At 37.4% G+C, this 142,958-nt stretch overlaps 14 protein-coding genes, 2 long non-coding RNA genes and 1 other non-coding gene across 20 annotated transcripts; 6 read left to right on the forward strand and 11 right to left on the reverse strand.

The window, feature by feature from the left end:
- Positions 1-21,137: 21,137 nt before the first annotated feature.
- On the reverse strand, positions 21,138-21,218 carry TRNAL-AAG (transfer RNA leucine (anticodon AAG)). The gene has a single exon. It is a non-coding gene; the product is annotated as a tRNA-Leu (tRNA).
- A 9,784-nt stretch (positions 21,219-31,002) lies between these two features.
- LOC139194585 (uncharacterized) lies at positions 31,003-35,397 on the reverse strand. Its single transcript, XR_011579557.1, has 2 exons — positions 35,300-35,397; positions 31,003-33,429 (listed from the first exon to the last, which is right to left on the reverse strand). It is a non-coding gene; the product is annotated as an uncharacterized lncRNA (long non-coding RNA).
- Positions 35,398-37,711: 2,314 nt separating this feature from the next.
- Positions 37,712-39,353, forward strand: LOC103432495 (rRNA-processing protein FYV7-like). Its single transcript, XM_008370698.4, has 3 exons — positions 37,712-38,140; positions 38,349-38,452; positions 38,758-39,353. Exons 1-3 carry the CDS (start codon positions 37,966-37,968, stop codon positions 39,169-39,171), a joined length of 693 nt encoding a protein of 230 aa, XP_008368920.2. The 5' UTR covers positions 37,712-37,965; the 3' UTR covers positions 39,172-39,353.
- Positions 39,354-46,875: 7,522 nt separating this feature from the next.
- On the reverse strand, positions 46,876-50,668 carry LOC103432494 (protein TRANSPORT INHIBITOR RESPONSE 1-like). Its single transcript, XM_008370697.4, has 3 exons — positions 49,837-50,668; positions 48,244-48,736; positions 46,876-48,144 (listed from the first exon to the last, which is right to left on the reverse strand). Exons 1-3 carry the CDS (start codon positions 50,307-50,309, stop codon positions 47,347-47,349), a joined length of 1,764 nt encoding a protein of 587 aa, XP_008368919.1. The 5' UTR covers positions 50,310-50,668; the 3' UTR covers positions 46,876-47,346.
- A 21,563-nt stretch (positions 50,669-72,231) lies between these two features.
- LOC103408098 (WW domain-containing protein C660.06-like) lies at positions 72,232-73,649 on the forward strand. 2 transcript variants are annotated; one of them, XM_008346966.4, is made up of 2 exons: positions 72,232-73,104; positions 73,405-73,649. In XM_008346966.4, the coding sequence occupies exons 1-2, from the start codon at positions 72,707-72,709 to the stop codon at positions 73,499-73,501; spliced, it is 495 nt and encodes a 164-aa protein (XP_008345188.2). In that variant the 5' UTR covers positions 72,232-72,706; the 3' UTR covers positions 73,502-73,649. The 2 variants fall into 2 exon arrangements, with proteins under 2 accessions (XP_008345188.2, XP_008345190.2); XM_008346968.4 differs by having other exon boundaries at positions 72,484-73,104; positions 73,201-73,649.
- A 1,938-nt stretch (positions 73,650-75,587) lies between these two features.
- Positions 75,588-76,902, forward strand: LOC139194584 (protein argonaute 2-like). Its single transcript, XM_070819442.1, has 2 exons — positions 75,588-76,328; positions 76,451-76,902. Exons 1-2 carry the CDS (start codon positions 76,114-76,116, stop codon positions 76,560-76,562), a joined length of 327 nt encoding a protein of 108 aa, XP_070675543.1. The 5' UTR covers positions 75,588-76,113; the 3' UTR covers positions 76,563-76,902.
- LOC103408100 (sodium/hydrogen exchanger 1-like) lies at positions 76,874-81,936 on the reverse strand. Its single transcript, XM_008346969.4, has 14 exons — positions 81,769-81,936; positions 81,316-81,502; positions 80,949-81,067; positions 80,485-80,582; positions 80,327-80,386; positions 79,949-80,190; positions 79,719-79,765; positions 79,561-79,627; positions 79,362-79,462; positions 79,109-79,210; positions 78,133-78,271; positions 77,985-78,047; positions 77,741-77,824; positions 76,874-77,639 (listed from the first exon to the last, which is right to left on the reverse strand). Exons 2-14 carry the CDS (start codon positions 81,478-81,480, stop codon positions 77,289-77,291), a joined length of 1,638 nt encoding a protein of 545 aa, XP_008345191.2. The 5' UTR covers positions 81,481-81,502; positions 81,769-81,936; the 3' UTR covers positions 76,874-77,288.
- Positions 81,937-85,509: 3,573 nt separating this feature from the next.
- On the forward strand, positions 85,510-88,011 carry TLP1 (tubby-like F-box protein 3). The gene is given in 5 exon segments (NM_001293877.1): positions 85,510-85,858; positions 86,552-86,639; positions 86,835-86,964; positions 87,046-87,219; positions 87,372-88,011. Coding segments are annotated over 5 exon segments (1,206 nt in total). The 5' UTR covers positions 85,510-85,516; the 3' UTR covers positions 87,844-88,011.
- Positions 88,012-88,998: 987 nt separating this feature from the next.
- LOC103432539 (aspartic proteinase CDR1-like) lies at positions 88,999-91,005 on the reverse strand. The gene is made up of 2 exons (XM_008370733.4): positions 90,325-91,005; positions 88,999-89,859 (listed from the first exon to the last, which is right to left on the reverse strand). Exons 1-2 carry the CDS (start codon positions 90,965-90,967, stop codon positions 89,024-89,026), a joined length of 1,479 nt encoding a protein of 492 aa, XP_008368955.3. The 5' UTR covers positions 90,968-91,005; the 3' UTR covers positions 88,999-89,023.
- A 13,805-nt stretch (positions 91,006-104,810) lies between these two features.
- LOC139194586 (uncharacterized) lies at positions 104,811-105,434 on the forward strand. Its single transcript, XR_011579558.1, has 2 exons — positions 104,811-104,845; positions 105,029-105,434. It is a non-coding gene; the product is annotated as an uncharacterized lncRNA (long non-coding RNA).
- A 1,692-nt stretch (positions 105,435-107,126) lies between these two features.
- Positions 107,127-110,309, reverse strand: LOC114824074 (zinc finger protein CONSTANS-LIKE 13-like). Its single transcript, XM_029100386.2, has 4 exons — positions 109,109-110,309; positions 108,472-108,684; positions 108,134-108,402; positions 107,127-107,575 (listed from the first exon to the last, which is right to left on the reverse strand). The coding sequence occupies exons 1-4, from the start codon at positions 109,706-109,708 to the stop codon at positions 107,485-107,487; spliced, it is 1,173 nt and encodes a 390-aa protein (XP_028956219.2). The 5' UTR covers positions 109,709-110,309; the 3' UTR covers positions 107,127-107,484.
- A 1,917-nt stretch (positions 110,310-112,226) lies between these two features.
- Positions 112,227-115,966, reverse strand: LOC103439069 (E3 ubiquitin-protein ligase MIEL1-like). Its single transcript, XM_008377622.4, has 12 exons — positions 115,805-115,966; positions 115,637-115,724; positions 115,479-115,535; positions 115,327-115,359; positions 115,162-115,239; positions 115,002-115,045; positions 114,862-114,902; positions 114,355-114,437; positions 114,180-114,271; positions 114,008-114,077; positions 113,173-113,211; positions 112,227-112,807 (listed from the first exon to the last, which is right to left on the reverse strand). Exons 1-12 carry the CDS (start codon positions 115,870-115,872, stop codon positions 112,682-112,684), a joined length of 819 nt encoding a protein of 272 aa, XP_008375844.3. The 5' UTR covers positions 115,873-115,966; the 3' UTR covers positions 112,227-112,681.
- Positions 115,967-116,464: 498 nt separating this feature from the next.
- LOC103439068 (membrane-anchored ubiquitin-fold protein 3-like) lies at positions 116,465-119,218 on the reverse strand. 2 transcript variants are annotated; one of them, XM_008377620.4, is made up of 5 exons: positions 119,102-119,218; positions 118,610-118,754; positions 117,285-117,515; positions 116,958-117,134; positions 116,465-116,755 (listed from the first exon to the last, which is right to left on the reverse strand). In XM_008377620.4, the coding sequence occupies exons 3-5, from the start codon at positions 117,415-117,417 to the stop codon at positions 116,700-116,702; spliced, it is 366 nt and encodes a 121-aa protein (XP_008375842.1). In that variant the 5' UTR covers positions 117,418-117,515; positions 118,610-118,754; positions 119,102-119,218; the 3' UTR covers positions 116,465-116,699. The 2 variants fall into 2 exon arrangements, with proteins under 2 accessions (XP_008375842.1, XP_008375843.1); XM_008377621.4 differs by having other exon boundaries at positions 116,958-117,131; positions 119,102-119,216.
- Positions 119,219-124,477: 5,259 nt separating this feature from the next.
- Positions 124,478-125,261, reverse strand: LOC103439072 (monothiol glutaredoxin-S9-like). The gene has a single exon (XM_008377625.4). It carries the CDS (start codon positions 125,007-125,009, stop codon positions 124,710-124,712), a length of 300 nt encoding a protein of 99 aa, XP_008375847.1. The 5' UTR covers positions 125,010-125,261; the 3' UTR covers positions 124,478-124,709.
- A 2,589-nt stretch (positions 125,262-127,850) lies between these two features.
- Positions 127,851-128,487, reverse strand: LOC103439071 (glutaredoxin-C11-like). The gene has a single exon (XM_008377624.4). The coding sequence runs from the start codon at positions 128,253-128,255 to the stop codon at positions 127,947-127,949; it is 309 nt and encodes a 102-aa protein (XP_008375846.3). The 5' UTR covers positions 128,256-128,487; the 3' UTR covers positions 127,851-127,946.
- A 3,409-nt stretch (positions 128,488-131,896) lies between these two features.
- On the reverse strand, positions 131,897-132,528 carry LOC103439070 (glutaredoxin-C11-like). The gene has a single exon (XM_008377623.4). It carries the CDS (start codon positions 132,407-132,409, stop codon positions 132,101-132,103), a length of 309 nt encoding a protein of 102 aa, XP_008375845.1. The 5' UTR covers positions 132,410-132,528; the 3' UTR covers positions 131,897-132,100.
- Positions 132,529-138,289: 5,761 nt separating this feature from the next.
- On the forward strand, positions 138,290-140,703 carry LOC103412002 (OVARIAN TUMOR DOMAIN-containing deubiquitinating enzyme 5-like). Of its 2 annotated transcripts, none has more exons than XM_029100384.2 (3): positions 138,290-138,741; positions 139,160-139,261; positions 139,642-140,703. In XM_029100384.2, exons 2-3 carry the CDS (start codon positions 139,170-139,172, stop codon positions 140,507-140,509), a joined length of 960 nt encoding a protein of 319 aa, XP_028956217.2. In that variant the 5' UTR covers positions 138,290-138,741; positions 139,160-139,169; the 3' UTR covers positions 140,510-140,703. The 2 variants fall into 2 exon arrangements, with proteins under 2 accessions (XP_028956217.2, XP_028956218.2); XM_029100385.2 differs by having other exon boundaries at positions 138,601-138,741; positions 139,150-139,261.
- The last annotated feature ends 2,255 nt before the right edge of the window (positions 140,704-142,958 follow it).

Below are 142,958 nucleotides of genomic sequence, written 5' to 3' on the forward strand. Positions count from 1 at the left end.
CGTACAGGGCTATTAGAGGGCCTCCGGTTGATTACTTCTTGCACCTGATATAATTACTGTTGATGCATTCATACTTAACTGATGAATTCCGATATGGCATGGCATATTTGTACTGAAAAATGTGGAGTAATGAATTGAAGTATTGAGAATATATATGTATAATTATATTTTACATTTCTGGGAAAGTATACATGTTTTACAGAGAGGGGTTACAGCGTTTTGAGAAATGTTTGGATTTGGAAAAGATTGGTTTTACTGACCCACTCAATTTTGTTTTTCGCCCCTCCAGGTTCTTGATAGCAGAGTTTTGGTGGCCACGAGGAATCCAACGGTATTCTGACAGAATTCACAAAATTAGGTCTCACCTTTGGGTGTTTCATCTTAGAAATTGTATATTTAAAGCTTCCGTACTGTGTAAATGGTTACGTCACTCTCACGTGACGGCCAGCATGCCCTCCTTCGGGACGGGGTGTGTCAATACACATGAGTACAAACACAAATAAAACTCTAAAAAATATGGGCACAAAAAGAAACTAATATATGAGTACAAATTAAAAATGAAAAGAAAATTGGTACAAATTAAAAATAGGTACAAACTAAAAATAAAAATATATGATAACAAATTTAGCCATAAATATAAATATACTAATTTTAACATTTTTAACACTAAAGGAATATATTTAAAAATAAAAATATTTTATTATTCAAATAATTAATGATGTTATTAATACCCAAGGACCTTGATCAAAAATTGAAAATGAATAGGATTTTAATTAATGGAGTAGCCAAAGAAGGATGTGAACCTAATTTCTCTTTAAGATATCTATTAAAATATTTATTTGTATCAGACAAAAAAGATGGTTATACCCCAAGTGGTATATTAGTCAGAAGGTTTAAATAAAAAATAATAATTATTTGGGCTCAGCCTAAAACTCGCTTAAACTTAATTGTCTATTTTTTTAATCGGGTTTTCCAATATATATGCATTGATGTACAGTATAAAATAAAAAAATTTGTTATTAAATTCTTAACTGTTAATTCGTTACCCGCATATTCAGTTATTCGTTCATAGGTGCATGGCAGACAAACTTTCGCCTCATATTATACACAAATGCAACTAATGCACTGTTTTTTAATTTTGAGTATCTTGGAAGATATACTCATGACAAAAGACAAGAAGAAAAGGCTGTGAAAGTTCTTGTCCTCGATTTTGCTTACACATGCATGCTGCGTCTGCAAGACTGTAGATATATTCATTCCGACAAGGATTGTCTGCCCTCCACTTTTGGTGTCCTTTTCGTACCCTCCTGTTTTGTGTGGTCACGGTTAAGCCATGTCAACATTTTATATTGTTTTTTTATAGATATAATAAGACAAAAATGAATAGTAATATAAAAGGTTGACGCGGCTTAACCGTGACCACACAAACAGAAGGACACCAGAAGTTGAGGGCAGACAATCCTTGTCCATTCATTCCAACTTGATCTAGTGGTGACAACATTCATTTCGGATTTAATTTTTTTTTTTGGTCAAATATTTCGGATTTAATTTGAGCAAGTGTGAAATATATTAATTATGCAAAGATATGAAACATTCTTAGCAAACCTACTATATTATGTCGTCTTCATTTGTTTCATCCTTATCTTTATGTATTAATAAAGTTTTATAGGCTGTGGCTAACAAGGAGTTGTTGAGTTGGTAAGGATCGTTTTATTCGATAGATCAAGACCCAGGTTTGAGTCATGCTATCGGCAATCTCTCTTGGTGGGAGATCTGTGAAACCAAAAAGGGCTAAGACCTCATCTGTAAATCGTCAAAGAGGCTTGTGGTATGCCCTAACCCTGAAATGTGGAAGCATCACTTCTCCCTATATTTTTTTCAACAAAAATAAAAAAGTTTTCTTAGCTGCAATTGACTACATTATTTTAAAATGCAGAAATGTTGTTTATTTACAAGTATTAGCAATATGCTATCGATATTGTTTATACTATGATTTACAATTGTCAATACGTTGTTGATATGATTTACAATTGTCAATATGTTGTTGATAAGATTGACACGCCCCAACCCAGATATCCAAATGACACATGGATGATACGTACTGACCGCCACTCGAGAGTGACAAAAGACGTGGATATACGCATTTGCGAGAACATGAAGGGACATGTAATCCAAAAGTTATGCAAGAAACAACATTCACAAAGAATATGCAAACACTAAGAGGCAATAGTAATAATCCAAATTAAACATGGACGAAATAGAATGTTCAACAACCACGAATCTGAAATATAAGATGTACGAATATGCCTAGAGCATACCACAAAACGGAAGTACTAGTGAAAGGTAAGACATCAAGTTACAATTATTCATAAAAGAAGCCAGACGCAAGTGGAAGAATGCAAGATTATTGGTAGGGAAATACCTCGATGCTCAGGCTGTACTCCTCGTCACTATGTTCTGAGGGGGCGCAAAACAAAAGGTGAGTAGACCATAATTTATATTAATGCTAATAATAAGAAAATTGTTTTATTTCTGAACATACTAACCCCCTGTTTTGAACATGTATATAATACTACATATAGGTTTTTCTAAAACTCTAACTTGCCAAAAATGTTCGTAGCAATAAAATCATCTCTAAGGTGGTATCGCAACGCCCGAAGGCAAAACCCAAGAATCTCATAAATCAAAACAATGGTAATATCATCACCCGAAGACAAATCCATAAAACCTCCGTAAATCACATCAATGTTGTACTCTACTAAGGGTATCATAGTTGCCCGAATGCATAACCTGTCCATCACCCAAAGGTGAAGTTGTACGACATTGGGTTACTCCAGTGAAGAAACATGGTAGGCCTCATCACCCGAAGGTGAAGTTGTACGACTCTAGGTTACTCCAGAGAAGAAACATATACATATGACATCACACACCAACACTAGCCGTGCCTAGTGAAGCTGTCCGACACTGGTTTCGCTAGTGAAGTCGGGGGTATGTCATAAATATCCTCAACTGTGTCATATGGCCATAGACGTCTACATACCCGTGTTGTGTGGATGTGATGTATGATAACCCACTAGATAAGCACCAAAAATGTATCTCAAAATCTCATAACAAATCACCGGACCTCAAAAGTTCAAAGCCTCATCTCATAAATCCATGATAAATCATATTTGTAAATCCATAGAATTTCATATGCGAAAATCCAATAATTCATAACCTTTCGTAAAACGTAAATTCAATAAATCATAAATATTTTGTAAAAGCAATTTAAATAAATCATAAATTCTTCGTAAACCATAAATATAGAAATCCGTAAAACATAATATAAAACATATTCAATTCATGAAATATGAAATACATGCAAGCCTAATATTTTATAAAATAAAATAAAAACATGCAATTTAAGAAGGGGTCCACTCACAAGTATTTCGCTATCGGAGAGCCGCTCGAACTAGGGAGGCTTGGGTCACTTCCAACCGATGCACCTAAACACAAATGAAGATCATTTAATATAACTTTACTAAAACGATATAATTTAGGAAAACGGACAACGGATTCAGATTCGGCATGTGCCGAGATGGGTCGCCAGAAAAGTCGTCGGGGCCGCATTGAACGACGGTGGAGCACATTACCTCCAGCAGAGGCGCGTGTGCTCCACGTGCCAACCATGACAGCCCCCCACACGCCGACCCTAAATTAGGGAATTAGGTCTAGGTCGGATCTAGGCTTGGGTTGCTGGGTTGGGCCGAGGTTACTAGGTTGGATTTGGGTTAAGGTTAATAGGTTGGGCCGGTTACATGGCCTAAAGGTTTGGGCCGGTTATTGGGTTGCGGGTCCGGTCCGGTTTCGAGCCATGGGTCAGCCAATTTCTGCGAATGAGAACACTAGAGTTTGTAGGAGGAGGCCGAATAGCTTCAAAAGGCTATAACAGTTTCATTTCTAAGCCAAATTCAAAAATTTAAAAGCCAAAGTGAAGATACGAAGGTAAGGAACAAAATTATACCAAGATGAGGTTGAGTCGAGGTCGGGATAAGTCGGAAAAAGCCTACAAAGGTCGGGTTCCTCGCCGAAAAACTGAAGAGTGTTTTCCCCAAGTGGTTTATGTGTCCAAACACCATTAAGTTGTCTAAAAAACAACCTTATCGTGGTTCTAAACATGATTTATGAAGATTTAGAGGGATTTTTGAACTTACCTCATCGGGGACGGTGAGAACTCGCCAGATTAGGTTTTTGCACAATGAAGGTACTATGCAGCGAGGGAGAGAGAGAAAACGAGGGATTTCTCCCCGTTTTGGGTTCGTAGGACTCGCAGGGTGGTTATGTCGCCGAAGGAAACTCGCCAGTGATGGTGGTCTCGATGGTTAGTTCTCAGAGATAGAGGGATAAGGAAGAGAGGGAGAGAGTTTCATGGGGAGAGACAAGGAGATAAAGAATGAGAGTTCTAGAGAGAGATCATGGGAGGGGCAGAAAAAAGGGCACCCCATAAATGGGGAACAATCTTGCCACGTGTTAGCCAAGGAGAGGCTCCAAAGTGGAGAAATATCTCAACTTGTGAAATTACCAAAATGCCCTTGGCGTTCAAAAATTTGTAGAAGCTTTGTTTTAGCTCCGAATTCGATTTTGTTCGTGTCTACACGTTCGTATCGACGAGTGCTACATAAATAAAATAAAATAAAATATTTTACATGTCAACAGACGAAAGCCAATGAAAATCAACCTTTCCACCATTAGGAGTATTTTTGTAATTTTAACTAATTAAAATGGGTCGTTAATTATGGATGTGTCGGTGATCATATTTTTGTTTTCAGGTATAGTTAGCTACCACCTAAATTGACTAATTATGAATATGTTATTTGGTGTGGAAGTTTGGAATAGATAATTACTAGATAATACACGTGATAAACATGGCACTAATTCAATTAAGCATTACTCCTCCAGCCATTTATATAACGTGGTGATTTTGAGAGCATATGAAGAAATGCTTTTAGGCATGTTGGGAGGAAAAGAGGCAGAAAATTTGTTCACCGTATATAAAACGTACGTGGAACTGATTGGAGAATTTCGACTTAATACTACTTTTTCCTTTAGAAAATTTATAGACTCCTTTGTAGGAGAAGGATTTACATGAAACGAGTTTACCGTCACGTGAAGTCTCTTATTCAATAATACATTGTAATGTGCAAGTTTTTTTCCACACAACAATGTGTTATAGGATCGAGATGTCACGTGATAGTGAACTTGTTTCATGAAATTTGCTCTCCCTTTACGAGGCCCATCATTAAAAACAGCAAAAAATAAAAGATAAATATAATCCTTTTGTGCGTTAAGTCCTTAATGAAGATGATGTATTCTCAAATCTCGGAAGTCGGGGTCATTTTGGTTCTGGTCCCCAATCAACTTAATTGTTAGAATGAAGCTTGATTTGTTTAAATAGTATGATCAAGGTCCCTTGCATCATTTAAGAGATTTAACTAATGCATTTATGCATAAAAAATTCCACAAATTATGAAATTTAAATAAATTCAAATAATATTTTACAATATAACAATTACTTAGAAATCAATAATAAAGTAATATTGTTTTTCACACATAGTAATTATTAATATAGTTTAAGAAATAAGCATTGATATATTTTAAAACATAAAATAAATACATATAATTAGCATGGGTACATTTACAAAAAAAATATGGGTACATATTAAAATTCAAAATCATGGGTACAAATTAAAACTAACAAGAATATTGGTATAAATTAAAAAAAAAGTTAGAAATTATTAATAGAAATATATGAAAAAATAATAATAAAAAAGATATCTTTGAAAATGATTAAGAAGTTTTTCATTTTAAAAATTGACATATAATGATTTGCAAATAATTTAATATTCAAATAAAAACATCGAGAATGATTAAGAAGTTTCTTCATTTTAAAAAAGAATAAGATTTCAATTCATGAAAAAAATGAAGGACAGGAACCTATTTTATTCATAATTTTATATTGTAGGGCGGCCACATTAACGGATATTTGAGTTTTCTTGAATCAACCGGGGGTGATCGTGGCCACTAACAGTGGTCCGCCACTGCTCCTTTTGATTGGAGGTAGAACTTTGAATATTTTTACAAGGCCTCTTGCAAAACGCCAAATTGGCCCTGAAAATTACCATTATGTAGGGATCATCCGCCATAAATTTTAGGGCTTCCAAAACAGTGAGTCTGTTTTGAACCCACGCCCTTTCGGAAACCATAATCTGGCGCCTTAGACCAACTCGGCCATCTTGTAAGATTTTTGAAAAATTATTTATATACTAGTTCCCACACAATTGTTGCTTTCTAGATCTTGATGACCTTGGTTGATTAGAAATTTTTTAGTATGACGGTCATATTACCGCATAATGTCACTAATTTGCAAGATACAACATGGGTAGTCAATATGATTATAAGGTCATGAATCAACAACCATATAATTAATAAATAAATTCACATATTATAACATAAATGGGTTGTAATCGTACATAATAATGTGACAATCACTGAAAAAGATGTCAAAGACCTTGAGCTAAAATTTTGGCTGTTGCAAAGAGTATAACTAATTCATGGACCTAGAGGTAATCGCAAACTGATGCAAAAATAATAATTTAATAACTTGTATTACTCATTAGAGTTTATTTTATATCTTTTATTCACGTAAATTTCAAATCGTGTAAATATGGTCGTGTTTGAAATTATCACTCCTACCGACTGTAGAGATTTTAATGATCCTACAACAAAAGAAAGCTGCACTTTCAAAAAGGGAGCAAATAGAGAGAAACCACATGCTCTACTAAGCTGTCTGTCAGTATATGAATGGGCGAAGCTACAGAGGAGCAAGGAGGGGCGGTCGTCCCTTCTCTCGCCGGAAAAGAAGCCCAGAAGCGGGTAGCCGCCCCGCTAGTCAATCAGAAAACCTGCAAACCCCCCTTGGTTCCTCTGCTGATGTACATCATCCATTGTGCATAGGCCTTCGTTTTTTTTTTTTTTATAAATCCCAAGTACTATTGGCATATAGCGAAGAAATAAGACGAAATATGGGCATTTCCGGTGCGAGCCGGAGCTGCGTTGCAGAAGCGGCGGTTCAAATGATTCGCGAGGAAGAAGAAGGGGGCCAATTATTTAAGTTGAAACGCACAGTTTCATTTTTGTTGTGGCTACCAAGGAAAATACAACTACAAGCCACTTCTGATTGTTTTCTTATTTTTTTATAATTATTTTTTAATATTAACAAAAGATTTCAGAGCATTAATTTTATTAATCTAGAGTTTAGAGTTTTATGAAAAATAGTAACTCACTGTAAGAAGTGTACTTTTCTCATACTATCATATTCACTAAATTATTAAAATAAATTTTTTGATAATTTTGAATGTTATATGTTAAATAATAAGCTTAATTAAATATAAAATTGAAGCTTCAATACAAGTATATTTTTTTAAGGTGTAAGACACTTATGTATGATACATAATCAATTTACTCAAATACGTCTAGGTTCCCGCCTAGGCGTTAGATGAATAAATAAATTTACTCAAATCTGTCTAGGCACTAGGCTTAAGTTCGCCGGCCGTCTAGACCTAGCATCTTTTAGAACCTTTAACCTTAATTATGAATGACATTAATATTGCCTACAATTTTTTGGGACCTTTTACGGTTTTAAATTCCGCCCGTCCTCCTAACTATTTCTGGCTTCGCCACTGAGTATACGGATCGGTTGCTTCCCGGTGGCCACCACCAAAAAGCCTCCAAAATACTCCTCCATCTCGTGGGAACCACCAACATTTTTTGCCTTCACAATCACAATCCATTTCTTGGAGACTCAATATTTTGCAGACTCCACATTTCTCTTTCTACATTGGACTAATACTGAAGTGGGACACATAGTCCTCTAAGTAGGGCACGTATGTGGGGCAAGAGGTTGGAAAACGACATGTGAGGAAGCTCACAAAATTGCTTTTGAAGGTGGAGGTGGAGACGGTCGTAGGAGTATTTATTCCATAGAGAGGCAAGACAATCATCTCTTTCTAGGACTAAGGTAGTAATCATCGTCGAAGCTGGTCCTTCGGACATCCAGCCATGGTTAGGCCGGAAGGCCTGGTTCCGACGATAATTACTACCGATTATGTTCCTGCATTTCAATGGTGTGTATATTGTTTTGGCACTTTCTCGATCTTAAGTGGGAAGAAGAGAGTATTATATAAACACCAATGCTAGTGGTAGTGTGGGTTGGTTTTATATATTTCTACTAACCAATATTCAATGAAATTAATAATTTCATTGGATTAAACTAATTAATTGTCCAACATTCCGTATAAGTAACAGAAACTAGGTTTCCCGTTTAACTGTTTTAATTATTAATTTCCTTAATTAATGATCTCACGCGTGTAACATCCACATTCTTCTTCTTCTTCTTTTTTCTGAATATTTTATTTTATTTAATGAAAAAAAACAAGAAAACATTTTCGTGATGTGCAAGTTCTTCTCATAAAGATAACTAAGACTTCCTCCCTGAAGTAACATGCACGTAAAAATGTTGGCTTTCAGGATCAATCATCGTACTTCTTTTTATTTCATCTTGAATAAAGTTAAACCCCCGTTTAGTTGCTATCAAACAAGTCTGATGTAAAAGTCAGTCTCAACACGACTTGATTACGTGAATAGTGGGTTCAAGCTCATCCGCTGTGATTGAGTCACAACCTCAGATAATGACATAGTCAGAAATTATTTGGTGGATGGGTTAAGCTAAAATTATTACTACAAAATCAAATTTTTAATTTTTTGGTGACGAGAAATACGATTCGAGCTTCGAGGCATTTTCCTACCAGTGATCTTGTGTTCTCCTGCTTGCGTGAGATTTCCTTACGAATAATTGTAACTTAATGTCTTTCATTTCACTAGTACTCTCTTTCAGTAGGATGCTCTAAACATATTCGTGCATCATTTCTTTCGGATTGTTGACAGTTGGATATTCTCCTTATATTATGACTGACTCTTATTATTATTATTTCTTTAGCGTTTGAATATTCTTTATGATTGTTGTTTCTTACGTGACTTTTCGATTACATGTTTCCTTATGTTCTTGCATATTCATATATTTATGGCTTTCGTCGCTCTCGAGTGTCGGTTAGCATGTGCCAGCCACGTGTCATTTGTAAGAGTGTAAACAAACCCAAAGATGAGAATTCAAGTGAAGAGATTCAAGAATCTAGATGATGACAAGTGTCACAAGATCCAAGGGCAGTTATAAGGATGTTAGAATCTGTTAGGATCTGTTGGTAGTTAGAATGAGTAGTTAGTTTGTTAAGATACTAGCTTGTGGAGTAAGTAATAGATATATAACTGAGATGTAAGAGAAGTAATTCATTCAATGAAAAGAAAATACATCAGAAAAATATTTCTTCTTCTCTCTTTACAATTCTAAAGTTTTCTTAATCCTCTTCATTACAATTACTGCTGCTATCTTTACATGGTATCTTCGCCTTGCATCGACCTGGCGCTTCCGCACCTCAATCAACGCATTTCTTTCTCTTCTTTACCCTCTAGTTTGCAATCTGTTGTGTGATAAATGAAATAATTGGTTTCGTCTGATCTCCATACAACTTCACGATATTGTTCTTCGTTTCTGCATACCAACTGTTTGCTCAATTGTCTCAGTGAAAGACTTCTATCCAAAATCACTAATGGTGACTGCTGATCAGTTAACGATTGTTCAATCTCCGATCACTGGTCTTATTTCTACCATTTCGACATCCGTTACGGTCAAGCTTGATGATTCGAATTACCTCACATGGAGTTTTCAGATAACTCTTCTCTTCGAGAGTCATGGCATTATGGGCTTTGTGGACGGCTCAAGGAAATGTCCTCTGCGGTTTGATGATGATTCTACAAGTGAAGGGATTGAGACCGATGGTTATCTTGTCTGGAAGATGCATGACCGTGCCCTTATGCAGTTGATCATTGTCACCTTGTCTCCAATGGCGATGTCCTGCATCATTGGAAGTCGAAGTTCTCATGAAATGTGGGCTAATCTTGCTGAAAGGTTTTCCACGGTTACCAAAGCTACGATTTTTCAAATGAAAACTGAGCTTCAAAACATCAAGAAAGGTTCTGAGTCTGTCTCTGTATATCTGCAAAAGATCAAGGATGCCAGAGATCATCTTGCAGCTGCTGGTGTTCATTTTGATGATGATGATATAATCATCCTTGCTCTGAAAGGTCTTCCTGCAGAATTTAATACCTTTCGCTATGTCATACGGGGCAGAGAGAACACTATTTCACTAAAGGATTTCAGGTCCCAATTGTTGGCAGAAGAGACTACTATTGGTCAGGCTTTTGAACCATCACCATATTATGGCTCTGCCATGGTTGCTGGTACTGCGGTTAACAAAGGGAAAGCTTTAGTTCTTGATCAAGATTCATCTCAGTCTGTTGAATTTGGTTCAAGCTCTGGAACCAATGACCAACACTACATGAGTAATGGTAGTGGATTATCTTCCTCTGGTCATAGTTTTGGAGGATCTTACAATAATAATGGCGGTCAAATGTTCAACAATGGTGGTCATTATCAAGGAGGGTATAAAGGCAATAACTTCAGAGGCAGAGGCCGCGGCAGATCATACTATTCTGGCCCTCGATTTTATCAGCCTCCATCTAACACAAGTCCAGGCATTCTTGGTGCTCCGAGACCATTTCAATCACATTGTCCTGCTCATCCTTCTGAGATTCCAACTTGTCAAATTTGTAACAAAAAAGGCCATGTTGCAGCTGATTGCTTTCAGAGACATGGTTCACAGGTCACCAGTTCTCCATCTCCGATTCAGTGCCAAATTTGCTGGAAATTTGGTCATTCTGCAGTGCAGTGCTATCACAGAGGCAATTTTGCCTATCAAGGCAAGTCACCATCCTCACCTCTAGCAGCAATGCATGTTCATCATCAACCATCTGCACCTATGGATCAGTTTTGGGTTGCCGATACTGGTGCAACCTCCCATATGACCTCTGAACTAACCAACTTGGATCTGTCCACTCCATATCACGGGAATGACACAATAACCACAGCAAGTGGTGCAGGTTTGCAAATTTCTCATGTTGGAACTTCAAAATTACATACTCCTACTCATAGTCTTGCATTGAAGAATGTGTTATATGTTCCAAAAATATCTCAGCATCTATTATCAGTTTATCAGCTATGTAAGGATAATAGATGCAGATTTATATGTGATGATCTATGTTTTTGGGTTCAGGACAAACTCACAGGGACAATCCTTCTCAAGGGGCTGTGTAGGGCTGGCTATTACCATATTCCTTTCCGCATTTTTCCGGAGCCATCATCTGCATCATCTCAATCACACAAATGCTTTCTTGCACAACCTGTTAGCACCAGTTTATGGCATCAAAGGCTAGGTCACCCATCTAATGCAATCACCTCTGCAATGCTTCATCAAAATAAAGTCTCTCTCTCATTTGACACATGTAAATCAGTTTGTACATCGTGTCTCGAAGGAAAATTCACCAAAATCCCTTTTGTTTTTCCTACAACTAAGTCTGTACATCCATTAGAAATCATCCATAGTGATGTATGGGGACCTGCCCCTCTTTTGTCATTTGAAAGCTTTAGATACTATGTAACTTTCATAGATGAATGTACAAGATTTACATGGATTTTTCCATTGAAAAATAAATCAGAAGTGTTTGCTCTCTTTGTCAAATTTCATGCATTTTTGTACACTCAATTTTCTGTCAAAGTCAAAGTTCTTCAAAGTGATGGTGGTGGAGAATATACCAGTTCACAATTTCAGTCTTTTCTAGCCACACATGGTATTATCCATCAAAAATCCTGCCCATATACCCCTGAACAAAATGGTTTGGCTGAGAGAAAGCATAGGCACATTGTAGAGACTGCTATTACACTCCTTCAAACTGCCAGATTACCAAATCTTTTCTGGTTTCATGCTTGTGCTACTGCAACTTATCTCATTAATAGAATGCCTTGTGCTACCTTAAAAATGCAGTCCCCTTATCAACTGTTGTATGGTCAAATACCTAGTATTACTCATCTCAAAATTTTTGGTTGTGCATGTTTTCCACTCTTAAAACCATACAACACTAGTAAGTTACAACAAAAAACAACTACTTGTGTTTTTCTGGGTTATGCAGCAAATTACAAAGGCTTCATTTGTCTAGATATTGCCAAAAATCAATTGTATATATCTAGACATGTCTTATTTGATGAATCAGTGTTTCCTTACACACAGTTTTCCAGTTCTCATTCCTCTAGTCAACCTGCAAGTTCATCTACTTCCCTGCACTCTTGTCCATCTATGCCATGCATTACCCTAACCAATCAAGTCACATCATCATCTCATTCTCATGCATCTGCATCCCACATCACAAGTTCCATGTCTACACCTGCCTCTTGTGCCTCAGAGTCCTTGCCTGCATCTAGTACCTCTGATTCTTTGCCTGCATCTCGAGCTCCAGATTCTTTGGAAACACATGCATCTGCCACCTCTGATATACCAGCACCTACACCTACACAGCAACCAGTCCCTGTAGATCCTGATTTCCAACAAGAACACCTTCATGTGGTTCTTCCCATACCACTGAATGTGCACCCTATGGTTACAAGATCCAAGAATGGTATTGTCAAACGTAGGGCTTTATCTGCCTGTGTTACTTCTCAGGCAATTCTCTCAGAACCCAAATCATTCAAAGCTGCTTCTAAAGTACCTCAATGGCAGAAAGCCATGAAGGAAGAGGTAGATGCTCTCCATTCTCAAAATACATGGTCTCTTGTTCCTCTTCCACATGGTAAAAACCTAGTTAGGTGTAAATGGGTGTACAGAATTAAACAGAATGCAGATGGTACTGTGGCCAGGTATAAGGCAAGGCTTGTAGCTAAGGGCTATAGTCAGGAGGAGGGTATAGACTATGGCGAGACATTTAGTCCCGTGGTTAAACCTACTACAATTCGACTTGTTTTTTCTTTAGCAGCTCAGTTCAAATGGCAACTCAGGCAGTTGGATGTAAAAAATGCCTTCCTCCATGGTTTTTTACAGGAAGAAGTGTATATGGAGCAGCCTCCGGGTTTTCAAAGTCTTAATCATCCTTCCACTTATGTCTGCAAGCTTCAAAAATCGCTCTATGGACTTAAACAAGCTCCACGAGCTTGGAATGATAGATTCACCAGTTTTCTACCTGCATTGGGGTTTAAGTCTTCATATGCCGATTCCTCCTTATTTGTTCTCCATTCTCACCATGAAATTGTCATCTTGCTCCTTTATGTTGATGATGTCATATTGACTGGAAGCTCGTCTACGTTGATTTCTCAGGTCATTCAAGACCTCACTACAGAGTTTGAGATGAAGGATTTAGGCAATCTGCACTATTTTCTGGGGTTGCAGATTACTCAATCAGATGATGGTTTGTTTGTTTCCCAATCTAAATATGTTAATGAGCTCATTGACAAGGTGGATTTGTAGGATTGCAAACCTTGTGCTACTCCTTGTTTGCCCTATCATCGCCTTCTCAAAGATGATGGCAAGCCTTATCATAGTCCGGAGCAATATCGTAGTGTTGTTGGAGCTCTTCAATATCTCACCTTTACACGACCAGATATCGCCTTCTCTGTCAATCAAGCATGTCAATTCATGCATAATCCTATGGAATCCCATGTCATTGCGGTCAAACGAATTCTCCGGTATCTTAAGGGCACTTCAAACTATGGCATTCATTTTCAACCAGGGCACATATGTCTTCAGTCCTATAGTGATGCCGATTGGGCCGGGGATCCAAATGATCGAAGATCTACTTCAGGGTTTGTCATTTTTCTCGGCTCTAATCCTATCTCTTGGGCATCGAAGAAGCAACACACTGTGTCCCAGTCCTCCACCGAAGCAGAATATCGGGCCTTAGCTATCACTGCAGCTGAACTAGCTTGGATCCGACAATTACTTTGTGACCTCCACATCTCTCTTCCTCAAGCACCGATGCTTTACTGTGACAACCTCTCAGCTATCTCTTTATCCACCAATCCTGTGTTTCATGCCAAATCTAAACACATTGAGATTGACTATCATTTTGTCCGTGAAAGAGTTACGAGGGGTGATCTTAAAGTGCACCATGTTTCATCTGCTGATCAATTTGCTGATATACTCACGAAGGGGTTGTCTGCCCCTCTGTTCCAGCAGCATTGTGGCAATCTCATGCTCAGTTCCATTTCGCATGAGCTTGAGGGGGGATGTAAGAGTGTAAACAAACCCAAAGATGAGAATTCAAGTGAAGAGATTCAAGAGTCTAGATGATGACAAGTGTCACAAGATCCAAGGGCAGTTATAAGGATGTTAGAATCTGTTAGGATCTGTTGGTAGTTAGAATGAGTAGTTAGTTTGTTAAGATACTAGCTTGTGGAGTAAGTAATAGATATATAACTGAGATGTAAGAGAAGTAATTCATTCAATGAAAAGAAAATACATCAGAAAAATCTTTCTTCTTCTCTCTTTACAATTCTAAAGTTTTCTTAATCCTCTTCATTACAATTACTGCTGCTATCTTTACATCATTTGGGTATCTGGGTTGGGGCGTGCCATATACTATGTTTTCTAGGCTTCTAGCCTTCAAAACTTTCAAGTGAATAAGATAAGGAATCATTTGTAGTATAGAAGTTTTAATTTACTAGTGTTAGATTATAATATTAGTTAAAGTGATAAGTTTATTTAATATTTATTAGTTCTTATTTTCCTTAAAAGTAGCTTTAAGATTTAAAATTTTCATTTGCTGAAGTGTAAAATAGCTCAAAAACAGTAATATTTTTAAGCTTAAAAAATCAAAACTCTCCTTACGCAATAGTCTGGGGAAGCCTTGTACTTGGCTCTGCGACTGCCCTCACAAGAGTCTAATGTTATTAAGCTTTCCAGTGTTTTTTATGGAGTCTTTTGATTTAGGTCCAGAGAACGAGAAAATTTTCATTATGAGCAGAACACGAGTGGTACACCAAGTGTTTCTATATAAGTGGTGAGAAATTTTATTTTTTAAATTATTAACTTTTTAACACATATATCCCACCATTTGTATAATGACATGTGATGTACTACTCCGTGTTCCGATCATCCTGAAAATTCTAAACAAAGCTATTTAGGCCCAGCCAAAGAAGGTTCCTATGTGGTATAATATTCAAAGGGTTAAAATCGAAAATAAAGTTTATCTGTCTTCACCACCATTTTCTCACGACAGCCTTTTTTTTTAGGAAGTTTTAATGAAAAGTCTGCGGTACTGTTCACTTTAACGAAAAACCACATTTTTATACTAAAAAGTCAAACCTGGTAATATTCATTTTACCCTTTATTTTGTCCTTATCGTTAAAACTCAAAGTTTTCAAGCCCTTTTCATTAGTTTTCTTTTTTTTTTAGCCTTACACTCTCCCCGACTCCTTAACTCTTTCTTTTCATCCTCTCTCTCTCTCATTCCCAAAAACATACATCATTGAAGCTCAAGACTATTCTGGCGAACTTGATCAATCATACCATCATTAATATCTTCCTGTAGGTCATCCTTCTTGGCAATCTTCATACTTTTCATGGCTTCTCACTCCTCATTAGCCTTACAGTCCCAACCAGAAACACAGTTTTCAAGCATATCAGCTGCACTAGCATTGCTTCCAGGTGCTCCTTTATCTTCCTCCCCAACCCTATCTCCTGACATTTCTCCATTGTTTCCGTCTCCTGGTGGTGTGCCTCTCTCTCCATCCGAGTCTTCTCTTCTCACAAACCTGCGAATCCGAGCCCGCCTAACCCGGAGGTCAATGTTGCTCCTGAACCAGACCCTGCTCTTGTCCCTGAACCAGGCCCGGCTCTTGCTCCTGAACCAGGCCCGGCTCTTGCTCCATCAGGCTCTCCCCTAGTTTCCCATGCAGTTTCTGTCACCTCATCACTGCCTATAAATGTAATGTTCTTTCTTGGCTTGCTGGTTTGGTCTTTTGTGTAAGTGTAATGCAGATTTTTGTGGTAACGGTAGCTGGGAAGGAAAAAAAACAAAAGAAAAGAAGAGTGGTGAAGAGGTTCGATTATTGTAACTAGTGGTTTCCACTTTATGTTTGTAAACTAATTTTAGTTAGTTTTATAGAGTGGTTTAATATGATGTTAGGTAAATGCAGGGTAAACATTACTTGGCTACTCAAAGATGAGTATAAATTCTTACTCAAAACTCTTAGTATTTGAATCACAAAGTGTTGTGCATATAATAAAAACCGTTCATATAATCAATCACACCGTAAGTATTAAGGGTACAAGTGTGATACAGTTAGAAATACAGTTAGAAAGGTTGTTAGTATTTGGTTAGTGTAGTTAGGATTTCTCTTATAAAAATAGAGTGTGTAATCTTCATTCAATCAATCAATACAAATCCTATTTCTCTCTCTAATATATTTGTGTTCATCCTTCTGTTAATCATTTCTTCTTGATTTTCCCTTCAATTCTCAAACATTGCAATGTAGTTAACATAGTACCAGAGCCCCTAGACTCACTAGTGGTTTCTCTTGGTAGTAGTTTACATTTTTTTCCTAGTTTAGTTTCTCTTCAAATTTCCATTAAATTTTCAGTGCTTCCGTGATTGTTCTTGGGTTGGTTTTTCTACGATTGTTGCGATTGTTGGGTTGATTGTTCTGGTTTGGAGATTTCTCCACCGACGCCTCCACCGCCTCCAAGAATTGTAGCTCTCCATCGCTGTCCATCTTCTGGGTAAAAATCCACAAACATCCTTTGACACCAATCTTCAGTTCTTGAGGAACTGAATCTATTGCCAAATCTTGAAATAATTCTCTCTTCTTGGAGAGTTCAAGGAGTGCGTTTTCACAAAGTTAGGGGTTGCTAAGTTCAAGCACCAACTGCTCCGCCGACGTCATGTTCGGGTTCCTGTTCGGCTGGGCTCCGGCAGCATTAGAGTTAGAACGGATCGGGCCTCCAAACGGTGCGCTCATCTCCATAAACTAGCAGAGACTATCCATTTCACAGCAGGAAGTTGTCAAAGCTCTCAGCTTTTGCAATTGCTTTCTCACAGTTTGCTTTCAATTTTTTTGTATAGAGAGAGGAGAGAGAGATGGAGAGTGAAGAAGACAAGTAAGTCACCATTGGAGACGACAAAGATGAAATCTTGAAGAATGGAAGTGGGTCAAGATTGAAGTTTTTATCAGGTTCTTGATTTATGGTTTTCACAGTGCATATAACCTGTTTGATTAAATGTTTCAGTAAGAAAATGTTCACTATTTTGTTTATCTTTCTTGTGAATCTTCTCTGGGATATTAATGTGATATTTGTGATATTTGGATTCAAGATTGGTCATTGCTTCAAGATCAGTATTTGTGATATTTGGATTCAAGAATATTGGTCACTGCTGGATTGTGCAATGTGTATGGTGTCCAATTCTTTCTCTCTCACTAATATGCTGCAGTTATATTGGATTTGATTTTTTTGCAAATCTTGATATGTTTGGTGAAATGGGCGGTGATGCATTGTTAGTAGAATGCTGGCCATTGACTTCATCATGAAACTTAGGTGGTGACTGAAGGCTAGTAGAACGCTGGAATTTAGCGTCATCATGAAACTCATAAGGTGCAGTTTTTATAGAATGTTGCATGTTGACTTCATCATAAAACTGGGGTGAAGGGTCAGAAGGTGGTCCAGGACTGGTAACTGCAACATCGCTTTGGGTTCGTGCGAGTAGGATTGCTAGTGGTATCTTTAGGGTGTTCATTGTAGAATTACTCAACAAATTTTGCAGTATCCAATTCTTGTCTCTTTGCTTCACTAATTTTCTGCAATTCTGTTGAGGAGTTTTGTGCAATAATTTTTCCTTATCTCAGCCTATAATGTCGAGTCTAACCAGCTCAGTTGTTAGCATGAATCTACAGTAAGTCCGGTTATACGATGAAGTTAGAAGAAGTTGTTAACGGTAAATCCCACGAAGGGAAATCCTGTGTTTTGAGTAGGTAAATCCCATGAAGGGTAATCCTACATAGATGTTGATTTTCAGTTGTTGAAATTGTGAAGGCCGATGCCATTGTTCAAAGAAGTTGTTTTTTGGTAAAATCCACAAAGGGCGATCCCGTGGTGCTATAGTTAAGGCCGATGTCACACTATAGTTTATTAATTTTCTGTTTTTTGTAAATATTAAAGGCCGAAGCCAAGATGCATGAGATTGTGGACGGTAAATCCCACGAACGGTAAACCCGCAAGAAATTGTTATAACCGGCATGAGGGTGTGTTACAACTTTATAAGAGGTTGTTCTTTGATTCCTTTTAAGTTGGTTTGTGGACATACAGGAAGAAAAACAGATGATGCATTGCAGCATTGAATGTATGGTGGAGATTGAAGGACTTATGGTTGTAAGTGTGGATGCCTTAATAACTCTGCAGTTGTTGGTCTATGTTCTGGACTTTGAACAATTGTGTATGCAACAAGCTGGTCCAAGTTACCTTGTTGTAGCCACTAAGATGCATTTTCAAAGCTGGCTTGGAGCAGGAAATTGAAAACTTGAAAAAGAAGCTAGCTGCTTGCACCAGCGATAATGTGAATCTTCAAGAAGAGCTTTCGGAGGCTTACAGAATCAAAGGCCAGTTGGCTGATCTGCAGAGTGCAGAGGTTGCAAAGAATGTGGAAGCAGAAAAACAGCTTAAATTTTTCCACGGCTGTGTGGCTGCAGCTTTTGCTGAACAAGATCATTCAATAATGGAAGGTGAATTGAGAAGAACTTGAGGAGCCAAAGCAAGCTCAATTTGCTGCATCTGCAGCGCGTCCATTTGTTCATATTTCAGTGTTTGCTATTTGAGACTTTGCTACAATCTCAAATTGGGATACCCCAGTTGAGATTGGGGGGGGGGGGGGAGTATTAAGGGTACAAGTGTAATACAGTTAGTAAGGTTGTTAGTATTTGGTTAGAGTAGTTAGGATTTCTCTTATAAAAATAGAGTGTGTAATCTTCATTCAATCAGTCAATACAAATCCTATTTCTCTCTCTAAATTCTTTCTCTCTCTATTATCTCTGTGTTCATCCTTTTTTTAATCCTTTCTTCTTGATTTTCCCTTCAATTCCCAAACATTGCAATGTAATTAACAGTAAGGATCATCTCTGCAAAAAAAAAAGAATTAAAAATAAGATCGTTTAGTCAATCTATTCTAGCAAATATATAGATTGTTCATAATGCTTTTACCAATTCCGTTCATTTGTTTTTATACCGTTCAATGATTAAACAACCTTAGTTTTAAATGATTTTTTGCTGAGCAAATCTTTATAAGGTGATTTATATTATGAATGATTCCAATTATAAACACGAAGTTCTATAAATTGGTAACGAACAATTTTAAGTAGGAATTCCTACTCATTATTTGAGTGGCCAAGTATTGTTGAATGCAGGTCGTGGAATTGTTAATTTTGACATGGATTGTGATTAGGATTATTGTATCCAAAAGAGTTTTTAGAAAGAAAAAAACTAAGAGTTGTAATTTTCTGCATGTATTGAAGTTCTCATGATTCATGTAATTCTCTGCCTTTTACCTTCCTCTCAAAACATAATTACTTTTCAATTATTGTTATTAATTATTAAATGGTTTTCTTACCCTTCTTTTCTTTTTATGCACAATCTTATTATTTGAGTTTCTTATTCTCATTTTATTTATTGAATTAAAATTTAAAATGACAAAAATAAACACGAGCAAAAAAATGGTGAGCGGAAATTACTTCCCCTATCATTGTAGTGAATAGTCTGGTTATATTAGAATGTTGTCAAAGATGTTGATAGTCTTGATATTGCATAAATAAAGTATCAATATGTTATTCTATTATCAGTGTTGTCGATATGCTAATAGTAAGTTGTGCTATTCGAGAAAATTACTACAATAAGGCCTCGTTTCATAGAAAGGATTAGTTTGGAATGACTATTCACTCTATTAAAGGTATTAATATAAATGAAGAAATAAATGATAAATTTCTTATTTTGTCCAAATTGAAAGTTACTCATGAAGAATATAGTTGTTCCCTTCTTCATGAGTAATCTTCAACTTGGGCAAAATAAGAAATCCATTTCTTTCTTTAAAATAAATTTAATATGGTGAATAGTCATACCAAGCTAATCCTCTCTATCAAACAAGGTCTAACAATGCTATCTTAGAGTTCTTCCCTTATAATTTATATCAATAATACTTGAATAAAAGACAATAATTCAGCTACAGGCAACGATGTATAAGTTTATAACTTAACTACCCAATATTTATTGTGTGCGGATTTAAACTCAAATTGTATGACTATTTTTCCATTGATAGTAAATATGTAATTACCTACATAATTAGGATTGGTTTTAAAAATCGCAGGGGGTGGCGATGGATAGGGGGAGGGGAAATTCAGTTGGGGCACTTCAAATACTTTTCTAGGGTATACTTGCATTTTTACTGAAAATTGGTTCTAAAAGTACTCATATTAAAAGCACTTTCAGTGATTTTAAATATACTTACAAACGAGCCCTCATATATTGTAGGGCAGCCACATCAGTAAATATTTGAGTTTTCATGAATTACTTTGGGTGGGGGAGGGGGGAGAAGCATCACCGCTGCAGACACCCTAACAGTGGTTCGCCCCTGCTCCTTTTGATCGGAGGTAGGTTGTTCGCCTCCAACCGACAATTGTATAGGGGCGGCAGTGGGGAGAGGGGGGGGGGGGTGGAGGGGGAGAGGAAGTTGGTTGTAGCGTTAGATTTTCTTTACGGAAAGTATAAACAAAAATGTTCAATCATAATAGTTGGGTTACATGCATGCATGACATTGGTTCTTCACATACATGTAAATGCTAAAGATATGTGCAAATCTTGTTAAATCTCTAAATACTTTTACAAGGCTTCTCTTGCAATTTGGGGTGCAATTTAGGTTGGGCCAACCCAAACCCGACCATGTTCAACCCGTCCGAGTTGCACTCCTACTTGCAGGCCAAATTGCCATCCTATAGGGATCATCCACCAGAAATTTTAGGGTTTCCAAACAATGAATCTGTATTAAGCCCAAAATTTTAGGGCTTCCAACAATATGAAGCCAACTAGGCTTTCGGGTGTTGAAAACAAAAGGGAAGAAAAAGAAATTGTTGAGAGTGGGATTTGAACCCACGCCCTTTCGGACCAGAACCTTAATCTGGCGCCTTAGACCAACTCGGCCATCTCAACACTTGACGAAAGAATTTTGAAAAAGTCTTTATATATAAATCCCACGTAGTTGTTGCTTACCCGATCGTGAAGGCCTTGCTTGATTAGAATCTTTTGAGTATGATGATCATATTACGTGTCACTAATTTTCATGATGTGATATGACTATGAATAGACGATATAAAGGTTATGTTATGAATCTATAATATTAGGGTGAACTATCAATTTAGTCTCTGAATTATCACCTCCGTGAAAATTAGATATCTGAATTATTTTTTCGGTAAAATAAGTTCCTAAATTCATTAAAAACTACTAATTTCATCCCTACTATTACATTCAAAGCTATTTTATCTAATTTTTCGTCAACTTAATTCACTTAACACACTTTGGAGTGTAATACCGTCATTTTCTTGCTTATAAGCCCTTAACATTTCATATAGGTTGCGAATCTAACATCTAATTTACCCTCCGAAGTTAACTTACACTATTTCTTATGGAAAACTACCAATTTACCCTCCAAAGTTAACTCCATACAATATTTTTTTATTGAAAACTACCAATCTACCCTCCAATGTGTATGTCATGCAAGTAACGTAACTTAAATTTACGGAAAATTGAATATAGTAGCTTCAAATATAATATTAGGTATGTAATTGGTAGATTTTTATAATTTAAAGACTGATTTTTCTAAAAAAATAGTTTAAGAATCTAATTTTCATTGAAATGATAATTTAAGGACTAAATTAGTAGTTCATCCTAATAAATCAATCACATGTTATAACATAAATGGATTGTAATCGTCCGTAATAACGTGACTGTGGATGCAAATTTCTTCCTCCTCGATCTTGGACGATTTTGCACCTACAAAATAATTAACACCTTAGGTTAAGGCCAAGAGTCTCACGCGCCCACGATGAATGGGGGGGCTTTGGCCGAAGAACCTCCGATGCCAAAGTTAGAATTTAGAGAGAAAGAGTGTTTAGTGAATTTTGGGATTTTTGCCAAAGTGTTGGAATTGATTTTTTTGGTGAGAATAGGTGCCTATTTATAGAGTTAGGAGGTGGCTAGGGTTTTTAGGTTTAATTTAGGTTTAATTAGCCAATTTATTATGATTAATTGGCTAATTTAAACATAAAGGAATGTTTTGATGGTTATGGGTTTAATTGGCTAGCTAATTAGTGTAATTAAAAAGGGAAAATGGTGGAAAAGGTAGAGAATATGATAGGCTCTTTTTGGATGGGAATGGCCGGCCCTTGGTGTGATTTTGGGGTGATTTGGTGATGTAATTAGCCTTTAATATATTGATTATATTAATTGGTTGAGGATGTTATGGAATGTTTGAAATAAATGGCTAATTGAATAAGGAAAAAATGAGGTAAAAACATATATGAAATAGGTTTTGAATTGTTACCCATTTTGGGTACTTCTGACTTGGTTGATGGATGATTCTCCACTGCTCGCGTGTAGGAGACCCGGTATGCCTCGAGGGTATTTTTGTCCTTTTTGTCCAAAAAACCCACGTGTCGCCTTGTGAATATTTTTGGCTCCACAAATGCCCCCACACCTGTTGGGCTGCTCGCAGAAAAGGGCGGCAGGTGTAGAGATTTTCTTGCTTTAGGAAACTTAGGACTGCTTCCTATTTTGATGTAGATTATCTCTTTAATAGGAAATTAGATCCTTCTAGGAAAGGGAAATAAATTTCTCTCAAAGCCTATTTAAGTCCACCTTAAGTGGGTTATTAAATCAACTTTGGAGAGCGATTTATTCTACCCTACAAGAGAGAGATAGCTTAGAGGATATTTGTTCCCCCTCCTCTAGCAATCTTCTACATCTTGCCCGTGCAAAGGACCGTCTTTCGTTGCTTTCTTCGTCTTCTTCGTGCTGCACCAATGTAAGAAAAATTTAATTTTTCTTGCCTTATTCTTGGATAGTGCTATTGCGGGGTAGTCGTCGGGGTGGTGCGGCATGTCGGCTGGCAGGGGCCAGGAGCTGGCTCGGCATGAGCTGAGGAGATGTCGTGGCAGGGACCACTGCTTGGGCAGCTTGGCTTGGCCTGAGCCAAGGGCAGCTTGTGCAGCTGGGGTCGAGGATTGTGGCGTTAGGGCACAGTGTTAGGCGAGCCGCATAGCTCATGTCCTTTGGGCTCTTGGACCTGACTCGGGCCAGGCTGGCGATTGAGAGAAATAAGGAGATTGCGGGTCTCATGGGCTGCTGGAATGTTGGGCATGCAGGCCTTCTGCCTGCTGGAATGCTGGGTTGAGCTCCCCTGCTGAGTACCATGAATGTCGTTGGCTGCTTAGTCTTCTTTTGCTAAAAGAAAGGTGGGCTGCTCTAGAAAGATGAGGTAAAGAGGATCAAGACGGATGCATTGGCTCGTCTGATCGCTGTCGTGGAGCTTACTATGAATGAAGATGGAAAGAAGAGATCTTCCCCGCCTGCTCATGAGATGCCTAGTTAAGAAAAAATTGAAGACTTCTTCTGCTGCTCATGAGGGTCCGCTTGCTACCGAGAGGTATGTGATTGACATGACTTCTTCTAATGGGAAGAAAAATAAGGCTGCTAGATCTGAGCATGTGGCGTCTTCCATGTTGAGAATGGCTAGTACAATTGTGGATAAGATTGCTCAGCGTAAAGGTTTTATCATGCCCCCAGTGCCGAAGTCTGTACCAGGACGTTCTTTGGGAGCCAAGTCCGGTTCACCTTTTTAGAGACTTGCTATTATGAAGAGTGGCAAGGTGGACTCTGCTGCTAAAGTGGCGCCAAAGCCTGCTCCCTTTGCTGCTGAGATTGATTCGCCTCAGATTCAAGATCTTAAGCTTGCAATTTCTGAGCTTCGTTTCACTGCTTATGCTAAGAAGGGAGTGGATGAGCTGCAGCGCGTCTGTGTTAGTCTGCTTAAGAAGAATGAGCAGCTGAAGGGTGAGAATGATGGGCTTGAGGTTTTAAGACCTTATCTATTTCTCCGAAAGACTTGCTTGCTTTTACTTTTAAGGCTTCCATTGGTGAAGTAGTTGGAGAAGTTAGTGCCCAGACTGGGGCAGCCGGGGGTGAAGCGCCGGATGATGCCGTTGCTAAGAGTGTTACGGCTGTTGAAGGTGTGGCGACCGAGTAGTCGTGGGATGTCCAAACTGCTGTAGTGTAGTATTTTAGGTAGCCTTTAGGATTTTCTTTGTTTTTCCTTGTAGCTTTTGTTTTGCTTGAACTCATTCGGCCTTTGCTAGTTGTTTATAAACATGTTTTCCTTCGTTTTTCTTCATCTTCACTTCTTTTGTTCATGCCCTAACCTTTAGACTTGATAGACCAGTGGCAGGTATGCTACTTTTTTATAAGCAGACAAACTCGCGTAGCCTATGCAGCCGTAGGTGTTGGTGTAGAACTTTGCAAAGTTGTTAGCCATAGGGTTGGCAACCGGATACCTTACTTACAGAAGCAGACAAGTCCGCGTAACCACTAGGCTGTTAACCTTGATTTTCTTCAATTCCGTAGGTTGCGTAGCAAGTATCACAACACTTTAGGACTTGGTGTAGGTTGTTCCGCGCTTGGCAGAGGTGAAGCTTATCGACTACGTAGCATGTCGGCAGTGGATAAAACTTCGTATATGCGCGCTAGCTTGTTTAACCTTTCACAAGAATGTGCGGTTGTATAAGTCTAGTGCGGCTTCACTGCTCGAAGGGCAAGCCGTAGGCAGTCTTCCGGAATCCGTAGGCTACCTTAGTGCACTCGGTAGCAGCTTTAGGATTCCAGGGCAGCCGTCCATCGGATGTACTGCGTAATGTGCCCTCTCCGTCTCTAGGGCCCGGTTCCCTACGGATTAGGCCAAGAGACCCAAAATCCTTCAGTTAGCTAAGCCTTGAAAAAGACCATTGCGGCTACTTCTAGGAATCCCGGCGCAAGCCATCGTGCATCTAGTTATACTAGGGCAGCCAGGCTCATCCACGTCTGGATATTCGAAGTGTAAAGTTTATCCTCCCGTCTTAGAGAGCAGCTGACCCATATGGGTGTCGGAGAATTGGTTTACCCTCTCGCACTGGAGAGCATGGTTGGTCCCTCGGGGGGCGCAATTCCTGCGATGAGTCCCTAAGAAGGGCGCATTCTTCTTTTGAAGTGCATGAGTGATTAGTTGTTGTAAGCATGCATCCAAGCCAAGTTGTGATTACTTCTAAATTCCTCATTGAAAAACGAGTGAAACGAACGAGAACTTTAGCTGTAAGGTAGGAACTGCATAACAACTGGATAGTCATCAGCTTGTGAGGTGGTGCCCGTCGAGCTTATTGAGTCTTCGGGTTTTGATGTAGCGAGAGGTCACACATGGTACTTCTTCAGATTGTAGGCCATTCATTTCTTTTCAATCTTTTTGCCGCTTCATGGTGGTGAGGGTGTAATTACTCTTGCCCCCTACTCTGCTGATCTTGTACGGACCTTCCCATATGGGATCCATCTTTTTGGAGCCTTCTCTGCCGGCAGTGATGAAGGCTTTTCTGCGTCGTCGACATGCAAATGCCAGAAGTCTCCATCGGGTGGAGTAAGCGCAGCTAGAGTGTGCTCGGCTACTTCTGAGGCATCGTTGGGCCGCTCTGTTGCGTCACCTAGGCTCGGCGTGAAGACGCAGTAGGGAGCTGTGGAGATGGGGCCATGTCATACGCAATAGGAGATGCTCAACTGCCGGTATTGGGCCACTCTAGAGTTGAATCATTGAGCAAGGGTCGGCTAGGGCCGTGTGATGCGCAGCAAGAAATGGTACTCAACTGCCGGTACATGTTGCTCCTATGTAGAATCTTTTAGGGTGACGAGGACAAAACTTGCTTTCGAGTGTGTCCTTCCAGTGTTGCGTTCGTCAGAAAACTTTACATCCGCCAGGGTCTACGCCTTTATCGTCGCGCGTCTGGATTGGGCAGAATAGTACGTCATTAGGATAATTGCATGCGTTTGAAAGTAAAACTTGTGTTTCTGGGTTGCAACAACTATCGCCAAAGTTAGCTTTTGAATTTTTAATAACATCGAGGAGAGCTTTTGAACTGTAGAATACAGGTAACTGTGGAATACAGGTAGTCGGGCCCCCATCTCTTCTCGCATGATGGTAGAGCTTATTGCTACTTTAGATACCGTCAAACATGTGAATAAGTCCTCCGCTGCTTCTAGGGAGGTGATGTCGGGTACTTCTTCAAGTCCTTGAATGTGCATTGGCGAGCCTCATCCCAAAGTGCATACTTCTCTGCCAAAGCAAAAGAGTCTGCCAGAGTTAGATCTTCTTTCATGATCAATTTTTCGAATAGCGGGTGGTCTGCGGGAAGTCCTTTTTGGAAGACTACTCTAGCTATCGAGTCGTTGCATCCAACTATTTTTGCCTTCTCTACTTTGAACCTCCTCACATAGTCGCGAAGTGACTCCTTTGGGTTCTTCTTGACGTTGAACAAATGATCAGATTTCTTTTTGATCGAGCGATAGGATGAATATTCTTTGGTGAAAACCAAAGAAAGTTCGTAGAAATTCCGGATGGATTGTGGCGGCAGGGTGTAGAACCAATCTTGCGCCTCGCCTTGTAGAGTGGTGGCGAATATCTTGCACATAAGCTCATCGTTGTTTCGATAAAGGATCATTGCACTTCGGTAGCGCTTTAAGTGTCTCTCCGGGTCTTCATCCCCTTTGAAAGATGTGAAATGTGGCATGCTGAACTCTCGTGGAGGCTCTGCCTGCTCGATCTCGTCCGTGAAGGGTGACCTGCTTATGTTGGTCATGTTCCATCGTAGTGCCTCGTCGGTGACCTCGTTGCGTTGGAAATCATGCAATCGCTTGGTCAAGAGTCTCTCTACTTCTTCCTGAATTTGCCTTTGTTGGGGTAGTGGAGCTCTCGGCTGCCCCCAGCCATGACTTGGTGGTCTAGACTGCTCTTCCATGTGTTTGGCTCGTCTACGCCGCAGATGCAGTGCATGTGGTGCGTTCCTAGCAGGCGAGCGAGTTCTTCGTAGGCTGCTGGTTGAACTTGAGCTGGATTGAGTGACTGCCTCTTTCTGTCCGTCGTGCTGCCTACTCTGATGTGAGGTGGATGATGCTCCTTGTGGGCTTAGCCGCGAATGAACACTTTGTCCGGAAGGTTGCTCATGTTGACTATCGGAGTGTGACCCCAACCGTGAATGTATGCTCATCCGTGGGCCTAGTTGAGAGTACACGCTCCTCCGCGCGCTAAGACGGGAGTATACGCTATCTCGGGGGCCCAATCGGAAATGTACACTGCTTGAACGTTCGGCTCGTGACTGGTCGAATGGCTGCTTGCCGGGACGCTGCTGGAAAGGTTCGTCTGCCCTTGTCCTACTTCGGGATACCTCGTCCGGGGCATGTTGGATCCCGATGCGTTGCAAAAGTTGATTCACCAAAGTTTTCTGTTGTGCAAGGGCGCTCGTCAACTCTATGACTTGTCGAGACAAGTGTTGTTCGCCATTTGGATTGGAAGAGCTTGGAAGGAATGCGCCTTCTTGGGCAGTGGAAATGTGGTAGACTCCGGGCGCGAGATTTGAATTGGGAAATGTCAAATCCGCGAAAAAATATGGTGAGAATGCCCCCGGCTCGATGGTAGGTCCGGATGGTTGAGATAGTCTTGGGTCGACTTGGGCTGCTTGGAAAGCCACTGGAGCATGATGGGCCGTGAGAGTGGGCTGCTCGTCGGGAGCAGGCTGAGTCACGAGAGCAGGCTGCTTGGCAGGAGCAGGTTGGGCCGTGAGAGTGGGCTGTTCGACGGAAGCAGGCTGAACCACGGGAGTGGGCTGCTCGTAGGGAGCAGGCTGTGTCATGAGAGTAGGCTGCTTGGCAGGAGCAGGCTGGGCCACGGGAGTGGGCTGCTTGGCAGGAGCAGGCTGGGCCACGGGAGTGGGCTGCTCGTCGGGAACAGGCTGGGTCACGAGAGCAAGCTGCTCGGCAGGAGCAAGTTGGGCCGTGAGAGTGGGTTGCTTGACGGGAGCAGGCTAGATCACGGGAGCAGGTTGCTCAATGCGCGGTGCATATGAATGCGAGGCTTGGGCTTGGGTCCACGTAAACTCAGATGGCACGGCTTGGATCGTGGTCTTGGTACCGTGAGCCTTGGATGGCACGGCTCGGGCCGTGGTGAAGGCTCCATGGACCTCGCCACGAGTGGCTACCGAAGTAGCCACCGCGGTGGTTCCCATGGTGGCCGTGGTGAAGGCACCATGGACCTCGCCGCGGGTAGCTACCGAGGTAGCCACCACGGTGGTTCCCATGGTAGAAGCTTGTGGTGATGATGCCGCTCCCCTTATTGTCGCATTTTGCCTCACGGATCTCCGGGCCGTGGTGAAGGCTCCATGGACCTCGCCACCGCGGTGGTTCCCATGGCGGCCGTGGTGAAGGCACCATGGACCTCGCCGTGGGTGGCTACCGAGGTAGCCACCACGGTGGTTCCCATGGTGGAAGCTCGTGATGATGATGCCACTCCCCTTATTGTCGCATTTAGCCTCACGGATCTCCGCAATCCCATTTCTTGAACATTAGAATTTTCACTTGTGGAATTTTCTAAATTTCTAGCCATTATATTTTGCTTATACGTTTTATCAAAGAACCTTTGCAAGTAAAAAATTCTAATAATAAGAACGTATGAAAAATATTCAAATGGACTAGAAAATAAAGAAAAAACCTTTTTGTGCGAGAGTCTTCTACGAGTATGGATTTCAACTCTCAATGAAAACACCAATTTGTGGATGCAAATTTCTTCCTCCTCGATCTTGGACGATTTTGCACCTACAAAATAATTAACACCTTAGGTTAAGGCCAAGAGCCTCACGCGCCCACGATGAATGGGGGGGGGCTTTGGCCGAAGAACCTCCGATGCCAAAGTTAGAATTTAGAGAGAAAGAGTGTTTAGTGAATTTTGGGATTTTTGCCAAAGTGTTGGAATTGATTTTTTGGTGAGAATAGGTGTCTATTTATAGAGTTAGGAGGTGGCTAGGGTTTTTAGGTTTAATTTAGGTTTAATTAGCCAATTTATTATGATTAATTGGCTAATTTAAACATAAAGGAATGTTTTGATGGTTATGGGTTTAATTGGCTAGCTAATTAGTGTAATTAAAAAGGGAAAATGGTGGAAAAGGTAGAGAATATGATAGGCTCTTTTTGGATGGGAATGGCCGGCCCTTGGTGTGATTTTGGGGTGATTTGGTGATGTAATTAGCCTTTAATATATTGATTATATTAATTGGTTGAGGATGTTATGGAATGTTTGAAATAAATGGCTAATTGAATAAGGAAAAAATGAGGTAAAAACATATATGAAATAGGTTTTGAATTGTTACCCATTTTGGGTACTTCTGACTTGGTTGATGGATGATTCTCCACTACTCGCGTGTAGGAGACCCGGTATGCCTCGAGGGTATTTTTGTCCTTTTTGTCCAAAAAACCCACGTGTCGCCTTGTGAATATTTTTGGCTCCACAGTGACAATCACTGAAAAGTTGTCAAAGACATTAAGCTAAAATCTTGACTGTAAACGCAAAATGATATACAAATATTAAATAACTCATATTACTCGTCAAAAAAATTGTCAATTTGTTGCATATGTTTTATTCGAGCGAATTTCTAATCGTGTATAAATATGTCGTGTCTGAAATTATTACCGGCGCCGCTACCGCACCGTAGAGATATTAATCCAACACCAAAAGGAAGCTGCACTTTCAAAAAGGGAGCAAATAAAGAGAAACCACATGCTCTACTAAGCTGTCTGCCAGTAACTTCCAATATGCTTCCAAAATACCACAGCCCATCATTCTACTTTCTACACAGATGCTCTCTTTCTTCACCATCAATAAACCAATTATTTTATCAAATCTACCGGCGACCGGAATCAAAGCATGCTTAACGGTCAGAAAAGCAGATCCATGATCAGAATATTATACACAACAAACCCAAAGATTTTGAACTACCACAGCAACTGGAATGGAATCAGAATCATTCAGTCATCATTGTTTGACCATTGGCTGACCCTGAGAAACCGAAGTTTGACGCGTGTGCTGAAACTTTACTTTTTTCGGGAAGTATGAGGGGTATATATAATTTTTGTGACTGTAACTTACAATTAAATATGGATGATACGTATGCATGTCCGGTTTACAATTTGCAATGTTTTAAAAGCCAGTAAACAAAGAGTACAAACTTACTCATTTGTAGTCATCACAAGTTACCAACATAGAATGCAACTATGAACTGTCGTTCAGTTACTGCTGCAAAGTCTCGTGACAAGGTTTAAAACCCTAATAACAGGTTCACGGACTCAGGCAGCAGAAAAATGTAAAGACTTTAAGGGCAAAAAGATAGACATCTCATGCTCATGCTGTACAGAAAGAAAATCACAAATCAAGCCTTGTCCTTTAGCAAAACATGCAGAGCTGTATTACCATAGCCAGCTTCCGATTATATTTGGCACTTTGTGTTCTGTCCCCACTATGTAATTATTATATAATTAACATTTGAATACAGTCATAATCAGTCTATGTGTTATAATATGAGTAGATGTCCGTTGATTTTAAAATCAACCCATGTTCGAACAGAAACTTGGGTAAGAAAGGAACAGATCTTACTGTATTTTTGTATCATCTAATTTCATAATGCACACAATCTTACTCTTTATGAGAGTGGCGTAGCCAACTAATTAGTTGGTTACTCACCTCAAGTTAATTGTTCTTTATTATTCAAGACGTAAATTGATTATACCACGTGACGATATTCCATTATCACACAATAATATTTCTTTCCCCACCACCACTTTCTCACTACACCTTTTAAGCCTTACACTCTCCCCGAACTCCTTTACTCTTTCTTTACATCCCCTCTCTCTCATCCCCAAAAAAATACATTTATTGAAGCTCCATACTACTCTTGTGAACTTGATCAATCATACCATCATTAATGGCTTCCTTTTGGACATCATTCTTGGCAATCTTCATACTTTCCATGGCTTCTCACTCCTCACTAGCCTTACAATCCCAGCCAGAAACACAGTTTTCAAGCATATCAGCTGCACCAGCATTTCTTCCGGGTGCTCCTCTATCTTCCTCTCCAACCCTTTCTCCTCTATCTTCCTCTCCAACCCTTTCTCCTCTATCTTCCTCTCCAACCCTGTCTCCAACCCTTTCTGCTCCTCTATCTTCCTCTCCAACCCTTTCTCCTGATATTTCTCCGTTGTTTCCATCTCCTGGTGGTGTGCCTCTCTCTCCATCTGAGTCTTCTCTTCCCACCATCCCTGCGAGTCCGAGCCCACCGAACCCGGAGGTCAATGTTGCTCCTGGACCAGACCAGGCTCTTGCTCCATCAGGCTCTCGCCCAGTTTCCTATGCAGTTTCTGTCACTTCATCTCTGCCTATAAATGTAATGTTCTTTCTTGGCTTGCTGGCTTGGTCTTTTGTGTATGTGTAATGCAGATTTTGGGGTGAGAGATTAAATTATTGTAACTAGTGGTTTCCACTTTATGTTTGTAAACTATTTTAGTTTTATAGAGTGATTTAGTGTGAGTTGATTTTGTCATGGATTGTGATTAGGTATCTAAAAGAGTTAAAAAAAAAAAAAAAGTTGTAATTTTCTGTCATGTGTATTGAAGTTCTCATGATTTAAGTCATTCTCTGCCCTTTACCTTCCTCTCAAAACATAATTACTTTTCAATTATTGTTGTTAATTATTGTTCTTAAGTAGGAATATCATTGAGAAAATGGTTTTCATATACTTCAGCAAAAATTACTTTACCTGTTATTGGAGTAAATAGTCTTGTTATACGAGAATGTTGTCAAAGATGTTGATATTCTTGATGTTGCAACATTCTAGTATAACAAGACTATTTACTTTAGTGACAGGGAAAGTAATTTCCCCTCACATTTTTTCTCCTCGAATTTATTTCTGTCAATTTGATATATCAATATGTTTTTTTTTAATTGTCGGTGTCTTCTATCTGCTATAGTAAGTAGTGCTATTTGAGAAAATATCTACAGTAAGGCCTCGTTTGATAGAAAGAATTGACTTCGATAGGATTATTCGCCATATTTGAAATGGATGGCAAATCCACATGCCCCTTTCACACTCTCATTTTAATTTTCAGCCATTTGATCGAATGAATTGAATGTTACTCATGAAAAACAGTTGTCCCTTTTAATCCTACCATTTTCGTGAGGATTAGTAATATCTTTTCCTCATAAGTAACCTTCAACATGGACAAAATAAGAAATTTGTCATCCATTTGTTCCTCTAAAATGTCTTCAATATAGTGAATAGTCATACCCAAACCAATCATCTCTATCAAACGAGGGCTAATAGTGCTATCTGAGAGTTCTTCCCTTATGATTTATATCAATATTACTTGAATAAAAGACAATGATTCAGCTACATGCAATGCAATTAACACAAGAAGAATAATAACAATAATTGAAAAGTAGTTACAAAGAAAACACTTAAAGAGAGTTGCTAATTCGATTAAATTAGAGGGGAGAGCCCCCGTTATATTGACACATCTATCTAAAATGTGTACTACAAATTATACAAACTGCAAACATGTAGAACACAACATCTAGAGTGCAACAATTGTTCCATGAGACTTTGGAGACCTGTTAAACAACTTCCTCAAAAATGTCCCGGTGCATTTGTTGAGCGCAAAGGGACTCGAATTATTCGGCGATTCTCTGGCAAAACAGTTCTTTCTTAGCTCCACATTCTCCTCTTTGACAATATCCACTGCTAAACTCAACTGTCTTATGACCTCTCTCTTCACTTCATCTTTCTGCTGCAGTTCATCCTTCTGAGTTCTGTTCTCTTCCTCGAGCCTCGCTATCGTTTCCCTCAATTTCCTCACCTCGTCTTTGCTAACCCTGCTCAATGCATTCTCTTTTGTTTCTTCATCAACTCGGGGTTCATCCTCCAGTTCAGGATCATCAACTTCAGACTCGGAAGGCTCCTCTCAGGTTCATCACAGGTTTTCGTGTGGCTATCGAAGCTCAAATCCACAACGCTCGTCGACTTCTCAGAGTAACATTTGGTTGAAGAGAATGGAGACCCTATCGTTGTCAGCAAGCGTGTTCCGGAATCAGACTTCACTTGATCATACCGCTCAGCCAAAGAACGGTGAATGTGATAGAATTCTTCCACAATGCTGATCAGCTTCGGCCGCTTTTTGTAATCCATCTCTGCACTTTGAGCAAATGAATCTGGTTCTTCCTGAATCAGCTTTAGCATGGCCTCTGTCTTGTGCTCTAGCTCTGCCATTGAAAAAAAATAAACATCCATCAATTTTCTCCAAAAGAAAACATCTGGTGAATTGAATAGTTCACATGAACAAATTGGTAAACGCTACAATTTCACTTAGAATTATGGACACACTGATAGATTTACATTAGGTGTTCCAGATGTGTGTTAGGTTAGTTACGACGGCGTTCCTCCTCTTGTACCCGAGCTCGGACCCTCCCTCCCCTTAAATTAGAATAGTTTAAGATACAATAGTCTTGTAAAATAGAAATAAGAAGATGCATTATGTGCCTAATAAGGTTCTTTTGGAAATAACTAGATTCAAGTGGGTCCAAAACATAAGGAAGCCATAAACATAAACAGAGCACATAAAGTCTACAGAGTAAAATCATTCTGGAAGGGTAAATAGAAAAAGCAGAATTTAACAATTTTCTGTGGAGTACAGTAACAGCAGTGAGGATCACCATTAGGACCCAGTATTGTACTGTATCTAATCATCAAAACCGTGACTTTACATATGACCTAAGAACTAGAGTCACATGGTGATAAGATATAGTACATCCTCTTGGTGGGTGAAATCCAGGGTTAATTTCCCCACCCCTATCCCATCTAGTTCCTCCTAGTCTACCATTCCATCATGTGTAATGGGGTACCCCTTCACCCTGGAGAAATTTTAGTGTGATCGTTACACACTCACGCAAGGTTGTCTCTAAAATTTTGAGGGTCATGTGCGAAATTTGTAAAATGGACCCTTCTTAAGATATTTTTAAGTATTAATAAAAGTATGACGATATATTGATATTATAAAACATTCACTTAAATCAAAACAAAGCCACTTAGTACTACGGTCTAGTGATATTCCTCTTCACTTGGAAGTGAGAGGTCTTCGGTTCAATTATCGTCAAGGACGAATTTAAACCACATTATTGTTAGCCCACTCCCCCACATCCTTAGTGTATATAATATCATTTATTATAAAAAAAATAAAAACAAATAAAAACAAACTTTAGCACTCACTGATTGTATGTTTACAAGTGTCATTAATGAAAAGTAAAAAGATCTACAAACATAACATTCACTAAATAATCAAAAGCGGTTTTATCATAGACAACCAAACGTGAAAAAAAACTTCAAACCTCTGACTTTAAAGTTTTACTTGAATGTATAACGTTGTTATATAATAAAATTAAGAAACTTTCGTTTTTAGGGTGTTATTAAACACACAAAATATCTCATTGTACTGCAAGTTTTTATATTTAGAAAGAAAAAAAAAATCTCTAATAAGGATTGCACAATGCGGTTTTAAAGTGCTAACAAATCTTCTTTTTTTTTAAATATAGAACATTATTACATGATGTTAGATGGCAAAAATTTAGGATCCTATGCGACTGCACCTTTCGCTCCCCCTCAACGCCCCCTCCGCCCTCACGTGATGTTGTTCATTTGAGCTATGGTTATAACACATGTTTCTAGTTCCTAGTCTACCACTCCGTCGTGTGTAGGATCCCTCCACCTGAGAGACTTTCCTTCCCCCGTTTCATACACCTCGTTTCCTATTTCAGGTCACGGTGTATGAAACTAGAGCAGGTACATTATTCTGCCTCCATCCTGCTCTGAGCAAGGGATCAAGAGGTCCATACTAATGAAGGAGAACAAATTCACATGTCTTTGTTTTGAAAAAAAAAACCCACTGGGTAATCAATTTCCAATGTCACCAACCATTCTCGCAACTTTATTCACTCAAATTGCATAAAAGTTTCATACTTTATATTGTCCCCCTACTCCCCCACCTCAATTATTAAAAAACCAAGCACCAGACTTCGAAATTTCAGAAGTTTAGAACTATGTCAACGGTCACAAATTAATACAGATAAAAATTGGTACCAGAGAGAGTGGTTTGAAGCCATGGGGAGCTTTTGGAGATGCTGTGACTGTCGTACAACCACCAGTGTGTCATCTGCTGCATCGTCATTTCTTCCCACCTTTTTCTACCTTTCAAGTTCAAAACTTTACACACTCAAATTTCACAGCTTTCATTCACAAGAGAAATTATCTACACTCAAATGTTATACAACAGTATCTCAAACTAATCATACATAAACATAAAAACATGTGTCGTAACTTTTTCACTTAACCAGCTTGATTGATTTGGGAGAGGTTTTGTATAGATGGCTTTTGGAGAGGTTTTGTCTGAGAGTTTGAGAGGCATAAGTTTGTATATATGAGAGCACTTTGATTTTGTGGGTTCTCTTGTATTCATTGGAATTCAATAAAACTTCCATTGTTAGAGAGGTCTTCCTATATTGAAGGAACTCTAAAGTCACATGTGTTGTGTATTTCTTTATTGCTTCATTGTTTGGTTTAGTTTTTACAACACCAAACACTATGCCTTCAACGGGCTCCTTCCGCCCAATGGTTGACAAAAAATGGAAAGTTTCACCTGCAAGCAAGCAAGCAAGCAACCAAACAAAAATCTTATGAAGGGGGTCTGCAAATGCAAAAATATCTATATGTATAAGAATCAGTAGTGCTCATTTTAGACATAAAAATGACATATTTGTTGATCCTCTAAAAGCATATGTTATGTCAAAAATAATATTCATGCAAACACACAAAATTGACCTCTATTAGAGAGTGTCAGTAACGAGGTTAGTTTTGTGTGTCTAAATAGTTTAGTACTCTACAAAAAGACTTCTATGTTAAATTGTTAAAAGCAGACAATCACTCTTGCACCGAGGTCTCAACGTTTTGTTCGTATCAAAAGAACATAATCAAAAAGTTAATATCGCGAGAAGATTGTGCCTGCGAAATGGTACAGATGGCGGAGCTGCTCATGTACGTAATGTCCTGGGAGTAGAAATCCCCGACGCATTGCCTGGTTTGCAAAGAGGATGGCGACCGCGAGGGAGAGGCTGATAAGATTTGGACTGGCTGTTAGGGTAAGGAGGCACCTTGCTACGAAAGCATTCGTTTCGAGGCTTTTGACAATCCTCACAGAGATTCCATAAGAGGCTGCTGCCAGTGTCGATGCACAAGTAGTATGATTTGAACGGATCCGTAGAAAAGCCGCATTGAAAGTGCCAAGGCCAACTTGTATAATGTAAGTTGCAATAAGCTCAAATTGGAGCTTCGGACGGATCAAATCGTTGGTCCTCGTTTGATTTGTATTAATATTTGTGTTGAGGGTCGATGCAATGGTAAAATTGAGTTGCGGCTTAAATAGTATTTGAAAAAATTTAATAGCCATGGTTGGTAGGCTGTTAAGTTTTATTATATACTATTAATATTTGTTAAGTCTCTTAAAACTTTTATTGAAAAATTATATACTTTTCCATATGAGTAGTTTTTTCCTTTGCTTAAAATTTTCCTTATTTGCAGTTTTTTCCTTGTTTAAATTTCCTTATTAGGGTTTATCACATAAGAAAATATCACGTACTTTTCCGTATTAGCATAGCAATTATACCATGCATATAGTTTTTCCTTTTCTATAAATACAGATGAGATGCATGCATGTCTTTGAAATCGTGCATGTATTGCAATACCGGTTTTGAGGGAGGAGGATTCTCTCCCATCATAATTTCTCTCTCATTTTCTCATCTTTTATTTGAATAATTTTGATTAAGTCACGTTAACATGCATCTCTACCTATCTTTTTCTTTGGTAATAATATTATTGGTTTGTTCTACCATGTGGCCTTTTCGTACCAAAGTAATTTCGTACTACAAATAGGATAACGAATTCTAATCTAATCACAAATGTAGTGAAACTTTATCTACTATCTAGCTACTAGGCAGTCACCCTTACCTAATTCATTTTTAATATTCTTGTTGAAGATGTAAAAATTACAATTAGATTATAATAAAGTCTATCCTTTCGACAAAAAAAAATAAAAAACTGATGATAGAATGTTAAAAATGTACATGTTTGCTAAGTTAACCTAGCAAAAGTTGTTAAAAAAACATTTTGTATATGGACACTCACTATAAATTTAGAGAGCAACCGTTCATTCTGGTATTATATATCCTTTATAGACTCTCTTCTCGCTCTAAGCGTGTGTATGAGAGTTGTCATACACAAGAGATTTTTCAATGAGCCCGAAATAAGGGATGGTGTGCCGTATTATTACGAATACGTTATGATACAAAATTATTTGAACTACAAGATCAAACCAAATTATAGAGCAAGATTTGATAAGTAATAGTCAACAAATTGGAATTTATTTTTCAACATATGATATTATACAAGTAGAGGAAAGTCTTTGTTTCAAGTATTTCTTCACTTGTATAATAACATATGTAGTATGTGCCCGTATTCCGTATCACTGGAAAATCTCTCATCATGCAAATGAGATCAAATCATCTATTTCCGTCGATTCAAATCATAGCCGTCGGATTTTCTGCTTATCCCTCTCTTCCAGACTAAGAAATCATAGCCGTCGACGCAAATCCAACGGCTCAAAAGTACTTTGGCCTGCAAATTAGGGTTTCCAATTCGTCCGCCTTCCCCAATTCCTTCATCAATTTCTAAATCTTTTCCAATTCCGCTCAGCAATGATGAATCGACACCCAAAGCACGAAGAAAACAGAGAGAAATTCAACGGCTCGAGATCGAATAGCATGAAGAAGAAGAAGAAGAACATGAGGAGGATGGGCGGGCAAGGGCTTTCACTCGAGGCCTTCGCGAACGCCAAATCGAACAGCAGCTACTTCAACCCAGCTTTGATCAGTATAAAAAGCCATCTCTTTCAATTTCATTTTGATTATACTCTGTTCAATTTTGCTTTTTTTTTTCGTTCAATTTTTTAATTTTTATTTGTTTCTGTTTCAATAATTTTCCTGTTTATATGATCTTCTTTTAATTTTATTTAATTTGATTGTTGGGTATGAATTTATGATGATATTAACGAACTGGGTTCGTTCTGATTTTGTATCAGAGAAGCAGAAAGAGTTCTACAAGAATTCCAAGTATGTGAACAAGTATAAGAAGTCACTTAAGCAACAGCAGGGCAATCCTCCATTGGTGATAAGGCGCTTCGAGGTTTGATTTCTTTGGCTTAAGTTTCATTGGATTTTGTTTGAACTTAGGGACAAGAATTGTTGTTAAGAAAACCCAATTGAAATCCTGTTGTGAAAGCACAGTTTGGGGTTGAAACCTTAAGTTGTTTATTTTTTGGAAAACTAATGAAAAAGGCTTGAAAACTTTAAGTTTTAACGATAAGGACAAAATAAAGGGTAAAGTGAATAGTACCATGATTGATTTTTTAGTGTAAAAATATGGTTTTTCGTTAAAGTAAACAATACCGGAGCTTTTCGTTAAAGTTCCCTTTATTTTTTGGCGTACAGGAGGAGATTGAAACCGAATATGGTAAAAAGGAGGGCGGAACGGAGTATGTTAGTAAGAAGGAGAACGAGACTGAATGTGGTAGTGAAATGGAGAACGGAACTGGAGATGATAGTAGAAAGGAGAATGAAACTGGAGGTGGTATTAAGATGAGTAGGAACGACAAGAAGAAAAACAAGTACGGTGCTCGTAGTATATTCAAAGTGTATGAGATGAAACATGAAGATGAAGAGAAGGCAAGAATGGAGAGGGAGGCGATTATTCAGGCGAAGAAGGAAGAGCGAGAAAAGGCGGAAGCACGAAGGAAGTCTGCTAGAGAGAAGATGCTTAAGAAAACGCTTAAAGGTCAGCCTGTTATGAAGTACAGAATACAGCATCTTCTGGAGACTATTCAAGGTTTTTCGAAGCAAACATAGTTCGCGAAGATTTGGAGTTCGTTTTGATATTTGGATAATTGTGACGTTGTTGATTGAATTACTACTCAACTAAGCTTGGTAGGAGCAATTCCAGTTCCTGGAGCAATGTAAAAACAATTTTGATACCGTTAGGGCAGCGAATCGGTTCTCTACATATTATTGTTCTAATGGTTCTTTTTGTATAGCTGGTGCTTATTGATCTCAGTTCTGTTTGACAAACATAGGCATGCTATTAGTTATGAAACTCATCTAGCTTACAACGGAAAAGAACTCGTTTAGCTGATATGATACGACTGAACCAGCCATGCACCAAGCGAGGATCATTTCGGTCATGTTGCCATGCACTAGCACACGCAGATGGATATGAAACGAGCCAGTGTTCGATCATGAAAGTTGTTGGCGGTTCGGAGGTGGTATGCGGATGAACATGATGAGTATGAGAGGAATCTAAGGAGGCTCGCTGCTGGCTCCAAACCTGCAGCAATGGCAAAGCTGCGCACCATTATGCTTCTGCCGAAGTAGAAGCTCCTCAGTATCCATACAACTTTCCCTAGAAGCTACTTTTGAGTTTAGAGTCCAAAACGTCTTTTGGTAATTGAGTCCAAAGCTTTTGGGCTCCAATTTTAGAGCAACCGATTTGAAGCCCATACATTAATCTTCGTTATGTTTTCTTTTTCTTTTGAGTTGAGAGAGACATACGTGGGGTAACCACATCGGTTAGAGTTGTGCTATCTCTTACACACCTGAGTTTGGAATCTCTAGATCCACCTCGCGGCAATTTGGATTAGGATAAAGTAGAATATTGTTACAAATACGAGTGTTGAAGCAACATTGGCTAGAAGCAGATGTGCTTCTCCTATGCACCCAAATTTAGCAATTTAGATTAGTTTAAAGTATTGATAAACAGAAATCCAGCTAAGGATTATTATCAGGTTGGTGAAGTGAACCGGCTAGAGCCCCACCTCCCGAAACCTAAACTATTTTATTCGATTTGACTTGATCCGAATCCGATAAATAGCGTACTCGGATTCCACAATAATTTATTTTCATCCTTTTTTATAATGTTATCCACACACTCTTTTTTACCTCCTAAACCCCCTTGTTAAGTTCTGTCAATTGATCTTCTTAAATTCATTTAACTCGATGGCCAGAAATTGAAAAGAATGTGTGAGAGGATTTGAGTTGTAGATTGCAGGTGCGGTAAAGAATTTTGGCACAAACTTTAAAATCACTAGGCAAAGCCACAGACTGAAAGCCTGAAGCATTGCAACTTTACCTGAGGCCATTTTGCAACTTTCCATCATCATACAACCAACACTTACTTTGATAGGGTTGGTTGGGAGTGAAACAGTAAAATCAGAGGGGCAGAGTGTGATGAAATCTCCAGAATAATTAAGGTAAAAAAAAGGGAGGAGAATAAAAATGATGATCATCAGTCAATACCCTCAAACGTGTGGCCATCATCATCCAATAAAAATGTCTGCCAAATTTGATTGCCCCACATTCACTCACTCATCTCACTCATTCACCAACGTTTTCTGGTTTTTTTCTTGCTTTTGACAAGTATGAATTTGGTCAAGGGTGTTTTGATGAAGTTTTACTTTAGTCTCGATAGTTGGTACGTATGTTTTTATTGTTATAAACCGTCGTGATTCAGGGATAATGACTTAAGTTTGTCAGTTTTTTCTACGAAAAATGAGCAGTGTATAGAGGACTAGACGAGAAGTGCCAAAATCACCCTTTATCTTAAGAGAGATTATATTCACACACATCAAATTACTTCTTCCATACCCTTTTAATTTTTTAATATTTTCTACACACCACTAACACTTGATAGAAAAATATTAAAAAATTAAAAAAGTATGAGAGAAGTAATTTGAGGTGTGTGAATATAATCTCTCTTATCTTAATTAGTGATTCTAAGTCTGGATATATATACTAGCGGCTAGCTAGGCCTAAACTAGCTTGAGCCATGAGGTTCCGTGAAGCCAACAGTTGAGCATGGAGCACAACAAACGTGCATTTGTTGTACCAGATTATCTCGAATTTGACTAGCTTCAAGGACTAAGTTGGACTAGTTTAGACTAAATTAAACTGGACTAATTTAATAAAGCGTTTGGTGCAGTGTCGGACTAAGAAACTAGATAATAACAAATTCTAATATAATATTATTTAATCTAACATATATTATTATTTTATTATTTAATCTCTTTTTCTTTTTTTAATTTCTCTTCTTCTCTCCTGAAAATTCATTCCACACCTGCAGATCATTCAAACAATTGCAGAGCAAATCAAATGTCAATTTCAGGTCACATTAAACCCAGTTCGAAATCAAAACCAAATGAAAACAAGAATCCCAAGTCGCTGCTCTTGGCGGAGAACACGCCGCTGTCGTCCCAATCCAGCCAATGTCTTTATTGCCGTCGTAGGCTCCGATGTTTTTAGCCTCATGTATTCCTTCAAGCGCACTGGGCGGCTCACCCACCGCTGGGTTCACAAGATCCCGTCAATTGTGCGTAGCCGACAAGTCCGAGGTTGAGTTTGAAGCACAGCGAAGCAAATGGCTAGAGCTGGACAAACGACGGTAAGAGCAGGATCTTCCTCAGTTCGAAATTTTGGGTTCAGGGTGAGGAGAGATAGAGAGAGTGGTGGTGGGCTAGTGGTGTGATCTCGCTAGAGTTGACGAGTTGTGGTGTGATGGTGGTTGTCGGTACTCAAGAGAACAGAGAGCAAAAAGAGGATGAGACGGAGCATACAAAGATGGAGCAAACGAGGTCTTAGCAATCCCATGGGTATTGGGGGGTCTCGCTAAGAACTCTTAGTGAAGGAGTTTGTCCATACAAGTTCCGTTTAATCTCATTAAACATAATCCCACTACGGAACAAACACGTAATTAGACTAATAGTTAGTCCAGTCTAGTCCAGTAACACTTAGTGAGGGCAAATAAACGCCCCCAAAGGGTTTATACTTTGAGTGAAGATCTTCGCGGGATCCTCTTTGTGAGCATTCTGGGGATCCTCTAATCACATCCGTTCATTGTACATCGTGCGGCCTGTTTTTGTCAGGCACTGTTTGTATTCAATTTTAAATAAAAAAAAATTATAATGATTTCTGATCGCATGATGTACGATGAACGGATGTGATTGGAGGATCCCTGGGATCTTCACAAAGAGAATCTGACGAGGATCCTCTTGGTATATTTGGATACCTGAAGGCCACTAGCAGTTACATTTTAAAGGCCTTTATGCAAAATGTATTGTTATATGTATTCATTGTATTCTTACATGAACAAGGGGTCATTGTCGTCAACTTCGTAACAAAATTACTATACTCGGTCTAGTCCGTTTCATTTTAAAACCAGTTTGATCTGGTCCCTCCAAATTTAGGTCGGCTTGACCCGTGCCAACCCTTATTGAAATGTGTAGTGTAATGGAAATGCAGAAGACAGAAGCAATATCATCAATTATACCTTTTATTTTTGGATTTTTATCACAAATGATTCTGAAATTGACCATCCCCTTCAAGATGGTCCTTGAAATTGAAAATCAATCAATATGGTCTCTAAAAATAGGTGTCGCAAATCAATGTAGTCATTTCATCACAATTTTGTTAAAAATTATGTTAAGTGCTGATGTAATGTGGCACATAAATGGGCCCCATAAATCATTTTTTTCTCACAAAATGTCCTTGAAATTGACTCGCGACACCAAAATGGTCTCTGAAATTGACCCGTGACATCAAAATAGTCCATGAAATTGAAAATTGATCAAAATGTAAGTGTCTCAAATCACTGTAGTCTTTCCATCATAATTTTGTCAAAAATTCTATTATGTGCCGATGTGACACATAAAATAGTCACACAAGTCTAATTAAATTAAAGAAATTACAAATAAACTTAACAATTTAATAGTTGATAAAAAAAAGTTGCGAAAAGAGAGAACTTCATAGTGCAAAAAGATAAATAGGCTTACAAGTAGGCCCTACTATAAGAAAAAAAAATTCATAGTTCAAAAAGATATTTAAACAACTTTTTTAATTAATTATTAAACTTACATCAGTACATAACAAAAAAAATTTACATAATTATGGTGGAATGATCATATTGATTTCAAGGACCATCTTGATGATGTTAATTTCAGGGACCATCTTGATGATGTCGATCAATTTCAAGGATCATTTGTGATAAAAACTTGTAAATATTGTGGAGCCTATTTATGTGCCACATCAGCACTTAACGGAATTTTTAACAGAATTGTGACGGAATGACCACATTGATTTGCGAAACCTATTTTCATGATTACATTGATTGATTTTCAATTTCAGAGACCATCTTGATGGTGATGGTCAATTTCAAGGACCATTTGTGATAAAAACCTTTTTTTTTTAAATTACTATTATTAAGGAGCGGGGAAGGATTTAAAACTATATAATAATTAAGAAAGGGAGGAATTTCAAATCAGAATACATAGGTGAAAACTTAACACCCTATCTACTAAGATATTAGACCACATGTATCAATTATGCCTTCTATAACTTTGCAACGTTTGTTAACTACTTTTTTTTAATTTGTTTTCTTTCACAAAAACCTTTTTAGCATCAATGCGGTCGTTGACGAAAATTAAACATAGTAAAAGGTTCAGAGGCGGTATGCGGATGAACATGATGCGTATGAAAGGAATCTAAGAAGGCTCGTTGCTGGTTGCAAACTTGCAATGGTAAAGCTTCGATTTTTTCAGTTTCGATTGGATGTTTGGTTCTTTTTTTTTTTTTTTTGTTCTTTTTTTTCTGTTTTCGATTTTTCAATCCCACCCTTACTCTAAAGTCTAAAACTTCTTTTGTTCAATGAGTCCATAACTTTTGGGCTCTCCTTCAGAGTCCTAGTTTAGAGCAACCAATTTGAAGCTCATACATTAATCTTCATTATGTTTTCTTTTTCCAAGTTTTGAGTTGAGAGACGCAGACGTGGGGGTAGCCACATTAGTATCTACCTCGTCGCAATATGAATTAGTAGAAAGTAGAAAATTGTTGCAACTTGCAAATGCAAGCGTAACAAAATTGGCTAGAATGGAGGTGCTTCTTCATTTTTTGTTGAACTAATACTTCAATACCAGGGCAAAGATGCCACAAGGATACAGAGAAAGCCTACTAGGAGGCAAACAACCAAAATAATGCAAAAAACACCAAGTAGTGCAAGGGGATACAAGAAACCTTGACGTCACATCTGATGCTAACAAAACGTCACCCCTCACACTACCAAGAAAAAGACCTAAGGACGGCAGGGAAGCTCATCATTACAAAAGACATGTACAAGTTCATTACAAACAGAACAAGCACAAAACAACAGAAATGACCCTTCAAACAAACAAAAGTCTGACCCAAAACAGAAATTGGAGCCCATCACAGAAAACGCAAAATACAAAGAAACCTAGCAACTTCTTCAATCTTTCTGCATGCACGTGGAGGTGCTTCGTCTATGCACTAAGTTCAGCAGTTTAGATTAATTTAAAATAAGGAAAACTAATGAAAATGACTTGAAAACTTTGAGTTTTAACGATAAGGACAAAATAAAGGGTAAAGTGAATAGTAGCATGTTTGACTTTTTAATGTAAAAATGTGGTTTTTCGTTAAATTAAACAGTACTATAGACTTTTCGTTAACACTTTTTAAAATACTGATAAACGGAAATACAGCTAGGGATCATCATTCGGCAAGTGAAGTGGGTCGGCTAGAACCCCACGTCCCAAAACCCAAACTGTTTTACTTCGATTTCACCTGATTCGAATCCGAAATCAAGCATTACTTGGATTCCACAATAATTCACCTTCCATCTTTTCCAATTTTTTTACCACTCCACCTCACTCTCCTGATTTACCTTTTTGGGCAGCAAAGGCTCTGAGATGTACATTGCAGGTGCTGTAAATAATTTTGGTACAAACTTTAAAATCCCTGGGTCCAAGCCACATACTGAAAGCCTGACGCATTGCAACTTTAACTGAGGGCATTTTACAACTTTTACATCGTCATACAACCTACACTTACTTTGATGGATATCATGATAAGTTGGTTGGGGGTGAAACAATAAAATTAGAGGGGCAGAGAGTGACGAAATCACCATTGATGGGATTGAGATTTACTCCGGATATCTGTGTTCGGAACACTTAATTTCAACCATGCGGTCCTTCTTTAGCTTATTCCAATAATTCATTTTACAAAAATTTAAAAACTTAAAAGACCCAAATTTCTTTTTTTATTTTCTTTCTCTTAAACAGCCCGAATCTCTGTTCAGATATTGGGATCCAGAGTTGATCTCATTACACTTGGTTTGTTGGGGTGAAACAGTAAAATCAGAGGGGTAGAGAGTGACGAAACCACCAAAAGAATTATGGTAAAAAAAAATAAAAGGAGGAGAATAAAAATGATGATCGTCAATGAATATCCTCAAACGTGTGGCCATCATCATCCAATAAAATTGTCTGCAAAATTTGAATGCTCCACACTCACTCACTCATCTCACTCATTCACCAACTTTTCTTGTTTTTTTTTGTTTTTTTTTTTTTGACAAAGTATGATTTTGGTCTCGCATGTTTGGATGAAGTTTCACTTTAGTCTTTGTAGCTGCGTATGGTTTTATTGTTATAAACCGTCGTAATTCAAGGATAATAACTTGAGTTTGTCAGTTTTTTCTACAAAATATGAATAGATAGCCATGTGAGTGATATTTGAAAACTTTTAAAAAGACTAGTCTTTCATTGTATCGAACACACGTATTAATCCTGATCTCGAGAGTACACTTTAAACTTCTTGATGCCAAAACATATAGGAATGAGGATCCTCTTTGTGAGGATCCAGAGAATCCTTTAATCGTGTGCTTTCGTCGTAAATCGTGCAGTCAATTTTTATCAAATACTATTTGTGTTTAATTTTAAATATAAAATTTAAAATGATTTCTGATCGCATGATATACGATGAATGAACATGATTAAATGATTATCAGAATCCTCACAAAAATCCAAATCCAAAGAGGATCCTCATTCAACATATAGTGAAACAACCTACACGTAAGTATTTACCATAACTCAACATCAAACTTTGACCTAGTTGTTTTTTTTCTTTTGTTTTGTGTATTGGCTTCTCTTTTTTCTTTTTCTTTGGGTCAGTTTTCAGTAAGTGGTGGGGTTGAGGGTGTCTGTGTCACGTTGTTTTCAACCTCTGTCCTTATTATCTCTACTGTCACTGTGTCTGGTCTCTCTCTCCCTTTCTCTCTCTCTCCTCTCCCTTTCTCTCTCCCTCCCACCCAATAAAGATTAATCAGAGTTCTTTTTCTCACTCAACTCCCTTTCTTCTCCTCTTTCATTTCCTTTCTCTTTTCCTATCTCCACAAGATAAGCTTACCCTATATACCGTCACAATAACATCTCGTCTTTGAAACTTCTTCTGAGCTAACTTAACCTACACCAGAGACAATAACATCTCGTCTTTGAAACTTCTTCTGAGCTAACTTAACCTACACCAGAGACGTCACTGTAGAAATTCACTAGGGCTATCCTTACAGTGACTAAAGAAACTTCTGCATGAACACATCGGTTACATGGTGACAGTATCTCAAACCCATTTGACACGAGAGGCTTCCAAATCTAGTTTTCGCTCGTCAAAGATTAAGCTCCAAGAAAGAAACAAAGACGCATCAAATGTTACAAATTACAATTGAAAAACATGAAGCTTTATTTGCTGAGAAGGCTAACAATGTTACATTTGGGGTTCACACGGCAATTACTTCCTGTTGAAAAAAAAGGGCCACATAAAAACATATGCAAAAGTCTGCATAGTGTAGACAATGGTGGCTACGCCGAATAGAAGAAAAAAAATCATACATCTCTGTTCAGTTCAATACATTGCAACAACAGGAGTTTCGAGTTTTCAATCTCTTTATTAATCGCTAACTGGTATCCCATAGCTCAGCCAATGGTAAAATGATGGCGATCGAGCTCTCGAGCCTCTGTATACCTCCTCCTCCCTACCCCCACCGCCTCACGCTCCAATCAGAGCTGCATATATATTGAGCTACCGTACACATGAAATTAAACGCGAAACAATTGAAGTACCATATATGAGTGTGTACCTGCCAACATCCATCCAAGACATCCAGAGGGTTTGAATCGTGGAGATTCGTCCGTGTCAAGTAACCCTCAATGCCGAATCTTCATCCATGGTCCAAACAAAACCAGGCATGTCAAACCTTGGCCCTGCAACGGACCTATAGATGTAGAGCTTCTCAACGGGAGAGCTCTCCGGCCTGGATTCTGGGTGCCCCCTCTCGTCAATAACTTCAACATTTAGCCTCGGCAACCTCTGGCCAAGTAGCTTACATGCTCCATAACTCACTGAGCATGAAGACATCCAAAGGGATCGCATTGTCTCCAGCTTTGCAGCATTGGCCAAAAGAGCCTTGTCACCAAAAGGACAATCCCTGATCTCCAATTTCCGAAGATTATCGCACCCAGACAATATATGATGAAGCCCCAAGTCACTATCTCCGGCAAAGGCTAAAGACAGCATCTCCAACTTTTTACCATAGGTTCCGATATAATCAAATGCTTGATCAGTTAGTAGACCAGAAACGGACAATCGCCGGAGATTCTTGCAGTTCTCAACAATGGCCCCAAAACCCACATCAAGGGGCTGAAGGGTCAGGTAGTCGGGAATTTTGGGCTCAATTATACAAAGACGAAAACATGTAAAGTTAGGCTGGTTCCTAGCAATGGTGATTAATGCATCATTGGACATTTGCCGGCAGAAGTACAGAACTGAGTGGAGCTTTGGACAGCCCTCAGAAACAGATATGAGGCCCTGCTCTGTCAAGGACACATTTGGTTCCACCACAAATGGATCCGAGGGAAACACCCTTAACTCTCGTAGATCCTTGCAAGATTCCGCCAGGGCATCAAGGCCAACATCTTCAATGTAATCCAATACCTGTAGTCATGTCCTTAATTAGCTACAAATCCAACCCTTGGACCCTAAGAAAAATTAAAAGCAGAAGAGACTAAAAACATTACATAAAAAAGGACATACCCAGAGGCGCTGCAGATTCGGGCATTGGCTAACAAGCTTTACAAGATCCGGGCTTTGAATTGTGGAATAACTCAAATTTAGTGATGTTAGCCCAGGGCAGATAGAATAAATAGCTGGAAGATATGTTGGTACCACATCCCAAAATCCAGATAGGCTCTTGAGTTCCTTGCATCCTGAGATGGCACGTGATAGGATTGCGAAGACATCAGGCCGCAACTCAGCTGAGTAGGCCCCTGTGCCTAACTCAGTCAGCCTAGGTGCCAGGCGAAGTAGATTGGCTAGCCTGTCAAGAGGCACGGAACGATTGAGCCGGAGACTCCTCAGGTTGGGACACCTAGCCACCAGGCGCTCCAGGGCAGAGAAACTCAACTCAGACCCCAAGCAAGCAATGTTAAGGGACACAAGTGACGTGTATGTATCAGGAAAATGGCTCAGCCAATGCCCACTCAGGTCCTCCACATCGCTCTCATGCAAGTCCAGCTCCCGTAGATTCCTGCATCAGCAAAAGGAAAGAGTGCACCCATAAGAACATAAATTTCACAACGCCGAGCAAAAAAAGAACATAAATTTGCTAAATGAAGCAATTGAATAAAACAAAACAAGACTACAAAAACTAGTTTACTAATTAAAATTAGCAACTCATCAAATGACAGCGACTAGACTTCTAAATTTGTTCAACTTTTCCACAAACTGAACCATCACCACCACACAAAACTTCACACTTTTTCCAATCCCAGCATTCTTATAAGTAAAATGCATCACTACTACGAGTAATTTCCCAAAAGCAAAAGCTAAGAAACAAGAAACTAAATCAAAAGTATCTTTGAGCAGCAAAGAAGAATCTAGTGGTAAAAATCTACAGCGTCCAAGGAACTACTACCATCCAAAACTTTGAAAACAACCTCACATCTCAATACTCCATATCAAACAAAGTAGCCCAGATAACAAGAAAGTAAAAAGTAACCCAAATGATCCTGACTAGACTTTGCTCATTAGACATTCACAGAACAAGAAGTTACCACTCAAATCTATCAGAACACCAAAAGTAAATAATTCAGATCCAAGAATGGAAACCATCTGGGACTACCCAAAACTGGGAAATTATCTCCTGCAAACGACCTTCAAAGGCAACAATGTGCAGCTCTAAACCAACCAAATTAGATCTCTTCACGCATTTACTCAACACTCTTCACAGAGCAAACATGTCAAAATACAAAATATTGGGCATGAAATTGAACATTTTTAAATCATGGGTGTTGTAACTATTTGAGGCCTGGCCAATGGTCATAAATGGAAGCTTAAACTCAAGCAATTCCAGCTCAAGTGCTCGTGCTGTAAGAGTAGAGTGAAGAAATCTCACTCGTTTCGCTATTAAAACCCGAAAGATTCAAACTTTAATGCTTTTGAACACTTGAATCATACTCAGCAACCAAAAAGAACCCACAAATTGTTCAAATAAACAAAGTAACATTGAAACGGATCGAAACCGAAATTTACAGATAAAGTAACACAGAACAAGCAAAGCTCAAGCTTTCATTTCCCATCAAAACCAAATACAGTGCAAACCAAAGATGCGGAAGCAGAGAGAGATACCTGCAATTGGCAGCAATGGAGGCGAGTCCGTCAGTACTGAATCCCTCACAGGACGAAAGCACGAGGAGCTTCATATTCTTGAAGGACTTGGCAATCAGCTCCAAGGTCTCGTCGGTGACGACCATCCTCTTGAGCTTGATCTCTTCAAGCCAAGGGTAGGCGCTGGCCATGGCGGCGATCCAAGGGTACACGTACCCACCCCAGCCTTCCGGGACCAGATTGAAGTCGGCGAAGTGAGGCTTTCCTTTGAGCTCAATGGATCTAACGTCCGGGAACCGCCTGATCAGCATCCTGGGGCTGACGGCGTAGCAGTTCCCGATGAAAATCCTCCGCCTGCACCACCGTTCGATCTCGTACCACGACTTGCACACCGTCGAGATCGAGTTCCGGTCCTGGTCAGTCTGTATGAACGAGAACACGTACTCCAGAACCTCCTCGGGAAACGAGTTCACCATTCTCTGCATTTCCCGCATCTCAATCAGGTCGAAAAGCACTAAAACGACGTCGCTCTTCCGACTGCTCTCGATTCGAAGCAGCTGGATAAACAGCGAAACAGAGAGAGAGAGAGAGAGAGAGAGAGAGAGAGAGAGGAAGCAGAGAGAGAGAGGCGGCGTCGTCTATATTAGATCTGAGACTCCATTAACGAGCTTATTCGTTGCAGGTATGCAGATGAGAGAGAAAGTAGAGAGAGAGAGAGACAAAGAGGATAAGGATTTTATGTTGAGATGGGGTGATGCTAGATTTTAACCGGGGTTAAATCGAGAGGTGGGGCTCTGTGCGACTGATGCTGGTTCACGGTTGAGATGACGACACGTGTGGGAGGGGAGTTGAGAGCCGTTGGCTCACGGTGGCAGTGGGGTGGTCTTATCTGCTGGGCGTCCAAGGGCAGCCGCATAAAACGGGTGTACGTGAAGGGGGTAGAGCCCGTGGCCGTGGGGTTGTTTCAAAGCAAACGAGAAATTCTTTCTTTTTTTTTTTTCCAAACAAAGCAAACGGCAAGTGGCCATTTACCATAATAATAGAAAAAATATTGAGCATTTGCATAATAGTGTGAGTTCAAATCTTATCGATAGATATTCTAACATTTAATCTAACAAAATATATCGTTTGACAAAAAAGCAAAGCAAACGAGATTTTGGACATAATTTCATATTTCATTAATAATGCGTAAACGCCACATTAATTAATAATTTTATCTCTTTGGTTTAGTGATTGATGATGCACAAAAGTTACGTTAATTTATGAAGTAATGTTATAAAGATTAAATTTTTAAATGTTAATTAACGTGTTTATTTTCTATTAGTGACACATTATTTGGTTTGCAAATTTCGTTTAAAAATTTAGTCTCCTTAGCATTATTCTAATGGGGTGTGATATCCACACATCCCATTTTACTTCTCACACACCTTTTTAATTTTCGGTCGTCGGATCAGATAAATTGAAAAATATCAACGAACAGAAATTATCAAATGGTGTGTGAGAAGTATCCACGCACCCCTATTCTAATCAACGATTTCTTCTTTGTCAAAGTGATTTTACTTTCTTTGTGTTTGATTGAATTTATCACATATCACATCGTGTGATATTAAATTGTAGTACAAATATGGTGTAATCGCAACATTAATGGAATTTGAGGGGATGAATTTGGTTGAATTATACGATAAATCAAAATCATAATTATGTATCCATCATGTCAACTTATAACTAGAGAACACCACTAATTTGTAATGCTTGTGGTTGTTGCATGACCGATTTAGAACCACAAAAATAATACGTTTGACAATAGACTCAGTAATATATTTAAGTCTCGAATGCAATAGTAGGGGTCACTCCTATTAAATATCTTTTCTTGTTATACAAGTGACGGTGAGACGATGGAATCGAACTCTTACTATTAATAATACTCTTAACTCATAATACACGTCTTGAAATTGACCAACTTTGATATCTTAATTGGATTGTTTATGTGAACTATAGTTGAAATGAGATACAAATATACAAAATTTGGGTTTTTTTTTTCCTTATAAAGTTTATAAGAAAGAGACATTCTTATTAAGAGGTTAAAAACACATCATCATAATCGGTTGTTCAATATTCATACAATTATCATATGAAATTTACGTCGTATAATAAAAGTGAATTTTATGAAAACTTCCATAATAATATTGGTAATAATAGCATCACTTAGTATCCAACCAATTGAATGGTCATGATGGGCAGAAAATTATTCAAAGATCATACTATGTGAACCACCGTAGTGTAGCTCAGTGGTTTGAATGAATTTTAAACTCGTATTTTATATTGATGAATCAAACGATGATGGTCAAGATGAGGCTATAAAGCCTCTATAATCCTTTTTTGCCCTCAAAATGGTGAACTACCGAAGTTTTCTCTGATCTCGAAATAATGAACTGTCGTGGTGAAAACAGCAACTACTCCTATCCAAGAAAAGACACATACGATGCGGCCTTTTCAACAGTGGACGTCCAATGGTAATTTACCTGAGTAACATGATAAACGGTTAAAAATCCAAAGCACCCCTGCAGGTTCACAGAGGGCCGCGCACGTACTTTTACATGGGGCTCTCCCAAAATTATGTGCACGAAATTACCCTCTTTAGAATACGGCCGACAACCTTCGTTCCCACATAAATTAGGGGCACAATTGTCAGTCCAAAAGGATACGGTATTATTTGGATCCACTGCCTCGTTGTGAACTCAATAAAAAGAGATTTTTCAATGTGATCGTCACATGAGGTGGTCTACTACGTATTTTTATATAAATAATGGATTATATGTGTTAAAAAATTGATAACTTAAAAATTAAAATTTTCCACCACTTGTATAAAAATACGTGATGTATCATTCATATTCGATCACAATTAAAAATTTCTTCTCAACGAGACCTGTCTTTTTTCCTTCAGACTTAAAATCAACGGCCCAGAAATGGTCCTTGCCAAGAGAAGATCTCAGCCCTTGGTTCGAGCTTGTCTTTATTCAATATTATTATATTTAAAAAGGGGAAAAAGCGTTACGAAAAGAATATATATTTGTATATTCGCTCAGAAACTTAGGTCTTAATCAGTTAATTAATTTTTTAATCTCATAGTTTAATGGTGTGCTGAGTTGGCCTGCACGTAAAGTTGATTTTTTATTGGTGAAAAATCGTGATTAAGATATTAAAAATAATTGATTAGTTATAAATTAAAGGAATTAATTATTAACCCCACGCATGGTTCTCCGGGAATCTCTCTCCTTCTCGAGTGGAATGGCTTCCGACTCAGCTGTGTATATTTTTGCTCACATAATATTGGTATTCTATTTAAATAATAATAAATGAATTTTCGACATACATTTGTTTTTAAAGTTTAAGGAAAATTTTTATTAGACGATAATAAGGTCAACAATGTTTTATGTCACCAAATATTGAGCGATCAAGCACCATTATTTGAAAAAAAAGAGTAACGGATATGAAAATGATTCGTTGAATGTGTGAGAACAAGAGAAATGACATGATTAAAAAACGAGGTTATCTAAGACAATGTAAAAGTGACCGCATTTGAAGATAAGATAAGAGAAAATCGATTAAGATAGTTTGGACATGTGAACCAAATACCTACAAATGCTTCTGTTCAAAAATTTGATTATGAGATAGAAACTCAAGACAAAAAAGGTAGGCAAGGACCTATGAAGATTTGGAAAGAAACTTTAAGGAAAAATGAGTATTTTGAGCTAATAGAAACTTAGCGCAAAATCAAATGCAATAACGTTTGAAGATTTACACAATAGACCTCGTTTAATGGACTAAGATATTGTTGTTGTTTATGTAACTTTTGTTATTGGTACCCATAAAAGTTCCACGACCTATTCGTTTCAAATATTTCCTCGAACGAATTCTAGGAGATATAAACAATAGATTTTCAAAAAAAAAAAAAATCATACTCTTCATCTTCTTCGATGCAGATGTACAATTATAATATTTCAAGCTTATGACTTTGTTATAATGTTTTGCTCCCATTGGTTGATAATATATTTTATCTGTTATTTTTATTTTATTTTTACCTACTAAGGTTTTGATGTATTATTTTTGTTTAAACCCATACAAATGAAGCTGCACGTCCGATGTCGATGATTAATTAGAGAAAAACATTTAATGCAAATTTAGTACACATAAGGTATACTAAATTTGTGACAGCTGAGCGAAAATATGCATGCTGGCACATAAAGCTACACATAAGTCATCGTTGATTTGTTTAAGCATAGTTTCACATGTTACATTTTTGTTAATGTGCATCAATCGAGCTTTACGATATAGTTTAAAAGTTAGCTGATAGATAACATGCATCTTAAATTATCAAAGATCAGGAGAAAAATCGTCTATATTGATAATATACATTTTATTTATATAGCAATTTGTCCTATATAGAAATTCACGTTGGAGAATTTTATGTATAGATTTTGTTTAGATATAAACCTTGATCATTCATTTGTTTATACCTTATAGGTTTAGAAGGTTTATCTCGCATTAAATAGTCTAGCATGTTACATTATTATATATCGATGTGAATCAAACAAGTTTTACGACATAGTTTAAATTGTTGATTGATATATAATATGCATGTTAGATTGTCTAAAATCAAGTGAAATATCACCTATATTAATAAAACACATTATATTTAATCAGGTGATTGATTCTAACTCTGTTGTTGTGAGCATAGATTTTTATAAAGCAGTTCATCTTATTCAAATATTCACGACAAAAAAGTATTGTACATATAGCTTAGGTTCATATATATGGAACTTGTACATTTTCTTGTAGCAAGTAGGGTCGAGTAAGGTTTTCAATATTTCCATCGAGGGTCCGAACAATAAGCATTTTCAATCGAGTTCACCATGATCAAAGGGGAGAGTTACATGTTATCAATGTATAAATGTAGGCCCTTAGCTTACATCACTATCAACTTTAATATTGTCACGTAGGTCATATATTTTTATCTCCTTCTAGTATTATTGTAATGTTTTTTCCTTTCCCTCAGTCGGGGGCAACAATGTGGGGCGGGTGTTGGCCGTGGAGGATCCCAAACCTACATCACAAGTAAAAATAAAAATAAAAACCCCACATCCTATAATTTAATTTCGCACAAGTTCAACTAAACTAAACAAAGAATAACACTATATATTAACTTTTGTTATATCCCCATTTACAATATTTGGAATATGAGATATTTGAAGGTTGCCTTGATCTTTCACTTTTGTTGATAGAAAATCCTAACCCCTAAACGCTGAATTTGACGCTTTGACGCTTCACTTTTAACGTTGGGATATGTTTTGAAAAATGTATCATTAACTTGCGAATGATGAGATGTGTCAAGACCAATCCTTAATGAAAGATTAGGAAACACAAGTAGGGAATTAATGCAAGAATACTATCCAAGGACATCATTTCATGGAGAACCAGCTGGGTCTGCCATGATTTCCATGACTCGTTTTGCCCGTCAACTGATACTGATTCATATCATATATATACCCTGCACTTGATGGAAACCCTAAGTTCGATTTGTTAATTAACCATCTTTGTGTATTAGCATTTCTAAGTATCAGAGCTGGCCATGAGGGTGTGCAAAAGGTGCCACCGCACAAGGCCCCCAATTCAGAAGGCCTCCAAATTTTCATTACATGTATACATATGCATATAAAGAGATTAGATGCAAAAGATAATCTTATATGTGGTTTTAGCGCTAGCGGTTTAGCTCTTTTACCTTGTGACCCATGTGTTGGGTTTGAATCCCTTTAATATTGCTTTTCTATTTTTTTAGCTTTTGCAAATTTGTAAACATAAAAATGAGATAACAAAAAACGCATCCAACATGTAAAACCTGCCCAATCAAACAACTTATTTTTGTTACAAAAACTTGTAATATTTTACTTCTATATATGCAAAAATTGAAAAAATAATAATAATAAAATATAACATAAAAAAAATGAAAAACCTCCATTTAAGTTTTGCACAGGATTCCTAAATACTCAGGACCGGCCTGCTAATTATTAGCTAGAGAGGAGTTTTAATTTGCTAAAGCAAAAGCCCTCTCTCTCTCTCTCTCTCTCTCTCTCTCTAATATTTCATGTGTAAATTACTTGTCCACGCAATTACCTCCCAAAAGTCTTCAACAGTATGCGTTATATGATTGATCTCCTAACATTATCTTATATGGCTGAAAACTCAAGCTTCTAGCTACCTAGAGGGGTGGCTAGCTATTGGCCATCAAATAGAAAATGAAGCAAACTTTTGTTGACCACATTTTGAAAAAGAATAAAGGTTGATGTGTCCATTTAGATGGCTCCCACACTTAAAAAAAAAAAAAAAATTAATGTGCTAAAAATACGATTTGGTACGTTAAGTATCATAATATAAATGGTTGATTTTTTTTTATTTAAATAACAAACCACTTGTATTATAACAATTCACACTTACGAGAAGCATATAAGGTAATTATACAGTTTACTTAATGAATGAATATTGAAATTATTTTAATTTTTAACTTTTTTTTTCCATCTGTTAGCATAAATACATTTACAAATTATGGAAGTCGAGCATTATTATCTCAAATACCTAAAAATTGTTTTAAAAAATGATAGTCGAACTCAGACAAATTTCTACTCTCCCCTGGTCCTCTCCTCGCTTCCGGATTCATGACTTTCCCATGATTATGCAGCTTTGTAAAGTTTAATTAGCCATTTAGAGAAAAGGCATATATATATATAAGGTTTGAAGCTACCATGATATAACTAGAGGATAAAGCTTCCTAATTACCCTGAATGCAAATATGGCCATTCAAATTAGTTGGAAGTAGTGCCTTCCTAGTCTCCCAATCAAATTTGAAAGCAGTTCATAAGCTTCCACCGTTTAGTGCATTATCAAAGGAAAATATTTTCCTCAAATTACGTACAAAATGTGCCAAATATAGTGTAGTCGATCTGACCCCATGAATCCCATTAGTGGCAACACAACCTACAATTGTAAGGTAACCCGAAAAGCGAAACCCTAGTTAGGGCACAACACAACACAGAAGCAGCCAAACCCAAGAAGCCTAAGAATTGTGGGGGGGCCCTATGAAAACAAAACAAAGAGCTGTCTCTGAGATTAGAGAGAGTAGAGGGTGGCAAAAGTCTGCCCGCCCTAGTGTGCCCGACCTGCAATGTCCAATCAAAACTTCAGTGACTCTCTCTCTCTCTCTCTCTCGGCGTGAACTTTTTTTTCTTTCTTTCTGTCTATGCATGGTTTTGACGCAAGAGAAGAAAGAACTCACAAGGAAGCTTTTGCAAAAGTGACGGTTTTTGAGTTTGTATGCAACGAGAAATCCTCTCTTAAACGATAAGGATTTATGTTATGTTTGACTCGTTTGATGCAAGTTATTAATTTTTTTATCATTAAGAAATAGTTTTAGTAGCATTATTAGTCTATTAAACATTGGCGTGGCGTTCAAAAGTCAATTATCTCTCTAATAGACGGTTGACAAGAGACACGTGATGAACTCAACTAATAAGGAAGCACTCACTGACTAATCCCCCCCCCCCTTTGCTTTTCTTGTGTATTTAATAGTAAAGACTTGACAAATGGGTCGTGTTTATCGTGTTCGTGTCGTTTTTGTGTCATATTCATAATTTTAACAAATCGTGTCTATTATCTAAATGGATTTTTAATGGGTGATCCAATAACAACGCGATCTGTTAACGAGTTAATGCAAAATCTGTTAGATTCATGCCGTTTCGTGTCAGGTTATTAGGTCGTCCAATAAATTGACGGGCCTAGTGGGTAGACTTTGCAAATGGGTCATATATGTCGTGTTCGTGTCATACACATTATCTTACCATATTGTGTTGTGATATACCTACTATCTTAATAGGTTCTTATCGATGACTACCTAATTTGTTAACGGGTTTACCATAACTTTGTTATATCTTTATACCGTTTCGTATCAAGTTAACGAGTCGTGCAATAAATTGTGAGATCTAATTAGTAAGTAGGTGGCGACATCTTATTGGCACGCTTTTTCTCTTCTTAATCTACATGGTTGACTGGCTTTTTGCTCTTATGTTTTTATCATTATCATATATGAGGGAAACGTGTTTTTTCATCTTTTTCTTTCTTTTACGAGTAATGATATTCATACCATATTTTTATACCATTTAAGGTGACATTTGATGTGGACAACCATATTATTTGAAAAATTTGTCAAAACCAAGGAAAGGAAAGAGAAAGGGCTGGTTTGGTATTGATGTGCTTTGAAAAAAAAAAAACTGCTTATGCTATACTATGAGAATAAGCTCATATTTGTTGGTTCACGTTTTCAGCTTTTTTTTCATCCAAAATTGTGAAAATAAGTTGTTTTAAGTGTTTACCAAACACCTTTTTGAGCTCAACTATTTTTTATTCTCACTTTTTATAAAAGCACCTCAATATCAAACCAGTACAAAGACTCCTTGTATACCACAATTATCATTTAATTAACTAGTTTTTCTTAATTATTAGTTTATTAAATAATGAACTAAATTTAGAAATCTGATTAATTCAAATGATGTGGTTGTCCACATCAAATACCACCTAAAATAGTATAAAAATATGGTACAAAATCATGGTATGAATAACTACTCTTCTCTTCTATTGCATTTTTCACAGTTACATATGCAACATGGCGTAGGCTTTTGAAAAGAAAAAGAGCTTGAATTTTACCTAATCTCTCAGCCTTTGCCATGGTTGCTGACACGTGGCGTAGTGGTTATAATTTACCTAATTTCGTACGTAGATATAAGTAAAGACGATTAAAATGTGGGTTTGAAATTCTCATAAACAAAGATTAGGGTAGGGTGGGCACGATATTGGGTTGAACGACCGATCCAACCAAAATTTGTTAGATTTGGTATTGTAAACTTTAAAATTTAATTTTTGGGTAAAATCGCCTTGAAGTATCATTTATTTTTTATTTTTTAACAAATTTCTTGAAATATTATTAACTCGATTGAAATCAACTCGAATATCAACAATTCTTAAGCATGCATGCACGTAGACTATATAGACATATACATAAAATCTAATATTTATGAAACACACTTGTTCATTTATACTTGAGTTAAAAAATGAAATTTAAATATGAAATAACAAACAGTGATTCTACAACATTAAATTTACATGTTTTAACCCAATATGACATGTATTTTGAATTATTTGTCACTGATAAACACTTTAGGAATAAGAAAGAAAGTAAATCCCAACAAGTGGAACACGCTTAACCCAACCTATCTTAGAATGTTGTCGGTAGGTTGATTTGCCAATTTTCTTAAGTGGAAATGAGTTACAGTAACGCCAACCTGAGCCTAATGAGTTGGCCAATGGATTGAAGCCCAACCCGACCAACCCACCCAATGGCCACCTCTAACAAAGATGATCTATTTGTCAATTTCATATGGTAAAATGCAACTCTTGATATGTTAATTACAATTCTGACACGTCTGTAAAAGTCAATTGAAGTTTTAAATGAGTTTTTTTGTATGTTATTTATGTAACTTCCGTGACAATTGATAGTGTTAGGAAGAAAGAATTCAAGAATCAAATTGTTACTAATCAAGTGCATTAATAGTTTTTAGCAGTTTTCTTTTCATTTTCAAAGTGTTGTTTCGTATTTGTGAGTATGCAAGATAATTGTGAATATATGTCAAATAATAATGAACAAATAAGTGATATATAGTGCATTACATACAAAATTACTGTTTAACACATATACATAGATGCCGTTTTTCATCCAGCCAGTGCGACTGAATTTACTGGTAACTAAGCATACCTTAATTGCATGGGATGGGCTGTTGAGTGTTTTCCCCTACATAATTGTGAGAATTCAAGTCTAGAATGATAAGCCTTCAATAACACAATGGATAAGCCTATCTAGTAAGAGTTTCCCAACTTTACTTGCTAATAACCATACAAAAACGTCAATCATTAGTAAAAAAACATGATTTTGAGATTTTGAGGAAGCATTTATATGGAAACGATTACAGTAATTGATTTAAAGAATCTGGAAGAAACGGTCATGACAACCTCTAGTCTATATGTAATGTAAGTAGCTTCGCTCTGGTGCCTTCATTTTTCAACTATTTAATTAAACTAGTCAAAGAAAAGCAAATGGTCATATCTAAGGAAAAAATATACAAAAAGTAAAAGATGATATACAAAAATGGCTCCCCAATTATAAACATGTCTCAATTAGTAAGGAGACAAGAGATGCACAAAATCTAATTCTATGGAAATATCTTTGGATGTTTTTAGTTGACATGCACAATCAATCATGCATAAAAATATATGTACTGTAATTAATTTGTTAAATATATATGTAAAGAGATGTTTTCAATCTCAGCCTTCCTAGAACTTTCTCTGCTGCGTTTGTCTGTGCAAGAAGACAAACTAAGATTCGGCACCCACAGCACGCTTGAGCTGATGGTTTAGCCAGACTTCAAATCATTAGCCAATGATCAATAGTTATTGCACAAATCAAAGATAGTAATACATTCTTAGAACATATCCGCAAATCAGTTACGGTACTCTTTTTAGCTTTCACGATTTCTATCTTTGTTTCATTTTGCTTTTTGTTGTTGTTGATTTCCATTGTTTTAATTTATAATTTGATTGAGATTTGTCTACAATGCAATTGAGCATTGAGTATTCCAAAAAATGAATGACGATATTTGAATATGAAAATCTAACTATTATAAAAAAATAATCATACGCTTATAAATTCAGAGCATCAGTATTACTAGGCATTGTAAACACTCCTCTTTTAAGTATTCCAAACATAAACTAATTAGAACAATACTCAAGTCCGCTCGACTCTTACATGTAAGGATTCATTCTTCTTCCCTTGACAACATGACATTATTTTACTATACAAATGTCATATTTGGAACTTTGATTCTTTTTATCGTTATCGAAAGATCATCTCTAAAAAAAAATCATTCGATTGGGAGACCGTTTAGCTATTCATATGTGCCAAACAAGTTGACAACTATGGTAACATATAACATCCTTGTGATGAACCTTTAATTTATTTTGATTCATGTAGATGACTAAACGGTCTCCAAATCAGTACAAATTATTTATAAATTTGGTTGCCTTCGACATAAATACTGTAAAATATAACATGTCATCATGTAAAAGAAATAATTCCTTACATGTAAAAGCCAAACAATATCCAACGAATTATACTGTACAAAAAAAGGGCAGCATCACGTTGATAGTGCATGGTCATAAATGTAAGACAATATTTTCATAGGACGGGTGCATGAAAGTTATTCTATTTCTTTTATTTGAGTAAATTTAGGTTCTAGTAGGTGGAACCTCACACCAAAGATATTGTCATGACTTTGAGTTATCAATTCCATCTGTTGGTTTTGAGAAGTTTATGTCATGGGCCAATTGCACTTTTTGGTTGAAAGTAACTTGCCAGCTGTCGTGATCCTAAATCTTGAATCCCCAAATTAAACCTAATCAATTGATGAACTGATAGATCTAGTTCAATTGATTAAGCTCCCAGTGTCCCTTTAGCATTAATTTAAGGGTTTTCTTTTTATAGCTAAAATGGTCTTGAGAATGACATAACTTTTCACTTTGATCTTCGAAATGGTCCTTAAGTTTGTCTATTGTAAATCATTTTAGTCATTATGTAAAAAATCAATCAATCATCGTTGGTTTTCACAGAATGATAAAATAATTTACGATGAACAAGCTCGGGAAACACTTCTATTGAGTTGCTTGTCAGAAACTAAACTGAGGAATCATTTTAACTAAAAACTTAACTTAATGATCCAACTATAAAAGTGGAGTGGACCACTTCTCCGTTCTCTTTCCATAGGATACTTGATATCAAAGCTTTTAATATGCCAATTTTTGGGGACCACTTTGTGACCTTTTTTGGGTTTGTTCTTCTTCTTAATGTGCCATATGGGCAAAGGCCTCACATTCATAGGTGAAGGCCCATCTCCACAACCCTCACATATCTTGGTCCTATAGCCCATTTCATACGTGGGAATCTTAATTAGTACATCAATATATTTTTACATGAAGGGAATTAGAAGTTCGATTAAGTTATATAGTGGACAACTTAATTTTGTGTCGAGTTCGCCATCCACAAAATTCGAACCTAAAATCTCTCACTTCTAAGTGGGAGGAATACCACCAAACCGTAGAACTGAGTGACTCCTTTCTAAAACTCTTGTGGTGTGTTTGTTTGGGCTCGTTAATCTTCATTGGACTACACGTTAGTGTAGTCCTGTGTTTGTTACTTACACGGACTAAGTTTAATGGGATAAAGCGGGACTCGTGTGGACCATCTCCTTCACTAGGAGGTCTTAGCGAGACCCCCCGAATACCATGGGATTGCTAAAACCTCGTCTTCTAGCTTCGCCAACATTGTCTACACCCGCCAACCCAGAACCACGGAGAACCTAGAATCTAGAATCAAGTCATCTCGTTTCGAATCGTGGAGAACCCAGAATTGCCAACTCGTCATTCACTTGTTTTGAATCGAAGATAACCCAAAACCCAGAAGCCAGAAGCCAGAAGCCAGAATCACCAACTCTTCGTTCGTTCTTTCGCGAAGAACCTACAATCTCCAACTCTTCATTTGCTCATTTTGAATCTCGAAGAACCCATAATCAAGTCACGCTCTCTCTCCTCTCTGCTTTCTCTGCTCTCGCCATCGTCTTTTCACCTCCGAGTACGCTTGGGCCTTCGTCGGTAGACAAAGACAGAGAACTTGGCAGGCGAACAACTATGGTCGATGCCCACTTTCATTTGCAACCACAACTTCATCTTAGTTTGCTGCACATCTGCACAAATTCGATGGAATAAAAAACCCAGATTCGGTGGAAGTGCAAAACCAATCTTACCCAAATTCGAATCGGTAATTACAAGTCCTAGAGAGAGAGATTTCTGAAAAACTAACCTATTTTCAATAGAGGGAGAGAGTGTTCATGCGATAGAGTTTTGAAAAACTGAGCGAAAGGAGAGGGAAGAATGTTCGATAAAAAGGTAAGGGAAAAAAAAAGAAAAAGAAAATGGAAAAAAAGAAAAGAAAAATATTATTTAGTTTGTTAGTCCGACACTGCACCAAACGCTTTACTAAAATAGTCTAGTTTAGTCTGGTCTAAGTCAATTCAGTTTAGTCCCTAAAGCTAGTCCAGTTCGAAATAATTCAGTGCAATAAATGCACACTTGAATACCAAACAAAAAAATTGCAACTTAAAAGTAAAATTAGACCAAGCTTGTAGGCTGGTAGGATAGATAGAACTTGCACAACATTTTGAGGCATATATTAAAAAAATTGGACAAGACTTAGTTTCCGAAATTTCTGTACGTGACCTTGTTCATCATTTTAAGTCTAAACATAAATACGACAATAAGAAGAGGTAAGACAAAAGTGAGTAAACTATAAAAACGAGATATAGTTGATTGATTTTCCGGCTGCCATCTTATGGTTCTTCAAGGATCTTTTTATGCATTATATTAGATATCAAGGAAAATCAATTTTGTCTTCGAAGGATATTCAAGTACTATGTTATAATTAGGTGAACTTATACGTCACATCGTATTTCGTGATTTTCTTAAGGAGTATAGATGCAAAGAGTCAACCAAATTTGAGAGTTAATAAACAGACCATCTAGCTTTTAGTTTAATTATATGACACCTTACATTTGTGTTTCAATTATTAGACCCGATTAAATGATGACAAATGTTTAAACTTTAGAATTCAATCTATGCTCAAAGTGATTAATTTTAATCTTTCATAGTTAGAAGATTTACCAAAATGTCATTTGAATTAAAAGAAAACTAATGAAAAGTGCTTGAAAACTTTGAGTTCTAACGAAAATGACAAAAATGTGTTGTAAATGAATAGTATCATAATTGATTTTTTAGAATAAGAATGTGATTTTTTATTTAAATGATGAACTTTTCATTAGAGCTCTGTTTAATTAAAGCTTTGATGAGTTTCTTGGTACTCATGGGACCAAAATATATGATAGATAAGTAAAGTATGGAATACAACAATAATAATAATAAAAGCAAAATTACGGAGAGAGCTAGGATGACGAATTTGGGGAAAAAGAAAAAAAATGAAAAGGAGAGTTCTGGAAGAACGGGGAGTGAGGGAGTTCTTTCTTCTTTTTCCTCTCTCCACGAGCGCTCTCTGATTATGGAGGGAGTCGAAGACGCGGCGTCGGTGATCAACTCCGCCAATACTAGGCGGCCGCCGTTTCTGAACAAAACTACGATTGGTGGATGACCCTCCACCGGCGCCGTCGTCTTCTGGAGCAACGGCAACAAGTAACAACAGCTTCTTCGATCGTCTGGAACGTTCCCGAGTTCTGGAGGGACCTCCTGCCCAAGTATTTCAAGCACAACAGTTTCTCTAGCTTCGTCATGCAGCTGAATAATTATGTGGTATTTCTTCCCTTTCTTAAATTTTGATTCTTTGGGGCTTTTTCTGCATTTAATATGTTGTGACCCCTTTGTTTTAGTTGTTATTGCCAACATAACTTAGTTAATTATATGATTATTATTTCTCAAATTCAAAAGAATTCTGAACGTTTTAATATGGTTAACTATGAATCCGTTTAGTGCGCGGGAAGTATATCTTATGCGGCTATAAAATAAAAGGAGTTTTAACAAAATATTTTTGGTATTGTTCATTTTTATCGAAAAATTATATTTTTACATTTTCTTATTACTATTCATTACACCTTTATTTATCATTTTTCATTAAAACTAAAAAAAATTCAAATTTTTCATTAATTTTTCTTAAAATAAAAAGAATTTAATTGGTACTACAAAATTCAATTCATAATGCTAGTGAGTCTCGGGATTAAACTTTTGGGGCGTCACAAATGATAATTTTCTTTAGTGGTAATTTTTTTTTATACAAACCATAATAGCAGTGGGTTAAATTATTAAATGTTAGATAAGAGAGAGATCGGTGAGGATCAAGCTCCATCAAAGTGCATAAATATGATTGTACAGCAGTACAACAATTAAGCAAAAAAATTATTCTGCAAGTTGCGCAGAAAAATCAAAGAGAAAAATGGGTTCACGATTAGCCTCACACATGAAATTCTGATTTAGTCACTGCTAATTACTTTCTAATACAAAGAGATCGGCTTAGGAGTAAAAGTGGAAGCACATAAAGTGACAGTCCTCAAATATATACCACCAGAGCTTCTGCCACGGCCCGCGGCAGTTTTAGAGTAATTAAAACCCTAATCGGAGTTCGCTCAGTGTCGGTAAGATCTGATTGAACCTTGACTCAGATGCAGAAAGTGGAGGATACTGCCCTATTTATATAACTAGCGGATAGTGCTACTCACTTTCTTCTATTTGTTTAATATAACGTTCGACGTCTAAAAGTTGAGAAATTCGGCACCTGAAAGTTGAGAGATGTGTGTGAGATCAAAAGTGGGCGTGGGAATGATACTACACATAACTAGCCACATGATCAAGTGCTAGCTGGCAAAATCTAACAAACTTCTGTGATTATCAACTGTTTTCGATTTCTGCGTGTTCTGTGAATTTCGTAAGTATCCAATCTTTTATTTTTGCCTCCAATTTTGTGACGATGAAAAGTCGTCGATTTTGTTCGAGTAGGGTTTCAGAAGTAGATTTTTGGATCAATCACTAGATCGCTGCTGATGATGAGAAGCATAAAGGCCATAACCAACGGCGACGTTTATGCGCTCTGTGTGTGGATTCATATTTCCTCCACATACATGGGTCGTTAGTTGGGATGGGGAATGTGCCAATATGCTAATCTGAGGCCCCATCTTCCCTTCCCTTTATTCCAAACTCCGTTTTTTAAATCTTAAGGGACTGTTTGATTTCCGAGAAATTGCAAGAATCTGGTTGAAGAATTTAAAATCCATAATGTTTCAGTATAAAACGTACATTACTGAGTTTTTATCTTAAAACAACTATACAGAGTCGAGAGTGGAGTCAAATTGATTAATCCTCTATGTGGCAACCACAATGAACAATAAAAAAGAAGCAATAATCATCGACATAGATTTGTCATAATAGATCAGTAGTAGCAGATCCAAAACTGCAGAGCACAGAAGCCATGGCTAAGTGGTGAGACCACACAAATTGCTAGGCGGCACAAGCATACACAAAAAACAACTAAGTCGGGAAGGAAATCACCGTCGACTTATCTCCACAACAAAGAAGCAGTGCACGCTGGTCCCAACCATTTGCAACGCATATGCACTAGTCACGACTCAATCAGGGTGTATTTCTCACATATTTGGTCAATGAGGGCGATTCGATCACATATGGCCATGGGTGTGCAACCATCAACGAATCAAGCTAGATTCGCAATAGTTATAGCCCTTGGAGGGTGGATTGGACTCGAATATGAAGCAAGGAAGCGACTTAGCAACTAGAACGCCAACATAGAGATGATTTTGACCCACCACAACCAAAGCCTGACCCAAACCCATGAATCTATCCTCAAAAGACAACATAGAGATGGTTTTGAGAATGGCACTCCATTTAAGCATGGAGGATTGCTCACAAAATAGTGAGTAGAGAGATGGGGAAGGGGGAGCCGCAGGGAGGGGGGGGGGGAGGGAAAGAAGGGGGGCTGCCTCCTACACCAAGCCGTAACAAGAGGCCGGTGGTTGGAGGAGCTTTAGGTAGGGTTTGGTGTTTGGGTTGCGGGGGAGATGAAAGGCAAGAGGTTTTTCAGAACTGGTGTTCCTATTCGTTCAGCTTCATTGGAGCGTCCAATTCGCACACAATGCGAGTTCACCCTTTTCATTGTTGTAAGTAACACTTGGACTTGGATTAGATGCAAGTCCGCCCTTTTCATTCTTGTAACTAATGCGTGGATGGTAATACCAAGTGGCGGTGACACTTAAAATTTTCAACTCATCAAGAACTGATCTCAAAGTCGGGAAGTGAACCAATCCCACTAATTCTTTGTGGCCAAAAATATCGTTGTTAAAAAGAGTTGTTTATGGTTTGCTACTAAAAGTGTGTAAAAGTTAAAATTTCTTGCAAAGAGATCAATGTGTTGATTTCACTATGCTTAGGTTCACTGGGTGGGTTCTAATTTATTGCTAGCTTCATTAGAGCTTGCAAACCGTGAATGATGTGAATTCACCCTTTTCATTGTTGTCAGTAACATATTTATTGGCAACACAATGTGACAACGATCGGATGACTCAAAGTGGGAGCAGGTTTGAAAAAGGATCTTAGAGTGTCTAGGGTGTTGGAATCCAGCAATACAACTAATATAACTAAGTCTAACAGGATTTGAGAGAAAGATTGTAAGATTTAGAAGATGAAATCAGAGAGAGAGAGCACACACAGAGCATAGCCTTTCAACTTCTATCATTGTATTGCATTATGGGCATAACAACCCGAAGAGACATATATCTGATGACAAAGATGAGAGAGAGAGAATCATAACCTCAATTCAATCTCAACCAACCATCACAACCTATCTTAAGATCAAGACACTTGTCAAATGATAAGCCCTATGAGACTTAATCAACACATCACAATTTTACACAATAGCTCAGCCTATGAGCTGAGACATGACACACATAACAATCTTGTAATGTTTACTAATCAGTACAACAACTTACATACTAACACTCTCCTTTAAGTTGTGAACTGATTTCACTCCAAGTAGATTTCTCAAGTAAGTGAACTGCTCCCTTGCCAATGCTTTTGTAAAGATATCTGCCAGTTGCTCCTTTGTAGGACAGTGAATCAAATCAATTACTCCTTGCTGTAATGCTTCCTTTATGAAGTGATATCTTCGGTTTATATGCTTGGTCTTCTGATGAAAGATGGGATTCTTGGTAATGGCTATGGCAGATGTATTGTCACAATTCATTGGTGTTGCAACCGTTTGCATTTCACCAAAATCCTCTAGGACAAATCTCAACCAAGTAGCCTGTGCTGTTGCTTCAGAAGCACTGATATACTCTGCTTCGACTGTGGATAATGCAACACATTGTTGCTTGACTGAAGACCAAGAGAAAATCCCATTTCCAAAAGTAAAAGCATACCTGGATGTGCTTTTCATGTCATCCTCTGAACCACTCCAGTCACTATCACAGTATCCCATTAAGAGTGTTCCTTCACCTTTCTTATATTCCAAACCAAAATCAAGGGTTCCTTGAACATATCTCAATACTCTCTTTGCTGTTCCATAGTGCTTGTTAGTGGGACAATGCATAAACCGAGCTAAGAGACAAGCAGCATACATTATATCAGGTCTAGTTGCTGTGAGATACAGCAGACTACCTACAATCTGTCTATACTGAGCTTCATCTGCATTTCCACTTCCATCTTCTCTTCTCAGTTTGTCACTTGGAACCAAAGGAGTACTCACTGATTTGCAATTCTGTAGTCCGAACTTCTTCAGAAGAGATAAGGCATAATTTCTCTGATGAATGAAGATACACTCCTCAGTTTGGATTACCCCCATACCAAGGAAATGGTGTAAGAGACCAAGATCAGTCATCTCATACTTAGACATCATCTCAGCTTTGAAAACATCCATTAACTCTTGACAATTTCCAGTATATATAATATCATCAACATAGATGGATACTATGATCAATTCTGTGTCTCCCTTGTATTTGGTGTACAGAGTTGCCTCACTGATACTTTTCTTAAATCCACAAAGCATAAGATATGAGTCTATTTCACCATACCAGGCCCTAGGTGCCTGTTTTAGACCATACAAAGCTTTATGTAATCTGTAAACCTTTTCTTCCTCTCCTTGCACTACAAACCCATCTGGCTGTTCAACATATACTTCCTCTTCTAATACTCCATTCAGAAAAGCTGATTTCACATCTAGTTGAAATAACTTCCATTTATTCTTTGCTGCCAGTGCAATTAGAGTTCTAACTGTGTCTAATCTTGCAACAGGTGCAAAAGTCTCATTAAAATCAATTCCAGGCTTTTGTGCATAGCCTTTTGCAACAAGTCTAGCCTTGTTCTTTTGAACTGTTCCATCCAAATTCAGCTTTGTTTTATACACCCATTTCACTCCAATCACAGGCTTATTTGAGGGTCTTCTCACCAACTCCCATGTCTGATTTTTTTCAATCATATTCATTTCATCCTTCATTGCCTTTTTCCAAGCTTCATCCTGTGCAGCTTCATCAAAGGATTCAGGTTCAACAATACATAAGTGACATCTCTCATAGATCTCACTCAAATTCCTATACCTCAGTGGAGTATCATCATACTGAGCAGAGACCCGTGAACTACTTGATTCACCAATAGCAGTAACTGTAGAACTTCCAGCTTGAATTTGAGACCCATCAGATCCTTCTTGTTCATGAGATTCAGACATCTCATCAATTTTATCCACCTCTGAAGACTCAATTGCAGATAAAGGAATACAGACTTCCTTGACTTTGTGTTTCTCCCAGTCCCATCTACCATGTTCATCAAAAATTACATCTCTAGACAACAAGACCTTTTGAGTTAAGGGATTCAGTACTCTATACCCTTTTTCACAGGTTCCATATCCAATGAAAACACCCATGACACTTGTTTCTTCTAATTTGTGTCTTAGATTCCCTGGAATAAGAGAATAGCAAACTGAACCAAACACCTTCAAATGTTTAACCCCAGGTTTTCTTCCACTGAATTTCTCAAAAGGTGTAGTATTCTTCACTGCTTTTGTAGGACTCCTGTTAAGCAAATACACATATGTGTTTACTGCTTCACACCAGAGATTGTTTGGAAGTCCTTTCTCAAAGATCATGCACTTTGCCATCTCCACAATCGTCCTGTTTTTCCTTTCTGCTACTCCATTCTGCTGTGGAGAGTATGCAATTGTGAGCTGTCTTTCTATCCCCAAATCTTCACAAAATTTTCCAAACTCATTTGAGTTGAACTCACCTCCCCTATCTGTCCTTAGCTTCTTTACATGATATCCACTTTGAAGCTCAACCATGGCTTTAAATTTCTTAAACACATAGAAGGCCTCTGATTTGTTTCTCAAGAAATATACCCAGCACATTCTTGAAAAATCATCTATGAAAGTAATGAAATATCGATTGCCACTCAAACTTGATGTTTGCATAGGACCACACACATCCGAGTGTATTAGTTCAAGAGGTTCCTTTGCTCTCCACATTGATTCTTTGGGAAATGGTTCCCTGTGATTTTTCCCCAGTGCACAACTTTGACATACAGTTTCACTGTCTTGGATTTCAGGCAGCCCCAAAACCATTTCTTGACTCTGTAACAGTTTGAGACTTCTGAAATTTAGATGACCGAACCTCTTGTGCCAAATTCTAACACACTCCTGCACATTTGTCCTCAATGCAAGCTCCTTGTTTGTGTTGAGGATTAAGGGAAAACATCTATTTCCTCTCTGTTTCACACTGACCACCAGGTTTTGTAAGGATCTATCATCGAACACATCCACTTTATAATCTCCAAATAACAGAAAATAACCATGCTCAGTCATTTGTCCCACACTTAACAAATTTTCTGTAAGACCAGGTACAAGCATAACTTCTTTTATATATCTTCGACCTTTTACAGTTTCAATGATCAGTGTTCCCTTCCCTTCAACTTCAACCAAAACTCCAGTGCCAACTTGGACTTTTGCTTTCACTTTCCTGTCAATATCAACAAGTAGATCTTCTCTGGATGTCATATGATTACTACATCCACTATCTATATACCATTCATCACTTATCTTCCTTACTTCTACAGAATGATTTGCATAAAACAAGTTTCCAGTTTCTTCAACCTGATTAGCAAAGTTCACATGCTGCACAGTCTTGTTCATATTACAATACCTTGCAATATGCCCAATTTTGTTACACTTGTGACACTTAACTTTGTTTTTAACCCAACACTCTCCATAGTGAAGTTTATCACAAAACTTGCACTTATCTCCAGTATTGTTTGCCTCATTTTTCACAGTGAATCCACCCTTATTGCTCCAATCACCCTTGTTACTCCATTGTTTCTCTTTTGGCTTAAAATTCTTGTGATATTTGTTACTGTTTGGCTGACCATTGAACTTATTTGACCTCGGGACAAACTTCAAACTAGCAAATGCTTTCTCCATACTACTCTCTCCATGTCTATCCAACCGTTGTTCATAACCTTTCAAGATAGCTACAACATCCTGTGCATCTATGGTGTCTAAATCCTTAGTATTCTCTATCACTGCTGCAATACTATCATAGGACTTAGGTAAACTGATTAACAATTTCTGAACAACTCTTTGATTACTCAGATCTTCACCATAACTCTTCATTTGATTAATCAGATCAAACAACTTAGCAATATACACAGAAAGAGATTCACTATCATTCATGCGAGTATATTCAAAATCTCGCCTAAGACCTTGAAGTTTCACAGATCTTACTTGTTTATCACCAACGAACTCTTGTTTCAGAATGTCCCACGCAGCCTTCGCACTTTCCTGAGTTGCAATCCTCGGGAAAATTTGGTCTGAAACTGCACCTTGAATAATACCCAGTGCTCGAGCATCCTTAACTACATTCTCACGCAGCAGCTTCCTCTCCGCCTCTGTGAGTTCCTCTTCCTTCGCCGGAGCTCTGTACCCACTCTCAACCATATTCCACAGTTCATACGAGCGAAAGATGGTCTTCATTTTGATTTGCCAGAAATCAAAATTCTCACCATTGAAAATTGGTGCCCGGAGTTCTCCTCCTCCAGATCCTGCCATATTAGATACTCGAATCACCGCAATAAGCTTTTGCTGTGAATCCGAGACCCACTCGTAGAAACAACGCCCAGAAATCTAGATCGAACTCGGCTCTGATACCATGTTGGAATCCAGCAATACAACTAATATAACTAAGTCTAACAGGATTTGAGAGAAAGATTGTAAGATTTAGAAGATGAAATCAGAGAGAGAGAGCACACACAGAGCATAGCCTTTCAACTTCTATCATTGTATTGCATTATGGGCATAACAACCCGAAGAGACATATATCTGATGACAAAGATGAGAGAGAGAGAATCATAACCTCAATTCAATCTCAACCAACCATCACAACCTATCTTAAGATCAAGACACTTGTCAAATGATAAGCCCTATGAGACTTAATCAACACATCACAATTTTACACAATAGCTCAGCCTATGAGCTGAGACATGACACACATAACAATCTTGTAATGTTTACTAATCAGTACAACAACTTACATACTAACATAGGGTTGGGCCAGGAGGGTCTCCTAATGCCTTCTTTTTTCTTCTCATCGAAGTTATTTCACAAATGGTTCTTTTTATCCGGGGATAGGTGGAGGTTATCTAGATTATGATCCCTATGAGGCTTGTATCGAATCTATATCTCCAACTCGAGTTCATGGACCTGTCATGTGGATTGGTCATTTGTTTAGCTGAACTTTGATCAAATTGGGAAATTACAACTGGCTCTATAGGGGAATTTTTAATATTTCATGACCTAATTGTAAATTGTAAGTAGATCAGTGATGCAAGTTAGAATAGTAGGTAGACAGATTGTCTGGTTTGACTTGCAGGTTTGGTGGTAAGAGTTGTTAGAAGTGTCTGCACATGAACTTCGTATATGCTTCGACTTCTACGGTAAGTAATCTCTCAGACTGCCTGCCTGCAACTGTTCCCATTTCCCACTTCCACGTTGATTTTGTTTACATACAGTCAACTGAAAACTTGTTTAGTTAGCTTTGATATTCTATTCTCTATTCGGATCAGCTACATCTAGGCAGTCTTACTTTTGTTGCCTCATTGGGTGGTGGCTGCGGCTGTTAAATTGTAAGATAGAGGGCTAGTGATGGATCCTGGAGGACCTGGTGGAGGAGGACCGGGCGGTGGCGGTCCAGGAGGAGGTGGCTGGGGAGGCCCAGGCGGAGGTGGCTGGGGAGGCCCAGGCGGTGGTGGCTGGGGAGGCCCAGGCGGTGGTGGATGGGGAGGCCCTGGGCCTGGAGGACCTGGTGGATGGGGCAGCCCTGGAGGATGGGGCGGCCCTGGTGGATGGGGCGGCCATGGACCTGGGGGACCTGGCGGATGGGGGCCAGGGCCTGGGGGACCCGGTGGATGGGGACCCTTGCCTGGAGGACCTGGTGGCTGGGGCTTTGGCATGGGAGGCCCTTGGGGTCTTGGTTTCATGGGAGGAGGACCTGGCTTTTTTGGAGGGTTTGCTGATGGATTATGCAGCATGATATCTTCTTGGTAATTACGATAACACACCCTTACAGCATTTTTGTTTCTGATCATTATTCTTATGCACCATTCTGATGTTTATTTATTTTGACACTGCTTGCAAAGTTTGTCGTTTCGGCGATTTTAATACTTCTCAACTAGCATCCCGAACTCTACTTGCGAATGCATAAAAAAGTTATACATCTTCGGTTTTGGAGTTCAGATAAAAGAGGAGTGTTAAAATCGCTTCCCTTTAAATATTCGAAGGTTATGAATTGAAATCTGAAGTGTTTACTTCTTGTTATTGCTGGGGAAACTGGAATATTGCAGCTTCTACTTCTTGTGCTGCTGCGGTTTGCTGCATGAATGCTTCGGCGGAGGTCCTCATGGTGGATATGGACCTCCAGGAGGACCACCTCCCTACTGAATCTTGTGATGCCAATTTGTTTTACCACTACACTGTTTATTTTTAGAAGTGTGTTACTTTATTCATTGACCAGGGTACAGAGTGTGAATTCTGAATCATTTTGTTAAACTATAACTTTGAATAATCTTGTTCTTTAATCTCTTCCAAATCGATGATGTACTGACTGAGCAATCCTCTTGAGAAAGAACCTCGTTCTTTTTCTCATCAAATTCAGAAGTCCTTTTGCATTTTTTCCAATTTCTTTTTCCAATAAAATAACGGATTCAGATCATTTTATTGACATGAGTGTTTATATCGAAAAAAAATTCCAACTACAAGCATACTGCAAAATCTGCCAACCTTTATGTCAAAGGAATTGTGAGATAGAAAGGAGTTCAACGACTTGTTGGAGATGCTCATGTAGAAATCGCTCCTGCTCATAGCGTTTTGCTACAAGCACATGATTTTTATTGAAAATTCAAGTGCTGAGAAGAACGTTTAGGTTGTACATCATTTTACAAAGCATTTTGCCTCTTCTGATCGATGGGGCTCAGAGGGAGCTAGCACTGCCTAGTGCCTACAAGTTATAAATATTATTCTACGGCTGTTTGCTCCCCAAGTAGCGATTGATGCATATTAGGCAGGACTTATGAAACCATCATAAAACATTTTCCTATAGTAATCGCAGAACAAGCGCTCGTTAGCAAGGTGGACCGGAATGCTACAGGAATTTGGATCTCGCTAACGTCGTTAGCAAGGGATCATCTTGCCTAAATCCCATGGGACAGTACCCGGATCATCCTACCACGACCACAACTCATCACCATTCGCCATCACAATTAACACATAGCTAGAACCTAGTGGTTACCCATTTCGGCCAAATGCGTACCATACCATCTCCACCTGTTTGAGTCATGTCAATGAGTTCAAGAGCCAAATAATCAGCAAAAGATCAAACGCCATTACCAATAGGCCATACATTAAGCGCGCAGTCGCAGGAGGAGGAGGATCTTCAACCTCCGGTGGTGCTGTCCTCTACATAACCAATCTGTTTAAAGCCAATCAATGTTGCCGGTAGAGAACCCAAAAAGAACCTGGCCAAGTAATATTGAATTGAATTGACCAAGGTCCCCAAGTTAATTATATATTATATATTGAATTGAATTGACCCCAAGGTCCCCAGGTTAAATTTTTATATATATATATATGTGCATAAGATATATATCTAGTTAGTTTTATTGAGCGGATATAAATAGGATTGTGTAAATAGGATTGTGTAAACATATACCGTGCGGCCTAAAGCTTAACCCTTAACAGTCCATGAACAGTGGAACGAGGTCCCCTCTAACAAGTCGACCGTAAATACGTACTTCTTGCTTATAAGTTTCCAACTTTTTCAGTGTCCAGACATCCTTACCAACAAACAGAAGATGAAAATGTCTGAAATTAACAGTCACGCTACTTCTTTATCCAAGTTTCATGTATTAATTTGTATATATTTACAGATTTACTAACAGTGGTCGCTGCAGTGTGAAAACAAAACACGATCACATGACAATCTTTGTCCATGTATGCGGGTTCCAAGTATAATTTGTACATGAGAACATGTCTGTGCAATTGTGTCTGATTTATTAGAACTAATTTTTAAGAACAGCCCATTAATTACTCCGCTAATTGTTGACGATCTCATCGAAATATAGTAAAATATACTCGTTAATTAATTACTCCATTAATTAAATGTTGAGGACTTGACCATTTCAGTCTTTCATTATTTGCGAAATTATAGAATTATTGGCTTAATTAGGGACTAATTAATTAAAACATATAAATTGTTGACTTGAATTTATAACTCACTACTTAACTTAACCATAACGTAATCAACTGCATGCAAGTTGCTGATGATGTAATTAGTTGTCTGGTATGACTTGTGGTTTTGAGTGAAGAGTTGTTTGATGTGTTAATTTGTACATGTTCACCTTCAAGAGCTGGTATTGTCAAGACCCGAGCGTATACTTGCGCGGACTAGTTATATATATGTATGTATATGTAGCAACTTAAAGTTATTATGAATGCATGAATTAAATCATGTATCCTATTTATGCATGATGGAACTAATATGCCAAAGGCTTGGTTTACCTAGAAATAAAGTTCAAGTAGAATCATATATTGCAACTAGGTAGTAAACTAAATGGGAGAACTTGAAGCTTGAGAGTAACAAACAGCAGCTAAGTACTGCTTAAAACCAGTGTCGCCAAAATGAGATTTCAATTGTGTTAAATTGGAAATAAAAGACAGAAAAACACGACATATGCTAATTTTCTTTTCAGTATTGAAAAGGTCTCAAGTTCGTATTCTTCTCGGAACCTCCTATTGATAAAAGAAAATTTTGAAAGTACAGAATGCATGCCACATGCAAGTCTTGCAACAAATCAATTAGTTATGATATAGAATGAAATATAAAAAGACCTTAAAACAAGTGGGACTAATTGGTAATCAAACTCAACTTATTGAGATTTCTATATATTCTTATTGGGATCAGACTGATCAGAGCAACATCTCCAAAGTCCGATTGAAATTAAGTTGTCTTCTTTTGGGTTGGCATTTGCTACTCTCACTTGTTTAAAGGGTTAGTGATGGCACCTGGCGGCGGCGGAGGAGGCGGTGGTGGAGGAGGGGGTGGAGGTGGTGGTGGTGGAGGTGGAGGTGGAGGTGGTGGAGGTGGCGGTGGAGGAGGAGGGCCTGTAGGCGGAGGAGGAGGGCCTGGAGGCGGCGGAAGAGCACATGTCAATGTCGCAGGAGAATCTAGCGGCGCTGCAGGAGTTGACAGTAGTGCTACTTGGTGTTCTTGGTAATTATGATCTGTGACCAACAACCCCTTTATATTTTTATTTCTAATTATCATTCTTTTTTATAGAGCATAAGAAGTTATGAAATCAAATCTGAAATGTGTTGCTGTCGGTGGTATTGCAGGATCTTGTGCTGCTGTGGTTGCTTCAATGATACTCCCACTAAGCCTAAGGATGACACTCCCGATAAGCCTGGCGATGATACTGCCTCGAAGCCTCTTCTCGTCACTACGTAAGGAGATAGAGATCTGAGAGTGTCAATCAGGTGAAGAGAGAAACAAAGAGCATCACATCGAGTTTATTTCAGGGTGATGAGTACAAGTTGAAGTTATGGTGTGAAATTGGAGTCATCTGTCATGTTGTTATTTCGAATAAAGTAATATTTTACTTACTATCTTAATCTTGTTTTGCGTGGCCTTGTGTAATTCTTTATACTATTTCACTCACGGTTTGACCTTTGTCTACTTTATGTCTGTTTCCGACGAGGCTTTGGTTTTATGTCCTCCTCCTTGTATTGACTGAAAACACTATCTTGTACACCAAGGCACAGTACAATTGATCCTATTTCTTTCATAAGCTCCATATACAATACTACAAAATATTGTTTGGATGTACTTTTAAAATAACTAAAAGCGTTTTTGGTGAAAATGTTTTTGGAACCAATCCTTAGTAAAAATGTAAATAAATTTTGAAAAAGCACTTAAATGCTTCCTGGAAGAAGTACATAACTGGTGCTTCTTACAAAAACACTTAAAGTGCTTTTGGAACCCAAAAACATTTTCCCTAAAAGCGCTTTACATTTTAAAAGCACATCCAAATGAGTCAAACTCTATACACCAAAAACATTTATTTTTCAGGGCGTATCGTGTTTGTTAGACTGATGAGGCTCAGGAAGAACTGCCTATAAATTATAATTTTGACTATTTACACCAAAGTAACCCAACGAACAATCAATCCTGAAGTTACAACTCCACAATTTTCTGCTCACTGAGTAACGGTTGATGCATATTTTCATTGGGTGAACCGGCAGCATAAGGAACGAATCCTCTACCGCCAAAGACAGGACGCATGTAACCATCATCAAACATTCTCCAATAGTAATGGACAGAACGAGTTGGTGTCGTCAAGAGCATGCGCAGGCTGGATGGACGAGGAATGTTATCGCTAGACATATTTGACTTTGGATCTTCCTCATTAGCGAGGAGCGGCATAGCCAGAGACATCTCCGACTCAGAGGACATCATCATGCTATCTAAGTGATTCTGTTGCGGCAACAAGAACCTTACGAGAGGCTTAGTCAATAATCCGCACACCTACAATGGCCAAAGACCGATTTGGAATTAAAGAATGAACTCATGAGAAAATAGTTAATCATATGAACTGAAAAAAGTTAACCAGCGATTTAGTATTGTACCACATTAGTGAAGAGAACTACTGTTATCGTACTAGTGATCATGATTGCAATTCCACGCTGTTGAGTATGCGTTGACATTGCAAACTGAAGAAACACAGCATAATACAAACTTCCTTACATTAAAACACAAATGCAGATGAATGACGAGTGCTTGTAATTGTACGCAATCTGTATAAACCAAATAAAATATTGGGTGGCAGTAAAAGAAAACTAGGAAACACATTAAATTTGATCCTATTCTTACCCAATTATAAGCAAGAGCCACGGATACAGCACCACGCATGAGTCCTGCCCACCATACTGTCACCTGTTTGAGTTATGTCGACCAGTCAATCACTAAGAAATTCAAGAGGCTGAAAAGTTTGAAGTAGCAGATTTGGAAAATAGCTAACCTGTTGCTTAAACCCGATTTTGTCAATCTGAGATGTCCTGGTTAAGTTTGATAAGAAACATAGAGGAAATACAAAAGCTGCTCTTCCAACAAGAACTAAGCCAAGTAATATCGAACTGACTCCAATTGATGTCCCAGGGCTGTAAACGAACAAGGTGTTGTGCGGAAGCGTCAAATATGAAACCAATAAGCTACAATGGCAAAATATGATAAGACAAATAATTCAAATGACACAAGTATTTATACTGGTTCGGCATAAGCCTATGTTCAGTTCCGAGACGGTCAGGAAATTCCACTAATATCAAAAGGAGATTACAAATAGAGTTTTAACTCTCAAACCCACATCCCACATACACCCAATAGCTCTCACTCTCACAAAGAACAAACGGAGAAGAAGAAAATACATACCAAATCCTCCTCTCCCAAAAGCTACACAACATGTAGCAGCAACATCTTTGATTGAGGGATTACTAACAAAAGGGGATTACAAACAAATGGGAAGGAGCAACACTGTTTCAAATGGGAGAGTCGAACACTCTCCCTAGTATGGCTCTCATCTGATGCTGCTCCCCCACCCAACCAAAGGCATAATCGAATGCCTTAATATAACCAAAAGACTCTACCTTCTCTCTCTCCTCTTCTCTCTTTCGGCTGCACTCATCAACACAAGGCCACTCACATTTTCTTCCCCAACATCATAATTTCTGCATAATCATTAAAGCAAAAGCAACCACATTTTTCTATTTTCTTACAAGCATCATCATTGTGTCTTTACCCATGATGATGTCCACCAAACTTTTCTTTGTTTAGTTTAAAAGCCGAGAGGCATTTGGCTTGTTGTCCACTTGGCCACTAATTTGGCCACTATCCAACACAAGGAAAATAAGCTCCATTTGGACGAAAGTGAAAAATGCATGCCTGTCATAATGAGTTATACGTTTTACAAATTATATGACGTGCATGTATATAGGTGTTACCTCTCCTTCACGAATTTCCACTTCTCAATGTCCAAGGCATCCATACCAACATATAGAAAGATGAAGATCTCAGAAACAAACGAGAACGTTGCAAAAGCATGCCTGCACTTGCGGAAATAGCACGTGAGAAACAGACACAAGACATCTTTGTCCAAGTTCTGTATTTTTATATACATTTACATCTGTGTGCATTTATATGAGAAAAAGAAATTAAGTTTCGTTGCTACGCAAACTATTGGCAAAGTTGGCTTACTTGGTTGTAACTCTTGAACTTTCAGTTACATTATGCCAGGTATAGTGTGACATGACAAGCCCGCAAAAGAAAACGGTAAGAATACCACTTAGATTGAATAGCTGGAAGATGAACAAAATTGGTCAGAATTGAACAAGAAATAAATATCTGGAGCTAAACTAGATGGAGCTTTCAGTCCAAGAGGTTATGGAAATCTTACTTCTGCCGCCATATATGACAAATAAGCCATTAGAATCATAAGTGCAACTTCACGATCAGTCGAGTGCCTGGACAAATTTTAAAAATTATTATCAGAGAAACAGTGACATGATCATTGAAAAATAGGGTATTATTATAAGAAATGGTCATCAGCACTACCTTCCGAGGTACAACTTCTTTATGATGTACGCGCTAAGCAATCCAACCTACAAGTGGATATCATGCATGGAAATTGATTTAGGTTACATTTCATGAAACGGAGAAAATTTACATGCATGCTCTTCAAACAAACACACACACACACACAGAGGGAGAGAGAGGGAGACGGAGGGAAGGATGGGGAGGGGGGGGGGAGAGAGAGAGAGAGAGAGAGAGAGAGAGAGAGTCACCGCTGCACCAAGCACCATGCTTGTCAACAACAGAAATACGAAATTGCCACTAAACTTCAAGGCAATGGTTGAGTTGATGCGAGAGAGATCAAATTTCTGAATTGCGTTGAAAAGTACCACAGATGTGGCATCATTTACAACACCTTCTCCAAAAACTAGACTGTAGAGTAAAGGTGTCTCATCTTGATTAAGCACTTGCAGGGTGCAAACTGAATCTGTAGCCGAGAAGATTGCTCCGAGTGCTACAGAAGTGAAACAAAAAATAAGAGCACATAAAAGGCAAACAAAACGAAGTATTTTTCAAATACAAAACAATTATTAGGGCAAACTCAATTGAATGTTATGTAGACTAAAATAAGAAAGTAACGACGAGATTACCTAGATAATCTCCCATCTCAAGGAAACCAACGTCCAAATTTTTAAACAAATGCATTGAACCTGCATCAAGATCATGAAGTTGCAAACATTAAAAACCGTAGCTTTCGTTAGTTTCTCTTGTAATATCAGCCTTACCATGGCATGTTTGGATATCTAACCTAGCCATATTATTACGAATGATACTAAACTGCCGACAGCACCCAATGACGTGATTGTCATGAAGTTCTGGAAAAACCGCTTCTTTTTCACCTGAAATCTGGTGTGGGAAAAGAATGAGACCAGGAAAGGAAAGATAAGTATAAACTTTGGTCACAGAAAAACAATCACAAACAAGCCATGAGGAAAAAGTACCGATAAAACCCTAGTTTAAGACACCTCAATATAACACACAATGAGGAATGATGCAAGAATAAAACAACTTAACATTTGTATCCATCCCATTAGAGACATGTTAAATGCCAAGCAAAATGTTACTTAAACGACTCAGATTTGATCATGATGAACCTTCCCTCCTTTTGAATATATTGCGGCCAAGGAGCACACGCACAAATAAGCGCGCACACAAACACAAATCACAATGAGAAGGAAGAGATATGAAATAGATACGAAATACATAGCTTACCCGGCGTTAAATATAATAGGCGGCAGAAGATATATAAAGAAGAGATCTTCATTAAATACTAAGATGTGTGAGCTTTTCCCCTTGGTAGTTAGTAGAATAACAATTCCAATACAAAGACCCTGCAATCAAACCCCAATAACAGTCATCCACAAATTTCAAAACAATTAGGTAATATCCGATTCTGCTCATAAGTGCTTCTGCTAGACTAGAAACATACTCAGACTTTTATTAAATATCTAAGTGCTTTTCCAGAAGTACTTACATATTAGTTAACAAATGTGGTTAGAAGCACCTTTGACTTTTCGATTTAGAGAAGCAATCGAATTCCTAAACCGGTTCTAAAGCATAAAAATCTGAGGAAACTTACAATGAGAAGCGCTGTTACCGATTCCGTCATCCATCGAGCCTTCTCCAGAAGATGACCAATCACAATGCATAAACATAGGAGAACCACGAACAAAGTGATCGAATCTACGGAAGCTTCACTGGTGGCCGATCTCACCCCCAATCTCACCAAAGTAGAGACCTCCATCGGCCACGAAACCCTACCAAAACTTCACCGTCCCAAAAAAATAAAAAATAAAAATCAAGCATTCGATCGTATACGCTAATGAAGATTTTAACCAAACGTTAACAAAAATTTAATGAAATTCAAACACATAGAACAAATACACTAAGTGCGATTTTCAGGTAAAGCTTAAGGCTTTAAGAAATCTTAAAAGAAAGTTTCCTTTTCTTTCTAAGTAAAAAAACTTTCTTTTCAAATTTTCTTCCACTTTCTCGGAAACCAAACAGAAGTCAGAAAAATAACATCGCTCACCTGTGATCGCAATCCACAGCAGAAGGAGAGAGAATTCGAGTCGGAGTACAATCGGCGTAGGCGGAGTTTCAGATACAGAAGAAATCAAAGAGTTCTAGAGAGAGAGTGACTGCGAGGGAGTTATTAACGAGTATTTAGAGAGAGAAAAGCAGAAACCTGAAAGACCCCGAAAGAAAGGAGAAAGGAGTATTTATAGGCAACGGTGACGGGGACTGTTGGGTTAGATACGGCGGGAGATATACGGCCGTTGGATTGAAGTGGGATCTGGATCTAACCGTGTTGTGCAGTCTACGCGACGAGGAAATTATAATATTCCCCGCCAATTGGGCAACTAACAGCAACGGCCGGCTTTGAAGTTTGAGTAGTTGTTGCTTATAATTAGTCGTTGTTGCTTATAATAACTACAAAAACTCTGACCTTGTTTTTGTAGACGATTAAGGAAAAGGAAACAAATTAATTAAAGGGGTGTGCTATCCACACACCCCATTTTACTTCTCACACACTCCTTGATGATTTATGTCCGTTGATCTTCTTCAATTCATCCGATCCGACGGCCGAAAATTAAAAAGGTGTGTGAGAAGTAAAATGAGGTGTGTGGATATCACACCCCTTAATTAAAATGAGAAATGTTAGCTACATTTCCCTTTTTTATCTTAATTGTCATTCTCACTTGTTTCGAGGACAAATTTTTTAATGTGACGGATTACGACTTAGTATATCAAATATAATAATACAATTAATTGAAAATTTGAGAAAAAAATTCTAACAAATTATATCATTACTCTTGATGTATCAGACCGTATTTTATGCAATGAAATGATGTGATCGTTGATGGTTGAATTATTACTTAATTACTGATTAACGTGCTTATTTTTTTATTAGTGACACATCATTTAATTTACAAATTTAATTTAAAATTTTCGTCTTCCCAACGTTATCTCCTAATTACCCAAAGTAAAACTCTATTTCCCAAGTCAAGTTGGACATTGACAAATGAGAGCAGGACAAGAGTACAAATAGATATCCAATACAGAGATGCCACTTGGCATTTTTACATTTTATTCCGACATTTGGCTCCATTCTCACAAATAGCTTCACTTCTACCAGCAGCTTTCCAACAAACTTAAATCTCTATTTTTAGCATCCAATACTACGGTATGCTGGTATTTTTTTTTACTTAGAAATGAGATGTTTTAGTTATTCAAATTAGGCTGTTCATTGTATGACTTAGCTGAACTTCCCTTCCTTTTAATGTAAAAAATATCGATGCACTCAAAAAATCTTATTTTTTTGCTATATGCACCCATGAGAATATTAAAGGTGACAACTTCTTCAACTTGGTCAGTTTGCCAACCATACAAACCAGAAGAGAATCGTCATTAGCGATGAGTTTCAATTTTAGAGCTTTGTTTACTTGGTTGATCTTTGCAGTCTGCATTGTGCCTCGAACCTAATATGGACAGCTTCCGCTGCCGGGACAACAAGAGCTATCGAGCAAAGGCTTCCAAAACTACGATCAATGCAAACGGTACTCCTACTCCTAGACATCCTTTTCTTCTCCACTTGCTGACTTTTCTTTTGCAAATTTTCTAGCTTCCTTTCCAAATATGCAGGCTGCCTTCTTTGCCTGCTTCCCCAGCACTTCAAACCAAACCCAACGTGATCCAAATACAATTGCAGATTCAACGTCAATGGATGTCGACTTTCCTTCTTAAGATGATCATCATTCACAACAAATGCAGATTCCTCGTCCATGCACGCTCGTAACAATAATCTTTCCTTAAGCAGATTCTTCAAATGAGGCAGATATAATATCCAAATTCATCTGCCATTTTTATACTTATTTAAGAAAAAAATAGTCCCCTTTGTAAAAATTGATCAAGTCTCTTGAGTTTTCATCATCAATCTTCACAAGCCATCCATCAAAAACAGAAGTAGCAATCGTACTTGAAACATTAGACCATCGGCCAAGACGAGAACTAAATTTTCTACACAGTCACAGTGATCTTTGGTCGCTGACCTCCCAGTTAATGAAAACTATCCACCAATGACACTACCCCATATTGAAAACTAGGTGCATTTGTCCAGACAAGAAATAAGCATTTGGAAGGACTACGTGACTGCGTCTGGATACATACCTATTCACTCAAATCTGGAGAGAAAAAGGTTCAATAACCTTTATCACGAATTATCCTATGAGAGCAGGACAAAGGTACAGAGATGCCAATTTTTCATTATATCTGAACATGGGTGGTACACCACGTGTTTTTATATAAGTGGTAGGAAATTTCATTTTTGTAAGTTATTAACTTTTTAACACACATATCCCACGATTTGTATAATAACACGTAGTGTATCATCTCGTATTCCGATCACACTGAAAAATCCCTTCCAAAAATTCTAGAACGGATTGGTTCATGTCATTGTCATAGATAATACTTGTGTGCAATTTAAGCGATCTTAACTTTTCAACGGTCGAATCATATAGCCAAAATAGTAAATATGCCAATATCTAGTCTCTATTTCTGCAATACTTGTGTGGCATTAAATGCTCATAACCTTGCAACAATTCACATAATATGGTAAACATGTCATTATTTACTTACTGTGCGACAATATGTGTGCGCCATAAGTGCTCACAACCTTTCAACGGTACAATTCACATAACGAAAATAGTTAATTTTGCAATATCTACTTATTGTTATGACAAAACTTAGAACCTCGCAATTGTCAAATTTCCAAAAACAAAACAGTAAAATTACGTCAATATATATTCATTATTACGACAATACTTTCGCGCCATTAAGCGCTCAGAAACTTTCAACGGTTGAAAAAAATCTAACCATTTAAAACCAAATCCACTCCAAATCAATAAATTAAATCCAACGGGTTAATGCAAAAGTGTTCAAAGGGGAGGTTATGCCCGAACCACTCTCCATTCCACTATCATGTCAAAATTGTTCAAATGCCATGTTTAATCTTATCAATCCATTGTTGGGTTGGGCTAAACTAGAAAAACCAAAACCCATTAATCCAATCCATCCAGAACTATCCAAACCCGGAACCAAACTCGAATTCGGACAATAGGAACTAGGAAGTATATGGATAAGGAGGAGGGAGTGTATTGGTAACAGAACCCATCATCTGCCATCACAGTGTTCTCTTCTCTCAGCGGTGCAGCGCAAAAACACTGATCACCAAAGCCATGTAAATCCTCCGCGCCCAAATTCACATCATTTTCGCAAATGGGTATCAGTCTCTGACTCAAAATCTGGTCCTGTAAGCTGGTTTCTGAGGTTGGTTTGGCTCAATCTCTGTAGAAGTGTGAAGCTTTAATGGTTTATCCGAGACGTTAGACTTTAAGTTTCTCGTAGGGTGATTTTGCAACTGTTGGAAAGAGAGATCTGTGGGAAAATATCAGATTTTGATTCTATTTGGCGGTTTGATCTGTACTGGGTATGTTTCAGTTATTGGATTTATCAATGATATATAGGATGGTGTTTATTGGATTCACATTTGAGGGAAGAAATTTTATATTGAATTGTTAATGGTTGGCTACTTTGATTGAAAGCATCAAACTTTGGTGGTTTAGGTTTCTGGGTTTTGTTTCTTAGGGCTAATTATCTTACATTTCATGGTGAAGTTCTGGTTTTTTGTGATGAATGTGGGTTAATCTGGAGAGGTTGGAGGGTTTGTACAAAGTTTTGCGGTTTTGAGTTTTGCGAAGGCAAGGGTTAGGGAAGCAGCGATGTCTTTTAAGAGTATGATTCAAGATATGAAAGGTGAGTTGGGGAGCATTTCTAGGAAAAGCTTTGATGTTAAATTTGGAATGAGATCGAGGTCTCAGCGGGTTGTTCAGGATACCTCGTTTCGCGTTGATGCTTTGAAGCAGAGTTGTTGGGCGAATATGCCTCCGGAGCTTTTGAGGGATGTGTTGATGAGAATAGAGGCCTCTGATGATACATGGCCTCCGAGGAAAAATGTGGTGTGTTGTGCTGGTGTTTGCAGGAATTGGAGAGAAATCATGAAAGAGATTGTGAAATCCCCAGAAGTTTCGGGCAAGCTGACATTCCCGATCTCTTTGAAGCAGGTTTGTGAGACCGGCACGCATCCTTCCTAGTAAAGATTCTTGTTCATATATTTTCCAATTGTGCTTTATAATGTATTTATTTTTCGTTAATATGTTTCTTGGTATAACTTAGAATTGATATTCAGAGTTAGGAAAATATGCTTATATCGTATGTAACAATGCTAGCTGGCAAATTTTGACATGCATATTCATGAATTATGATGGACACTGTGTATACTGGTATGAGTGTTTCACTTAGTAATGGTTATAACGCTCACGTTATGTGATCTTTATAATTTTGAAGGACCAAATGAAAAGTTTTAATGTATAGGGTAGGCAACAACTGACTAGCTCAAGTGTTGATGTTTTGTAACATTTTGGATGGATTTGAAAGTTTTCCAAAGACGATAACATTCTTGTGATTGATGTGATTTTTTAAAATTTGACATATATTCTCATTAAGAGTTTTCGTAAGGCTTCTTTGATTAATTTCTTATTACTCGACACGTTAAAATTTTGTAACATTTTGGACTGATTTGAAGGTTAACATTCTTGTGATTGATGTGATTTTTTAAAAATTTGACATATATTCTCATTAGAAGTTTTCATAAAGCTTCTTAGATTAATTTCTTATTACTCGACAATCATGTTGTTATCATATCTACCCCTTCTCCATTGAAATATCAGTTGAAGTCTTTGTTTACTATTTTGCAGCCTGGTCCAAGGAACTCCCTCCTGCAGTGTTATATAAAGCGGAGTCGTAGCAACCAGACATATTATCTTTTTCTGGGTTTAAGTCAAGGTAATTACTGAATGTTTTGTCCTGTGTGGTTGTGCTTGCCAAGTTTTTCTTTTATAGGGTTGTCTATAATGCTCATGGTAAAAGGTTGATAAGGTTTTGATTTCGGGTTTCATTAAGTTGCTAAAACATAGATTTTAAGTTCAGGTTTTCTTCCCAGATGTAAATATAATTGTTTTAGCATTTTGTACTTGCCAGCCTCAACTGATGATGGGAAGTTCCTTCTTGCGGCAAAAAAGTGTAGACGCCCAACCTGCACAGACTACATCATCTCTTTGAATGCCGAGGTTGTGTCAAAAGGGAACAGTGCCTTTGTTGGAAAACTCAGGTATGCTCATCAGCCCTGTAACATGACTACATCTTGATCATCTTTTAGCCCTAAGTTGTTTGGCCCATTTTCCTCAAACAGATCAAATTTTCTGGGCACTAAATTCACAATCTATGATGCGCAACCTACTAATAGTGGAGGCAAAGTCACTAAATGTCGTTCAACCAGGCTTGTGAATAAAGTCTCTCCCAGAGTTCCTGCTGGCAACTATCCTGTGGCCCACATTGCTTATGAGTTGAACGTCATGGGTGCCAGGTATGATAAACTTCTTTTTGAAACTTCCTGGTCTTTGCCTTTAAATGAAACTAACGTTGAAGACAATTTACCAAAAGCTTTAAGATGGTAACTTTCCTTTTTCTTGTGGTTTTTTTGTGAGTAACATTTTATGTAAATACTGTCAATATCAGAGGTCCGAGGAGAATGCAGTGTGTAATGGACTCCATCCCTGCCCGTGCTGTTGAGCCAGGAGGTGTGGCACCAACACAGACTGAATTTCTGCATAGCAACACGGATAGTTTTCCATCCGTCCCTTTTTTCAGATCAAAATCAACCCGGACAGAGAATTTCCCATCTCCACTAGAGTCTGGTGAGAATGAAGGCATGCTGGTATTGAGAAACAAGGCGCCTAGGTGGCACGAACAGCTCCAGTGCTGGTGTCTCAACTTCAATGGACGAGTAACAGTTGCCTCAGTCAAAAATTTTCAGCTGGTTTCTTCTCCGGAGAATGGAGTTGCGGGCCAGGAGCATGAAAATGTCATTCTTCAGTTTGGAAAAGTGGGTAAGGATGTCTTCACCATGGATTATCGGTATCCAATCTCAGCCTTTCAGGCATTTGCCATTTGCCTTAGCAGCTTTGACACCAAGATTGCGTGTGAATGATCGGCAAGTAGGTTGCAATCCACTGTCGTAATGCTTGGACTCCAAGTAGTTTGTAGTTTTGTACTTAGATGAAAACTTTTTCCTTATTCTTTCTTTTTATTTTATTTTTCGTATTTTTCGAAATCTTTCGGGTTAAATTATGGCTCAAACTTCTTTTTCCTTTAAACTGGAATATGATGGTCTCCTCTCGTTTCGTTTGTGGGAGTTTGGATCGCAGGTTCAAAGAAGAGAGGGGAAACCATTCTCCGTTTTTCTATCCCGAGAATCAGGATTGGATGGGATTAGAATACGCCATGTTTGGTGGCGTGGATTGGATGGGGTTAGGAACTAGGAGCGGATTGGTGGAGAAGAGAACTACCATTGGATTATTCAAGAATATTAAGGAAAACTAATGAAAAAGACTTAAAAACTTTGAATTTTAATCAAAATGACAAAAATATGTTGTAAGTGAATAGTATCAGGAGTGATTTTTTAAAGTAAAAATGTCTTTAACGTTAAAAAGTGAACAATACTATAAATGTTTCATTAAAATTCTCAAAATATTACTAGGTATACGGAGACTTGGGCCCGGTACCAAGCAAGGAAACCAAGGTCTACCTTGGGCCTCACTTGAGTTAAGGGTCTCATTTTACAACACTGCCCTTTCAACCCAATATATTTTCCTTAATTTATCAAGGCATTCTATATTTCCCTAATTGTTGTATATTGTATTTAGTTTTTCGTTTTATAAACTAACAATTTTATGTATTTGTTTAACCAAGTAAACATAAAAAAAAATACTTATTTTTCTCAAAAATAGATTGTACATTGTTCAATGTACTACATTATTCCATTTTATCTCCTTTAAGGAAGAGATTCTGCACTTCCTATGCGTACTTTCCTTCCCTTTTTATAGCCTTTGGGTTGAACAAACAGAAGAGTGCATAAGGAGAAAATGCGAGCGAAAAAGTTGTAATTCAAGAGCAATCTTCCAGAAAACAAAATAAAAACTCAAATATTTGGATTCTGATTAAATGAAATGAGAGAGAAAATGAGAGGATCCAACTCCTATATATCAAAGGAAGAAGATTACATGACCAAATCATCATAAGGGAACTTGAGGCAATTTATTTTCAGCCAAAGAGAACCTACATATAAATAGAAAACATAGACATGCATGATCGTCTAAGCTTTGAGCTGCTCAAGAATTCTTAGCACAATCCTCTGGAGCAAACTTGAGTAGGCTCCTTTTAAGGTCAAATATGTATCTGTAATCGCTTAGTTGCCATGATCCAAAAATAGTACGAACATCATCTGAAGCGAACGCCAGGCATAAAATATCTCTGTTAGACGACCGGTCGTGCATCAATATGAAACCGCTTTCGGGTGCGACGTCAATGTTAGGATGGTTCGGACCATCAAAGTGAAAGGTAATAGTAGGGAGGGCCTCGTTAGCCTCGCGCGGAGGCGGCGACCAGTTGTCGCAAAGCTCAAACTTCGGGTAAATAGGGGGAAGAACCTTATTAAAGCTAGGGTATCTCATAAAATGGTACTCCAGATGCATAACCAATGCCTTGTGAGCAGGGTTGATGAGAAGAGTAAAAGAACTTCCATTGTCTATAATACATCCTCCTTCTGTCCCCCGCTTCCGGATCTCAAAAACCGTCGGATTAATTAGAAGCTTGTGTCCATCCACACTTATTGCCTTCAAGTTGACATGGTAATAGGGTACGAGATCAGAAAGAACTAATGGCGTGACGCGTACGCCACCAAGTGGTTGGGGGATGTCGGAACCAAATCGGAGATATGTTTGAACATCTCTCCGGCGTGTTAGGCAGAATGAGAATGCTCCATCAATAAGATGGGATATTTGGTTTGGAAAGGAAATAGGATTATATCCCAAACCCAACATTCCGGATACCTTATAGTCCTCACCCGCGCCAAAGATGTCCGCCGTCGCTTCATAAGCACAACCCAACACTATGTTACCAATAGCCTGTGCACGCCCGCTGGTTGTCAAAAGACTGAAAGCTTCACCTGCAATGAAATGAGAAATTATACGGAATGACATTTTCATTAGTGAACAACTTTCGTGTTATGTGTCAAGTTAGTTGTGCTAGCCGGTGCACGTACTAAATATCGATGTAAGCGAACATACAAAAGGTTTAGAAAGAATGTTATAATACCATTAAAGTTCAGATATGAACAAAATATTAGATATAAGGACCATAACTAAAATAAATATCGATATCATGAGATAATTAAATTAAAATTTTGTTGGCCAATGAGTATTTGGTCTTGTAAAGTTAAGTGGTGAACATGAACTTTTCAAATAAGAAAAAAAAATGTTACTTAAGCATACAAAACTGACAAACACTCTAAAAAATCTGCATGAAAAAATTATGGTGGTGTCCATCTAGCTCTATTTTGTATGTAACTAATAAATATTGCAAAGATTTGGATAATATTATCAAAACTTAAATTTAATGTCAAAATCCATACTTCCGAGAGTAGTACGGACACCGCTGCCGTCCTGGTACTTAGAGTCCATGGAGCAGATACCCCCTTTGCATTTGCCTGGCTTGCAAAGGCGGTGGCCACCACAAGGAAGAGGCATATAGGTTTTGGACTGGCTGTTAGGGAAGGGGGGATCCCTGGTTTTAAAGCATTTCGGTTGAGGCTTTTGCTTTAGGCAGTCCTCACACAGAGTCCAAATGAGTTGGCTCCCGGTGTCTGTGTACAAGTAGTATGTTTTGAATGTGCTGGCCGGGAACTTCGCATCGAAAGTGCCAAGCCCAAGTTGTACAATGTACATGCCATAAGGGTAAAATTCGAGTTTAAGACGAGGCAATTCATCAAGAGGGTTCTTTGAAGTTTGTGACATATTATTGCTGAGGGCTGCTGCAATGGTAGCATCTATGTACCGCTTTCGCGCATTTGTTTGTTGTAAGAGGAGTTGATTTTCTTCTGTGTAGGAAATGTTTCCGGGGTAAAGAGGCGATTGTGGTGAAAAGATGTGTATGAGTTGGGTGCTGAAACCATTGTTTGGTTTGGCTACAACAATTGTACCACCCCACAGTAGTGAGAGCAGCAAGAGCAAACTAATATTTGATAGTTTGTAAACAACATGATCAACTGCAGTCATTATTTTCTGCTAGAAGGGTTCAATGTCTTTTTCTTTTTCCAAATTCAAGGTGGTTTGGGTTGGCTGGATGGTGCTTACTGCTTTATAGTATATGGATATATGGCCTTAATTAATAATTAAGAATATTAGGATTTGTTTCCTTTTCTTAAAATTCCATAAATATTAGCATATTCTCAAAAAAAAAAAAAAAGAAAAAAAAAACTCCCATATTAGCAGTCAAAACCCATATAAGTAAGTATAGAAATACCTTGTTAAAAAAATTATTAATACAAATATGACTTTAGCCACTGAAACTTAATTTTCTCTACAAAAAAAACCCGACGTAAGTTTTTTATTCTAATAAAACGCATTAATTAAATTCCACATTAGCAAATTCATTAATTATGTTTGATTTTACACGTTTAAATTTTGTTGGATGTCTAAACCATTCTTATCTGAATTTTTTGTGTAGAACATTCTTATCTGAATTTTTTGTGTAGAACATTCTTATCTGAATTTTTTGTGTAGACTATTAATTCCATGCGGATTGTAAGAGAACATTAATGATTTTACAAAAAGAAAAATAGGGGTGCTTGCTGCTCATAGTATATGATGTATGAGCCATAATCAATAAATTAATGATATTAGGATTTTTTTTTCTTCCTGTGATTAAACTTCCATATTAGCACAATAAAAAAAAAAAAACTCCCATATTAGCATATTCTAAAAAAAAAATAAAAAAACACACACTTTACTGGGAAAATGATAGACTTATCATTAGGGGAACGAATTTCGCACAAATGAAGTATGCGTAGAATGACGTCGTGATTAGGGGTGCTTACTGCTTATAGTATTTGATATATGGGTCATAATTAATAAAGTAATGATATTAGGATTTTTTTTTCCTTTGCTTAAACTTCCATATTAGCACAATTCAAAATAAAAACTTCCATGTTAGCATATTAAAAAAAAAAGAGACCCTTTTGTGGAGAAAATAATAGACTTTTAAATATTAAGATTTTTTTCCTTGCTTAAAATTTGATATTAACGATTTTGACACAAACGCAGAATGATGTCGGTGTTCTTGCACACAAGAAAGAAAAGATTGTTAAGACCTTGTCACATTGGTGTGATGTGAACCAAAAGCTTTCCAATGCTTAAGCTAAACTTTAGATATTAGATTAGAAGCCGACAAGATTTGAACCTATGCCGTAATGTAAGGCCTCAACACCTTTTTACCACTATTGTAAAGAGCCACCAATAAAGTCTTTGATTGCATGAGATAATTAAGTTATTATCTTTTAATTATTTTTAAATGAGTATGACATTTACTAAGGATAATTGTTCACTCATATTAATTAATTATTGTTGATTGATTATTAAATGAGACAATTTTATCATGAAATACATGTGAGAAGTGTCACATCCCGGCCCGAGCCCCCACCACATCCCGGGTTCAACTCTACCGTAGCACGATATTGTCCGCTTTGGGCCCCTACCATACCCTCACAGTTTTGTTTCTGGAAACTCATATGAGAATTTCCCAGTGGGTCACCCATCATGAGAATACTCTTGCGCGAACTCGCTTAATTTCGGAGTTCTGATGGAACCTGAAGCCAGTGAGCTCCCAAAAGGCCTCGTGCTAGGTAGAGATGAGAATATACATATAAGGTTTATAGGATCCACTTCCTTGGGTGATGTGCGATGTTACAATCCACCCCATTTAGGGACCCGACGTCCTCGTCGGCACACTTCCAACCAGAGATTAACTCTGATACCAAATTGTCACATCCTGGCTCGGGCCCCCACCACATCCCTGGCTCGGCTCCACCGTAACACGATATTGTCCGTTTTGGGCCTCTACCACACTCTCACGGTTTTGTTTCTGGGAACTTGACGAGAACTTCCCAGTGGGTCACCCATCTTGGGAATGCTCTCACGCGAACTCGCTTAACTTCGGAGTTTTGATGGAACCCGAAGCTAGTGAGCTCCTAAAAGACCTTATGCTAGGTAAAGATAGGAATATACATATAAGGCTTACATAATCCACTCCTCTGGACGATATGAGATGTTACAAGAAGCATGCCATATAGAAATATGTTGTATATTTACGTTTCATTTTCTTTCAAGTATAAAATTAAACATAAAAAAACTTTTGGTACTCAATAATAGACAAGACAGATTACTACGCCACCATTGTATTTGAAAAAATAAAAAAAAAAAACTATTTAGCCACTTAGTATTACAGTCTAGTGGTATTCCTCTTTACTTGTAAGTGAGATGTTTTCTCGCCAAAGACAAATTTAATTTGAACCACATTATTGCTAGCTCTTTGTGAAGCTAAACACATCCCCTCCCCTTAGTGTAGATAATATCGTTTATTAAAAATAAAAATAAAAACCTATATAGTTCTACAATGCTCATCCTATAATCTTATTTTCTTACTCACGTTGAATTTTCACCCACCATAAAATGTTTAAAAAACCAAACACTCCATTTCCACCCACTTGTATTCCAAAAAATATCCCTAACATGTTTAAATTTTAAATAAAATAAATATAAAGAATGATTTAATCCTGGAGATTTTCGAAAATGGAACTGCCACAAAAGTCCCCACCCACCTAGCTGAAAGCAACCACATATGACTGCAGTAGCTCATTTTCCCTTTGCTGCTGGAAAACTTACCTTCCTTTCTTTGTCCTCTCCTTTCTTTGTTTTTCTAGATCTCTTTCTCTCTCTCGTTACCAGATCTGGAATTAATATTCTTATCCATATTTATTCTCGAATTCCAATTGAGTACTAAGGGTTGAAAAGTAGGGAGAAAAGAAAAGACAGAATTTGGCGTGGGGTAGGTGGGGTGGATGCAAGAGATAGAAGATGGAGGACGATAAAAGAGTTAGAAAGGGATGAAGAGAAAAATAGGGGACGTTCGATTCATTTCTCATTTTAATTTTTTTTGGAGACTTTAGATGCGGTCTTTAGCTATAAATATTTTTTTATTGAAATCTTGTTGATTTTTAATTTTTGATCGAGATTCCTAAAATCAATGTGATAATTCATTTCTATGTACGTTACTATAATTTTTAAATTAAAAATTAGAAATTTTAGTTGTTTATATAAATGAGATTTTAAATAAAAAACCATAATTTGTGGGATTAAAAATATTAAAATATAAATATACTATTGTGTGTGTGTGTATATATATATAAACATGGGTACATTCATCAAAATTAACCAAAAACATTATTGTATCAAAACATGGGTACATTTTTCAAAATCACAAAAAAAAAAAAAAAGATATTAGGCTTAATAACATTAGTAAATTTCTTCGATTAAACTTGACATGGATACATTTTAAAATCAAAGAAAAAAGAATGTACCCATATAAGTTTAAAAATGTATTAAAAAAATTGAATAGATTATATATACAAAAAATTGTACATTTTACATATAACAAATTGGTATATTTAAGAATGAGTACATTTTAAGATTAAAAAGTTTTACATGAATGGGTACATATAATTAGCATGGGTACATTCAGCAAAAAAAAAAAAAAATACAAAAGAAAAATATATGGGTACAAATACAAATAAACTTTAAAAAAATATATGGGTACAAATACAAATAAACTTTAAAAAATATGGGCACAAAAAGAAATTAATATATGGGTACAAATTAAAACTGAAAAGAAAATTGGTACAAATTAAAAAAGAATTATAAATTAAAAATGGGTACAAACTAAAACTAAAAATATATGATAAAAAATTTAGTCATAAATATAAATATACTAATTGTAACATTTTTAACATTAAATGAATATATTTAGAAATAAAAATATATTTTATTATTGAAATAATTAATGACGTTATTAATACCCAAGACCATGATTAAAAATTGAAAAGGAACAAGATTTTAATCAATGGAATAGCAAAATAAAGAATGAGAACCTAATTTTTTTTTTCCTGCTCCTTTTTATCTTTGACTACAAAGAATATATAAAAGTAATAGTTTTTAACAAGGTTTTGAAGTTTTTTTACATAAGGTTAAATTTGGTATTAAAGTTTTCATTGAAAAGTGGGTAGAGAAATAAGATAATAAGGTGGGCATATCAGCACTCAAACTACAAGGGCACGTTGGTAGAACGAACATCACTGGATTTTGCTTTGGACTGTTAGACTAGGATTAGATTGGATAGTTTGTGTTTTGTGTTTATTGTTTGGTTTAGACAGCCTCAATAGGATTGGATTGGATTGAAAACTGAATTGGTGAAACATAATGGGGAAGGCGTGACCTACCTATTTACTAACACCCAGAACGCCCGTTCACAACCCGCCAACAACGTCGTTCGCAACCCACACCCACGACGGTCCTGACAACACTGCTACCTGCTTGTGATGCCAGATCCAACGACTGTGCTCCCGACGATTCAAATAGCCCTTGCTACCCATCCCCATAGTTGCACGCGAGAGAGAGAGAGAGAGAGATGACAATGACAGAGATGCGAGAAAGATACTAACCGAAAAGGAGGAGGTGCGATGAATTCGTATCCCATGAATCTTTGTGCTATTCTGAACTTGGATCCAAATAGAAATCCAATCCATGATGTTCTTTAAACGCATCAAATAACGCTTTTGGACTCAAGTCCATTTTAAAGGCCCATTACATGACTCATCAGCCCACGGGGTTTTAATGGAAACTTCAACGAAAATTTTTCAATACTGTTTATTATAACGAAAAATCATATTTTTACACTTAAAATCAATCATGGTATTATTCACTTTACTTTTTATTTTTTCCTTATCATTCAAATCATTTTAATTAGTTTTCATTTTTTTAATTTGTTTTGCAAATCTTTACAAAATCCATTACAAAGAAAGGGAAACTGAATCTGAATTAGATTTTTCAGTTGTGCTAGATGTTGATGGTCTTCGTAATGTCATCTTCCCTTCATTTTCAGCTGAAAAAAAAAAATTCCGATCTCCCATCTAATTGTCAACTCATCTCATACTTAGATAAGCATGGATCATCTACTCTACTTAACGTGGGACGGTGCAGTACCAGACACCCACAACTGCGTCTTATTCTCCCTCAAGTCTTTTACTTGGTTAAGTTTGCAAACTGAACTTTAACAGAAACCTTTCAAGGTACTTTCGTCTCATGATAAACTTCGTAAAATTCATCCTCTTTTTTTTTTCAACGTCTGTGATTTTCTTGCGTCCATACACATTGCAAACCCTCGATTAAATAGGGCATAAATAATCTTAAATCAAATTAGGGGTAACATGAACTCATCAACTCAAGGGCATAACTAGACGTTGGTTGAGTTGGGAGACACAGTCAATGGGTTTATATGGTTGTTGATGATTTGATTATTACTTAAGTGTTGAGTAACATGCTATCAGATGGTGTAAAGTGTAGTCTAAAAAATTGGTATATCTAACATTGCTCTCATTTCTCTTATTTTCATTCAATCAATTTTGTAGAAAACTAGATTTTAATCCTTAAATAAGAGGAAGTTTGGAAAAATGTCTTATACAAGATTAAAAATTGATTTTAGTCTTTAGACTCTATTTAATGTCAACATATGCATTAAATGTCTCCTTTTTTTTATATAATTTTAGGGTAATTCTATTAACATCCTACAATTTTATGAATACATCCCATAATTTTATTTTTTCAGTTAAAGTTCCGTTTTTACCATGATGAATTAAGCTCTGAAGTCCAAAATAAACCCCATCCACCCCCTTATACCGACTGCCAACCACCACAGTGTTTGGGCAAAAAATCCCAACCACTCGCCATGCTCTCTCTCCATATATATATATATGTATGTATGTATGTATGTATGTATGTATGTATGTATGTATGTATGTATGTATCCAATCACCAGCCACTTGCCGGTAGGTAATAGGGAATTGGGAGATGGGGTGTATGAATTGAGAGTGTTGGGCAATTATCGGTCTGTTAGAGAGTCAGTCTTGGCTGTCAACTTCCGCGACGAGGGGCGTTTTTGGCTGTGCTAATATCGATGACGGATATCTCTTATATGGGTGGCCCGTGGCTGTCGAGCTAGCTTTTTTGCCATCATTTGTTTATGGGGATGGGGTGGCTTCAGAAAAATGGAGGACAAAACTGAAATTTTTGAGGCACATTTTAGATGTGGGGTGTATTCATAAAGATAATAAATTTTATGGTTTCCATGAATTAAATTTTAAATGAAAAATACTGTAAATTTTAATATTCAAATGAATTAGCTTTTATTTTTTGACATTTTGCATCACCGACTTATGGTATAAGTATCTTGTTGATGCACAAAATCAACGAGAACTTTGGTACAACAGAAAGTGTTAAGTTTGTGACCTTCGCTAGATTGCTCCGGTCACTAGTGTGGATAAGTATGTAAATGGATAGAGACAGGGAAGCAAACACAAGATGTACATGGTTCACCCAGATTGGCTACGTCCACGGAGTAGATGATTTCTTATTAATTGTGAAGGGTTTACACAAGTACATAGGTTTAAGCTCTCCTTTAGTGAGTACTAGTGATTGAGTTAGTACAAATGACATTAGGAAATATTGTGAGCGAATGATCTCTATTTATAGAAGAGAGTTTCTAGTTTCATTTCGACATTGACATGTGTCGTGTTGTGATTGGTTTCTGATATTGACACGTGTCGCGCTATGATTGGCTTCTTATGTCGACATGTGTCGCGCTGTGATTGGCCTCCTGGTTGGAGGGAAACTATTCTGGGTCCTTGACGGTATAACGTTGACCGATGCTCAGTAGTTTCGGGATTGGTCAACTAGGGTACAAACATATCTTATATAAGAAAATATTTTGGTATGGACTTTTCGTTACACTTATGTTTTTGCATATTTTCTTGTGTACCACTAATTTCTTGCAATATATTTAGGTATTGACATTTCGTTACACTAGTTTAGTAAAATCTAATAGGTATAGACGTTTACGTACACTAATTCATTATAATTTGAATAGGTACAATGTTTTCTGGTTTAGGAACACTAGTTTATTATAATGTGTCACAATTTCTTTTTTCTAATGTTTTCCGATTTAGGCATTTATAAGAAAATAACTAGAGGAAGTTAAATAAATTTAATGAACTAAAATATAATAAATTAAAAATTAATGGGGAGGCATTCAATATAACATTAAATATTAAAGCAAAAATATAATGTGAATTTGATTTTTTTGGCTTTGAATTGAATATGAATTTGATTAAATACACATCAAATGACTAAAATTAATATGTAATCCAACACCAATATTTTTCTCTTTAACCACAGCAAGTGGCCCAGTTGTAAGGGAGCGGATTGCGGCTCCCCAATAAACAAAAAATATGTGGGAGGTCCCGAGTTCAATGCTCCAAGTTAATGAGTCTATTGGACTGTGGCCACAAATAAGGTGAAATTCCCCATAACCTCTTCGGGGCCCCGAAAGGGGTGGATAACTGTGGCTTGCCAAAAAAAGCATCAATTTTTTTATTAAATTTCAATCTTTTTCAAGAATTAAAATTCAAAAACCCATAAATTTCATTTAAACATAATCAGTCGATTTGCTTTTTCTTATTTGAGTTTTATTAACAATATATACAGTAGGACTCTGTTATATTAGAACTTTTCATACAAAGTCACCTTAGTTAAAGTGAGATCTTTCTTCGTTTAAAACTTAACTTTATTTAATAAAGAAATTAACCCTTTGATTCTGATATTAATAAAACTAAATCCTGATTTAAACTTTAAAGAAAGAGAGAAAGAAGGTGGGAAAACAAAGAAGATATCCAGGATGATAATTTAGTGAATTTAACTTTTAACCTTTAAAGATTTTTGAGCATTTTGTTAGATGTATAAATATTGGCATCTCTCACTGAAATTAAGCCACAACAACCATCGCCCAAACATAGAAGCCATTGATCATATAATCAGTGCCATGGCCAAACCAATAAGCCTTCTCTTCATTTTATGTGCAACCTTGTTTCTCTTGAGTACTACTATTACTCTTGTACTTGGGAATAAACCCAATAGCTTCACCATGAGGCTGATCCACCGTGACTCCCCCGACTCACCCTTCTACCCCGGCAACCTTATACCCATGCTCAAACCACTGAACTACTTGTTCGTCGAACCAAACCTCGCGCGCAATACCTTTCTACCATTCGTTCTTTGAAAAGAGGTATCAGCACTAATAGTACCACAAGTCCTAACCTTCTTCGCCCGAAGGCTGAATTTCAGCTTCATGGTGTGATGACCACGTTCCTCGTTGAGGTAGGCATTGGCAACTTCCCAACTAGAACCCCAAAATACATACCATACTTCTTGACACAGGCAGCGATACCATATGGACACAGTGCGAAGGTTGCAATAGAACCGGCCACTGCTTCCACCAGGTTCAACCCATCTTTCCTAATAGTCAGTCCACCACCTTCCGGCATGTCCTCAGAGGCCGCACTCCTATCAAGTTCAGAGAAGAATACCTTGACAATTCATCCGTGAGTGGAATTGCGGGACGTGAAACCTTCACTTTTGGTTCAGTAGCTGTTCGTGATATAGTGTTTGGGTGTGCAACCGACTGTATTGGTTTCGGTCATTACGACAGAATCCCAGGAAATCGTCTCGCGGGAATAATGGGTGCAGCTTGGGGTTCATCTTCAGTTACATGAAAAAAGGGTAATCAGCGGTAATTTTTCTTACTGCATGCCGGCGTTTGGGCAAGATATCGGCGCCCCACCTTCTACTTTCTTGCGTTTCGGGGATGACATTCCCCGAAGACAAGGCATGTCTACAACAAGTTTGGTGGAGTACCGTGGGGAAAGTTCACTACTACGTCAACTTGGTTGGCATAAGCCTTGCGGGTACGTAGATCACTTCAGATACCTAGAGAAGTCTTTGTTCGTAGGGGACACAACACCGGGACCATCATAGATTCCGGGGCAGATTTATCAGTACTTGTTGGCACCGCTTTCAACGTGCTGGAACTAAAGAAACTTAAAGAACAGAGAGATTATTCCTATCTTAATATTCCTCTTCTCATTTACTTTTCACAACTTGTTTTTACACTTACATTTCGATAACTATATATAGTTAAGGCTATGTACCAAAATATCTATGACAGCCTGTAAACATAACCACCTAACTAAACTATACAATTGTAATAATACAGTTATAACAAGAATGATTTTCTAACTACAATTATATGAACTGTTATGACTTGGCATCTTTATCTTTACACCCCCTCAAGCTGAGCTTGGAAAGACTAGGAGTGCCAAGAGAGAGCTTGGATTGAAGGAAGAGAAACCGATGTTTAGACAGAGATTTGGTGTGAATATCGGCGATCTGATCCTGACTACAAACATACTGAATTTTAACCAGATTAGCAAGGACCAGCTCCCTGATATAGTGGTAATCGATCTCCACGTGCTTAGTGCGGGCATGAAAAACAGGGTTGGATGCAAGTGAAATGGCAGAGATGTTGTCGCACCAGATGGTAGGTTGGAGCGGGAGGGGGAAACCAAAATCTCTGAAAACCTTGCAGATCCAGGTAATTTCAGCGGCAGTGTGAGCAAGAGACCGATATTCAGCCTCAGTAGAAGAACGAGCTACTGTAGACTGCTTTTTAGCACTCCAGCTGACTAAATTGGAGCCAAGATACACACAAAATCCACTCGTGGATCGTCTATCAAAAGGGCAGCCAGCCCAGTTGGCATCAGAGTAAGCTGATAGAGTAAGAGGACCCTTAAGAAACCAGATGCCATGAGAAGATGTACCTTTGAGAAAACGCAAAATTCTCTTGGCAGCTTGCAGATGTAAGTCAGTAGGAGTATGCATAAATTGGCATACTTGGTTGACGGCAAAAGAGATATCAGGCCGAGTCCAAGTGAGATACTGAAGACCTCCCACAATGGATCGATACTCGGTTGGATTTGCCAAAGGTGTACCACTGTGATCCAGTTTGACAGTACCAAGAGGTGTCGAACAAGGCTTAGCACCCTCCATTTTTGTCTTGTGCAAAAGATCCAACAAATATTTCCCTTGATGTAAAAATAATCCGTCTGTGGTGCGTTGGACTTCAAGTCCCAAGAAGTAATGTAAGGGACCTAAGTCTTTGACAGGAAACAAAGAACTTAGCTTCTGAATGAACAGATGGCAGGCAGAAGAATCCGGACCACTGACCAAGATATCGTCTACATAGACAAGTACAACCACAAGAACTGGAGCTTTGAGAACAAAGAGAGATGCATCAGAGGAGGACTGAGTAAAGCCGAGAGACTGAAGAGACTGAAACAGCTTATCAAACCATGCCCGTGGAGCCTGTTTGAGTCCATACAGGGACTTTTTCAATTTACACACATGATTTGGATAGTTTGGATCACTGAAACTAGGTGGCTGATGCATGAAGACTTCTTCCTTTAAATCCCCATGAAGAAAAGCATTGCTAATATCGAGTTGATGAAGAAACCAATTAAACTGGACAGCAAAGGTTAACAGTATGCGAATGGTGACAGGCTTGGCGACAGGACTGAATGTCTCTTGATAGTCTAGACCCTCTTGTTGGTGAAAGCCCTTGGCAACAAGCCGGGCTTTATACCTGTCAACTGTTCCATCAGGCTTCTTTTTTATTCGAAATACCCATTTACAGCCAACAATATTCTGATTGGAAGAAGGAGGAACCAAGATCCATGTACCAGTGGATTGGAGGGCATTAAATTCGGCCTGCATTGCAGTTCTCCACTCAGCAAACTTAGAAGCTTGATTGTAAGTGGTGGGGATATAATCAATAGAGGATGAGAGGGGATGTTTGGTAGCATTGTAGGCCCGAGGCTTAAAAATACCATTTTTCGATCGAGTGACCATTGGATGTGTGTTATGACTTGGCAAAGGTGGAGGAGGTGATGGAGATTGAATCGGGACTTGGGAGACATGAGCAGTAGGAGAGGAAGCAGGGGTAATAGGGTTGATAGGAGGAGAGCATGTTGGAGCAGAGGTGAGGGTAGAAATAGGAAAATGTAGATCAAAGGTAGGAGAGATAGGAAGGGTAGAAGAAGAGAATGAAGATGTCTTGGTAGTGAAGGGAAATGAGTTCTCATCAAATTGGACATGCCGAGAGATGTAAACTCGGGCAGTGGCTATGTCTAAGCACCTATAACCCTTATGTTGTAAGCTGTACCCAAGAAAAACACATTGCTTGCTTTTGCCATCAAGTTTAGAGTGAACATAAGGTTTTAACCATGGGAAGCAACTACACCCAAAGACCCGTAGGCAAGTGTAGTCAGGGAGTGTGAAATAGTAACTCCCATGGAGATTTTAGAAGACCAGAAATGGGTAACCTGTTGATCAAGTAAATGGCAGTGGAGAAGGCTTCAACCCAATAAACTGAAGGGACTTGAGAAGCGACTAACAGTGTTCGTGCTGTTTCTACAAGATGTCAATGCTTGCGTTCTACACATCCATTCTGTTCAGGTGTATGTGGGCAGCTGTACTGATGAGAAATGCCATGCAAATTGAGATAAGACTGAAAAGAAGCACTAGTGAACTCACCCCCTGAATCAGAACGTATAGTCTTTATTTGATTGCCAACAGATTTTTCCACATAGTTCTTGAAATTTACAAAGGTAGAAAACACCTCAGATTTTCTTCTTAATGGAAAGAACCAGCTATATTTGGTGTAATCATCTACTAACAACAGATAATACTGAAAACCACTCACAGAAGTCACAGGGGCAGGTCCCCATACATCACAATGAATTAAAGCTAAACTATGAGGAGTTGATGACTTAGCAGGAGAAAAGGACAGTTTGTGATTCTTAGCAATGGCACAATCTGAGCAGAAGAAGTCAACTGAGGATTTACCATGCAGTGCAAGACGATTACTAGAGATTACTTTCCGAAAAATGGTAGAGGAGGGATGACCCAATCGACTGTGCCAAATCTTCACTGGAGCTTTAATACTGACAAATGCTGATGAAGAAACAGAAGAGATACCTCTGGAAGGAAAGCTTTGCAAAGGATAGGATCCATCTCTAACGGGTCCCCGCAAAAGCATCTTCCCCGTAGAACGATCCTTTACAGAGGATCCATCAGAGTCAAGGGTTAATGAACATGAATTGTCATTAACAAATTGAAAAGCAGACAATAAGTTGTGCTTCATTTGAGGAACATGAAGTACATTGTTCAATTTAAAGGAATGATGAGGAGCATGTAACAAAGAGGAACCAGTATGAGTGATGGGAAGACCTTTACCATCACCAATGTATACTTTATCTTCACCAGTATAAGGAGATGGAGACGAGATGTTGGAGATGTCATTGGTTATGTGAGAAGTTGCTCCAGAATCAATGAGCCAGGAAGGAGAAGAGGACTTGGCATGATAGTGCGCACACATTGCAGCAAGCTTTGCTGGAGGGATTTTACCAGAAATATCTGGATTCATGCGATCAAAGCAATCGATTGCCTCATGACTTGTATTCCCACAGATCTGACAGGAATTACGAGCACCCGATGAAAATGAACCACGAGAGGAGGAATGCTGACCACGATTGGATCCAGAAGTGAAGCCATGAGTGTAGTTGCCCCGATGATTGCCTCTGTGACCTCGATTATTAGAAAATCGATTATTCCGGCCACGATAGGAGTTATATCGAGAAGAGTTATGGAGAGGAGGCTGTTGAGCAGCAAAAGCCTGAGGTGGTGTAGGAAGAAGAGGCGGTGAAGCGTGAACCGAGAGAGCATGAAACGGTTCAGTAGGTGCAGAAGAGGCAAGTTGCTTCCGTCGATTCATGGAAAGCTCCTTGGTGAGTAATAATCCGTGCAACTCATCAAGAGATGTGGAAGAGAGACGAAGCATGATGGAGTCGATGAATGATTCGAACTCATCAGGAAGACCAACCAGGGTAGCAGCAATTAGATCTCGATCTGAAATCGAAGCGCCTGCTGCAGTGAGTGAATCTGAAATTTCTTTGATCTGCTGCAGATAATCCGCCATTGATTGAGAGTTCTTCTGAATGCACTGAAGGCGAGAACGAAGCTGATGAATGTGCGCATCAGAAACACCACTGAAGCGCTGCTCAAGTTTAAGCCACAGATCTCTGGAAGACGAAACGCCGACAGTGAAGGGAATGACTTCTTCAGAAAGTGTTGAATTGAACCAGATGAGAAGATTCTGATCTTTCTCATACCAACTCTCGAAAGCAGGATTAATCGATCGATCTGGTAGAAATGGCGCCGGACAGGGCTCAGTGCCATCAATGAGTCCGAGAAGCTTGTACCGGCGAAGAATAGGGGCAAAGAGAGCACACCATGGTAGGTAATTCGAACGCCTGAGCTTGATCGGCACCATGCTGCCAATGTTCTGAATCGTGAGAGAAGCGTACGAATTGGACAAATTAGGGTTTGAAGAAGAGGAATTGGGATTCGAAGTCGGAGAAGAGGAACCGGTGGGCGACGCCATCAGATAACAAGATGTAAGATCCAAGATGCGAGATCGAAGAACAACACTAGTAATATCTCACAGATCGAAGATGAGATGAGTGAACGGAGACGAGAGCACGGCGGAAGAGAGGATGATCGAAGAGAGCCGTGAGGCGGCGGCGATTGATACCATAAAGAAACTTAAAGAACAGAGAGATTATTCCTATCTTAATATTCCTCTTCTCATTTACTTTTCACAACTTGTTTTTACACTTACCTTTCGATAACTATATATAGTTAAGGCTATGTACCAAAATATCTATGACAGCCTGTAAACATAACCACCTAACTAAACTATACAATTGTAATAATACAGTTATAACAAGAATGATTTTCTAACTACAATTATATGAACTGTTATGACTTGGCATCTTTATCTTTAGGAACAAGGCTTAACGAACCTATTTCATCAAAAAGGTTACATAAAAATGTTAAACTATATGGTTTTTATTTATAAGGTTAACCCCTTTATATATGTACATCACAAAGTATTGGGTTTCAAAAATTAGGATTAGTCCTTTGGAGAGTAAGAAAGGCTAATCTACAATTAATTACAAAACTTGTGTGACAAGAAAACCTAACTGGATCTTATTGTCTCAGGTTATCACCCAGTTCCGCCTACGTTTAGCCTTGATGTGTGCTTTTCAAGACCTCCCTCTGTAGGTTATCGACAGCTTCCGAGCATCAGCTTCGTGTTTAGTGACGGTGCGTCTCTTGAAGTTCCAGCTCGCAACTTGTTTGTACTGGGGGATGCCGGTAAACAAATTTTTTTGCCTGGTAATGTTACCGAGCCCAGACGGAAGTTCTTTGATTGTAGCCTACCAGCAGAGAAATATGCGTGTCATTTACGACATCCAAAACAAGAAACTACATTTTGGCTTAGAACTTTGTAATAATAATTCATGAGGATTCATGAGTCTCATGACACCATCATGCATGTTACTTTATATTCTTATGGAAATTAAACATGATTTCAATAAAGAAGAATAAGATTAAGTTTCATCCATTCATAGCAATTTTATAAGCTTATCCATTCATAGCCGGAATCCCATGAACATGGGTGAATGGGGGGGACTTTTGGGGAGTCAGGAGTGTGATTGAATTCGGACAGGATTATGTACATATCTCCTGGTCAAGTAGAGAAAATCAAATCATGTGTAGTTCAATATGTGAACTTTGGAGAGCAAAATGCTACTGGTTCATCGAACCAAAGCTCGCGCGTATTACCTTTCGACCATTTGTTCTTTGAAAAGACATATCAAAACTAATAGTACCATAAGTTCATACCTTCTTCCCCCCAAGGCCGAATTTGAGTGTCATAGCGTGATTGGCACGTTCTTTGTTGAGGTAGGCATAGGCAACTTCCCAACTAGAACCCGAAAATACATACCATGCTTCTTAGGCTTTGACACCGGCAGCGATTGCATATGGACACAATGCGAAGGTTGCAATAAAAGCGGCCACTGCTTCCACCAGGTTCAACCCATTTTCCAAATAGTCAGTCCACCATTTTTCAGGCCTATCCTCAGCTGCCGCAATCCTGTCAAGTTCATAGAACAATACTATCCGTAAGCGGTATTGCAGGCCATGAAACCTTCACTTTTGGTTCAGAAGCTGTTAGTGGCGTAACTTTTGGGTGTGCAACCGACTGTTTAGGTTTCGAACTATACGATAAAATCAAGGCAATCGTATGGCAGGAATGATGGGTGCAGCTTGGGGTCCGGATTCCATAATAACCTAATTACATGGCCGTGGAGAGATCAACTGTTATTTTTCATACTGCCTTCCATCGTTTGGACAAGATATCGGCGCTCCACCTTCTACTTTCTTGCGTTTCTGGGATAACGGTCCCCAAAAAACAAGGCCTTTCTACAAGAAATTTGGTGAAGTACCCTAGGGAAAGAAAGCAACTTAAATAAAAGAAGCGTCCTAATATACATTAATACGTGGAGAAAAACTTGAACATAACAATGCATTATTAGTTAAGAAACGTCACGTGATGTGAATTATTCAAACAAAACTCGTTCTTATGGATAAACTACTCCGTTGGTAGGCATAAGATTTGCGGGTAAACCACTTCAAATGCCCAATTTTCAACCATAGGAGCCTACCAGCTGAGAAATCTACGTGAATAGGAAGCTATGAGTTATACCCACAATATCATTTTTTGAATTTACAATTTTGCCCCCTCAATGTCGACTGAAAAGTCCCACGTGAATAAGACGCAATGGTGGGTGTCTGGTTCTGAAATGTCCCACGTTTACTAGATTTCGAGAACCATGTTTATGATGTTGTGCTGAAAGAGATATTTTCAATCCACATTACAACAACAACAAAACATTTTCTCATTAAGTGGTCTTTTTCCATTAAGTGATGACCACTTCATGGGAAAAGACTTTGTTGTTGTTGTAATATCGACTGAAAAGATCTCTTTCCGCACAACATCATAAACATGGGTCTCATAATCTAGTAAACGTGGGACATTTCAGAACCAGACACCCACCACCGCGTCTTATTGTGCCTCTCGTATCTTTTGCTTAGGTTTGCAAGTTGTGTTTGGTCAATGGTGACGCTTCAACTTTGGAGTTATGTAATTCTGGAATTTATTCTTCTGTTTTTCAAAACCGACGTATCGATAATTTATAGAGCAAATGCGTAAGACTCGACGCACTGTCCTGACCAACTAAAATAACCTATGTCTTCGAAGTTACATTTCTATTATCCCATTTGATCACTACAAAGGGAGAAGCCTAATACAAGTACAAGATGGTTCATCTTTCAGAAATAAGCAAGCAAAGGGTCCGAACTACAGCTTCAAAAGCTAAATACAAGATTAACAATAAATATCCGTAATCTAACTTTAATAGCATCTTAATTTTCTCAGGGACTGCATACCAGTGTTTTGATGACCCTAGCAAAATGTTCTAACTTCTTGTCCGGATCGATCTCAGTAAAAACTCTTTTAATCTGATTGTCAAAGCTGTTGAAGAAGAAGGTGATGTGTGAATGGGAGGTAACAAAAGTCTGGTCTAGTGTCATATTTTCTTGCCATTCTATCAGCGATCCATCTTCGCGAAACGTCCTTTAATTCTCGTCCTACTTTCTGCTCGAACCTTCCGTGATTCGTATCTGATTTGTTTCTCATACCTGGTTTTTGTTTCCAAGCAACATATATACGTCAATTGACAAGGTCCAAAGACGATGACAGATCAAGCAGAAATGGAGGTGCATAAATAATTAAGGTTATAGTTACATCACAACAACCACCAGATGGGCAGACAAAGCCAACCATTGATGAAAGGAATTCATAACTACTTTCCCTAATTCCGAACTTTTCCATCAATCAGTCGAAACATCAGATGATCACCCACAAAAGATTCAACAAGTCTTCGAACATAAAAAGTAAAGGCCTCCGTTACTAAACATATATCATACTCTAACTGGATTTTACAGTGTCAATGCCTATTAGTTTCGAACTTCTAGTTGTCAACATGAATTGAGCACATAAAGGATGTAAAATCTTAATCTTCCTTACTGCAATCAAACAAATTCCTAAACTTTATGAAATCCTTTTAATCAACTCTAGAATCCGAAACAGTAAACTCATAAAACTTCAGAATGTCAATGGCTCAAAACGATTTTCGCAATCCTCTAATCAATTTGTAACTCAGAAGAGATACTTGTGTAGAAATGGGGATGTAATACCTCCTTGTTTTCTTCTTCTCCTTGTACCGCGAGAGAGCGGTCTCTCTGTTTTGACAACTTATCTCATGTGGAACAACTTTCGGAAAACCTGCAGAGGCTTCAGAGTTCATTTGCCCTCCATGACCCTCGTTAGCACGACTTCCAGTGCCATCGTTGTACGAATGTTTGTCAGGAGCTACACAGCAGTCCTGAAGGTAGCTCCTCATTGATGTTTTCGGGCACGAATCATGATTTGCAGCCTTGCAACCATTATACTGCGATTCATGTGCCTACATGAAAGGAACACGGTTAACCATTTTTCAACTTAAAACTAAAAGTACTACAAAATAGACTCACACCTCCTGCGCAGGAAATGCAGTTGGCTCTGTATCATATCCAAAACCTGTGAGGAAGCTTCCTGGTTGCGTATTTTGTTTGGACGCGAGGAATTGGAATCCCTTGAGAGATTTAACATCCACATCTTCGCTAAACAGGTTGGGTTCCGACTTGACAAGCAGACGAAGCTGATGAATTATCTCTTCCTTGTGTTGGCCACAAGCAGCATTGCGATTCTGATACAACAACAATATCCTTAACCGTGCCAAAAATTGCAGTAAAGGATAGATAAACCCAAGTTCCATACTTTGGACTCTATAAATTCAAATTTTCTGTATATTTTTGTAAAACAAAAACTGAATATTTACCAGAAATCTTGAGAGAACAAAAAAAAACAAGTAATCCAGAAATATTACTTGAAAATCATTTCTTTTGGGAAGGGGAGAGAAGAACATCATTGAACTTTGCTTCTACTGAAAAGGCATGCAAGAACTAGTAAAAGTTGTTAAAAATATGCAGACGTGTGCTAGGTCAGTTGGCTAAAAGAGTGTGCTCGCCCCTTGTGAGGCGGCTTGAAACCTTGTTCTGTAGATTAGAGTAGCTTAGAATACAGTACTCTCGAAAAGATAAACAAAAGAAAAAGGAGGTTAAAATCCAGACCTTAGGCAGAGGAGGAACTCCCATGGCCTGAAATTTGTAAGCCGGATTGCTAACGATCAAATCATCAAGACTAATAACAGAGGGAGTATCCCAAACCAGAAAGTCTGAAAACCCATCTTCCAAATCCGAAAAGCCATCAACCCCACATCCCAAAAACCCACCACCACCTCCGCCGCCGCCCTCATCACTCAAAAGCAGAGCTTTTTTATCCATATTCTCAAACCCAACAAACGCAAGCAACTCACTCAAACAAGGACACCCAGAAAACCCCTCCAGCGGCCTCCTATCGTGCACGGCCGTTGCCGCCGCGGACGACGAAATGTTGTGGCTTTCCCAGTCACAGTTCTGGCACAGAACAGAGCCCTCCGTCGTGCAAAAAATGGAGGCAGGGGATTTATCACATGCGTCGCAGAGCAGCGAGCGAGTGTGCTTCGTGAAAAGCTGATTGGCCGAGTGGACCTCGCGGTCGCAGGAGAAGCAGAGCTTGGCGGAGTCCGCTCTGCAGTACAGCAGCGCCATTGAAGTCCCACAGTAATCACAGACGCGCTTCTGGGTCGCTCCAGGTTCTTCATTTCTCGTACCACCATTCATTTTCTCCATCTCTAAATTTTTCTGGCTTCTGGGTTTTCAGATTTCCGTACAAATCTCTCTGGACTTTCAAACTTTTCTGGGTTTTCAGATTTTTGTATAAATCTCTTCTTCCTTTTTATATGAATTTTCTTATCCGTTTTTTATCCAAAGTTTGGAAACATTTTCGTTACTTGGTGAAGAAGAAGGAATATTAAATAAGGGGATGTGCTGGTGTATTTTACTTCTTACATACCTTTTGTTAATTTATTAGAAGGGTGTATGAAAAGTAAAATGGATTTTGTGAATATCACACCCCTAAATAAGGTTCATTGATTTGTAGCTTCTTTTTATATGAATGTGAAGTTCTTCTAAAATGACTGCGTTTTTACATAAAATAATTTGAATTTTAAAAACACTTCAAAGATACGTAACTTTTGATTATTGTAAAAAATACTAAAAACATTTTTGAATCATTTTAAAAATACTTTTAAACCGTATTAAAAAAAGTTATAAAGACTAAATCAATGGGAAAGTTAGATTTTTAACCTTTTGGTTAGAAGTTGCAGTAATTATGACTGGTTTTTTGCTCAGAGAAAAAGGTAGGATTTGGAAGTTGCTAGTTGATACTTGCAGCAGAGGATGAACGTCTCTCCTATTTGTGTGGACTGTGAATAAAAGGGAATAAAATAAATAAAAAATCAGAAGAAGATTCAAGTTTTGGGACCTTCGAGCTTCGATGTTTCGTATGGTGGCTGATCGTCCATGTCGATGGAATATTGGATTCATCCGGATTGGCTTTGTGGGACTTTTAAGAATTTTTACATTTTAATTATTTATCGTGTATCGTGTAATTAGAAATTATTTGATTTTTTATTTAAATTAAACATAAACAGTATTTGACAAAAATTAACCATACTATATACGATGAACGGTTAGAATATGAAAATATCTAAGATTCCACAATGTGAATCCAGAGAAGATCCTCACGTCGACGGTCTTTATTTTTGAAAAAGCTCCAAAAGAACTAATAAAAAATTGAACAAAATCATAAAGTAATGAGTAATATCTCTTTATGAAGTTTGAGTTCTAGTCCAAGTAGTTTACTTGAATTTTTGCTTTGTCGTATATCTGTCTTGAGTAATCCTTAGACTAAATTTATAAAATAAATTTACAAATTAAATTATGTGTGATTCAAACATCAATTTTCATGTTATTTAATTTATAAAATTTAATCTTCCTAATATTACTCATTAGTCTTATAGTTTTGTTGCTTTCAGTTCAATTTGTCAAAGTTGATTTTTTTTGGTTTTGCACATTTTCTCATTTGAATTTGGAAGAAGTTTTGGCTTATTTGACAAAATAGAATGACGGTATTAAAAAAATGAAATTACAAGGACAAAATTACAATAGAACAAACTACAAGGTGTGAACATTCGAATAAACTACAGAGATTCTTAGTGCAATTAACAAAGCATGCGTATGAAATAAAAGAAAATGTGAATAACACCATTCTTTTTATAATCCATAGACGCTTTGCGAAACGTTGTCAGAATAGTTTTTTTAAGGAAAATTAATGAAAAGTACCAAAAAAAAAAAACTTTAGTTTTAATGAAAAATGAAAAATAAATGTGTAGTGAATAGTACCAGAAAAATGTAAAAATGTGATTTTTCATTAAAGATAAATAGTACCAAGAGTGTTTCGTTAAAACTCTTTTTTTTTATTACCTAAACACATTTTTAGTAGGACAATGATTGTCTGCCCTCCCACTTCTTGTGCCCTACTGTTGTATGTGATCATGGTTAAGCCACATCAACATTTTATATTACTATTCATTTTGTCTTATTATCTCTATAAAAAATAATATAAAATGTTGACGTGATTTAACCGTGACCGCACAAAATAAAAGGGCACTGAAAATGAAAGGACAGAGAATCCTTGTCCTTTTTAGGAAAAAATAAATACGCCCGCAAGATGGTTCTCTCAAACTACAAGTTGGTGATGTAATCAATGATATCATGAATTGAAGATATGATCACATTCACAAGCCTCATAAATGGGGTCCGCTTCATCAATTCATCAACAGCCTTGTTGTCTACGAAGGGGTCAACACATCATAAAGTTGAAGATGCACACAGACAATCCACAACGTCAATCACCACTATTCACTCCTTTGTCTCACTACCAAGTACCAAAGTTGGTCCAAATTCATTTTCTAGGGTGACCAATTCCAATTTGTGCACCAAAATTCACGTGAGAGGAGGGATGTCAATTTTCAGTACCTTGTGGCCCAAGTTCTCAACCCTCAAATCTTGCAAAAAGACTCCGCCTCTGTACCCTATGCCCGGTTCTTTTTTCAAGGCTCTCGTCGCGCTTGCCGACAACCCGCCAGCGGAAGAAAAGAAACTACTTCGTAGGACAAAGTCCGCTTTTGTCCCTTCACTTAGGGCTGCGAATCAGGGCCTAGATGTTAAGAGAGAGGTCTGACTGCCACACCGCTGCGTAGTGTTTACCCTTACCAATCCATTCATGCAGTCAGCTAAAGAGAAATGTTATAATTCATGTTGTTCGATTTGAAAAACTACCATTACAGCGTCTTGTGATCATAAGGAAGAAATAGCGGTCGAAATCACGAACCAAACATGACAGATTTCTATCTTCTCATACAGATTAAACTTCACAAAGCAAAAAGCAAAGAAATTTCTTGAGGCAGGCATGACAAATTGCTCACTGGCAATTACCACAGAGATATCACGAAAAAATAACTCAATTCAGGCTATTCAAGTTCTCCTATCGCTTCGACAATAACTTGATGATTTGATATTAATTGGATGAACCAATGGAACCTAGTCAATTACAGCAGCTGTAGATTCTTTCATGCACTTGGCGTACACGCGGCAGAGGCACGAGAGGACAATTCTGGTCCAAACCGATGAAAGCATAGCCAAAAGAGTCTAATCTGCACTGCATAGCCTTCGCATATTCACTAACCTTTCAACAGAACGTCATTGATGGTTTGTAGGTCTATCTATTACTCTGGTGTTGTATGAATTGCAGTTGCCGCACTTGTGTCCAAAAATGTGAAAGGGGGCGTTGCTAGTTGTGTTGCAATCGTTGCAAAGAATTGATACCTGGCAAAAAGCATTACAAGTGCAACTTTTTACATTCCATTTGTTCCCGAAATGGTGTAGTATATAGATACGCTTACACTTAGGTGAGGAAAAAGAATCACATAATAAATAGAAATGCAATTGTAATTTGACAATTTCTGTATGTATCGGGCTAGGAATAATAGAGTACTAGATAGTGCTATGCTGATATAATATTGCATCTAAAAATTCATTTCTTCTAGACCGAAAAACGATTTGTGTAAAAGCATGCAATGATCAAAGACCTCATCAATGAAAGCCAATTACAAGGCCTGTAGATGCACAAGGTCTGTAAACTATGGCTAAGTTAACTGAAAGATGGACCAAAAAAGGGTTAAAGCAACTACCTCATATTGGTATTCCGCAGGCATAGCAGTGGCTTCAATCTATCACCCAAAAGAAAAGAACTTCAGAATCACAGTGACGATGTGTAAGATAGCAAGCGGCAGGCATAAATATATATATCAAAAGCCACTAAAACCAGATAGTTTTATCTACTAGAAATCATGGTCTGTGACAACTGTGCTAAGAAAAACAACAAAACAAGATTGAGAGCACCTGATAACCAATAAAAGAAATCTACAACGGTATCGCCCTAACTAGGGAAGGGAGGGGGAAGAATTAAACAGCGGCTTGGGATTAGAAATATAAGGTGATGGAAGCACAAGTTATGCAAAGCTACACTTTTGATTATTTGAAAACGATTATCACCATCAAAGTGACTATAGCAACTTTCCGGGATGGTTTTGCTTTCTAAATATCCAAAGAAACTGCCATGGGAAATACATGCCGAGCACTGGAATACCTAAGTTCTACTATAAAACTTGAGGATAATCCACGAGAAACTAAAAGGTGCAAATCCAGAGCCTAAATAGAAACAAAAATAAAAATACTAAAAGCACGAAGGGGGCAGAAACAAAGCAGGGTAGGGAACAACTCCACTTGAGAATTCCTCATGTTTAGGGTGTCTAGAAGCAGGGGCAGGGCACAGTTCCAGTGGACTCCCTTATGGGGGACATTACCTGCTTCTAAGGGAAAAAAACACAGAATCACACTAAAACAGCTCGTGAAATTTTAAACATGAGTGGCAAACACCAAAATCAATTATATGTTAACTAATAAACACAAAAGTAATGTAGACTACAAGGATTAAAGCGGAATCAGCGAGAACAGAATACATACTTCTGCATCCAACAAGTTCCACATATGACCCATTTCGAGCACTGTCTTGGAGCAAATGGGACAGCGATATCTGGAAGATAAATCCAAAACATATTATGAGCAAACAACTACTATTTGAGTTTAAATCATCAAAGTTACAGAGTAAACTATCTCGGAATAAAATGTAGTTAACTGATTTTGGTTTTGCATCTCAATGAAGCAATCTGAATGCATTGTGTGTCCACACTTCATAATATTTGTGACTTTAACCGAGTCAAAAAGATACTGTCAGGATAACAAGAAAGTTGTTAGAACAACAGCATTGTTATTTTAATTTATTTTATTGAACTACTAAATTAATCTCAGACCTCATAGCAAACAGGGCAGTGATTCTTCATTGAGTCTTCTACACATAAGTGGTTATCACGCAGACCCACTGCATAGCAAGAACCTGTTTTCATGCAAGATGATCAGAAAACGCAAATCAGACCTCATGTTACACCCCTTGGCCCTTGCTACAGATCTGCTATCTCTACCGTGATTTTCCTACTTCTGAAAGGAAAGGTTGTTCATTTTTTGGCCAATTATAGGAAATGAGGCATTTGAACCCCTCACTACCATGGTCTCAACTTTCTAGCCACAAGCTCTAACTCTCTGAGTTATATAAGCCCCACTCCATCTTCAACAAATATTTTCTTGGGGAGTATCCTAAAATCATGGAATTTTTCCTCTCTCCAAGTTAAGATGTGAAACAACTCTTTGTAGATAGGTGCAAGCTCGGACGAGTATGATTGAAAACAAAAATAACAGGGAATGCAAATATTAAATTTAAAAAACCAAATAACAAAAAACAGAAAAACAAGGTAAGGGCATACCACACTTCTGACAATGGAAGAAATTCTCGCTACCACCAACTCTGATAATAAAATATCCAACGAAAGCAATGGTTCAGTTTGAAATAAGGGCACGATTAGAAAAACAGAAATCAACAAAAGGTAGAAGACCAGTGGCTAACCTACAAATTCCGCACTCATTGCAATGAAATTGTCCCTTGTGAGTCTGCATTATTAGCCAAACAGTATATCTGATATTAAATACTAAAACTTTTGAAACCTAAAGAATGGAAATCCAATTTCAGACACTTCTATCTAATTCAATGAAGCTAATTATCCTACTTCGTCATCGAAGAACTTGCAAATGTCGCAATAGTATTCCCCCATGTTGACACCGCAGTTAGAACAAAGCTGAGCAACCTGGAAACAGATTACAATGAAGGCAAAATAAAGCTCACCTAAAAGGTTCCAAACCATTCAAATACACGACAATTGCGAAAATCGAACCTGTTGCTCGGTGTTGCAGACTGAGCATACAACCTACAAAATGAATTGCAAAACCCAATTAATAATTTCCATCAAAACCTACACTAATCAACACTATGATTAAACACAACACTGAAAGTATGGACAAATATATGCGGGGGCAAAGGGCGTACCTGCTTGACATCGTGCCTGACAAGCTCATGGCGGTCTTTCGGGTTGTTTAGCGAGCTCTAATTACCACAAAACATACAAAATCAAATACAAAAGTTAAAAAATCCCAAATTACATATGAACACATACGTAGACACACACACACAGATATATATCTTACCGCGGCTTCGTTGTGGCAGTGGCGGCAGGGGAAAATCTGGTCGCAGCAAGGGGCACGAATCTTGCATCGTCTCCGATAATGGTCGCATCTATGAGAAACAAGAACGAACATTAGCAGATTCAGCGGTTGTTGAGATAAAACCCGCGAAAACACGAAACCGAAAATTACCCGTATTCCATCTTTCCGAAATCTTGGCGGGTAAGAGTGGGCGGCGCAGCCGAAGAGTCTTCCCCCATGGGTGGTTGCTGCGGCGGGAGAATGCCCGAGTTGTTGAATGGATTGGAGGTAAAGAGAGTTTGAGGAGACAAGGTAGCTGTCTCTACGGACTTGTCAAATAAGTCCGAGGAAGAAGAAGACGCCTGAATGATTGGGCCTTGGACCCATTCCTAATTCATGCAGGCCCAATACTATTTTTAACGGCTAAAAGACCCGCATTGGCTAGAGCAGATACGCTATTTAAAGTATAACACCGCTTGTACAAGAAAAAAATTAGAAACATGAGGTAACAGTCATTATGTTTACTATAAATAAAGGCGAGATAAAAGACATACAAAGAATTTCTCTATACCTCTCTTTTCACTTTGTATGTTGTTGTACTCTCTTTTTCAAGTATTTGGATTACGGATTGTAATGTGAAATCCATAAACCTTTTAAAGTCAGAAGTCGATAAAATTTCACTACTCATTTGTTAGCAAATGGAGAGAATTCAAATAATTTTTCAATACCCTTGAAATTGCTCATTTTGAGTAAGTAAACATGGTATTAGGGTAAATCTCATACACGAGAACCTTTTAGTTGTACTTGAAACGATGTCAGGTAATGCTCAAATTATAAAATGTAAGAAATTAGCTGCATTATAACACGTGAAACAGTAACACACGTGATGTGCTAACAAAAGAGCACTAAAACAACAAAGGCAACTTTAATTGCATGACTACATACTTGAATGAAAATTTTACACTGCACTTACATCAAACATGAAGGAAAAAATAACAAAAAAATTGTGAAAATCAAACGCGATCCGTCCTCTGCAACCGAAGCTGCAGAGAGCCTGCTACCCAGATTAAAGGAGGGTGCAAGAGCATGAGTTCATCTTTTGCATATCTTTCTGGTTTTTACCTGCACAAAACTCATCCCATATAGACATTAGGCACTGATCATCCTCCATGAACATGCAGGAAATTCCACAGACCCAAATATTTCATAACTAACAAAACAAGATCGTACTTCAAAGATTTCAAGATTTTTCGAACAAAAAAAAACGTCAATCTGCACTTGTGACGAAACAACTTGATTATAACGAGGATTTAAACAAGTTAACCTGTCTTTTTGTTTTTGGGTACAAGAGGCTGTACTACGGCATGCATGATCACAGCCTCACCGGTCTGATTACCGGCGGTTATTCTGGAATCAGCAAGTGTCTTGCTATTCTCTAAAACTCTGCCACCATGTATGATTTTCACTTCGTCTACTGACTTCGGCGTCACTGTTTTTGCTGCTGTGATCGAAACATGTATACATACATTAAATGCAGCTAAATTTTGTATGAATGTATCTATTTATAGCAGGATCAGTTCATCAAATCTCGTTTTCAGCAAATCAAGTTCATCAGATTCCAATTTCATCGAGCAAAGAATAATCAAATTACCTTGAGGCCACTCATCAAGTAACCTTTTCTTAAGAGATGATACCGTCATAGATGGTGCATAACTATTGTGTCCTATATCTGTCCCGTCATAAATCCGGAACTTGAGTGCTATATGCTCCCCTCTTTGCCCCATAGCATATGTTCCCCCCCTTCTCCCTTCTTCTTCCCCAAAGTCAAAATCCCAAACAGACAACTTCCTCTACTCGAAAATTTCAGACTCCCGCAGCCCACCTGAAAAAATAAACAGGGCATAAGAAACCCCCAAATTTGTGATATCAAATCTCGTTTCTCGAAAATAATATTCAAGACTAGACTACACATGAAAGAGAGCTCCTCATAATCTTTAACAAACAACATTCAAGAATACTTGGTGCAAACAAACATTCAGACTCCTCCCATTCCTTCTTCAGGATTGTTTATACAATAAGCAATAAGCACTCACCATTGCTTTTCAACGATCTGAACAGTCAATCTTCCTAACTCAAGACTGAAGAATGCATAGTGTAAACGAAAATTCAGACTCCCCACAATTCCTTTTCCGAGGACTGTTTTCATGACATCCACTCAACATTGCACTTCAACGATCTAAACAAGTTTATCTTTTCAACTCAAGACTCAAAGAATGTGTAGTGTACACAAAAATTCAGACTCCCCAATTCCTTAATTGGGACTATTTATTACCTCTACTCACTTGGCATTGTGTTTCAACATCCGAACAGTCTATATTTTCAATTCAAAACTCAACAATGCTCAGTAGTCTAGACGAAAATACAAAATTCAGAGACCACCAATTCCTTTTCTGAGGGCTGTTTTTATGACATCCACTCAGCATTGTATTTCAACGATCTAAACAAGTTTATCTTTTCAGCTCAAGATTCAAAGAATGTATAGCGTAAAGGAAAATTCAGACTCCCCAATTCCTTAATTGGGACTATTTATTACCTCTACTCACTTGGCATTGTGTTTCAACGTCCGAACAGTCTATTTTTTCAATTCAAAACTCAACAATGCTCAGTAGTCTAAACGAAAATACAAAATTCAGACTCCGCCAATTCCTTTTCCGAGGGCTGTTTTTATGACATCCACTCAGCATTGTATTTCAACGATCTAAAAAAGTTTATCTTTTCAACTCAAGACTCAAAGAATGTGTAGTGTAAAGGAAAGTTCAGACTCCCCAATTCCTTAATTGGGACTATTTATGACCTCCACTCCCTCGGCATTGTGTTTCAACGATCCGCAGAGTCTATATTTTCAATTCAATACTCAACAATGCTCACAAGTCTTAACAAAAACACAAAATTTCGCGGAGAAAACTCGATTCTTACCTCTGCGAAATCAGCAAATGACGATTGATTCTTTGAAAGAACTGGAAAAATCTGCACATCCGAATCAAGGGCTTGGGGACCAATCCAACCAAGTAAGAACCTCATATGACCCAAGTGCTTCAAGTACTCGATGGAATCGATATCTCTGCACACGATGAGATAATGCCGAATCTATTCATTTTATAAATATTCATAAAAATCGAATCGCAAGTTCCGAAATGCAATTCGACTACCAAAAAATCAAAAAAATATATATAATTAACAAGATGTGCGATCCGTGCCACGATCTTTTACCAAATAAATCCTAGCATGAAAATCTGCTTAATTAATTGCGTATCAAATTATATAAAATAAAATAAAATACAAATCCGTAAAAACAGAAATCTCACTTTCAGTGATTGTGGAACTTATCAGGCGTGAGATTAGATTTTTCACATTCGTAGGATCAAGATTGTTGCAATAACAGTAAATTAAAGATCCGAGAAATCTCACATTTTCCGTCGAAATCCTTCATTTTCTCGGCAACCAAACAGGCGGTAATCGAATCGATTCTGGAACGAAAAGAAAGAAACTGTAACGATTTCTAGCAGTGATCTGCAGGGAGGAGGCTTATTTGTGACCGCCTCGAATGACTAATATACCCCTCATTTGGTGTTACGGATAGTGACGTGTCGTGTTTTGATTGATCAGGAGGAGGTTTGAGAAGTGGTCTAATATACGAGTTCGTTACTGTTAGTTACTTCAGAATAGTTTTACCGGGCAACGCTCGTGTGGGGTAGTGCTCAGGGTAAGTCATATGGACCTCACCAATATAATTTTATCAATTATTATGGGTATAAATTCATTATTAAAATCGTTATTATGTTAATTTTATTGTTGAGACAGGTGGGGATTGTTTTTTTTGTTGTTGAAAAAGATGCTCAAATAAAAGTACAGGAATAGTAAAATTCATTCAAAACTCAAGCATGAATATCATGAACTAAAGTTGCATATTAATTAAAAGACGCATTGCCTGATTAAACACGAGATGCTAAACAAAATGGCTTACAAAAAACTAGCACAAAATTAAAATACATAGACTTCCATAGAGAAAACAGCAAGTTGGAAGAAAACGGGAGTGATGTAGGCAAAACTTTTGCGAAGAAAACTACTTGAGACAAAACTTTGAGATAGACAAAAAAGAGTGTCACACATGCTTGAAATTCAACAAATACCAAGCACTGCCTAAAGGGTTTGGTTGAAGAAATATTTCTTCAATCAAACCCATCTGGTAGACTGGTAAAAAAATATTTCTTCAACCAAAACTAATTGGAGATGGATGGAGAGATATCTAATTGTTTTTTAAGTAGCAAGATTTCCATCTCTCCAACATCGAATACTCTCAACACATCCTCTCTCGTGCATGGCATCAATTTTTATGTGTGAGAACGTACGTGATCATTGAACCTGATACATAAATAGCCTACTTTGATAGGATATTAGAATATGAATATTGGCTTGACCATGTGTGCAAGTCGTTAGAAAGACTTATATAGAACGAGTTCACCGTCATCGTGGCGTCCCTTTCCAATAATATAAGGACATGTGTAATGTTACATGTGACATTATATTATTGGATTGGTTCACGTACATGCAAACCCTTTCATGTAAAATCTTGCAAGTCGCCCAAGTTTGATAGTTTCCTAGTTTTGTGTGTAGTTCACTTCTTGTTCACGCTTATAAAACCCTAATTTACTAAAAGTACATATTTTAGCGATGATAGCTTGGGGGTACACAACTGATTCGAAACCCTAATGAACCATAAACGCAACCAGTTTTGAATTGGATTCTGCAGGCCATGGGTGCAAACCATAGATATAGTTGTATCACCAAAGTCCAGGTGAGGCAAATGCATGCCTGCCCTAATTTCCCCTTGCTTCCAATTAAAAACGATAACACTGTTTTCTTTTGAATTTTCCAGATTAAGATTGACGGTGATTGATCATCAAAAGCCAACAATGAATCTTTGTTCTACAGTGATTATCTGGGGCAGCTCACCACTCGGCACTCACTTAAATGATTTTCTCCTTTTCTCTCAACTAAACTGGTGTGCTTGTCTCACTCCAGTAGGGAATCTTCAGAGTACTTAATTCCGGTACGATTTTTCGTTCAATTTCTTCATGTGCAATGACCTAGGAGTTTAAATTATTTGAGATGTCTAGGGCTATAGGACCATTGCAACTGGAGTCTAACTTGCTAAATGACATCGAGAGGGGGACCATTCACTTGAAAAATTAGATGCTTGTAGCTGTCTTTGTATTTAGCATATATACACACATTAAGCCTCATCCCCACCGCAGATATGCCATAGTGCATGTGAATCCTATAAACCCTATTTAAAACTCAAAACCCTAGTATTATGTCAGGAAATCAAAACCTTGCATAATAGTTTTAATAACATTCGATCTCTAGCTCCATCCACTTTCAACTGGTTCTGAGTCGCATGCTCATGACATTCTAATATGGACACGTCACACACGTTCTTTATCATCCGATTCCATAGACCTCTCCATCCATCAATTAGTCTTGGGCTAGATGCTCCCAAATATCTTAATAATTCATCGTTTGACTATACGAAATACCATCATATTCTTCGTAATTTCCTCTGCACCATCCAAGCTACCAGCCGAATGAATGTTAGATAGTACTAGTTATAACTTATAAGTGTAAGTTGTACTAGTAATTGTCATATTTTCTCTATAAGAAGGATATGTCTGATACAATGAATCCGAAAAGGAATATATATCGGAGATACGAATGCTATTTGCTCCCGCACTAATAATAATGGAAACTGTAATTTCCATGACACGAATGATAATGTTGACACTGACTGCCAAAAACAAGTCTATCGTTGGTGGGAGAGGAGCAAGAAGAGAATAAAAGAAAAGAAAAGGAAACGAAGTGGTAAGGCAAGAATGTAATACCTTTCTTTGTCTGTCATAAAGTTGAAGAATCTATGCTTAGAAAAATAGACCTCTTCTTCTTTTCTTTATACGCTTCCCATATGACTATGAGGGAAGGCAAGATTGGACTGCAGTAGTCAGATTTTATTAATTTGTCTCCCTCTACAAGTTCTGAACTTTAGGCGATGTTCAGCAAGCTTAATTCATCTGCATTGCTTCGATTTTTCAGTTACAAGCATCGATCTGTCCTTATAATGTTTAAACAATGTGTGTATCTGTTTCCCAAAAAAAAAAATGTGTATCTCTGTTTATTTATCACATGTTCAGAAAAATGAATCTCATTTTACTTGTAACAAAATTGAAAAGCAGGTAATTAAAATTCACAACTTTACAGTTTGAAAGCGAGTTAATTAATATCCCGTAGATATTTTCAGAGAGAGAGAGAGGGTGGGCTTTGGTGCAAAGGAAATGTTGCTCCTTTGTGACCGAAAGGTCACGGGTTCAAGTCGTGGAAACAGCCTCTTTGCAAAGTAAGAGTAAGGCTGTTTACGATAGACGTCCCCCCACCCTCTCAAAGCAAGGAGCCTTGTTTGGCTTGGGTGGCCTTTTAGATATTTTTAGAGAATTTTCAGGGCTTTATACTTTAATTTGTTCATAGGATATTCTACATGTAGGTTGACTGTAGGAACAAAAAGGCAGAAGTAGTAGAAGAGAAAGAATATTGGGTAAATTACATAGTAACCCCTCAGGTTTGATGTCAATTACAACCTCATACAACAACTTTAAAACATTTCACTTTCATACCTCTAGTACCATTTTATTTCAAAATAACACCTCCGTTAGATTTTCCATTCATTAGTCTGTTAAATGCTGACGTGGCTGCCACATTTGTGTTGATGAGGCTGCCACGTGGCAAAAATAATAATTTTATAATTTAAAAAAAAAATCTAATCTTCTAAATATTAAAAATAAAAAAAATAAAAACCTGAAAGCTTTACTCGCGACCCCCAAACCCAGAAACCAATTAATCCCAAACCCATCTCCCCATTAATCCCCCCAGAAACCCAGCGCAACAACCTCCTTCTCCCCCCCCACCCCCCAACGACCCATTCCCATCAAATCCCCATTCCCCCCGACGACCCACTCCCGTTAAATCCCCCTCCCCGACGAGATGGGGTTTTTTTTTCTCCTTTTCTTTTCTGGGTTGCAGATACTGGGTGCGGAGGAGGAAGTGGAGGATGGGTGCACGGTGGGTTTGGGGAAGACGAGAGGGAGGAGAAAGGGGTGGGTTGCATGGAAGATGAAAATGGGGGGTTTTTTTTTCTCTCTTTTTTCTTTCTGGGTTGCAGGTTGGGCTCGGGTGGGGGTGAAAGAGATGGGAAGATGGGTGTGCAAAGGAGGTGGAGGATGGGTGGGAGTGGTTTTGGATTTGGGTTACAGAGAGGGAGGACGGATTGGGAAGATGAAGGAGATGGGGTTTCGGCGGGGTATAGGTTGGGGGAATATGGGAGCGGGGAAGAAGAAGGTTGAGGGTTTTTTTTTTTTTTTTAATAGGGTTATATTATAATATTTTTAATGTATAAATAATTAATTTTTTTTACCACGTGGCAGCCACATCAGCACAAATGTGGCAGCCACGTCATCATTTAACAGACTAGTGGATGGAAAATCTAACGGAGATGTTATTTTGAAATAAAATGGTACTTGATGTATGAAAGTGAAATGTTTTAAAGTTGTTGTATAGGGTTGTAATAGACCTCAAACATGATGGGCTATTATGTAATTTATCCAAGAATATTTCTTCCTCATGTTCAATAAACTTAGTTAGAGGTAATTCACTTAAATTTTGGTTCCAAGTTGTAGAAAGAGAGCTTTTCATTCTTTCTTTGTATTTATTTCTACAATCTGCATTACTGCAATATTTAGACTAAGCATATAAAAAAATTTCTAACATGAACATATTCTATAAATTGCTCTATGTGCGGAGAAGAGGATACTCAAGTACAGGCCCAATTTGGGCAGGGCGACTGTCCGGGGCCCAAAAAAATTGGGGGCACCAAATTTATTAGGGTGATATATTTATATATGTTTTTATAAGAGTTTAAATTTATAAAATTTGGTTTAGTGACAAAGGAATTTAACTAGAATTTGTGGTTTTGTTGTTTAAAATTAATGAGGAGGCCTTAGATTCAAAACACCATGTGTGCTTATTTACATTTCATTTTTTACAAATTTATTTTCATAACAGTATAAATTTATAAAATTTGGCTAAATGATCAAGAAGTTTAATTAGAAGTAATGGTTTTCGTTGTTTAAAATTAACGAGAGGTCCTAAGTTCGAAATGTTATGTGCATGTTTATTTTATTTTTCAATTTTTACAAATTTTTGTTTGGTTGTTAATTTATTTAATAGCTAGTAGCTACGTGGGTTGCTATTTTTAAATATCCGTTCCAATTCAATTTTAATCTTCAACAAAAAGTAATGCGTAGACTAAATTTGCAAATAATATTACGTGTCATCCAAAATGTTTAATTTAGTGTTAATTCATTACTTATACATATCCTTAAAGACTTGAAAACATTATTATTATTTTAGTCTTATATTGACGAGATTAGTAAATAAGAAAAAATATCTCACGATTTATACAAAAACACTTTAAAAGTTCACATGGAAAACAAAACTCATAATCTATCTACTTGTAAGCTTGAAGTTTTTTGGTTTCCTTCTCTCGATACAAAATAAATTAGTTATTCCGTGTTTCCAAATTATTGAGTTTGAAGTGTTTTTCTAAATATAATTTTATCGATGTCTTACGTGTGAAAGAAAATAAATTATTTATATGAAGTGAGAGCACATTTTTTTGCATCGCCCAGGACCTCAAAAATATCTAGACCGGCCCTGCTCAAATAATGGTGCACCAAGACATATAGTAAAGCTACTTCATTAAAAATAGGAAACATGGTTTAGGTTACAAGCTATAGCTGATCAAATCTTACAGAATACAATACACATGAAACACTACATAAGTATTTTAAGGAGGAAAAACAAGAGCACTACATAGACTTTTTTAATACAAAGCTCACTACAGTACTAATTTGAGCCAGTTTATTTTTATTTTCAACATGATATTTGAGTAGTTAACTAATTAAGACATAGTCTACTGCTGGTAAGGCTTCAGCTTTGGGATCAGCTGGCCTTTTAGGTGGAGGGACATGACTTCGTTGGTCGATCCAATGAGATTTCCACCTATGAACACAGCGGGCACTGGCGCGGTACACCCCATCCTCGTAAGAGCCTTCTCCATTTCCCGGCCCTCGGGATCTTGGTCAATCTCATGAACCACAGGACTCACCCCAATTTCTTGGAATAGAATTTTGACTGCGTAACACAGGCAACATGAGCTCTTGCTAAAAATCACCACACCCTTCTCTGATGCCAACCTCATTACTTTGTCCATCTTGGAAAACTTGTTTGATCAGGAATATCTTCCCAATATGGCAAACTTTTGCCTTGAAAGGAAAAGTAAACCAAATATGGCAAAGTTTTACCTGAGAATACTTGTTAACTTAAGATTTGATCAAAACCATCGGATCAAATTCAGACTGAACTCGATCCAATGGTTGGATTGGGTTTTGGAATTAGAAGAGAATTAGATGGGCTAGCTAGAGAGAGGGGTTGAAGGCTTAAGGTTGTTTGCATATTAATTTGAGCTCTCATGCTGGACTATTTATAGAAGCAGCGTTGGGTGTGGACTGCTTGCTTCCTTTCAACAACAAAAATATTCAAAAGAAGATGGTCTTTACTTAGATGCCCTAATAAAAAATCTACTTTTTTATGATAAAGACTAGCATGTTCTGTTAGACTGAACAAGTTGCAGATGCTTTTCCTGCATGCAATACATGCTTAGCTACTGATTCAAGTAAAGTGAAGAGTTGTGCGTTAGGTCAATTGGCGAGGGTAGTGTATATGTCCTATATGTCCTTTGCACACGAATGAAATGAATTAATTAGTTTACTAGATATAATTGAGTGGTTAAATTGATATATGACACACGTGGATGGCCTATGCACCATTTCTTTTCAGGTTGTGAAGATTTAACCCAAACAAGACCAAATAAATACTCGCTACGTACTGTCTCAAGAGACAATTAACAAAAGTAGAGAAATTTTCTATAAGGCAGCTGGTCAATTTATACCAGATTCTCTCAAATACATTCCCTTGAATCCTTGTGCAGCGCAGCAGATTGATGGGGAATGAGATCTATGGCTTTCGGTGCTGTGTGATTCTCTTCTGTTGCGCCCACCAACTTGCACGATTCCTTTTCGCACGTAGGGGCACGACGGGCACGGCGGGCACGTGCGAGCTGATACATGATTCATGCACGTTCTGATGCTACTGATTTTCCAAACTTGCCATGCTCCACATGAAGAGGATTAATTCCTCTTCTTGGAGGAAAGCGTTAGAATATAATGTGAGGTCAGATTATATATCATCGAGTAAATTAATTGCTTATTCTGAAGGCCACAGTGGATAACTTTTTGTTCTATTGGATTTGGAGGAATACAAGGCACAGAAAGCTTAGGGTATCTAATTATCATTGTTTTTCTTAGATCCTTTAGCGTCTCGAGAGATTTTGCCGTGTAACTGAGATGAGAGCTAGATATAAGAGGACATATATATCCTCGGTTGTATGGATGCATCTTGCGTAAAAGCGTCAAGCACATGGCGTACCGAAATTCAGTTGGCAGTTGTTAAAGCCAAGAGATATTGATACTCTAGTCTATGGCAGCGCCAGAATGCTGAGAACGAACCATTTCATCTTTTGCTTTTTATAGACTAATATACATAGTGTTTCCTATATATGCAAAGGCTTGGATTCTTATCTTATGGTTATTCCATATTAGTGACTCATATACAACGAATTAAAATAGTAATGAAAACTATAGTACATTTTACATCTGCATCATACATACATACATACATAAATATACACACACACACATATATATATAGTGGGAAATGGATACATACGCCCTAGGCTAGTGGATAAGTTAATTGATATTGGGAAATTAACAATATGGGTAATGCTATAGACACTAAATTTGTAGACAAAATTTGCATACTAAATAATGTATCACCAATAGGAATAAGCATATTTATCAACGCTTCAGTTATAATCCAATCATCAACTTCCATGTCATTTAGTTTACAAAATTTTGTCTACAAATTTAGTTCCTCTAGTATTATTATCCTAACAATATTATTGTTCAAATATATATTCAGGAATCTTGATGATAATAAAAAGTGATCTACTTTGTTAGACCTTATTCTATATTGCAATATATATAGCTTTGCAAGGAACAATCTTTGTTGAACACTCACAAATAGATGAAAAACGCTCTGCGGTTTATAGTTTTATTGGACAACTCAACTTTTCATTCCCAACCTAAGTGGCATTCTCACTTCTACAAGATTTTCGTTATTTTTGGTTTTATGCAATGATGTAGGGTACATATCATTTGCCGCCTATGTCAACAATAAAATTTGAAATAATAAGCATTTACCAATTAAAACTGCTATTGACACTTTAAAATAAAAATAATAATACTGGAGTACGTCTTCTTAACGAAGAAAATTAAGGCAAGAAGGGTGCATTATGACTATATATTTTGTAGTGCAAAAAGTAGTTCTCTTTCAAATTTTATATAAGTCAATGGTCGCAGTTCGATCCGTTGCTGATTTGGCAGATAGGGAAATATAAAGCAGTACGCAATTACTTATAATAATAATAGTAGAAGATGCTTATTTAGAGAACATTTTCAGAACTCTCCAGGATACTTTTCATATGATCTGACTTCAATTCATATATACATATAGAATGTAGCCAGGAAAATTAAATTACATACAAAGTAGAAGAAAAAAAATTAAACCCCAATACTCATTTTCTTTAAGCATGGTATTGCGATTCTTTTTACCGGATCTAACTAACAAAACATTATAGCATAGCAAGCTTAAGCTTCCAGTGTGATAATATGTAGCTACTAGCTAGCTGAAACCCTAGCTAGCTAGAACAGTTGAATATCAAAGTGCGCAACGAACGAGACTTACAAAATAATAGAAATATTATTAAACGAACGAGAATGCCGAAACGGCTACAAAACCCTAAGAGACTACATTGTGACTAACTTGATACTCAAACTAAATTACAAGCTCTATTTATAGAGCAATAAACCAAAGAAACCCTAATGCGTAAATGCCAAAAATACCCTACTACAAAATCAAATCAAATCTCTAATTAATTTCCTAAATAAACCTAATAAAACATTATAGCATAGCAAGCTTAAGCTTCCAGTGTGATAATATGTAGCTACTAGCTAGCTGAAACCCTAGCTAGCTAGAACCAGATGGCTTGTGCATCTTTCAGCATTTGTTTTAGAGATCCATCCACATGGTAGGATATGATATCTTTCGACGAGCCGACATATTTCCCACCTATGAACACAGCAGGAAGAGCAGGATTGCATCCGAGGTTTCTCAATGCACACTCCATGTCCCTCCCATTGGCGTATCGGTCGAGCTCGTGAATCGCCGGACTTGCACCGAGCTCGTAGAAAAGCGTCTTCACGCTGTGGCATATACAGCAGGAGCTCTTTGTGAAGATCACAGCAGCCTTCTCTGAAGCCAACTCTCTCACATTCTCCATTACTAAAAACAAAAAACTGGTTTCTTAGAGATTAAGTAATGCAGCTCAGTTACTAGATATGAAGAAAACCCTAAAGCAGATAGATAGTTAAGATCTGTGGAGCTCGGGGGTAGACTTTGAGGTTCATCTGCCTGGCTATTTATAAAGGATGTGGGGGAGGATTTGTTTAATCTAGAGAAAAGGAGAAACAATTTAAGAACCAGAAAAATGGATAAGAAAGAGAAAGCAGCTTTAAGATATTTGGATTGGATAAGAAAAATGCCCCTTTGTGATGATTTGCATGATGGTTACTCCATTATAATCATACCGATATTATCATCAGTTCTGTTTTTCACAGAATTTCTCGATGTCCAAAATATATATTTAATATTGTCAATTCTCACATGAGATTCTTGTATTCTTCAACTGACCTACCATATGCTATAAACAAATTGCATGCAGCATATATTTTATCACACAGTAAATCATAATTAGATCTCCTGGAATATGTACGATGGATAGGGTTTGAAACTTTGAGTAAGAACCACAGACATATGTATAAATATTAAAGTTATTAACCCACAAACACACTTTCGGTCCTCGTTGATAACATCAAGATATACCAATACATGTTAATATTAGCTTTTGTATAATAAACATGAACTCTTTAGGGAAGAGGGGCACAACAAGAATGAACTTTATCAATAATCAAATACATTATATTCATTAATAAAGAATTTGTTAAGAATAAATCTCACATTAATGGGAAGATGAGTCTTGCATAGACTTATAATTAAATAAGTTTAACTACTCGGCCATATTGTCTATTGATTTTATGATAAAACTCAACTTTCTTCAATCTAGCTAGAAAATTTATATAGTATTTATTGGATGCGTGCCTTGACATTGTACATTATGTTATACTTAAATAAACGTAGGCATTGGCATTCATAGAGATCCATATTTTTATTCCCTTATTGAAAAGTAAGTACTCAATTAAGATTTTTATTTTTTGGTGTGAAGGATAGGGATTAAAAACAATAGTCTATAACTCAAGTGGTTAACCTGCATATGACTTATGTTCGACTCCCCTTGTTCCGATATTGTTTCACTGTATGCATCAATTTGCTAATTGTTCGGATTGCATCGCATGTTCTGCGCTTTGTTCTTTGTGAATATGGTAGCGTGGCTGATGCGGAGAAAGATAGAGTTTATCCAATTGAATTCCACTTTGTTCATATGGTTTTGGGACTCACAATATTGTCGACTGAATAACTAATCTATATATAGGACTGATCTTCAAAGATTATCTATATATTTTTTGTTTTAATTATTTTATACTAACTGATATGCGGTAGTGTTGTAATATATTCGTTTATATCTATAACTCAGTAAGGATAATGCTTGCATTTTTTCTTTCGGTGATGAGCTCATTTCTCACTTGCAAATAAAGGTATCTTCACTGTAAAAATTCATAATCGGAATCGTTCAATCTCTTAATCTTCATTTGAAGATCATTCGTTCGACTCAGTGATCGTTTAGTCATTCAAATGTATCAAATAAATCAACGGTTCATCATGAATATTCTACTTGATACCTACACCATTGACTTATTTCATACATTTGAATGACCAAATGATCTCCGACTCGAATGCTTTTTTGTATGGATGATCTTCAAATGAAGGTTAAGAGATTGAATATTCTAATTAGGAAATTTTTGCATCGAAGATACATTATTTGCAATTTCATTCAATAATGCATGTGCATGCATGCTATTTATCACGTTCTATAGTATTAGAAACTTGATATTTTATTATGAAAAACTATTATTTGTATGTTAAGTGTTAATGAGCGTTCGACGTATATAGTTAACTTGAGCAGTGTGTTCTACGTATTACATTTAAGTTTGAATCTCTCTAGTTCAAATAAATTTAGAGCGGTATAGTCAATTTGGATTTCAGAGGATTTTAATATATTTTTTTAGGTAACTGATTTTAAAAGATTTTAATAGATTCTACAATTATATATGTATTTTGACAGATTTATATAGTTTGTATTATAGATTTCTATGGATTTGTATGGATTCTTTCTTGGATTTCCTAAGATTTTAAAAAAAAATTGAGAATCACACGCAAAGCCATAGGATCATTTTCAATGAAATTCTTATGGTGGAGATTAACCTCTCCAACTCTCTACAATTGAGAACCTAACTATTTTTTCTCTCTTTCTGGTCATTGCCCCTTCTCTTCAAAGTTGAGATGGTCATCGGGGATCGTCAACAATGTCATCGAGAATTCATTTATGTTGTTGATGGTGTCAATGCCAAGATTTGTTCATTTATTCCAAGATTTGTTCATTAGTTCCTCTAGTTGAGTCTGATCTTCTCCTATTTGTTTTACAGTTAATGATTCATGTGTTGTTTTTGCAGCATTTGGGATGGCATGAAACTTTGGCATTGCGTCATCCGGGTGGAGCATTCAATGCTGTGAACTGATTTCATTTTTAATCCCCTCTCTTCGTTGACAATTCCTCCGGCTGTTCATTTTTTCTGCTTCAAGAACAATGTAGTTTGCTGCACTGGAATCGTTAAAGATAGGGAGCACCAGTTTGCTGCTGGCGTTCGAAGTTGTAAGCCGCCCGAAGTTTACAAGGGCAATGGTATAGTGTACACTGATGAAAAGCTTGAAAATGAGGAGAGGGGCAAAGTGGATCACTATTGGTTGAGCATGGGAGAATTGGATTGGAGGGAGAATTGGTTGAGCATGGGAGGCAGAGTGATGGCTGAGAAATTAGGAATGAGGAGAGAGGGTTAGAGCTTGAAATGAAATCCTAGGGGTTTAAGGTAGGATTCTTTCTTGTCTTGGTTATATATATTTGTGTTTACAAATCCAACAAAATCCACAACTTAATGAAATACTGCCAAATCTTTGATTTTTTTAATATGCCCAAATTTATAATCACTCTAAAAATATCCATTAAAACCTCAATTGACTACCTATGGATTTGGATGTATTTTTAAAATCATCTGAAATCCTAATTTGACTACACCACAATTTCAAAGTCTTTTAAAATCTTGATTCACTACACTTTGATTCTAAAATCTGTTAAAATCCTATCAAATCCTAATTTGAGTACACCACTTAGTGTAATCATCATTGTGTTTATAAAAATTATTAAAAAATAAAAAGGAATAACCTCTCTCTAGCCCTGCAAAAGTCATCCCAAAAATTCCAAACGAAAACAGAATTTTATTTCAACAGGGCTGACCTTTGGGAATAAATATATGCATCTTCGTGATTGTTCAGCATGATCTTCTATATGCAGGAATTTTAGAATAAGGCCATGTCTTCATATATATATATATATATATATATATATATATATATATATATATATATATATATATATATATTAATCCCGCCCGATACAAGAATAAAGCCATCAATTCATGATCACGATGATGCATGCCATTAGCAATTCAGCATTGTCCTCGTAAATCAGCATACATGATGATAACATTGATCAATAATTATTAGTAGATAAAAAAAAGTTCAGGGTTCCATTTTCTCCTCTGTAACAAAATAAAAATGAAAATAAAAACTGTAAAAGAGATGCGTAGAAGGCGAAATTTTCAGAACTCTCCGGGATCCTTTTCATATATATGATCTAACTTCATTTCATATATATAGAACGTAGCCAGGGAAGTTACATACAAAGTAAAAGAAAAAGGGAAACTTAAACCTCAATACTCATTTTCTTTAAGCAATGGTATTGGGATTCTTTTCTGTGTATACTACTAGACTAATTAACAAGTCATAGATTAATCTTTTTGTGTGATAATATAAGCTACTAGCTAGCTTAGCTAGCTAGAACCAGATGGCTTTTGCATCTTTGAGCATTTGTTTTAGAGATCCATCGACATGGTACGATATGATATCTTTTGAGGAGCCAACATATTTTCCACCTATGAACACAGCAGGGAGAGCCGGATTGCAGCCAAGGTTCCTCAATGCCCACTCCATGTCCCTACCATTGGCGTATCGGTCAAGCTCATGAATAGCGGGGCTTGCACCGAGCTCGTAGAAAAGCGTCTTCACGCTGTGGCATATGCAGCATGAGCTCTTTGTGAAGATCACAGCAGCCTTCTCTGAAGCCAACTGTCTCACAGTCTCCATTAGTACTAATAATTGGTTTCCTTAGAGAACAAGTAACGCAGGTGAGCTACTGGAAATGATGATAGCCCTAAAGAAGAAAGCTAAGTAAGATTTGTGAGGCTTGGGGATGGTGGACTGTGGGTTCATTTGCGTGGGTATTTATATGAATGTGGGGGAGGATTGTTTAATCTAGAAACAGTTGACCAGAAAAAGGATAAGAAAGAGAAAGCACCTTTAAGATATTTGGATTGGATAAGAAAATGCCCCTTTGATGATTTGCATGGTGACTTGTTAAGATTTTAGAGGGACGATGTAACAATTCCCTTCTAATTATATTGATATTTTTCTTTACCTTACATCTTACTACATGCACATTGCTGCACGCAAATATAGGAATTTTATCACAAAAGCATCAGCGTCATAATTAGGAGAGATTTTTTAGTGCCGTCACACGATTTGATACACCACATGTTCCAATATAAATAGTGGATTATGTGTGTTAAAAGGTTAAAACTTAAAAATTAAAACTTTCCACCATTTGCATAAAAACACGTGGTGTACCATTCGTATTCCCGTCACAACAAAAAATTTCTTCATAATTAGGAGAGATTTTTCAGTATGACCGGCACACGAGGTGGTACACCACGTGTCACTTTACAAATGGTGGGATGTGTGTGTTAAAAAGTTAATAACTTAAAAAGTAAATCAATCACTTATATAAAAACACGTAGTGTACCATCTGTATTCTCGTCACAATTAAAAATTTCACCATAATTAGACCCAATTTACCAACTTTGCAACCCGAAATTCTTATATTCTTCAACCAACCCTACCATATGCTATAAAAAAATTATATTGTATGTAAAATATATATATATATATATATATATATATATATATATATATAATCACACAGTAATTATAATTTAGATCTCATAGAATGTCCGTACGATGAATATGGTCTCAAAAACTTGGAATAAGAACGATAGACATATATATATGTATGTATGTATGTATATTATATATATATAGATATATATTAACCGGAGTAGGATTCTCTCATTTCCTAATCTCTCTCACATTTCATCCCCTCCTATTTAAATGGTTGCGATTACGTCACGCCTACATCTTGTTTTGAATTTTTTTATATAAAAAATAAGATTAAAAAAAAAGTGTGAGAAAAGGGGATAGAAAGGGATAGCGGGGAGAAAATCCTACTCCTTATTAACCCACCATCACACTTTCGGTCCTGGTTGATAGCATCAGTGCATCAAGATACAGTACTGTAATATTAATAATAATATAAAGTATTTATATATAATAGAAATGGGGGACAACAAGCATGAACTTTATCAATAATTAAACACAGACGAGGATCCGGATTTTTTTTTGTAAGGAATCAATCAATCATGTTCATTTATTGTATATCGTGCAGTCATTTTTAGTTGAGTACTATTTATATTCAATTTTAAATAAAAAATTCAAAATAATTTCTAACCACACAATGTACAATGAACAAACACGATTGATTGATCATTCGGATCCCCATAAAGAGGATCCGAAGAGGATCCTATTCCAATATTAAACACAACATATTCACCAAGTAGGGAACCCATCTTTTTTGCAATTATTTTGCAAAGTCAGAGATCACTAGATAGGAATTTAGGCCATACATAACTAGAGAATTTTACATATTTGATATATTTTCCTGGACATCTTGACACTGTATATGCTGCTAAATTCTTCAACGAATGTGGCAATATGCCAATATAGCATGCGTAACGATAACACCACTATCATAGTAAACGAAAATGAAATCTACCATTTTTAATCCCTTATTGACTAAGGAACCCAACTCTTGATTTTAAGGAACCCAATTCTTGATTTTCTTCTTGTAGAATATATAGAGAGGTAAAAAGATACTGATGGATATAAGAGAATTCTAACTACAATGATTAACTTAAATTTTTTTGTTAATCAGTAATTACCAAAGTAATGTGTTCAACTATGTTGAGAATGTCTCACATAGATGAGATGACCTTGCATATGTTTATAAGTTGGGCTACTCTCCATATTACCAATTAGTTTAATGATAGATACCTAACTTCATGATTACAAAACACGCAAACAAATCGTATTGAGAATGAATTCTACATTGATAAAAACGAATATGCAACTCCCTCACCCCCTTTCCCATATCGCTCGACTGCATGCATGCATCAGTTTCGGTTCTTTTGTGATTATGGTAGTGTCCATGTACGTGGCTGATGTGGATGAAAAGAGTTTATCCAATAGAATTCCACTTTGTTCGAATGGTCCCTTCATGAAATTCAAGGAATATTTAGGGCTAGGAAGTTGTCGACTGAATAACTAACTTACATGACTGACCTTCAAAAATTATGATTTATGTTTTAGGATTTATACCTGTTGTACTGATATGCAAGCATTTCCCTATTTGTTAATCTTCAATTTTTATTCGTTTATATTCAATAATGCATGTATATACGCATGTCATTTATCACTTCCAATAATAAAACAATAAAATAAAAAATTATTATTAACACTTCAAAAATCTCTTTTGACACTCCAAAATTTTATATCATTAGAAAAAAAAAAATACAGTTATAAAAAAATGTATAATGAAAATTTTAAAATATTAATAACAGTTCATAAAAATAAAATGAAACTGAACTCCGAACCTCATTTTGTTTTGATAGATTATTATTCATCTGTTACGTGTTAGTAGGTCAACTGCCCTAGCACTGCAGTCTCATTCCAATGCAAAGTAATTATAATTTAGATCTCATAGAATGTCCGTACGATGAATAGGGTCTAAAAACTTGGAATAAGAACCATAGACATATATATATATATATCCTCATTTTTTTTTAAACATAGGAACACCTTCTTGAACGTTAGATTTGGCTTTAATGTAATTATGTGGTTGAGATTCTATGGTCTGTGATTTAATCTCAACCACAGAATTTCATTAAAGTCAAATCTAACGGTCAAGAAGATGTTCCTATTTTTTGAAAAAAAACCTTTCCCTTACGGGGCCTATATATATATATATATATATTTTGTATACATATATTAACCCACCAACATACTTTCGGTCCTGGTTGATAGCATCGGTGCATCAAGAAACAGGTACTGTAATATTAATAATAATATAAAGTATTTATATATAGTAGAAATTGAAAAGGGGGGCAACAAGCATGAACTTTATCAATAATTAAACACAGACGAGGATTCTCTTCGGATTATTTTTGTCGCACTTGGTGCGATGGCAAGTGCCTTCGCCCATGAGCGGTAGGTCTCGGGTTCGAGACTTGGGAGCAGCCTCTCCATAACTGGGGGTAAGGCTAGCCGACATTCACCTCTCCCAGACTCTGCGTAAAGCGAGAGCCTTGTGCACTGGGTACGACCTTTTTATTGTATATCGTGCGATCAATTTTCATTAAGTACTATTTATATTCAATTTAAAAAAAAAATTAAAATAATTTCTAACCGCACGATGTACGATGAATGAATATGATTGATTGATCATCCATATCCCTACAAAGAGAATCCGAAGAGGATCGTTTTCCAATATTAAACACAACATATTCACTAAGAAGGGAACCCATCTTTTTTGCAATTATTTTGCAAAGCCAGATATCACTAGATAGGAATTTAGGCCATATATAACTAGAGAATTTTACATATTTGATATATTTTCCTAGACACCTTGACATTGTATATGCTGCTAAATTCTTCAACGAACGTGGCAATATGCCAATATGGTATGCATCATAGTAAACGAAAATGAAATCTACCATTTTTAATTCCTTATTGACTAAGGAACCCAACTCTTGATTTTAAGGAACCCAATTCTTGGTTTTCTTCCTATATAATATATAGAGAGGTCAAAAGATATTGATGGATATAAGAGAATTCTGACTACAGTGATTAACTTTTTTTTTTGTTAATCAGTAGTTACCAAAGTAATGTGTTCAACTATGTTGAGAATGTCTCACATAGATGAGATGACCTTGTACATGCTTATAAGTTGGGTTACTCTTCATATTGCCAATTGATTTAATGGTAGATACCTAACTTCTTCATGATTACAGAATACTTAAAAAAACGTATTGAGAATGAATTCCACGTTGATAATAATGAATATCCAACTCCCTTACCCCTTTCCCATATCGCTCGACTGCATGCATGCATCAGTTTCGGTTCTTTTGTGATTATGGTAGTGTCCATGTACGTGGCTGATGTGGAAGAAAAGAGTTTATCCAATAGAATTCCACTTTGTTCGAATGGTCCCTTCATGAAATTCAAGGAATATTTAGGGCTAGGGAGTTGTCGACTGAGTAACTAACTTACATGACCGACCTTTCAAAAATTATGATTTATGTTTAGGATTTATACCTGTTGTACTGATATGCAAGCATTTCCCTATTTGTTAATCTTTAATTTTTATTCGTTTATATTGAATAATGCATGTACGCATGTCATTTATCACGTCTAATAATAAAATAATAAAAAAATGAATTTGTTATTAGCATTCCAAAAATCTTATTTATCATTCCAAACTTTTTATAATTAAAAAAAAATATACTTATAAAAAATGTAGAATGAAATTTTTAGAATACTAATAACAGTTTCTAAAAAAAAGTGAAACTGAACTCCGAGCATCATTTTTTTATTTTTTATAGATTATTATTCCTCTGTTACATGTTAGTAAGTCAACTGCCCTGGCACTGCAGTCTCATACCAATGCCAAGAGAAAAAATCTTTCATTTGAGGGTTGAAAATCAACTCGTAAATTTGAACTGTTCAAAAAAGAAAGATTTGAGCCGTTTAAGGATTTGGTTTTATGTAAAGTAAGCCAATAAAATAAGTTAATAAAAGTCACATCTAAATTTTGGAATCATCATCTTCAAACACAAAAATTTATAGAGGATCTCAATTTCTAAAATATTACGTTGGGAATATATGCATCTTCATGATTGTTCTGCATTGGAAAGAACCCTGATATTTAAAATCTGCGAATATGACACGTATCTCCTCCATATGCATACAAGAATAAAGATAAAAAAAATGAAACTTTAACGAAAAATATCCAGTACTGTTCACTTTAACGAAAAACCACATTTTAAAACTAAAAAGTCAATTCTGGTACTATTCATTTTACCTTTCATTTTGTCCTTATTATTAAAACTCAAAGTTTTCAAATTATTTTCATTAGTTTTTCTTAAAAAAAAAAGTCACATGCATGGTCATGCTTCATGATGCATGACATTAGCAATTCAGCATTGTCCTCATCAATCAACATGCATGATGGCACCACTGACAAAGGCATTTATATTTAGGATTCGACAGGGACAGGGGCGGCGTTGGTGGAGAAATTCTTGAGTTCGTGGTGAACACGAGATTGTCCGGCTGGCTCCTAATGGTCGATTCATTGGGGTTAGCATGGTCAGTTTGGTTTGAAAAATTATGGAAGTTTTAATAAAATATTTTCGGTACTGTTTATTTTTAATTAAAAATTACATTTATACATTTCTCTGGTACTATTCACTATATCTTTAAAAATAGCTTTTTAGTAAAAGATAAGTTTTTTTTAAAACTTTTTGTTAGTTTTCCTAAAAATTATTAAGGAGTGCCTTCGACAACTTGTTGGTCGTCTAGGTAGTAATCGATTCGTGCACATAAGGTGTTTGAAAAAATCTCGGTAGTGCCTTTGTCTGCGTTGACGTCGACATATATGGACATACTTTCTTGATGTATGTTGCTCAAGAGTTGTCTGCATCTGTCAATAGCCATGCAACATGGCTCTACAGATGATTATACCCGCCAACTGTTTGATAAAATATGAATATTGCTGTTTTTAAGTATCATCGGATGAATGACGTGATCTATCCATTGAACCCAAGAATACTGCTTTACTTGTAAGTTTTACTGGGTACGCCTTATATACTGCTTTTGGGCAACCCTCTCAACAACTAAGAGATCCATTCAAGGTACACGGAGACTAGTTGAAGTATGGATCCTCCCATGGTGGAAGGTTTTGGATATAGGTTGGTTGGGTTGGGCCGGTGATCGGATTCCAAATTTGTAAAAGCAAGTAGTAAAGTCCATTTGACCGTATATAGAGAGGTGTATTAGGCCCAATAGCTTGTAGAGAGCTTATTATCTTTGAATAAGATCTCCCCAATTATCCGTGGCTCTTCTCAATTAGGGCTTTTGCGGATGGTAGAGTGAAATAGGAATTGGACATGAGGGGTTAGGGCTCTTGCAGTGACAAAAGCTTCAGAGGGCTTAGCTTGCGATCGCCGTCGACGGCAAAGGAGGACTCTAGGGTAAGTTGATTTCGTTCTACCCATCAGCTGAATTAAATTGGGAATTTGAAGTTCATAGTCCATAATATTCAAGCATCCAAACTGTTGATTAAAATTATCAGAACCAAAAAACAGAGTCTGAATGTTGGTTTTTTTTTTTTTTTTCAAAGAATGTTAAATTTCAAATCTTAATCTTGGATTATCTCAATTGGGAATATTATGTTGTACTTTTGTTTATGGTAAAAGTATTCATTGGACTTTAATGAAGTTCTTTGTATAATTTGGTGTTATTTTTTGTGATTTGATTTGGTGTTGTATTGAATTATTTCTTAGTTTTTGCTTTGATTTTAGATGTTGGGTCAGGCTGGGATTTGGTAAAGATTCAAACTTTGCGATTTTCGTGATGTGTGATTTTATAATTTGTCGAAGTTGATTTCAGGGTTGTTTCAATGGAGGATGCACAAGAAGTATCTGATACAATGTCAGACAAAGCTTCTGAGAATACACAGGAAACTCGTGACGAAATGCTTTCTAGGCATAGGTGATTTTCTCATCAAGTCTGCATTATCGGTTCTCTGTTTTAGATTTTCTTATGATGTTGTATTTGGCTGGCGGTTCCATTGGTAAAGCAAGTGAGATTAGTTCTTAAATCTATACGGTACGTTTGTAATCAAACACACTTGCGGCCATCTAATATGAACACTTAGTCTTCAAGATATTTGAATTGATGTGGTAGTATTTGTTTCGATCATGACATGCATAAAGCGTTTTCATGCTCTCCCAGAAGTGGTTGAGAATAAGAATGTGGATTTGTTGTAGTTTCATTGAGGCTGGTGCCTTAAAACTGTTAGGTCTACTTTGTTAACTTTCCCATAAATCATTCATGTCATTCCCCCGTTGACGACATGTTTGTTTATACAGGAAAGAGATATCAAAACTTCAGGACAAGGAAACTGAAATGAAAAAGGCAGCTGCCAAAGGGAGCAAGGCTGAACAAAAAGCTAAGAAAAAGCAGGTGGAGGAAGAGATTACTCGGCTTTCTGCTAATCTTAAAGAAAAACATGCTGCAGAACTTGCTTCGTTAGGCTATAGTGCTAGTAATGGGAATGAGAAAAGTAAACTTGACACTTTAGTGAAGGCCATAGCTGGTGTTTCTGTCACCAGTCAACCTGAGCAGGCAAAGCCCAGCAAGAGTTCGAAGAGGCGAGAGAAGAGGGCTCAGCAAGATGCAGCCAGGGAGCAAAGAATTCAAGAAGAGCAGAGCAACCGAGTAAGTGATCGAATGATTGAGGATGAAAAACTAGAGAAAAAGCTCGAACCCTTTGGCTTGACCATTAATGAAATAAAGCCTGATGGCCATTGCCTCTACCGAGCTATCCAGGATCAACTGGCCCACCTTTCCGGAGGTTCATCACCTTACACGTACCAACAGCTTCGAGAAATGGTCGCTGCTTATATGAGGAAGCATGCATCTGATTTTCTCCCTTTTTTCTTGTCGGAGAATCCAGCAGATGGAGATTCTGACGAGTCACTTGCAGAGAGGTTCGAGAACTACTGTAAAGAAGTGGAGTCAACTGCAGCATGGGGAGGACAGCTAGAGCTTGGTGCTTTAACTCACTGCCTTAAAAAACCTATCAAGATATACGCAGGATCCTTCCCTGATGTGGAGATGGGGAAGGAGTACAAATCCGATAGCGGAACAGGTTCTTCCGATTCGAGTATTATGTTGTCATACCATAAGCATGCATTTGGGCTTGGTGAGCACTATAATTCCGTGGTTCGAATATGATCAGATAGCCGAGAACCCGGACACACACCCTTGGCTTGCTGATCTGGTTTGTAATTTGTGGTGTGAAAAAGCACGTTTTGCTCTTTCTTGTCCAGTTAGTTTTGTTCGTGAGATCGATTGGGATGTCCTGATCTAGATTTATCACATTGTAATAAAGTTACAATTTTCCTTAAAAAAAAAAATTAACGTTATTATTTAGGTCTCGTTTTAATAAACTTGCCTCCACGTTGGTAATAAATCAAAATTAATTGTCCACAAAGACCTTTAACATGACTCGTTTATCTATCTTCCAAGCCACTACATACATGCACTTGCTATTTGAGACCAGGTGTTTCTATATTAGGGATGGGCAAAATACCCATGGGTTTGGATAACCGCGGTTACCCGTCTATTTAAAGTTTACTTTTACGGTTATGGGTAACCGTTTAGACGAACAAACGGTTATGTGTATAACCGTTTATTCGTGAAATTTAAATGGGTGGTTATAGGTATTATCCGTGGTTATAACGGGTATCCATCGGTTATGAGTATTATCCGCAGTTATAACGGGTATCCATTTACCCATTTGATTTATACATATATATATATATATTGTATATTCAAAAAGAAAATGTAAGATATTGTGTAACACTGCGATGCGACGTTGACGATCATCAGGTCCTTTCCTTTCTAGGTGCTAAGATCTCAGAAAGAAAATAGAAGGTATTGTGTACCATTGCGGTGCGACATTGACGATCATCAGGACCTTCCCTTTGTAGGTGCTAAGATATATATATATATATTAGAGAGGAGAAGGACTAAGGATTGCTTTTGTTTGCCCTATTTTTTATTTTTAACCTGATAATTGAGTGTATAATGTAAACATTCTGTGATCACTTACCTATGTTGGATTCATGCTAATTGGTGTCGGTGTTTCTAAATGAGATACTAATTCAATTTATACATTTCTTTTGTAGGCCTCTTTGGTGACAACGAGTCGATGAGACTTTTTGATTGAAGTGCTAAAGCATTAGTGTTCGAAAGTGTTTAGTTTTGGAATATTTTGAAGCTTTGAATCATATAGTATTCAAGATAATGATTACTTTTTGTTTTTAGAAGCTTTACTTTGTAGTCATACGCATTATAATTAAAGACTTACTTGGGTGTAGCAAAAAAATATCGTTCGTAAATTATTATTTCAATTATTGGAATTATATGAGAACTTAAATGATTAAAATAGGGAAATGTATGCTAAAATGTACCTATAATGGTGTTTAATTGTCAGAAAATGAAAATTTTGACAAATTTTTCTTTTGTAATTTTCAAGTTATTAAAAATAACATGTAGATTGGTGAAAAATGGGTAAATGGGTAAAAAAAGGATAAATGAGTTCAAAAACGGGTAAATGGTTATGGTTAAATGGGTAAACGGTTATGGTTAAATGGATACACGGTTATGGGTATGGTTAACCGTTTATAAACGGGTATGGGTATAATCGTTTATGCAATTACTCAACGGGTAAACAGTTATGCGGGTATGAACATAAACAGTTATGAGTAAATAACTGCGGTTACCTGCTTGCCATAACCGTTGCCCATCCCTATTCTACATTCACACTTTGATTCGGGAGCTACATCGCGAATATTGTGCAAAGGGGAAAGGGCGAACATCCGCCCACTCTCTGGAAATGACGAAACTATACTCCAGTAGCGCGAAGGTAATAATGTCCTACGATTTGAATATCCTTGTGGAGACGACGATAGTTGACGTACGCAAATGGAGGTAGAATATAAGGGGGACCCTAATCTCCTAAAGCCACTCATAAAGGAATCAAAATTAATTGTCAACAAAGACCTTTAACATGACTCATTTACCTATCTTCGAAGCCACTATATACATGCACTTACTATTTGAGACTAGGTGTTTCTTTTGTCCTATTGTTACCTCTCGAAAATTGACATGCTCCGCTATAAATGTAGCACTTTTTATTCATAGAATAAGTATAACTAAGTTAAAAAGTAAATTTTTTAAAGTACACCTCTATTAAGTAATAACCTACTACTGTATGTAGAACTCTTCATTAAAAATCTAAGTGCTTTCAAGAAAGCTCTTGAAAGTGCATCTTGAATAAACACATAGCAGATGCTTCTCCAGATAGGAATTCTATGATCCATTTATGTTTTTAAGTTTTTTTTGTCAAAAGTAGTTGGAAGTGTAATATTTCGTCATAAAACCCTTTTATCTCTTAAGAAGCAATTCCAACATTTATTTCTTTATACCAATAAATTTGCTTGCAAGTACAGCCACATCAAGCTCAAAATCTCCTTCCTCCTATTATAAGCTAAAAGGGAAAGAAGAAAACACACCATATTTTTTAACCAAAAGAATATTTCATAGGAAATAATTTTCACACATTATTTCCCTTCCATGCATGTTTTCTTTATTTCTAACCTTTAAATAAATAAAAAAT

Source organism: Malus domestica, chromosome 03, assembly GCF_042453785.1.
Source record: "Malus domestica chromosome 03, GDT2T_hap1".
Classification (NCBI taxonomy): domain Eukaryota; kingdom Viridiplantae; phylum Streptophyta; class Magnoliopsida; order Rosales; family Rosaceae; genus Malus; species Malus domestica.

Bases quoted from the DNA above. Each gene is read 5' to 3' on its own strand.
- LOC103439072 (XM_008377625.4), bottom strand. From the start codon at position 125,009: ATGGACAAAGTAATGAGGTTGGCATCAGAGAAGGGTGTGGTGATTTTT.
- LOC103439068 (XM_008377620.4), bottom strand. From the start codon at position 117,417: ATGGGGCAAAGAGGGGAGCATATAGCACTCAAGTTCCGGATTTATGAC. The intron at 117,135-117,284 runs GTAATTTGATTA...TTTCGATCACAG, and splicing joins ACTTGATGAGTGGCCTCAAG to CAGCAAAAACAGTGACGCCG. The intron at 116,756-116,957 runs GTTAACTTGTTT...AGTTTTGTGCAG, and splicing joins ACCCAAAAACAAAAAGACAG to GTAAAAACCAGAAAGATATG.
- LOC103432494 (XM_008370697.4), bottom strand. From the start codon at position 50,309: ATGCGGGAAATGCAGAGAATGGTGAACTCGTTTCCCGAGGAGGTTCTG. The intron at 48,737-49,836 runs GTATCTCTCTCT...TTGCTGATGCAG, and splicing joins TCCATTGCTGCCAATTGCAG to GAATCTACGGGAGCTGGACT. The intron at 48,145-48,243 runs GTATGTCCTTTT...ACATGACTACAG, and splicing joins CGAATCTGCAGCGCCTCTGG to GTATTGGATTACATTGAAGA.
- LOC103439071 (XM_008377624.4), bottom strand. From the start codon at position 128,255: ATGGAGAATGTGAGAGAGTTGGCTTCAGAGAAGGCTGCTGTGATCTTC.
- LOC103408100 (XM_008346969.4), bottom strand. From the start codon at position 81,480: ATGGAGGTCTCTACTTTGGTGAGATTGGGGGTGAGATCGGCCACCAGT. The intron at 80,583-80,948 runs GTAAGCTATGTA...TTCCCACACCAG, and splicing joins CCTATTATATTTAACGCCGG to ATTTCAGGTGAAAAAGAAGC. The intron at 79,211-79,361 runs GTAAGCCAACTT...CCGCAAGTGCAG, and splicing joins AGTTCAAGAGTTACAACCAA to GCATGCTTTTGCAACGTTCT.
- LOC103412002 (XM_029100384.2), top strand. From the start codon at position 139,170: ATGGAGGATGCACAAGAAGTATCTGATACAATGTCAGACAAAGCTTCT. The intron at 139,262-139,641 runs GTGATTTTCTCA...TTGTTTATACAG, and splicing joins GAAATGCTTTCTAGGCATAG to GAAAGAGATATCAAAACTTC.
- LOC103439069 (XM_008377622.4), bottom strand. From the start codon at position 115,872: ATGGGGGAAGACTCTTCGGCTGCGCCGCCCACTCTTACCCGCCAAGAT. The intron at 115,536-115,636 runs GTAAGATATATA...TGTGGTAATTAG, and splicing joins ACTGCCACAACGAAGCCGCG to AGCTCGCTAAACAACCCGAA. The intron at 112,808-113,172 runs GTAGTTGCTTTA...GCTTTTTGCCAG, and splicing joins CTGCGGAATACCAATATGAG to GTATCAATTCTTTGCAACGA.
- LOC103408098 (XM_008346966.4), top strand. From the start codon at position 72,707: ATGGATCCTGGAGGACCTGGTGGAGGAGGACCGGGCGGTGGCGGTCCA. The intron at 73,105-73,404 runs GTAATTACGATA...GGAATATTGCAG, and splicing joins TGCAGCATGATATCTTCTTG to CTTCTACTTCTTGTGCTGCT.
- LOC103432539 (XM_008370733.4), bottom strand. From the start codon at position 90,967: ATGACTGCAGTTGATCATGTTGTTTACAAACTATCAAATATTAGTTTG. The intron at 89,860-90,324 runs GTATGGATTTTG...ATTTCATTGCAG, and splicing joins TGTCCGTACTACTCTCGGAA to GTGAAGCTTTCAGTCTTTTG.
- LOC103439070 (XM_008377623.4), bottom strand. From the start codon at position 132,409: ATGGAGACTGTGAGACAGTTGGCTTCAGAGAAGGCTGCTGTGATCTTC.
- LOC139194584 (XM_070819442.1), top strand. From the start codon at position 76,114: ATGGCACCTGGCGGCGGCGGAGGAGGCGGTGGTGGAGGAGGGGGTGGA. The intron at 76,329-76,450 runs GTAATTATGATC...GTGGTATTGCAG, and splicing joins AGTGCTACTTGGTGTTCTTG to GATCTTGTGCTGCTGTGGTT.
- LOC114824074 (XM_029100386.2), bottom strand. From the start codon at position 109,708: ATGGAGAAAATGAATGGTGGTACGAGAAATGAAGAACCTGGAGCGACC. The intron at 108,685-109,108 runs GTCTGGATTTTA...TTGTTGTATCAG, and splicing joins GAGTTCCTCCTCTGCCTAAG to AATCGCAATGCTGCTTGTGG. The intron at 107,576-108,133 runs GTATTACATCCC...AACAAAAACCAG, and splicing joins GAGAAGAAGAAAACAAGGAG to GTATGAGAAACAAATCAGAT.
- LOC103432495 (XM_008370698.4), top strand. From the start codon at position 37,966: ATGATGAATCGACACCCAAAGCACGAAGAAAACAGAGAGAAATTCAAC. The intron at 38,141-38,348 runs GTATAAAAAGCC...ATTTTGTATCAG, and splicing joins CTTCAACCCAGCTTTGATCA to AGAAGCAGAAAGAGTTCTAC. The intron at 38,453-38,757 runs GTTTGATTTCTT...TTTGGCGTACAG, and splicing joins TGGTGATAAGGCGCTTCGAG to GAGGAGATTGAAACCGAATA.